Source organism: Athene noctua, chromosome 6 (assembly GCF_965140245.1).
Source record: "Athene noctua chromosome 6, bAthNoc1.hap1.1, whole genome shotgun sequence".
Lineage (NCBI taxonomy): Eukaryota > Metazoa > Chordata > Aves > Strigiformes > Strigidae > Athene > Athene noctua.
The window spans coordinates 41,541,847-41,686,025 of record NC_134042.1 but is presented as its reverse complement, the minus strand read 5'-3'; the positions used below and the strand labels follow the sequence as shown (position 1 = coordinate 41,686,025).

Here is a 144,179-nt window from a genome sequence, read left to right as displayed (position 1 = left end):
TTAGTATTCTAAACATGCACCACTTAAATAATTCAAATTGGACTGCGCAATGCAGCGCCTTCTGAGCTGGGAAGTCAGCTGAGTGTTGTGCTCACTAGATTAGATAATTTGAGCATGGGAAGGGCATCGTACAGAGCAGTGAAAATTATTTTTTTCCCAGGACACACTAGAAAGCAGCTACAAACTGAGCTGTAACCCTTGCAGGTACAGAGCGATAACAAGTCTTTCTATTTATTCACTTTTTAAAGAAAGTGTGTGGTTACATCAGTATCATAAGCTTTCTAGAAAATTTTCAGCAGTAGCTGAGGTAGCCTAACAGCTGGGTCATTCCTGACTCAGCAAGGTAAAGATCACCATTTGGTGACCTTTAAAAAAAAAGCTTAAATCCTGTGATTTCAAGAAGACCTAGCAATTCAGTTAAAGTCAGGCCTGTGATTATGTATTTTAACAAAAGTACTTGGCCTTGGCACATAATCAAGTTTTACTAAACTTACGTCCCAGCATGGACACTGCTCAGCACTCCATGCTTTCTTGATTAGAAAAGTCAGTTTTGTAGGTGAAAGTGATCTGGCACAAGTTAGTTCAGATCCACACTAGTATTGTGGTATAGTATATATATTGTTAGTGTAACATTAATTAGGGAAAAACTTATTCCAGGATAAAAGAATGATTTATTCACTGAAGCTCATTTTTCTATAGGGAAAAGATTTATAATAAACTGACAAAATCCATCCAGCAGTTCTCACTTGCTGTCACAATCCCGGAATAACTGGCATAAGCTAGAACAGCCTTTATGTTCCATTCCCACCGCAACCAACGGCAAACTTCTCATTAGCTCCAGCAGCAGACATTTAAGGCAGAAACTGGCAAGCGTATTTAAGTATAACCACATTTTCTTTAACATTACTCATGGGGTGCTCTGTTAAATAGGTCCAAATCTGCAATGATTGATGTGAAGTGCATCTGAACACCTTTTATACAAACACCTTTTCACTGAATTGCCAAAGAAATTTGCTTTCAGCATTGATTGTTACTGCTGCTTCCCACACACCTCAGATCTAGCAAAATGCACTTGACAAGGGTTTAAAGGGGTTTTTATAAACTGCCCATGCTAATGGTAGCAGCTACCACAGGCTTGTAGGAAAAAGTAGTTCTTGCCCTTTCAAATCTTCCACTGTAAATTGAAGACCTCTTCTGAAGGTTTTTCAGCCTTAGAAATGCCTAGAGACTTTGACATTTGAGAACAGGGATCAGACAATGGAAGTGAGCAGATCTATAGCATATGGCTCAAAGGCAGAGATGTGTGCATGCACAGTACTTCCTGAACAGAAAGAGGTAAGTTCAGTTACCTTCAGCTTTTAACGCTGACTTTGCATGTCCTATGGCTTCCCATGGAGACGGAATATCTAGGAACACCGCATCTGCAATGTCTGAGACACCAAACCCATTTTTGCAGACATCCTGGTTGGTCACGGTGACCAGATGTTCCACCCTGTGCTCTCGAAACTCCTCCCTGGCCTTCTCGGCTCTCTGTTGATGGAACTCCACCGTGTACAGGTGCCCTGTGGGAGCCACTGTCCTGATGAGAGCGTGGGAGAGGGATCCGCTGCCTGTACCTAGAAAAGACAAACAACTCATGAAGTGCCTTTGGACAGTGGTAAACTTTAGAACAAAGGTCTTCTCCATTAGTCCTCCTGCTTGAACACTTACTCAAAACCCAGAAACCATCCGTTAAACTACTGAAAGAGAATAGTCCTTCCTTCACAAGGTGAGGGGGACTAAATGACCTAGGAAACAGTCTTCTGGGTCCTCAAAGCACTAGTCAAAAGTCTGGCAAACTCAGGACCTGTCCTCTCTCCCTGGAGTAGGAAAATAATGGCAAGGGTCAGCTATAGCTCTAGCAAGTGCCACAAGAAAACATGAGGAAGTAAATGTGACAGAAAAATACCAGGGAAATTAACCAGAGAGTTTTCTTCAAAGTGCTGGACTCTTCTAGGGTAAAATGAGATGGAGGCAAATTTTAATGAATTTTCAAAACCTTGTATTTCATTAAAACAAAGAAGAGATGTTGGCAAGGGTCCGTGCTTGAAAATCCTATTGATATCCATCCATACAAATGGCCTTCAGAATATGGAGGCCGTTTTGCCCACGCCTCTTAAGAGACACTGGCCATCCTCAGCTCCCACTGACATTATCCAAAACTAAGGCCTCTGGGCTCCCTGCAGTCACAGTGACCAAAGGACCTGCCTCCACAGGTGACTTACATACGTACACACCTACACAATCCTAACAAAGTCTAATGAGATCCATCCCATACCTGAAATTGTATGTAGGTACAATTACCATGTACAGCCAGGAACTAACTGTTTTTTTCCTTGTTTTAGCTGGATAATTTAGGAAACTTATTTTAAATGATCCATTGGCATATTAAATAGATGAATGACTAATAACCAACGTTTTCACTGAAAAAAACACCCATATACCAATTCCCATTGCAAATTACTCACTCAAGTGGCATTTAACAGAATAACCCCCCCAAACTCAAAACCCCACAGCAACCTCAAATTATCTGTGTTTATTGATTTATAATTCTGTACTTGGAACACATTTCTCCTATAGAAAGAAAATCTATTTCTAGCTATCTTCAATGACTGTTCAGGCTAAATTTCAGCCTGAAGCAAGTTCTTTCAACTAACATAAATCTTTAAAAACTCATAAAGGACAGAACCTGAAGTACAGCAGTGGTGGAAAAGCTCAGAAACAAGTAGAAAGGAAATTAATTAGGAGACACAGGGGCTGGTACAGCTGCTTAATTGGAGCAATACTTTTCATAATCGTACAGGAAGTCAGAGTTTACTGACGGATCCAAGGTTCTTGCCCTTTAGTCACGGAAGGAGAGAAACATTGTCGTGGCACTGTATTTAATCTGACAGCTCTGAAAGGGGAGACCTTCAGACTGTAAACAGAGCTCAGGGCCCATGTTTGCCACCGGACCAGCACTGCTCCTCTGCTTCCCTTTGAGGGTTGCACCCTCCCCCCAGCTTTAATGGGGCAGATTAGATGGGGAGGGAGAACCTACAGATTTTAGCACTGGTCTCAGAGTGGTCCAAGGGAAGAGAGAAACTGTGATATACACATTTATTTGAAGTGAAAATCCATGCATTCATGCCAAGTATTAAAATAAAGCAAGCAAAAGGCAAAAGACACTTCCATGTCCACACATGAAAAACTATCTGGTCATGGCGCCTGCAGGCTCTAAATGTCAACATAAACTTCTCCCTGGTCAAAAGGAGTAATGGTAGCACAGTAGCTATGTGGTTGTAAAAACTCAGTGATGTATGTACATAGCAAAGAAATAGCATTTCACTGATGGTTTGGGTTTTTTTAATGACAAGAGCAGGGAACTATTGTTCAGAGGATGCTAAAATGAAGCTAGAATGACTCAAATTCTCTGCCTTTATATTTCATGCCAGAAGGCAAGATTGCACAACTGAGAACTTTTGCAAACTGACGGAATTTAATTATTTTACCTCTCAAATGGGTAATGCTGCACAATTTCTGCATCTTTTTCTGTTAATCTAAAGCAGTGAACAGAAGGCCTGTCAGCACAGCTGGGCTGTAAGCAGAAGAGAGAGGCAGCTTGTGCATGTATCCAGTTTCCTTGTTCATATTCTTTTGCATTTTTAATCACTTTCCTTTTAAATCTGCTCTTAAAAACACTACAGAAGATACTGTTTGCCTCCTTCCTAGGAAAACCCATTAAGATTTTTTGGCTTCTTTTCCAGTACTCTTTTTTTATTCACAAACACTCCAAGCCAAACCCTGAACTAAAACCAGGATGCTGGAAGTCACCACTTGCAGGCATATAGCAGACTGAGCTTTTGTTAAACAAGGTTACCAGGAATTATTTATTGTTGTCTGGCCACCGCAAACATGAGAATAATACATATGTATTGCATTTTAACATATCAAATTCTATCACACTAACATCATTAATGAGAGTATTTCTGAAGATGCTGCCTGCTTTCTCTGTGACAACACTCAAAACTGCAGGAAACAAGAAGATGGTTATGAATCACACACCATTGCAAAACCTCTCCTTGAAGAGATGACAGATTCTGAACCCAGTCCCATGAAATGATGATGACCGTCAACTCTCATGTGCCTGATAGTTCAGCACGCTTGATGTGGTTCATTAGGAATTAGGGGGTTCTGGCAGTTCAGCGTGAGTCCATACACGACACAGCCCGTGAAGCCCAATCAGCACCGTCTACAGAAGGCAGGGGTTCAACACAATGTTTCTCTGATGTTGTAGAAGGGGAAATGAATGTTTATATTCACCTTCTCCCCTGCATATCTGCAACATTCAACATTTGAGTCCTCCTGTCACTTTCTCAATTCCTGTTCAATTTCTCTCTGCCCTTCAAAATAACTACTGAAAAAAGTGGTACTCAGCAAAATATGACCCAAAGAGTCTTAGGCACCAGTTTGGAATAAGTTCTAGTCAGGTTCAGATTTCCTTGGGAAATGAAAGGTATCCTTAGCATGATACAGAATCAGTCGGGAAAGCAGAAAAACACAAGTAGTACTACTGAAGACATGAACTAGAATGCTACTGAACCTGAAATATCATAGCTGAATTACCTGTATACAAATGAACCAATAATCTGAACGCTCAAAAATTAGTATTTTCCATAGAAGAGGCAAGTTAAGAATTGGATGGGCTTCAACATATTTTCAGTCTCATATAGGTGAGGTGAAATTCCTGATTTGACCTAGAAAGCGGAGGGTAAGACAACTTCTGGAACAAATACAGCTTATCATTTTTACACCAGGATGCTTGCCTTTCTGACAGCTTGCACTATAAATAGCCTTAGAAACCATTTGCTCTCTACCACAGGACAATGCCCATTTAACTACAGCGTATTAATCATGAATGGAGTCTATAGAAGAGAGGTAAAACGATAATTCAAACTGCCCTGAAGACAGTCTTAACACCACAGCTGCTGTTTTAGAACTCACTTAGGTGAGCACTTAGGTCATTGCTAATGCCTTTGGAAAATATGATGCTCTTTTACGTTGACTATTCTGTGATCTTAAACATCTTAGTCAAAAAGCAGATATCTGCACTGCAGGCATTTAATGACACCACAGGGTCCCTAATACGCCAAACTCAAAGCTTAAAATCTGAGGAGGCACCGTGTAGGGGATCAGAATGTAGACTAGGAAAGTGGTCCATCTCAGTCCAAAGGCATGAATTAGGATCCTGTGTTAAAACCACATGAGTTAGGTGGCTAATGGCCCTGCAGACCAATGTAGTACACTCCATTCTTCTCTGATACATCTAAGCTTAGGGGAGTGTTGTTGCCCAAGGAATGTTTCTGACAAGGAGAACACTTCAGTTTTAGAAGGATTGTAATCCTAACAAGTGGACACCTAGATGAAACACTAGTTCAGCACCCACTGATACTTCCTTCTGATTTGTAGACAAGAAAGTACTGATCAGATGAACTGCCTGATCATTCCCCTGACCTCAAACAGAGCTGTTCTGCTCACTCTGCTTATTCAAGTGACAGGTTTTCCACAGAGAAGCGTCCACACACCTCAGCCATCTTGAGACAATGTCCATGTTAAGATCGCTGCTCACCTTTTCAAAGCTGCAGTGGACGACATCTGAGCTGTTCAAAAATAACAGCTGTTATTTCAACACAGTATAGATACACATCACAGCACTGTCAACAGGAACATGAGTGTTACCACAGGATCTAGCAGAGCACTTGACTGATAACTGAGTAAGAGAGTACATTTTGACACTGTTTTCTGTTTAGTCTGTTTTTCTTATTGCAAAGGATATTTGTCTAACCTCTGGGAATCCCATCCATCCTATAAACATAAGTGACCTGTTTCACTACATTTCCTCATTGCAGGCTATTGCTTCGCTTGTCTTCCCTAAAAATTTCTCATCGGGGGTTTCTTTTTAAAAAAGGAACTACAAATTGTGAGTTAGGACTTCTAGATGTTTACAGCAGTGCACAAGCAAACACATTTTGGAATAAAGCTTGAAGAAGCTCTTAAGTGTGTACATAGGTTCATATTGCTTGAAAATAGGAAAAGTATGCAGAGTATTACTTAATACTGGGTCAATACAATATCTAATAACATTTTAATAGAACTGAAGTTTCTGCTGCAAAATTTGCCTAGCTAAGATATTCTAAAATGAGTAAATACAACAAAACAATGACAGTGTTGCTGTATTTGTCTCCTAGCTACACCACTTAGACCTAGAAAATAGTAAGACAGGTCATGAGTCAACCATGAGAACGGAAGGAGCCTCAAAACCAAAGGAAAAATAATCTTTAGACAGAGCTAACAACTCCACAGTCAGTATCTGTCAAGAAACTCTGAACAGAGAAAGATTGCTCAATGTACATGACAAGTTTATGTAACGGGAGAATCAATAATTTTTAGCAAATATATGAAGAGATATTAAGCATCTGATGGAAACTAACCCAAAGATCTTACTGTGAAGATAGTCAAGGGCACAAATCACAGTGGCAGAGGTGAGACACAGGAAAAGCAGGGACAGAGAGAGGGAGGAGCAGGAGGGAGTTTCAAGGAGATGAGCTGGCAGCTGAAAGAGGAAATAGCAAATAAGGAAGTTCCCTTCACAGAAGATTTGCTCTTTCTCCGGCCTATGTGCTGAGGACACCATGCTTAACAGGCATTTCAGGCAGCAGACTGGAGGTCAAAGAGGGCCACTGCCCACTGACCAGACTGAGGAGTTAGGGGAAGGATAGCAGGGAAGTTTTCAAGGCTGGCCCTGACAGTGAAAGGAATGGGAATGTGAAGACTGAGAAGAATTTTTCCTTAGAGATTTGAGAGTTGGAGTTCTTTAGGGAGGGATCTTCTGCATACGGACACAACAGAGCTGCATGAGAAATGCGCATGATGGTCAAGTGAAATGGTAAGATGAAAGTGAGTCCAGAAAAGTCTGGAAACAAACACTTTAGGGTATGAAGAGCATTCCTCATCAGCTGCAGGTCAGCCCCAAGTCTGAATACATTAGAGTGACGCCTCATGTGGCCACAGTTTTGGTTCAGCTCTTTGGTATCTCAAGAGAATATTATGCTCTCTGATATTTGTACCAATTAGGCCTTTCCTATAATTCAAAAGGTGCTATACAAGAATCGGGTTTTCAAATTCTCCTCTCACTCTAACCTGAACAGCTGCTAAGAGGTAGATAAGAGACACATTATAAAACATATTTAATTAGTATGAGCATGTTCAAAAATCAAATTAATGGTCTGTACTTTACACTAAAGCTAAAGCTGCAAACACTTTACATATATTTCTGACACAAAAATTGCAGACAGGAGCAGTATTTGTCAAAAAGTCTATAAACACTTCATAACAGTCATGAGCATACAGGTGACTTGCTGGGACTCCACAATAAACTATTAATCATTTATTGAGTATCCATTAATCATTAAGTCCTCATTAATTTTTTATGAGTGTACTCTTAACCAAATCTATACCCAGGCTGTGAGTTTGAAAATTTCATAATTGTTTTTGAGAAGCTCTAATGTAAGGTTGACCAGCAGCTCTCATTACTCCTCCACAGAGGCACCATGAGAACCCGGAATACTGTTCTCAGTCTTCAGAAATCCTGCCTGTGGGCTCAGAAACCCATTGCTGTTGGCAATGAACATGGTTTAGCAATTTTTAATTTGGGATTTAGCTGAAGGGAAATGAAAAATCCAATTAACATTTTTGCTCATGTGAGTCTGATTTTGTTGAATGCTGAAGGATCACTGGGATGGTGGTTAGAATACTTTTGACTAAATTACATTTTGTCTAAATACAATGCACCATCAAAGCCAAAATATTTCTGAGATTTATCAGATTAAATGAGGTTTCACAGTGCTGTACTGCATTCCCTGAGTAATTTAGAGGGTTAGGACAGACACTTGAGTTCAGGTCTCACCCAGAAGAGAGGACAGTAAAAAAGCCTCGATATGTGGGGACTGGAAAATTTTAAAAAAATTTCCATACACTTTTGTTTTGAAAAAGTATCTGAAAGGTTTCATACTGGTTCTAATGTGGTGTAAAAATAAATGCAAAAACCTCAAAATCTGTTGTCAAATGCAGTTGTTACACTACAGGCAGCTGTAATCACTGTACTGAAAAAAGCCTTGCCTGGGAAGATGACATCAAGATCAGTTTTGGAGAGTGGTGACATAAAAAAAAAAAAGATCCAGAGATACCTGACAAGAACTAAACGTTGCACACTACCAGGCCACCCACAGCAGGTATTTTAGCAGTTTTTTAAAGTACCCTTTAATTCTGGAAAGATTGGGCTGTTAAAGACTGGATCAGAGTGGGGAATTCCTCAGACCAGGGACCAACGACTTCAAGGGATCTTAGCTCCAGCAATGGTACTAACAGTTTTTAAACCTCAACATACTCTTATAAATTAGAAATGAGCAGAAGACAAGAAAAGGATTATATTCCTACACCTCTATCATGAAACATCAGGCAGATGCCGAGTTCCCTCATAGCCTCAATAGAGTATGCTTGGATTATTTTAATTATGTATGCACTGCTGACAAGCTTGCTCTTTATGTATTTATTAAGGGTGATTAAAAATGGCAAAAACTGTATTCATATGTTTGTATCATTTATGAAAAATCATGACTAATCAATTTAAACTGCATAATTCAAGTGATATAAAATTAAGCCTTCTGGTTATTCTACTGTATTTTTCTAATCCCACACAAAAGGTCATTTATGCTCATATTCACAGCGTTACATCATGACACAGAGGGTATTTCATCTTATTTTATCGATTCTTTCTTCACAGAGTTGTGGAGACTAATCCACAATTCTGCTTGCTTCCACTGGGTAAATGCAGGGCACTTAGTTCATATGTCTCATTAGTAAAACAAGAGGAAATGAGCCTGGCTTGTTTGCAATACCTGCTTTGCTAGTCCATAAGCAACTATATATATCAGTTCAATTTTAAATAATAAAAAAGACAGACCTCCATGATAATTAATGCTCAAAATATACTTAAACCAAGCACCAGCAAGAAGCAGACTCAAATATCATTACTAGACCAGATTTCCTGTCTTGTTTCTGTAATTGCCATTGAGCTGGTTCTGTCTAGGCCACAAGGTTAATCTAGAACTTATGATTTTGGATCACTGAATACTGTCTCATTTAGGATGGCACCAAAGTGGGTTACATCATCACACTGGAGGCTCCAGTGGTCGATACCTGTAAAACTTTTAATTCACATCACCACTTCTGGCCAGTTGCAAACAAATTTGCAGTAAGATCTCTTGCTTCGGGGTTAACCAGATGAATTTGATGCAATACTCTTTCCTTCTTTCTTCATGAACAGTCAATCTTTCAAGCAATACAAGCACAACTACAGCAGCAAAACTGTTCACTTTTCCTGGAAAGCTGAAGTTATAGTACTTTGACAGCATAGGCATTAAAATAAACCTGGGCACATTTTCCCATTAGCAAAAAGGATTGTTTGTGGTTATGACTTTTGACTTTTCCCAACAGTTTTTGGGAATCTGGAAAGGTTACCTCATCAAGTGTTTCTATTTCTTAGCTGTTTAGATAAATGAGATTTTAAACATTTTCATCCTCTCTAGGTACCTCTGACATTACTGAAAACGTTTTATGTGCAGCTCTGTACTTCAACATTTGCCTATTCCAAGTGAGGCAAGATGTGAAGCAATTCCAATCTCCCCCTCCCTGAATAATTGGTTGTGTTTATTTTTCCCATCCTGTCTAAAGAAAGCAGGGCTGGGAAGAGGTGAAGAGCTGCCCAATGAACAATGCCACTTCCCATGACAACCCTAAAAATGCCCAGTCGTCCTACAAACCAAACTGTAAACTCACAGGATCCAACCATTTTAAAAGAACCAGAGGTTTCTGCATATGGCTTTGCCTATTTTAAGGGCTGCTATACAGCAACCATCTCCATATACCACCTGTTTCTTAATGGGTACAACTGGATGCAGACATGAGTGGTACTTCAGTTGTGTTGTAAAGTGGTCATTATGCCTGAAAAGCTGCCCAAAATTATGCTTGGGTGGGAACAGGAAATGTTAAATGCAAGAAAATGCAGTGCAGCACAATCCCATCATCCTGATCCTTTGCCATATCTATGCTTGAGAGAGAAGTGTATGAAACTGCCTCATAAAAACATTCAAAGGAAACAGCCAGAAAAAACAAGCACAAACTACCTCAGTTCATATTTTTCCAAACTGCAGAGATGCACTCAAATCAAGCAAGCCTTATACTGCCTGCAGTAATAAAGCCATGAAAGCATTATTATTAGCTGTATTTAACCAGGGAAGTATCTATTAACAGAAAATTTCACTTCTTATTTGCAAATTAAACAAAATCATGGAAGCTGTAATAAATTAAACCAAGTTTAAAAACAAAATACAGCCCTGTGATGAACACATCATCCATTGTATCATACAGCTACAGTGACTTTGCATGCAGTTGCAGTGGTACAAGTAGATCACTGTTTGAGAAGAGAAAGACAAAATATATGTACTTACATGGTATCACATCATAAAAATAGTGCCAATTTATTTCCATTATTAGTTCAACACCCTATCATCAGGGTCTCTTTCACCGGGTTATCTCAACTATGTTTTCTGAAACTGCAAATGCAAAGCCTGAATTTTGATTCAAATCATGCATTAAAAAATATTTTTGAAGTACTTAACAACAGTTTTAGAAAAGGCAAAGAAAATTGTTTATGTATTTACTCTAAGAAGATGAATTAATCAAACACATACTCAAAGGCATACCCATACATGAGGCCAGCATACTAAGGTAACACCACTTGCTGAAGAAACAGCAGCTGATAACACGTGCATGTGAAACAGAGTTACTCAATGTGTAGGCTGGGAAAATTATATCACAATGGAAAAAAAAAGACTTTTTGCAAAATGTAAAGATAAGCCTGTTTCTTCATGGAAGTGTGGTGTTAGTTCTTAATAAAAGATTTCAGTGTATTAATTATTACCTGATTCACATACTATGGAGCCTGGCTTGAGTTCTAACATCATGGTGATTATAGAGATGTCAGTGGAATACAGAATCTGTGTTCTGTGCGGAAGATTCATGGTCCACAGTTCTGGAGTTGGATGAAGAATAAACACCCATCCTCCTTTACTGCAGGTCACTTTGGAGCCATACTGCTTGCCTATGAGGTCTGTGGAATGCCTGATGACCCCATACTTAGTCTGAGTTACAGTGCCATGCTGCACTTTCACAGGAAACATGGATTCATGCCCCAAGAACACAATAGCTGTGTCCCCATCCTTTATCGTATCTCCATATTCAACAAAACTCATTGTGACAGTCTTGTGGTTGGCCGATGGTTGCCACCTAGAAAAGAATAAGCATGTCAAGAGAGTTTTGCAGGATCACAATGGAGCTGAAACTACAGACATAAACCCAAGTAATTTTATTTTCCCCAACACAGAACAAAACCATACTGTGCAAATAAGATGTTAGCAAGAGAACTCCATGAAGTTCAGGGTCCTCCCCCACGCTGCACTCTTGATCCAATTAAAATCAATGGAAGATTTGAATGTAACCAGTATTTTTCCCATTTTATGGTGCATTTTAAAGAAAATTTAGGAAATACATTATAATTTACTCAGCCTGCTCCACAATACTACTGCGAAACTTACATGTTAGTATCAATTTCAGCACTCTGTTCTATTCCAGTTCACCAGCTCTCAGAGTATGTTGTTAAGCAGTAACTTTTATTTCCATCTGCTGGGTTACTCCTTGGTGATTTACAACATACTTGCCTGTATTTCAATCCCTAGTTATTAGAATAGGCCACTAACAAAAGTTTACGTGAAAGTTTTCCAAATGAAGGTTTAGAGGTAGGATAAAGGTAGTATCTGCATTAATTTACGCATGAATTTGACTAGCTACGAGGAAAAAAGAATACTGTGGCCTTTAATTTGCCATTGGAGGTGCAAAGTAATTGTCTGGGAAGTGATCTGTGCTGCAACTAAATGTAAACAACCATTTGCAAGCTAATGCAAACAGTTTTATCACTTTAGGCCCATGATCTCAGAGCTGTTTAGAGAATTACAAGTAAATTTTGTTGTCTTTGAGAAGACAATCTAGAAATTATAAAGCAGCTTACAATGAAACCTGGCATTGCCTTTCAGACAAGGCAGCTAACTACTTAAGATGCAGGTTGATCAGTTCATTGAAGGAACTGTTTAATGAAGTAATGGTGATCCAAAAGTTAGCAATTAAACCTACGACAGAAGGCTTTGAAAGTCAGATTTCTGGTACTTCTTCTACAAGAGAATTAAAAGCAGTGCTACTTAATAGTTTCAGAATAATGATTTTATACCAGCACTTCTGTAATAGCTTGGTCCTACTTTGTTTCCATGAAAAACTTTTAGTTCTCAAATTTTAGTCTGTTTTTGTTGACCAAAACTCATTGTAGTTCAATTTGCTGTTAAGCAGCTAGATTTATAATTTTTCCACTGTAGTCATTAAAACTGATAAACAGATGTGCTCGTGGCTAACCAAAGCTTATGACATGCTTATTGCATAAGGTATTCAGATGCCAAAGTAGAATAGGCCTGTCTGGACATATGGTGAAATAGTAAGAAGGGCATCCCATGAATTCAGAAATGCATAGACTGAACTTTGTGCGATAGTACAAATGCTTAACCCCATTTTATATCTTGCACTTTCTTATTAAATTCATGTCTTAATCTTTCATGACATTTGCAGTTCTCATTCTAGATGCTACTAATGCAAGGTAGTTTTCAGCTCTTAAAACAGTACCATTTGAAAGAAGCTCGACTGTAATCCATTTCTTTCACAGTATTTAGACTGTAGTTACACCCATGTGCAAAAGCAACATTTCTGCAGCATGTCTGCAGGGACACAGGGAGAATTACTCTCCCTTTGATTACACAGAGTTCCAGTTTCTTTGCCTTCCTTTGAGCTGCTACACTTATCACAACTAATTGTCACAACAGTGTATGCTGACATCCCAAGTGACAGATCTCTCAGGCTCAGATCTCACCTGGCACGTTATATTCACACACTTGGGGCGAATATGGGGTCTGTGAGGAGTTTTGGTAGTTTCTTTGTCTCCCCTTATGACAAGGAGCACAGTGATCTACAAGAGCTCATTTTCATTCATTTTCATTCATTTCCCACTCCCCGCCACGGCAGGCCCTCATGCACTGTTGTCACCTGTCTCCTTTGCTCTCTGGGTAGCACACAGATGTTTTGGTACACTATTACTTTTGCCACACTGTGCCGTGGAGTGGGAGCGGAAGGGAAGATGAGACAGTGGCTTGTGGCAAGGGGTTGGGACTCTACGGGGACTCTACGGGCTTGCCTCAACTCTGTATTTCCCATGACTGCAGCGACCTAAACTCAATGACCCAGGCGACCCCTCACAGCCTCACAAATTAAACCACTAAAATGACTCTGTGTTCCCTTCGACCAACACCCAGATACACCTCTGCCTCTCCTGATCAGCTCCACCACAGACCTGGCAGGCTGCCTCTTCCCCCTCGGAGAAGCCTGGCTGCTTGGCACGGCAGAGGGGGAACCTCCCGAGGAGGAGGCGGCGGAGGAGGAGGTGGCATAACCCTCTCGCCTCCCGGGCAGCGCAGGCCCCCGGTAATGCGGGGGCTGGTGAATCCGCTCCCCGGCCACCCGTCAGCCCGCGGCCCTCCCCGAGGGCCCCTCAGCGGCCGCCCGGCCCCGCGGCCCGGGGGGCGGTAACGCCGCTCCCGCCCCCGGGAGCGCATGAGCCCGTGGCAGCGGACCCCGTAACGTAATGGCCGCTCCGGAGCCGCGTGCAGGTTTGACTGGTTTAATTCCGCATCTGCTGAGGAGGGGTTAAAAGCACAGCCCAGGCTGGGAAGGGGAGAGAGCGGGGTCAGAGGGGGGATTAGCCTGCAAGAGAGCAGCATTAACCCGTGACGGGCCCGGGCGGCGGCTCCGCAGGGAGCGGGAGCGCCCTCGCCCCAGGCCCCGCGCCGCTCCTCAGGGCCTCGCGTCCCCCCAGCAGTTACCCGCTCTCCCCGTCCCCGCAGCCGTTACCTTCCGGGGCTGAGCCCCGCCAGCAGGCCCGGCCCGGCTCTCCTCACACGCGGTGCCCGCCCAGCGCCTCCTTCCACCCCGGTCGCAGGCTGCTGACGCTCCCGCCTCCCCGCCGCCTCCGCCCTCGTCAGCCCTGCCCGGAGCGGGGACTCGCCGGTGCCGGTGCCGGTGCCCGGCGCGGTCAGCGCCGACTCCCGCCGCCCGGCCCCTCGGCCCCCACCGCCCGCGGCCCGATCGAGGCGCCCGTCCCTTCAGCGCTCCTTGCGGGGTCCCCGAGGAGAGGGGACGGGCACCGACCGCCCTCAGCAGCCCTCCGGGCACCCCGAGCCGAGCCGGCCCGGCTTGGTTGGAGGGGCGGCGGTCCCGGCCGGCTGTGGGGCCGTGAGGGCGCTAAGGGGCAGCAGCCGTTCGCTGCGCCTCTTGGTGAAAGTTGAGGGGACCCCATGGGCCGCAAGTTGCCGTGAAGGGCCGTGAACCAGTGGGAACTCATGTTTGTCACCCATCAGGTGTGTGTTTGGGGAGCCTTGAGGGCTGCTGCCAGCAGGGGGGAAGCCCCTTCCCCAGGGAATGGCTCTGCCTTTGCCGGTGGCGGACCCGGGCCTTACCTCGGCTTCCCCGGGCAGGCGGCTTCCTGAAAGCTCTGCCTGCCCTCCCCCGGGGCTGCCAGCTTGGGGGAAAGGCAGCTCCAGGCCAACCAGGCTCTTCACACGGGTTTCATAAGGCTGTAGGAGAAACCACAATGTGGGCTCAGGAGCAAGCAGCAGAATCACTATCTAAACCCCAAATAGCACAGTACTAACTCCTACTTCTGTCTCGTGTTTAGGATTGAAGTGATGTGGAGAGCCCTGCGTGCCCCAGCAGTATGGGGGATGTAGTCAGGAGGCAAGGAGGAGCAAAGGAGGAGAGTATCGCCTCATCTTCTGCTTGCAACAAGCCCAGGCCACCTGGCATGGGAGGGGTATGGGCATAGCAGAGAACATGTGAATCACACTGGACGTGCAGGTAACGTTCCCAGCTAAATCAGATAACACCCTGAATGGTGCTGCCTTCACCAGGAACCTCTAATGCATGGTAGTGGAGAAAAAGTCATCCTTCCACAATCGAGAACACAGTAACGGAGAGTTGTTCAGATGACAATTTGTGATTTTTTTAATGAATGTGATTCCATCAAGTATAAGGGAATTTTTGCCCATTACCTTCAGTGAGAACATATTTTTTGTTATGCTGTTGACCTGCCCATATCATAATTGCAGTAGTCTTTGTTATTTAGTTATGAAACTCTCCTCCATCTAATCTAAACATAATGTATGCAGTTTCAGAGGTTTCTTAAACTGCGAACTCCTACTCAGCTGTTTTTCTGACTGGCAATCATGGCTCACTGTGCCTTTATATTTGCACCTACCCTGGGTTTTTTTCTGTCATTTTTTGTGTCATTGGTCATATTTGTCATTGTTTATGTTCTTATGCCCTTTCTTTCCCATGATGAACTGCTGTTCAGATCGCTGTGGTCCTGACTGTATGCCAGATCAAGACACTCAGCAACTCCTAGTTTCCACAGGCACTCAGCTCACTGGAAATGATCAGTAATTTTCAACAGACTGCCTGAGCAGCGTGAAAAAATACACCAAGGATAATAACTAGGCAAATATATTTTAGGTGATAAATGTAAATGGAAAGAGAAGTTTCATTTGAGAAAGCAGATGCATCTATAACCAATTTTTTTAATCTACTGATAGATGAGTGTTATGTTTAATTTTCAAGTGCTGTTCAGTTGTCAATTAAGAATTGGAAACAATTCAGTTGTTTGTAGCAAACCACTTTCTCTTGTTCTTTCCTAATTTGGAATATTCTAGATTTTCCAGAAGATGTTTATCCTTTGATTCTTCAGGTTCACCTTACCTTCACACGAGTAATTTCAGAAGACACATTCTCTAGCTAACACCCATCTCTTCTTGCAGTTGTACACTGCACAACATTTATAATTAAGCCTCTTAGGAAGTTAGCTGCATGGTCCATGATTAACTTCCCTTAATTCTTCATTGTTAAAGCTCAGTGCAGAGATCTCTGGAGTAATCACCCCACCTTTCCATCCTGAGCTGCAGAACAGCAATGTAATGTGTAAGTCAGTGTGCACTGAGAGATCATCCCAGCACGGAAGGTAAGTACTGGTGTCTTTATCACAGTCTAACAGGCCATACAGGCTTATCCAAAGAAAGTATTCTCTCAGCAGATGAGCTAGATAAAATGGTTGATCAGAGTCTGTTGACATATGGCCCAGCATCTATAATTAAGTCACTAGGGAAGCTGGTGTGGGGTGCTGTAACAAAGGTAGGATCCAGTTTAGACAGAGCTTTCAGCAAATCTTAAAATGCTTTCTGAATAAAACCCAGTGAGGTAATAGCCACTTCTGACTTACTGCATGCTAGAAATTTGTCAAATAGTGGTGAGGAAGAGGGGGTAGAGGGTGCACTGATTATTGAACACATAAATTGGATATATTTTGGTGGTTTTGCACCTGTGACTCTCTTTCAACATCCTCTTTTCAGTCAAAAGTGAAGAAGAGGTGTGTGTTTGTGTCAGAAGTGCTATAATGAACAGCACATTGAGACTACTACCAGTTTATAATAATGACTGGTATTCCCTGATCTGCAAGACTGGAAAGGAAAAGGCATGTCCAATGAATAGAAATGTATCCTTGGATTTTGGTTCTTGAGGTGACCTCGACTCCATGAATCTGCAGAACAATTATAGTACAGAACAGTTGATTGCATCTCTGTTTGTGTGGCAATAGATTATGGAATAAGACAAAAGGAACCTTCAGTACCTAACCCTGATAGGCTTTTTTTTGTGAAGAAAAACACCACCAAAATACGGTGTAATGCAAGAAAATGGCCTTAGTTTTATTTCTATTGTTCTAAATTAAACAAAAAACAACCCACCAAGTGTTTTACATTTAAAAAATCCACAATCAGAACTGTGTTTGCAACTGAAGTCATCCATCAACACTGCATTTCTTTTGAGGACTCTGGGTACGGTTTTACACTTACATTCATTTAATGCTTGGTTGGCGATGGCATTATTTGCGATTTACACAATTCTGAGGCATGAGCGTTGTGCGAAACTAGTAAAACATAGGGGAAGATTTTGTGAGGTTAAAAAGGTTTGATCCGGGAGGTAGGAGACCAGACTAGCACAGATGCTGAGCCCTTGGCTTCTGCTGGAGATCTGTATACGCAGCATCTCGGTCTGTCAGAACTGGAATAACTGGGAAACCTGGATGGCAGCCAAACACAACACATTTTTATTTGAAGCAGTCTATTTTTCTTATTTTTTTAATGATTTCCTCTGTATAATATGTATATTACTTTTTAGAAACCCTAAGCGGTTCTGTAAAGTGCATATGCTTCTTGTGGTCGGGGTGAGGGTACTGGTTGTGGTGCTGAAAGAATTGTGGTGGGGAAAGAGTTTCTGCTGATGTCTGCTGACACTGACAACTCGCATCAGAGAAAGGAACTCCGCAACTTGGATCCGTGTTCACATGGGTAAGTGCACTCTCGGGACAGGAGAATAAACACGGGTTCTGCTGTGAGACACACGCGTCAGAGAAAGAGGAAGAAACTGTTATGTAAAGCTGAAGGTCAGATCAAGACGGTCATTCATGTTACTAATATATTTAATTCTGCAAACAATGGGATTCTCAGCTCCACCTTAGCTTTGGGACAAACCCTGCTCATGCCTGTAAAGAGACCAGTGGAAGCCACTATTTTCATGAATTTTAGGTGAGTTTTAGATGGGTCAAATCTCAACCTTCTCGCTTCAGTCTTCAGCGGGAAATCAGCCACTCTCCAATAATCCTTTAGACAGTTGGGGGATGTTTTTGGCACACGACAAAAGCAGAAGACTCGCTGTGCTTTATACAACCACCCTACTTCCTTTCAAATTAAACTGTAAAATGAGCCCACGGCTTCGCAGGTGCTGGAGGCGAGGCGCGGGGCGAGCGGCAGCTCCTTCCCCCGCAGAGGGAGGCCTCTGGGCTGGGGCGCTGGGGGTCGAGCGCCAGAGCCACGGCCCGGCTGGTGCCTCGGGCCAGGCCCCCGCGGGGCCGCTGGTCCCTCCCGCGACTCGGGGCGCGGTCCTGACACCACAGGCCTTTGCGTTGAGGGTTTTTACACCCGTGACCGGATCCCCAACCGAGGCGCGAAGCCTGAACGCGGCCGGCCGCGTGCCCGCCTGCGGTGCGCCACGGCCCCGCCCCCTGTGGGCAGCCCTTGGCCAATGGGACGCGGGGATTCGCCTCCGCGCGCACGCACGTGTTCGGTGAAGTCACCGCGGCCGCCATTGCCCCTCCGCCGCGGGGAGCCGCCCCGGCCCCGCCGCCGCCGCCCCGCCCGCGTCCCACCGGCCCCGCCGCCCCGCGCCCCCCGCCCCAAAATGGCGGCAAGCGCGAGCCCGACCAGCGGCGGGGCACTCGCCCCGCCCCCTCGCGCCTGGCCCAATGGAATGAATGGGCTATAAATAGCGGCCAATGGGGCAGCGGGGCACACTCTATATAAAAGAGGCGCGGCGGCGGCAGCGGGGCTCCACACCGGCTAGGGCAGCAGCGGGGAGCGGAGCGGGCGCGGAGGTCCTTGCCTTGGCTGCGGAGCCCTCGGTAAGTCCTGGGGCAGCCGAGCCGTCCTGCTTTAAAATAAGATTTTTAAGATTTTTTTTTTTTTTTTTTTTTTTTTTCTCCCCCGCCCACCTCCGCTGTGTGGGGTGGAGCCGGTCCGGCTGAGGAGGGGGAGCGGGGCTTGGGGGTGCGGCGGGGGGCAGCGCAGGGCAGGGGCGCCAGGCGTGCAGCCGGGGCGGGGGACGCGGCGCAGGTGCTTACTGGGCTTGTCCCCAGCTGGAGCGAGCCCCGCTCTAAAACCAGATTAACCCGGTATTTAGCAGGGTAGTTACATATGCTCGCCCCAGCCAGGTCCCCCGAGGGAGCCGTCTGTTGTATAATGGCTTGTTAGATGCTTCCCACTCCTCCGCTCCCAAGTCGGGGAGCAGCCGGGGTTCCGCGGGCGCGGAGGGCGCCGGGCGCTGTCGCTTCGCGGGCCGGGGTGCGGCGGGTGCCCCCCCTCTCCTCCCCACCCCTGCCCGGCAGCGGCGGGAGAAGGCGCGATCGCAGGGTGAGGGCATCGTGGTGCCGCCCCGCTCACCTGCCGCCCGGCCCGGGGTCCCGGCGAGGCCGAGCCCCCCCTCTCTCCCAGCCCCGCGGTGGCCCGCACGCTCTCCCCGCGCCAGAGCCGCCCGCGGGTTCTGTCCGGCGCTGCCACGGCCGCTCCGTGCGACCTTGGGCGCATCCCGGCACCCGGGCGGAGCCCCGGCGGAGCGGGGAGAGCCCCTGCCCTTGCGGCAGGGATATTTAAGGACGGGGCAAGGTTGGTGGAGGTGAAGAACTTTTTTCTTTCCTCCTTCCTGTCTCTTGTGGAAGGTGGTGTAGTGGCAAAGGTGTAAAAGGCACGGGTTGAACAACAGCCAAGGTGACCTTGCCTGGGTGCCTGGCTCTCCCCCGGGTGGTTCGGAGGCCTGCCGAGCCCCCAGTGATAGGCTTCCCCTCTTTCTCCCCTAGTGACTGCGGTAGGGTCAGACATGCCCTTCTCAAACAGCCACAACCTCCTGAAGATGAAGTACTCTGACGGTGACGAGTTCCCTGATCTGAGCGTTCACAACAATCACATGGCCAAGGTGCTGACCCTGGACCTGTACAAGAAGTTGAGGGATAAGCAGACTCCCAGTGGATTTACGCTGGATGATGTCATCCAGACTGGGGTTGACAACCCAGGTAACGGCTGGGGACCGTTAGATCTGCATAACGATCTGTTCTCCCTCCTTACTGGAAGTGCTTCTTGACAATGGCACCCAAAGCTCTTGAGCTGCTGAGAAACAAATCTCATAAAGCATTGAGAGGCGGCTCTAAACACATGGCTGTGCGAAGAGGCCTTGTTCTGTCAAGCCATATTCCTTGCTGCGATCTGACATATCAATTCCCAGACACTTCAATTATGTAACTGCTCTGCTAAATACTCTCAATCTGGAAAAAAAAAAAAACCACCCAAAGAACCAAAATGTATTCTAATTATAACACAACCGGGATGGGGGGGAAAATGTCGGCTAACCTGGCTGTTCTGGTCTAGTCCTATTCCGGACTGGTTATGTGATGTTCTCTAGCACTTCTATGAAAAAAGGGGGAGCAGACGTGTTTACATGTTAACATTACAGTATTTATTTTTACTCTAGCAATATCAAAATGGCCCAACTAAATAATCAGAGACTGCCTCCTGATGAGGAGTATCCGGACCTGAGCACCCACAACAACCACATGGCCAAAGTTCTAACCCTGGATTTATACAAGAAACTGAGAGACAGAGTCACGCCCAGTGGCTTCACCCTGGATGATGTCATTCAGACTGGGGTTGATAATCCTGGTAAAATGCGTTGAGAATATTCTGTGTGAACCAGCTGAAGTAACTGGTGCTTGTTGAATATGGTGACTTAAAACTAATTTTGTGGAGGTGATATTTATGAGCAGACTACAGAAATGCAGCTCTGCCTGTAGCAGAAGGAACAAAAAGGGAAGCATGCTTGCTAACAGCAAAGCATGATTGTTTAGACAAAAGTTCTATCTGGTAGTCTAAATTAGCTAGTGAAATTGGATGTGCTGTGCAAATTTGTCCTAAACCAAACTTGACAAATGAGCATGGTTTAATGGCAGCAGCTATGGGTTTCCATAGCACTGCATTTGCTGACTGGATGAAGTGTAAAATGTAGGGTCTCTCCAGATGTTTTTATGTAAGAATGCATTTCTAAGTGACTAGACCTACCACTAAAGAACTTGCCTGGTTAGTGCTGCACTGGAGTACAGCCAAACATCACCCAAACTTAGCTCTTCTGACTTTATTACCACTCCAGGCCATCCCTTCATAATGACAGTAGGATGCGTAGCTGGTGATGAAGAATCCTATGATGTGTTTAAGGAACTCTTTGATCCAGTTATTGAAGACAGGCATGGTGGCTACAAACCAACTGATGAGCACAAGACCGACCTGAATGCTGATAACCTGCAGGTATAAACTTTTGATCAATTACTGATGCCTACTGGTCTGAGGACTGGGTAAAGTTGTCGCCAGCTGCCTAAACTGATTGTTCAAGCTCCCTTCCCTCACTTTTACCCAGAGAAACCCACAGGCTGGGTGTCCAGTGCAATCAGACTTAAGTGCTTGCTGCTGTAGCATATCAGTGGCTCAGTAGAACCAGGCAGCTGGTGCAGCAGGAGCTTGCTTCATGTGCTACTGCAGCACAGGTTGTGCCAAACATGTTCCAGATGTAGTTCCATGAACTGTAGGCTGTAGCAGTCAAGCTAAACAACAGTGTCCTAGGAGTCAAGGACGGTCATAAAACTTAACACTTTTTTACCTGATCTCAGATCATAAATATCACCTGGTCTTGTATTATAGAATAGACATTGCTACAGCTAGGAGTAAGGATTTCTGCCCATTTTATGGATTTCAGATGTTACTGTAGACTCTAGGAATTCCTAATGCCATGTTGATTGGCTAGCTATAGGTCATCCTGAAAATAAGAGACTTCGGGTGACTGGAGGGAATATTTCTCATTTGCAAGAGTATATACCTACCTAAACAACAAGAGTGTGCCTTGTGTTCATACCTCCAGATTGCAGTTCTGAAGGGCTAACAAGCCCAGACTGTAGTGTGAAATGGACATAAAACTGATGGTCTGGTGGTGTTCTTGTCTTCTAGCACTACTTAGTAGCTGTAGTCTTGTAGCTGTCAAAACTAGAGTTGTGTTACACAGATAGTTGAGGTAATGCTGAAGAAAATAGTCCTGAAGTAAGACACTGGCTTACAGGCCAAGTGTTCAATATCTCAGGTACAAGGTGCACACTTAAGTGCATGGGAGCTACATGTATTGAGGGTATCTTGGCAACAGGGTTGTACTCACTGGTTTCCTAACCTTGTAGGGAGGTGATGACCTGGATCCCAATTACGTGCTAAGTTCCCGTGTCAGAACTGGTAGAAGCATCCGTGGATTCTGTCTTCCCCCGCACTGTAGTCGAGGAGAGAGGCGGGCTATTGAAAAGCTCTCTGTTGAAGGTAAAGTGAGAACTGGGTACATTGGGAAAGCTACTGATGTCCTTTGCACAAGAGGTGTTCTTTGCAGTTTGAAAATGAAGGCAGTTGGCAAAAACCACCTCCCTCAAGACTTAATCTGAACATGGAACCTTCCCTGAAAATGGCTCATTACCTTACAGCTGCCTCAGCATTGCAGTTTGTAGCTGAGAGCAAGAGCACATGTCAGAGGGAAGTTGGACGGCTTTAAGTTGACCTTTGCTGATCTTGAAAGCTTCTTTCTATGTGTGTGAGGAAAGAGGTTGGTTCATCATGGCTCAAACCTGAAATGTAACAGGTATTTAGCAACTTCAGGGCTTGAGTCATGGTTGCAGTGTTTTGTGGCTGCTTTTAATTGACTTTCATTAATGTTCAGCTTGCTTAGAGGTGTAGTCTTGCTCTACATGTGCAGGTGACTAGAGTAAGCCCTAGTTTTCAGTGACCTCCTCAGCTGCAGGTTTTTTCTGTTGCCTCCCAACTCCACTGGATAGTGGAGGATACACTCAAGGTGCAGATCTGGAGACTGAGAGTTCAGTTGTTCCAAAACCCGTCAAGGGCAGAGTGACAGTCCTTGACTAGAATAATGCTGTTTGTTATATGCACGACCTTGATTATCCTTGGAAGAAGGCACTCTACTTCTACAGTTAAGCAGCAGTAATGAATCTATACTGCATGCAAGGGAACAAAGGCTACTTGTATAAGCCTGGAAGGTGCAGACAGATCATCTGATACTGTCTTAAGTTCTGTAATGCCACAAAGGCATTGCCATTGCAGATGAAAGCAAGGGAGGAACCAAACCCAGCAGATCAGACATTGCCATACTTCATGTGTGGTCTCTCAAGTGCTGGGAATGTCTAGCATCTTTGGTCCCATCCTTAAAGTGACTCTCTCTTTCAGCTCTGGGTAGTCTGAAAGGTGATCTCAAGGGGAAGTACTATGCTCTGAGGAACATGACTGATGCAGAGCAGCAGCAGCTGATTGATGATCACTTCTTGTTTGACAAGCCAGTTTCTCCTCTTCTGTTGGCATCTGGGATGGCACGAGACTGGCCTGATGCCAGGGGTATCTGGTGAGTATTGCCTGGAAGGGAGGAGTCGTACACAATGACTGCTGAAAAACCTTGCGGTTTTGGTTGTGGCTTGTACTGTTGGGCAAAATGGCAGCTTCTGAACTTGTATTGTGGAATCTAATGAGAAACTTTTGTGTTATCCATTGGGGAAGGTGCATCTAAACCAGCAGAATTTGGACAAGTGTTACCATGCACCGCATTGGGCTGGTAGGAACAAGCCAGCTTGGCTGGCCTGTAACCAGAGCCTGCCCATCCAGCACAGGTTAGTGAAGCAGCTTACAGAAGTAGCATGCCACTACGTTCAGCTCGTGTCCCAGGAGCTTAGCTTAACTTGTGGTAACAAACCGTAGTGTCAGCTTAGCTCAGACCTGATACTGGATTCATAGCTGCTCCCTTGTAGTCTCCTCACTTCTGCTTGCAGAAACCCGCTGCTGCTGGGCTAGGATGGCTTTACCTGTCCTAGTGATAAGATTTCCCCCCCTGCCCCCAGAGACTTGGTGACATAAGTTGACTGATGCGGTGGTGTGGAATTCAAGGATTCTGCTTGTTAGATGTAGGTCACCTACGTAAAACTCTGCATCTCAGGAGCTTCTGCAGCATAATTAACTTGCTCCCTTGCAAGCCAAGGGCTAGGTTTTTATCAACTGGAATACTCCAGTCTTATTACTGTAGCCGCTTCAGTACAACCTAGAGGAAGCATGCTTTGTTTCTGTAGGTCACCTTTAAGATTGCATCATCTACCTGCAGATTGCCAGCACTAGATAGTGCTGTCATCTGAGCATGACTAATCTACAGGCTTGAAGTGTAAAGTCTCAGTGTTGTCTGCATAAATAACTTTCCTCAGGTACTAGTTAATTTTTGATCCTAATCAAGCTGAGAAATTATCAGCATGATAAATATTGAAGATAGTACTTGCTGCCAGCTGCAGGGGAGGACAGGAGGCGCCCATTGGTGTTCAGAAGTTTTTATAGCATCTCTGAAGAGCCCTGATATAAAATTTAATAGTGAAAACTCAACTTCTCTGATAAGGTACGAAGTGCAGTTTAACAAAATCTGACAAAATTATGATAAACGGCTTTCTTATGCGTTGTCAACATGGTGTTGTCATGAACATCACTGTACAAGGCTGCCTCAAGTCTAAACTGATCACCCTTCTGCAAATTTAGCTGAACAGATGAAATCTCTTAAATCTGTAAACTCGGACCACGAGTGAGCTAGGGGGATGACTGGATTTTAAGGTTTGACGCTGCAAGACTTGTTAATGTCACGTTATTACTCATTCTGACTTGTTTAGATATAGGCTGATTCAGACTACCTCTTGAAAAGAGCAGGGTAAAAACTACTAGCTTAACTCTGTTAGGTCCTGCATGGACAAAAGAAGTGAGATTAATTTCTTTGAAGAAGCAACTAAGTGAGCCTCTCGAAATAAAAGCTACGATGATGAGTAATTTGGTGCTATTACAATTAACTTGAGAATGTCAGGTGGGACAGACAAGTTGTTTGCCTTGTCTCCTAGGCACAATGATAACAAGACCTTCCTTGTTTGGATCAATGAGGAGGATCACCTTAGAGTTATTTCCATGCAGAAAGGTGGCAACATGAAGGAAGTATTTACCCGCTTCTGTACTGGGCTAACACAGGTAAATCAATATTGCCTGAGCTGTAGATTCAAATGGTACCTGTTTCTCTGGTTAGGGCCGAGAATGCAAACTCTTCAGGCCCCCTCCTGAGTCCTGCGTACTGGTGTTTCATAGCTTGGGTCTCTGGGATCACCCTGATGAGGTCCAGAGCTGTGAGGGCTCTGAAACACCCCTGTTGGCAAGGCATTGTGGCTATGAAATCTAGCATATGTCCTCTGATGTGGCACACTTATCCAAGTATCTAAACTGTACTTAAAGGATTTCTACATGGTTCTATAAATCAAGCTTCGAGAGACCTTGTGTGGCAGGAGAAATTGCTTGAATGTGGACAGACAAAGCTGGGCTGAAGTTTCTAGACTGAATGCTTTTCTTAGCTCCTAGGCTTGATACGAATTTGAGCCTTACCAGCCCCTTCCCTAATCCTAACAGGCGTGCCAGCTTGACATGTTACTAAATCAAGCTTCCCAACAGATAGTGACTTCAGATTATGTAGCGTATCTTAAATTTAGCCTGTTTCACTGCTAGGAGCAAGATTAAGGCCTTAAAAGCCCCTTGTTGGTGGCCGTTTTTTTCCAGATGGAGGGGGCTTATGTGGCTGACTTAAATAGCTGTTCAAACTGTTGTGCCTGTTGCTATGTAACTGAAGCAGTAAAGGAGCACTAATGGGTGACCTACATCCTTCAGCCAGAGAACAATTTCTAAACATCCATTCTCTCTATTTATAGATAGAAACTCTCTTCAAGTCCAAAAACTACGAGTTCATGTGGAATCCACACTTGGGCTACATCCTGACCTGCCCATCCAACCTTGGAACAGGGCTCCGTGCTGGTGTGCACATCAAGCTACCAAACCTTGGGAAACAAGAGAAGTTTGGAGAAGTCCTCAAGAGGCTTCGACTGCAGAAACGAGGCACAGGTGAGAAGGGATACAGTGATATCCTAGTCAGGCTGCCCTAAGACATCAGCAAAAGCCTCCCTACAGCCAGAGTCATGTCTTCACACTGGCAGGGCCTGTCAGACCATCCCAAAGGTACCTTTGTAAAGCACGTGGAGAGAACCAGGTCTTAAAATCGTTGTAGTTTGGAGTCAGGGATGCCAAGTGTTCTGCTTATACCTTACTGTATGTAGCTACATAGGTGTGTCCCTCTGTGGGATCCTGAGCAGCAGACAAAGTGGACCTGGTGGCAGCTGTTCCTGTTGTAAGCAGGGATGGGAATCCTGATTTAACCTCTGGCTAAGAAATAGCTACAGTGGGTACTCCTGACCACAGGCTAGATAGCTCATGGGTTAAAAGAATAAAGAGCTGGTCTAACGGCATGCTCTGTGGCTCCTGTTGGCAGTCACATGCAGCTTTATCTCCCTGCATGTAGGAGGAGGCACCAGTGGCAGCTTGTAGAGAATGGTGTTGCCATGTTCCCACCTGAAGCTATTGAGGGAAGAGGGGTAGGCTCTCCGGCTCTAGCTGTGGTCAGTGTACTAACTCCATCTCTTGCTCCAGGTGGTGTGGACACAGCTGCTGTTGGAGGAGTGTTTGATGTCTCCAATGCTGATCGTCTTGGCTTCTCTGAGGTGGAGTTGGTGCAGATGGTGGTGGATGGTGTGAAGCTGCTCATTGAAATGGAAAAATGCCTTGAAAAAGGCCAGTCCATTGATGCCCTCATACCAGCTCAGAAATAAAGCGCTTTATTCTTGTGCTTCCTAACTTATTGGATGAATAATAAAATGTTACTCCAGTTCAAACCCCTGGGGTCAGAGCCCACTTAGTTACACTGTAGAGAAGTCTTCCATCCATCTGTGTTAGAGTTTATTTTTTTGATGGTTGAGATGTTGCTGAAAACAAAATAAACTTGTTTTTGCCCCAGATGTCTTAGATGTGTTTAACTGTTATGTCTTTGAGATTTAAGTGACTTGGTTTTCTTAGTTGGGGTGATTTTGTTGCTAGCACATCTTCCTGTCTGCAGTCTACTTGAGTCGAAGTGTGGTTAAAGCAGTGTCAGAAGTGAACATTTGACTTGATTGTAGTTGCTGTAAACTTGAGAACTAGTGTTAAACATGAGTCACTGCAAACAAGCCCTACCTCGGAGGCTTTGACTTGTGCATCTGCTCATGGCAACTGTAAACTGTCATTATCCTGACTGCAGCAAGCCAGGCTGGCTCCTGCAAGGGAGGGGAGACAGATCTGGGTACAAAGGGCCACTGTTCTCAGACAGGTCCTCCTGGGGCTGCAGGGCAATGCTCTGAGCTCAGACCAGCCCATAATAATACCCACACTAAGCTAGTTTGTGGGTAGAAGATCACATCTTTAATCTAGAGATGTGCAGAGAGTTGGTATAAACAGCAAATCACTCTTTTGGGGTGAGGTGTGATGTGAAACAGATTAAACCTGTGCTTCTCTCTAAGTGATTTCAGCTCAGTCAGGGAGGAGATGGGGGCTATAAGCTGCCAGTTATGAGAGAACACGAGATAACCATAACTTTCTTCAGCTGATTGCTGTTTGCTCATGCACCAGTTGTTCCATGAACATAAAACCAAGCAGTATAGTAAATTAAAACATGCTAAATATTTGTTTGTTTTGTTTTTTGGTTTTTTTTTCCCCCCAAATGGTCTAACTTGCAAGCTTAGGCTCTTCTCTGGGTGTGAGCTTACAGTGCTGTATCAAGTAGGTCTGTTCTCCAGAATGGCTGTAGTTGGTGTACATGTGTACTTGGTGTGTGGAAGCATCATGTTAACCTGCAAGAGCAACATTTTCCAGAAGCATTGATCACTAGGAGCATTGGAGCCTTACTAACAACAGCTTGTGCAACCTGGGAAGCAGCTTATACCTGCTCAACAGCTCTACCCACTGCTAAAACCTGGCTTTTGTAGAAGGGGCGTGATGAAAGGTTGATGCGTAGCTGCACAGCGTGCAGCTTTATATAGGTTCGTGTAGATAACTGAAGCTCTCTTTTGTAGAGGCTGTGATATTTCTAAGGCTGTGATTGCAGGCTGTCACTTAGCTGAAGTGATGACTCCAGCTGAGGTGAGCTAATTAAATTTTGGTGAGGGAAAGGCTGAGGGAACATCTCAGATGAGTTTTGGTTTTTTTTAATGTAGCTTTCTATGTGATTCAAATTTAACTGAGTGGGGGAGAGGAGATCACATGTAAGAATTTTGTTCTGTGCTGGGTGATGTTCCTGTATTTGGGTTAATCAGCACAGGGGTTTTTCTGTATGAGGCTTGTGAGAGCAGGGAAGGGAAAATGGTGCAAGAGACAACCAGCTGGGTCTGTATATTCTTTAGATGTCCCTTGCTGTGCTTTGTGTCACTGTTCACAGGTGCTTGCCTCAACACGGTGTTGTTACTGTGCTCACAGCAATTATCTAATGCAAGGAGGTGCCTGAAAACATCTATTTTTTTCTAGCTATATCAGCTGGACTAATAAAAACATCTCTCTTCCTGTGCATCTTGTTTCTCCTATGTCCCTAGCCCATCAGAGCTGCTACATCTCTGTCTTGTTCTAGCCCCTGGGTCCCCGCTGTCTGAGGCCGGACCTGTAGCTGGCTAAAGAATTACAATCAAAGCAGCAAGCTAGTCTCTAATGCTTGCATCCAAGTAGAAAATATTTCCTTTTAATTGGTTTTCTTTTCCACCCACCACATTTTCAGTGTTCCCTCCTGTTGCTGCCACGAGGAATAACCTGACAATGCTTTTATTTAAGCTTGTACAGACCAGTTGAAAATATTCCAGAGAGCAAACATGTCATGGCAAAAGGCTGGACACAGTGACCTACCCCAGCTGGGACTTGCTGAAAACCTGTGATCAAGAGAGAAATTAAACCTCCCACCCCCTCACCTGACAGGCTTTGGTTTGATCCTCAGCATCACTCGCTGTCGCGCACTGAGCGCCCACCGTGGGCCGCTCAGATACTGCGGCCGTATGAAGAGGGGCACGCAGGGCGGCCGCTCGCTTGTGCCTCGGGTGCCTGAAACTGTGCTGGGCAGTGGCGAGCTGTGGGGGTCAGGGGTGCCTCAGCCTTCAAGGGAGGAGAGGAGAGGGAGGTCCTAAGTCGCTGATGTGCTTTAGATGGGGGAACTGCAACTGGCCTTGCTGGTGCGTAGCTCTTGGGAAGGATGCGGGAGCTGGCGTGGCCGGCAGAGCCCTCTGGACGGGTGAGCTCATGCTGGCATCACACCCAGCAGTGATGCCATCGTTCCTCGCCGGGCCGGGAGCGGTGCACAGGCTCCTGCGCTGGCTGGAGAAGTGCTGACGGTGTGTGGGTGCGAGCTGGGGAAAGACAGGGCCCCTTCGGGCCGTGCAGGTGTGTTGCATCTCTGCACTTTCCCCTGAAGTTTCAGCTGAACTTTTCTCACGCAGATTCGGGGGCAGCGGCGGTGGCTGCCATCCTGCTGCCAGGGAGAGCTGAGCTCTGCCGGCTGCCAGCCAGCCTGGCGGCGGCCGCCTCTTCCACTGCCTTCACACGCCCTGCTCCCGCAGGCTGGCACGCTGTCCCTCGGCTGCTGGCTTGCCGCTCGAAACACGCACTGTTTTTATAATGTTTTCGAGGGGAATTTCTTTTTTTCATTGTCTTCTAAACTTTTCTGCTTTGCTGAGGGAGCAGCTGCCCGGCCCTGGCTGTGTGCAATGCCCGCGCAGGGCAATGCCAGCGCCGGCAGCAGCCAGCCGGCTCGGTCCCCTTCCCTCTCGGCGCACGTGGCACAGGCAGCACGATTCCTGATGGGACCCCAGGGTCCTTAATCAAGAAATCAAGCTGCTTGTGAAACCATTTACCTCTCATATTACACTTACTGGCAGTCGACTGCCCATAAATGCTCCTTATTCCACTTTGTGCTATCTACTGGAAAATTATTCATGGTCTTTCACCCGCTTGTGGACTAAGCCACACGGGGGATGGTGGTAAGCTCAGCATTACAGCATCGACCCTGGGCTCTCTGCCATGCGTGGGAAGCTCCCAGGCCTGAGTGAAGTGCTCAAGCTCCCTGCACACCCTCTTGTGCCCCCAGCCAAGCAAGGGGACAGGACAGTGCGTCATGAGGCGCTCCAGATGCTCTAGGGAGGCTCCTGCTCGAGGAGACTCCTCTCTCACAAAAACAAAGTATGGAGAAAAGTGGTTTTATCTGCTGGACGCCTGGCCAGAGCCCTGCCCTGGGCGCAAGAGGCTGCTGCTTGAGTCCTGCTCTCCGCAGGGTGATCGTCACTCAGCTCAGTTAGGCTCAGCTCAGCTCGTCTCAACTCAGCTCGGCCCCGGCCACAGCCAAGGCCAAAGCAATGCTTTCCTCTGGTTTTCCCTTTTGCCCAGCATAATTAATCAATCGCTAGGCCAGGAAGAAAAAGGAAGGTGCTATTGCCTAATGTCTACAGCACCCATCTGGGAGGGAGGCGGTTTAGGCTCCAGCCTGTCCTCAGATGAGTGTTACCATGTTTTTACGCAACACGGAGTAGCTTGAGCAGGAGAGTTTGAGTGATTTTTATTTTTTATTTTTTTCTTTTTTGCTCCACCCACCCACCCACACACAGAAAATGTGGTAGCGTGGTGGGCAGGGCACTCTTCTGGGAATGGAGACGGCATCACAGCCTTTTCATCTCCTGTTTGCTTTTCTTTTTTCCCTAGGGAAGCAGCAGGCTCCTTTGGCTGCTCTGCGTTCCTCTGGCTAGTCTGCCTTCCCACTTCTCTTAAAAAAAAAATATATATAGTTACAAAGCTGGAAATCGCCCAAGTCACCATTTGCTCCAGCCCTCCACCAGTGGGACAGGGCACTTCACTGCCTTTGTAGGGCTTCGTTGGGTTTATTTGTCCCCACTGAAGAGGGAGCCAAGGCCAGCAATGGAGGAGGACACCCCACAGCCTAAGATGTTGAGCAGCTAATCTGAACCAGGTCTCTTGCATCGCTTGACCCTCTTCCCCTGTCTTTGACATGTTGGGGTTTATTTTCTGATAGAGAAATTGCACAAGCTCCCACCCAGCTCCATTTCGAGGCCCTGCTGCTCGCCCTGGATTCCCGGCCCCACAGCACCTCTGCCCCACAGCACCTCTGCCTCCCCAGCTGCAAGCCGCCGCACAGGCACACTCAAAGGCGAGGGCTGCCCTCGGGCTGCAGAGGTGTTTCGTCCAGGAGATACTGGGCTTCCCCTGCTTTTTGAAAGACCCTTTTTTTAAAATTCAAATGCTGCATAGAGCCAGGTCGAGCGCATCGGAGGAGAAGCTGTATCTACTACACCCACAGTGTGGGTCTAGTAATTAAATTGGCAGCGTGGGCTCAGACTGGGATCGACAATTAACGGAGAAAATCTGCATTACCAGACAGGGTAAAAATAAACAGATGCATTCAAACCTACCAAAGATATTTGTTTTCCTCCTTCAGCCAGTGAGTAAGACTATGAGAAACTATATAAATATATATATGTGTATTTTAATATATATGTGTGTATATATTTGTATGAATATAAACTTTCAAAGGGCAGAATGTCTCATACTTAACACCCAGGAAAACGGATAGAAAGGGGAACACTCAGAAAAAAGAGCACATTAAGGTTTTTATTGAATGTCAAAAGCTTCAGCTGAAAATATAGAATGGGCAACCCTGAGCTTTCTGTGATGCAATTTCAGAATAAAACCAGAACTGAAGATTAATTTGACAGATACAGATGCAAGCCCCAGATCTTTGTAAGGATCATGGCTTCTCACTGTGTTTAGTGTAGGTGGGTGCGAGGTTTGGCCAACAGCTGCAGTCTGATGGCTCTTTCCACATCCTTTATTGAGGACCTGAGAGTAAAACCGAGAACAACCTGTGCTGAGGAGTTTATATTTTTGCAGTGACTTGTTGTGGTGGTGTTTGATGGTAGTACTTGAGCACAGCAAAGCTTTCCTGGATTACTTGGGAATGAGTGAGATCGGAAAACAAGTGAATCAACTCAACTGAAACCCCATGTTCTCCAGCCTGGTCTGGCAGAGCGGTTAGCACATGCACTGAGAACAGACTTGATGGGATGTAAATAGGGGCTGTTTGCAGTTCAAATGCTGCCGCGTGCTCAAAGCATGATGAAACTGGAGGGAAAACCAATGGCAGGTTCATTGCTGGCACCAGCCTTACCCACAGGAGCTGGTGGGGGTTGAGCACCGGCTTCGGCACAGAGGGGATTTCTCCTGCTTCACTGGCCCAGGACAAAGCTGGAGGCGATCACAGCAGCGAGAGGCAAACAAGATGGTTTTAGGGCACTGGGTAGTGAAGTCATCTCGGGCAGGAAAACTGGTGTTTCCGTAAGCATGGGCCAGGCTGCATTGGCCCACAGAAACTGGCTGGTGTCCCTTCATGGCTGTGGTGAAATCCCCTGAATCATCACTAATCACTACTCAGGCTGATGACGTTCCTGGGCTGCTGGGCAGAGCACACCTGTGATTACTGGGAAGCTGGCAGAGCCACCCCGCACTGGCGGTGCCGATCCAGAGGGACACCACGGGAGTGAGTGACGGAACACATCCAGATGGGCATGAAAAGAGAGGTCTCCAGTGGGTCTGGACACCAGGAGAGCCGTGGGACCATGCTGCTCCATGAGTGGCCTGTCTTCAGCAAAGGGCATGGGGATACCATCGTACAGGATCGCTGCTGTAACAGCCTCCGAGTTGGGACTTGTCTGGGGAGAGACAGCTCTAGAGATACGCATGGGAATGTGCATGAGAAGAGGATTGGAATGGATGGGAGTGCTCATGGCCCCAGAGCGTCAGCTCCTCGCCATGGGAGAGTGATGGCTGGCTTTTTTTTTTTTTATAAGCCACTGTTTTATGGTAAAACATTGCTGAGCATCTTGAGAATGCTCTTTCCCCCAGAGCTGGAATAAGTGCCTACCTTCCTTCCTTCTGCCTTTGGGATGTTCACCCCCCCCCCGTCCCTCTGCCAAGCCAAGGGGACATGCTGCTGCCAGCACTGCTTCCTCTCCTCTGTCTGGTGGGGGGCATGGGGTGCTCTCTGCTCTCATCGAGGGGTGGATGCTGGGTCCCCAAACCTTGCACTTACATAGAGGATGGAAAGGGCCATAAGGATTCAATAACTCAGCTATTTCCTACTGCTGAAAGCCTCGGGAGAAGCCTGAGGATTTTTTAGAGCTGTCCTGGAGGCTGGATGAGAGCAGCGGAGGGAATGCAAGGCCAGGCATGCACGGATGTGTGTGCAGGTGCTGCAGGGTACCCAGCTGTGCCCGGCACGCAGCCTCAGTGTCCCTCAGAGTGCTCTGAGCATGTCCCCATTCTGCCCGTGGCTCCCCAGAGGAGAGCGTCCCAGAAGGTCCATCGTTCCCCTCCACCAAACTCTTGTGAAGCCCCATCTCAGCAGCAGGAGGTAAGTGCTGGGGAAGGGGGCACCTCCCCCTGCAGTAATGTCCCAAAGGGCTGTGTCCTAGCCAGTGTCCCTGACCACTGGTGACCACAGAGACCACTTTTTACTACAAATCCCTTCCTGATTGTATTAACATGGAAGAGTCAGGATCATAGTGTCTTGGAGGAGCGGCAGTAGGGGTTGCACCAGCCAGCTCTCTGCAGGGATGTGTGAGAAGCACACTAATGCAGCAGCGGCTGAGTATCTCACCTTGCATCTGAGCATCAGCTATCCTGGTGCAACATCTAAACTGCCCACCGGTTTGCTCACAGAAGTGCTTGCTTTGACTTATTCTGTGGGTGCTATGAAGTGAAGCAAGGCTGAGGGCTCATCTAGGCAAAAGGCTGAGCTAACCTCACAGCCAGCAAGTGGGGGACTGACCAACCCAGAGCCATAAGCTATGTGTTTTCTCTTACTTGGTGGTTTGGCCTTTTTTGGGGCTTTTTTTGGTGGTTTTTATTTGCAATGAACCCTGTGGTTTGTAAAGAGACTTGTCAGCAGGATGGAGATCTTCTTGCAGCTTAGCATGGGGGGAACTGCCCGCCTTGAATTGCAGGCAACAGCCTGTGTCACTGCTGAGCTGGAACAAGGTGATGAGGACAACCTCAGCAGGGGAGGAAGAAGGTCCAGCTCTGCTGGGTGGGGCAGCACCCCCAGCACGGGGGGCTGGTTTCTGAGTATGTCAGAGGGGAAGGGTCCCTGCAGCAACACAGGGCTCTACCTTGGTTCATCTGCCTCACTTCCTGGTAATAACCTGAATTTTGGATAAAACCAGGCCCCAGCCCCAGTGGAGAATCATCAGTCTGGCCCCAGCAGGCACTCCTAGAACATCCAGCCTCTTCCCCCAACGGCAGTCACAGATACTCAGTGGTGTTTCATGCCGGTGGTCACTTGTGTCCTCACACAGGAAACAGGATTGCATGTTTTGGCATGCAGCCCTGGGCTGCTACCCGCTGTCGGAAAGGTGCCCAGTCCCTCTCCTCTCCTGGGGGGACAAGGACGTCTCCAGGGGCTGAGCACCCCTCCCCACAGTCCCTTCCTGCTCCCCTTGAAATGCCTTCAAATAGATTCAGATGGTCCTGGTGCTTAGGCATGACACCCTGAATGCGTGGCTGGGAAGACCCTCGCATGTAGTATAAAACACAGTTTTAAAAGCAGACAAAAGTTATATTTTGTTTTTCTTCACAAGGAATAAAGGATCAGCCCTCAAGCAGTATTTATGAGAAATGACACCAAGCAGTGGATCAGCTGGAGCCCCCGAAGAGGCATAAGACAGCAGATGGCCAGTGTATCTTTTCCAAATACTTTTATATAATCAGTGTCAAAGCTAGCAATGACATGTCTTTGTAGTAGCCTATGTGCCCTTTCAGCCTTTACTTTCCTGGGGTATCTGTACACTGACCTTCTCTTTTGAGATCATTTCCATTTCACTTGCCATTGATGTAGCCACATAGAGATTTTTCATACAACTTAGTTCAAAATTGCAGCCTCCACCTAGAAAAACTCCTCCAGAGAGCCATCATCTCATAGTTGTTTAAATGCCCAGCTGATGTGCCTTTCAGCTCAGTTAATTCACTTTCAGTTAAAGTCAGCCCTGAGCAGGGACCACCGAAAACAAAGATTAAATTACCTAAAAGGGATTTGGCATTAACACATCAAGAATTTATAGAGAAACAGTGAAACATATTTATAAACCCAAGAGCTATTTGAAGCTGAATGGGCATGGGAACAGTTATTAAAAAGACTCATAAAACTAGGAAGTGGGGTAAAACAATTTTTAGTATACTAAGAAATATCTTCCAGCAGGTACTAGTGAAGGGGGAAACACTTTGTTGTTTGCCAGCACTCTTAGTCCCATGACACTTTCAAACACAATCATCCACCATTAAACCTTTATTAATCCTCCCTTCTGATTTTGGTGTGGGTCATTTAGCATTACTTAATACTGAGCTTAGGGGAAAACCTAATAAGCCAACCACTAATCTTTGAACTTGGCACATAATTCTTCATTTGCTATTTCTCAACATGTTTTTTCTTGCCCTTCCACCCCACTGAGAAAAACCCAGGAGTGCCAGCAGAGGTAATCGCAGACGGCAGCAGCAAGCTGGCTGCAGCACTGAGCCTGTGCTCACACCGGCGCCCGGGACACAGTGGCTGTGGCCAAGTGGCTGCGATTTCTAAATAAGCTATTGCAGGAGATATTTTGGGACCTGGAAATGAGCCTCTCAGAAAAGGTAACCTGTGGTGAGGGGCTATTATCAAGTCACACTGAGACTGTGGGATCTTTGGAAAAATAAGACAAAATTAAATACATATATATTTTAAGCGACAGCACTTACACTCTGAATGAAGCTAAAGCATATTTTAGAAGGGGCTGAAAGCCTGTCAGTATTTTCTTTCCTTTCCAAGGTAGAAAAGTCCCCTGTTACTCCCCCCAGGGGGTGATGCACTGCTAAGCCAGGAGAAGGACCTCCAGGTCTGGGCTTTGGGAGCACCACCAACAGCAAAACCCCAAACTCTGGCTTGGAAAAGAATACATGATCCTTTCTTCAGCTTATGCCAGGCTTAGTGATAACAGTACTTTGTGTTTGTATGATGTTGCATTTAGCAAAACACTATACAGGCTTTTAACTGTCCCTCAGAGAGTATTGTTAGCCTTGTTTCACAGCTTGGAGGAAGTTACTTTGCTAAGGCTGGGGACAAGGTGGCCAAAGAAGCTCTTGGACATGTTCCTCTGTCTTCCCACTCACCCTCTTCAGACATGAGTGTTAACCTGGTAACTCTTCTTCTCCAGATGGAATATAGGGTGAAAAAAAAAATCATCCTGGTTTGAGATGCAGAATCCTCCCTTAGCTGAGTGTGTGTCTCATGCACAAACTCACTCACAGCTCAGGGTGAGGATTTTGACTGAGTATTTTTGTCCCAACTAGCTGGATTTTATTTATGCCCCTTTTAGTCTGTTCCTTCCTTGAGATTAAAAAAACCCAACAACAACAAAAGTAAAAATAAAGTACAAAGGTCTCAAGAGAGCTCAACCTTTCCTCTCCCTGCTGCCTCTTCTACAGAAATAGAAAATTCCTGCAGAATTTCTCTTGGAAATGGAAAAGACTGTAAAAAGCATGTTATTGAAGGTGAAGATCCTCACGGTCCACTTGCAGCTGGAAACCCTGGTATCCCCCACAGGTCATTTTCCTCCAGCATGGGGAGAGAACCAAAGGGGACATCATCCTCCAACTCAGCTCGGGGCAGACCCTTGTGCCAACCCAAGCACCAGCAGCAATAAACCCCTGCAATAGATGTGGCCGACTCCTGGCCTGAAGCGCCTCAGATCCTTGTTTCAGATTCTGGGCTTTGTCCTTCAAATTTTAGCCATTTTGGAGTGTGGGACCCCTCATACCCCACACGCTGGGGTGCTGGTGATGGCAGGCTGGGGTTTTGCCACCCCAGGTGGGCTCAGAGGGCCTGGGGAGGCAGCAGGAGTAGTTGCAGAGAGCAGGGACCACAACGAGGGTACACCAGAAGGAGCTCCAATGAGGAAAGGGAGTAAAAGCAGGGAAGAGCCAGGGAAAAATCTCCTTGCAGGGTGAAAATGGGGTTGGAAAGCTGAGGCTGAAACTGTGCTGCCCTGGTAGGCTGTGTGTCCTCGTTCTCATGGAAACAGGAGTGATGCCCTCCAGCTTGGCTGTTTTCTCAGCTTATTTTTAAAGGTGGCTCCAGTTTATTCTGGCAAGCATTTCAGCAGCCCTGTTCCTGGGGGTTCCCCCCAGCAGAACCATAGGGTGGCCTTTGAGGAGCAAGGCAAGGCCCCGAGGGGAGAGCTGCCGCTGTACGGGGCGAGCACTATCTAATCAGGGCCACGGCTGAAGCCCCATAAATGGCAGCACTGGTGAGCCCCAGCCACGTGCGCTGAGGAGGCTCTGACAAGCTGGTGGTAGCTCCTGTATCTGCTGTAAGTCAAAGTCACATTCAGCAGAGGCCGGGAGTGCGAGCTGGCGTCTTTTGCCTTCCCCTCTACACTGAGCAGGCAAGGAATCTTTTAAAAAATCTCCCTTGGCCCAAGCACAGGAAACAGCCGCCTTTCGAGTAGTCAGGATGAGCAAGAGACTTCCAAATCGGGGCATCCCGGTGTCCCCACAGCGCTCACACTGCCTGCATGTGAGCTCTGAATGGGGAATGCTCTTTTTACCCTGTGCTAGAAATGGGTGCCCGTCTGTTCCTATTAAAGGATATTGTTTAATCTCCTGCTGGGCTGATGTTCACGCAGGCTGGAAGCTGCAGCCCAGCAGAAATCCTTGGGCAAGACACAATAGGAGCTTGGGTCTGTTTGGGGATGCTCATATTTTTGTGAAGGGTGCAGCTCTGAAACACAGTAGGGTGTTGCCGTTACAGCCAGGGGCGCTCGCAGCAGAGCTGATGGGTCCTGGGAACGCAGCCCACAGCCTGGGGGGGTGCTTCCATGGGGCAGCCCCCCACCAGTGGGGGCTCACAAGACCTGCAGGTCTGAGTGATGCTTTGTGAGCCTGAGCATTGCTCCACAGGTGACAAGAACACAGCCCAGGAGAGGGGGACGTGGCACCAGCCCCCTGAGGCCCTGCAGGACAACCTCCACCACGGCGGGTGGACAGGTGAGGGGAGCACCCCCAGACCGGAGGAGCTGGCAGCAGGGGACTGCGCTGCTTGCAGTGAGCGGGGTCGGGGCACATGAGCGCACCCACCACGAGGAACCCAAGCACCCAGCTGGATTTGGGCCAGGCTCAGGGACACTTAGCTTGACTTAGCTTTTGCTGCCTCCACCACCCCCCCACGGCTGGTCAGGATTTGGTTACCTCCAACTGCATCAAACCCAGGCTGACTCCACAGCAGCAGGCGGCAGACAGGCCTTCGCAGGCCTTTGGAGCTGTATTTCCAGACCATCCATCTGCAGGCCACAAACCCAGGGGCACCCTGAGTTGCTGCACTTTGGGGCTGACCTGTTTTAAAATGCAGATGGTCCCTACTGTCACCTCAGAGTCCACCAAGCCAAACGGGGCCAAATCTGACATGACGTTTCCTGCAAAGCATTAGGGTTTCTGCTGACATGTTCACCCCACTGAGGTTCAACTTGGCCCAGAGTTCACAAAAGCCATAGCTGACACTGTCTGGGAGCAGTGAGCAGGAAAAAGGAGCTCCATTGCTTTTTCCCACATACACACCGAGGCGTTGAATTCTGCCTTTAGTCCAGGCGCAGCCAGGTCTGGCTGCCAGCACACTGAGCCACCTCTGTCCCTCCTGTCTTCTCCTCCCAGCTCCCCAAACGCAAGGAGGGGCACAGGTTCATCACAGCAGTTGATGACTTCTTCCACGGAAACAGATGCCTGCTTCAGCTGACACGTTGTCTTTGTGTTGAGCTCAGCCCCACCTATTCTGATTGTCAGTGTTGTTATTATTTCCATAACTGTTTTTCCTCCAGACTTCTGGTGTGTTCCTGCTCTGGGAACACATTACTTCACCCCTGCCCACTCCTGGGGCTCAGAGGCTTCAAAAGGCGTCTGAGAGACCTGTCCTTCCTGGTAACAAGTGCTCCTTCCCTTGGAGCCTCTGGGGACGTTGTCTGCAGCACGTCACACGTGGGGAGGAGCAGCCCAAGCGAGCAGGACCATGGCTGTGGCCATGGCATGAGGCACAGCCCGCCGGCAGCTAGCCCAGGAACCGCTTGGGCTGGGGTGGCAGTGATGCTCTTGACCAAAGGGTGGCTTCACTCCTCCTCTGCCAAGGCAGAAAACTTTGCTCGAATCCAAGCATATGACAGGCTAAGAAAGAGCCACTGCTCGAGGGTTTTCTGTGTTGCTGCAGGCTAAGGGATTCACAAACCAGCTCGCTGCTTCCTTCAGGGGTGGTGGTTACCCACTGAGGGAGACTTCAGCACACCCCCCCCAGCTCCCTCCCGTGGATGTGCACAGGACATCTCTGGTCCAGCTGATGCAGGTGGCCACACTTTGGCCATAGCCAGGGCTGTCAGTGAGACAGACAGCCCTTTTCAGTGCCACTTCAGATACCACCTCCTCATAGTGAGGATTCAAGAGACTTTCTGGCTCTCCAGAGACATCACTAGCTGACCATCTGCCTCAGTTGACTCTGAATATTTATGACCTCCAGAAAGGACAGCAGCTGCTTGTGTACAGGACAAATAATAAGGGGTTGATGTATTGTGCCTCCTCCTAGTTCTTTGTTGAGCTGTATGACTATAATACAAGCTTGGAGGTCCTCCTGACAGTGTCCTTGGATGCTGTGAACCTCTCTCCCCTTCTCCAAGGGAGAAAATCTAGCAAAGTTCTCACAACACTAAAAAATTATCACTTTACTTTGCTGAGAAGAAAATTTGGGACCTTCTCAAACTACTCCACTTACGTCTACCAACAGAGAGCTTTTGTTGTCCTACACGTCAGCCTACCCACACTCATCGTGGCGGCCAGAAAGAGATCTAACTTAAGACTTGGGAAAGTCTGACTCCTACTCTTCCTGCCTTGTGACAGACACTTGCACAAGCTTCACCACTCCCCCTGTATGAGGCCAGGACCTTCCCTTCCTCTTTCACACAGGGGCGAGCCTGGTCCATGCAGAAGGTCCTTCTGCAGGGTGGCTGGCAGAGGAGCATCCAACCAGCCAAAGGAGAAGTTTGTCTAGCAACTAGACAAGAAACCAGGGGCTAGGAAGTGTCCTGGCCCCAACCCAGCCTGGATTCAGGCCAGAATACAGAAATGAAACCAGCTGAGATAGGAAGAGGCTTTTTGCTGTGATTAGGCAGAGGTTTGTCCTTCACCCTCCAGCTTGCCTTCGTCCTGGGGCAGCACCCAGCCCTGCCAGACACAGCGGCTGTGCTACAGGGTAAGATGGCAGCAGACCAAGGTGCTCTTTTGTAGAAAACCATAACTAGAGAAGGATTAGGTGTCAGTGGGTGATCTGATTTCTTGTGGGTACTTCTCCACACCTACCAGGCTGGGCCCTCACAGCGGGCAGGCAGTGGTGGTGGGCACTGGTGACCACACACAGGGGGGTGCGGGGTTGCCCCAGAAGGTGCAGCGTAAGAGGAGTCCTGTTAGAAGCACAAGACAGGAGGAGAAACAACAAGTTCCTGTCCTAAAAGGTGACCCAATACTCCAGCCATGCCTGGGAGGAGGGTGCTGAAGGTCAAAACTCCTGCTGCTCCATTTTCAAATACATTGATCTACCTACTTGAAAATAGAATAGAAGCAGAGATTAGATCATTCCAGTCTTTCCTCTTCCAGACTTGGCTTCACTTCTGCTCAGTCTCCTGATTCATGAGATGACCTAGTTAGGGACCCCATCACCTGCAAAGACAGATTTTAGTACCTCTTCCTGAATCTCAGCCCACTCTGGGATTTTCCACATGGCAGCTGGTGAGTGGGATTGCTGGCAGGCCTTTTTGTCTCCGATGGCATCAAGGCTGAGCAGGGCTGCATTTGAGCTCCTACTGGGTTTAACACCTCATTTCCTTTGCTGTCTGCCCCAGAAATATGGGGAAAGGAGGCTACTCACCCTTTAGGCTCAACAGCAAATTGTACAACACCACGCAAGTGCAGACAGCTTGCTGTGCTACAAACTGAAGAACTGGTTTGGGAGCTCAAGTTTGCTGGTGACCACATCCTTTTTGCACGTACACAGATTTCTAAAGGCACAAGCCATTCATCAGAGCACCAGAGAGCTGGCAGAGGTCCTCTCAAGCTGCACAAAGAGCATCTTTGCTGCAGAGGCTGCCCGTGCCTCAGCCCTTCACCCTTGCACCAGAAGTCAGGCTGGAGAGTGCTCTGCAGCCAGGGTGGGCACCAGGCACTGCTCAGAGAAGAGGCTGAGAGGCATCCAGAAAATCCTACTCTAGCACAGTCAGTTTGACATGGCCAAAACTGCAAAAGAGGTCCTTGGCAGCATGACCCACATTTGGGGATACCTGCAGCCATATACTTGTCCACATGGTAATTAAAGAAAGGGCGTTACAGCAGTGAACATTGACTTTGCATGTTCAGTTTGCTGTAATCTTCACAGCTGTCTCCTGTGCTAATTTCATTTGAAAAGACTGACTGACAGTCTTGTTTCCAAGACACTGCTGTGGACATGGGGAAGTGGAAGCTCCTGGCTCTGCCCTGCTGGCAGACTACAGGGTGCTCAGGCTGGGCAGAGGACATGGCTTCAGGTATCCCAGCCCCAGCAAAGGGTTCAATAAACATTTAGATGTCATATGTACACACAAATTTGAGCAGACATTGGTAAAAATGTTTGAGCTGTTGGAAAAACAACATTGAACTCTTAACAGAGATGAACCAGCATCCCCCACCCCTTTCTTACTTCTCTTCCTGTGTTCTGTGGGAAACCACTTTCAAACTGAACCAGGGTCTCCCACCTCTCAGGCCATGGGGCTTCTGCAGGCTAAAGCTGTGTACAAATGGATCTCTCCAGACCTCTGGCTGGAGCAGGCCAGTGTAGCTCAGACTTGCTAAGGGCAAGAAATTACCATTTTCTGGCTCCAGGCACACACTTGTTGCTGTAATAAGCTGCAAAGGTTGAGCACTGCTGGCAGGAGAAAGGAGAGCTCCAGCAGTGTCCCAACACAGCCCTTGGCACAGAGTGTGTACGTGGGGAAAATCAGACCCTTTCAGAGGTCAGAATTTGGTCTCCCACCTCTGCAATGCCCTACCCACAGGGTTACTCTATCACCAGTGAATTTAGCAGCACAAACCCTCATTTCTCCACAAACAGATAATACCACATAAGACATGACCGCCACCTCGCTCCACAGGTCCCCAGCCAGGACACTTGCATGTGCTGTAAGTAAAGATAAAAGGGTGTGTTACAGCAGCGAGTGGAACAGGTGCAGTCAGCATAACTACAGATTTCAATGCAATACCATGCTGATCCAGAACTTTACTTCCAGGTTTTTGCTTTTCCATTTAGCAACATGTCTATCTTTGGTTCAGTCCAAATTTAGGACTTGTTTTCATCCCCTGCCTTCCCTGAACTCAGCTGCTAAATCAATGAAACTCAGCTTTGCAGTGAAATGCTGAATGCTACTGCTTCCAAGACAGAAAACTGGGAACAGGCATCATCCAAGTGACAAAACAAGGCAAAGATGAAACATTCTTTATTCTCACATGTTGCCACAGGACAGAAGGGGAGGGTAAGGTAGAGGTAACAGTAAGTTAATGAGAGATGCTGGATGCTGGTTAAATAAGCAGCGTGTCTCCCCATAAACCTTGGCTCTCATCCCTCTGCTTTATTTTTATCCTCGACAAATGCTTTTGCCACTGCTTTTACTTTTACTGCTTTGCAAAGGTGGTTCCACACTTCCCCGCTTCTTCAGCAGAATTAGTCAGATGTAAAATAGTCAGGAAAAAAATAATAATCTGTCTTACATCATGCAACACTCACCCTGGCAGACCAAGCTAATAATGTCAGCAATAGAAAGAAAATTGGAGAACAATCTTTGGTATTTTAAGCTACCCAAGCTATTAGGTGCACAAACTAGAGCTTGGCTCCCCTTTGCACACAGCAGAATTCACCCCTATTCTATGAGGATTCACCCCGAGTGCAGCTCTGGCCTGAAAAGTGACCTTTTAAGGAGAGGTACCTCTTGACCAGCAGATCGGGTCCCTGCTGTGAACTGTCACAGATTTTAGGCTGCTTTCCCAGAGAAACAAGCCTTCTGTAGCCATGCTCTGTGTGAGTGCCTGTGCTCATGTACGCCAATCTGTCCTCCCTGTAGCTGTTCAAACTGCAAGCTAGCTTCAACCAGGGGTGGCCGACAGATTAAATGTCTCTGCAATTCCCCTGAAAACAGAGCTCAGAGGAGAAACAGGCCTTCCCATGCAGTTCCTGCAAGCTGCAGCTTCACCCCAAGAGGTGTTCGCACCAAAGAATACAGTGTGAGATTGGGGCTCAGCAGACCATTTCCCGTGACACAAATCCACATGAACCACGGGCCATCCGAGGTGGTGCTCACCGAGTTCCTTTTCTGCAATCGGTAAGCTCCCACCATCTTGCCCTTTACACCTTGCGATACTTTTAATGCCTCTCCCAAGCAGAACCAAAGGGCCATCAGGGAGAAAAATGGATGTGGTTCCCTACAGCAACACAACCAGGACAAGCTTTTCCTCCTGGTTATGGAAGCCTCACAGTGAGAGCAGGCTGCTCCCTCAAGAGCCACAGGAACAGGACTGGTCCTGTCCCTGTTCATCAGCACAGAGCCCACACTTCCTCACTGGGGCATTCTGCTGTGCAGGTTGCCCACCACCATGCAGTCCCTGCATGTGTTACAGAATACACTTGATCAAAGCACACATGCTGGGGAGGTGTTTGATTCCATAGCGAGCAGTCTGGAAAGCACCTAGGGACTGAAGTCATCCAGAAGAGATGACTCTCCTTCCTCCTCATCCTAGGGACTGTTCTAAATTCAACCATTCATTACAGCCTTACACTTACTTGAGCTAAACTGTCCCCTAGGTCTGAAGAATCACTTTGCAACTGGACACTGAGGAGAGAGGCCCTTGAATTTGCCATGCACTGCACCACAGACCCACGCTGAGACACTGTAGGGGGCCCTGGAGCACCTGTAGTCTTTCCCCAGCTAGAAGTGCACTTACAGACCCAGTCTGGAGAGATTCATGGAGCTCTGACACCACAGGAGACCTCAGAAACTGTCCCTTGAACTCAGACTTTAGCTTGAAGAAGCATTCAGACAAAGCTCATCTCTGGAGATAAGGAGAAAGCAAAGCAACATGTTCTAGATGACAGGGATAAAGAGGTTCATAGAGGGGTCAGTTAGATAAAACCACTAAAATATATATATTTGACCCAAAAAATTTCCTCTGGTGGCTGCTCCCAGATTGGTGATGAGGAACAGAACTTCCCAAGAGCAAAATTCTGCTTTTGCTGCATCCACTGCACAGCCACGCATGAAGTGATGAGCCCTGCAAATGCTGCTCCCCACAACTCCCACCACAACCAACACTTTAGGGCATCGCCTTGAGAGGTGCAGAAAACGGCAGCAGCTGATGGGCCTGTAGCCACAGGAAGGAGGGGATGAGTCTCAGGGCTCCATCGTGGAAAGAACATGGAGGATCCTGAGACTGCCTGAAATAAACAGCTTCTCCATCTCCATTTGCTGAATCCAAACCTCCCAGTGATAAATATTAGTACGAGTCACTATTAATTCCCCCCACCCCACCCCAGGCAAAATTTTGATTACAATAAAAATGAAAGCTGCAGCAAAATATGTGATTTGAAAAAAATCCTGAGCAAATAAGGAAGTTTCACTTCTTGCCTACTCAAAGCACAAGCAACAAGATTTGTTTGAGGATTAAAACAGACTGCAGGCATGGAAAATGCCAGGCATAAAGCTTTAGAGATACTTAATACAGTGAAATATAAATGGCAAGTGATCCCAGATTATTTTAGAAAGGGCTGGCTGCAATTTACAGCCTTGATTAGACTGATTACTAAAAGATGCACAGCAAAATAGCTTCAGTAATTAAAGTTTTGAACAAGAAAACAAAGATTCTTACTCTTTAAAAACCTGGAAGTGAATTTAAATACTCAATATTACTTTTACCCTTCTCAGCAGAAAAGCCTGCTGCATGACATGGTCATTTTCTAGGAAAGGAGACAGAACAAGAGTTTTGCAGCCCTTCAGGTTTTCCATGGCAAAGCTATGGCCACTTAACTACACCCTCAGCTCCGAAAGCAATAAAACATAATAAAAACTTAAATGTAGCATTGGGGTATTTTTCAGCTTGAAAAATAGGCAGTTTCTGTCAATATTTTGTGGTGCATTTTTCCCGATACTTCCAAGTCAAAGTAGTCCGAGCAGATGATAACACTGAAACTGATGCAAAACTGCCGCTCTGCATGGAGAAAGTGATTCTTGGAGCTCTTTTCTAAAAATCCCTCAGATGAACACCAACCAGAGGGTGTTTCTGCATTTGAGAGACATCCTGTGGCCACTACAGACACTGCAACGTCACTCTACAGCTCGCCTTTCCTTGCAGAAGGGATCCTCCATCCATCCATCCATCCATCCATCCATCCATCCATCCATCCATCCCCCCTCTGACCCTGCCAGGCAGGCACCCCATGCCACCAGCCCCACTCCTTCAGGCACCGCAGACACAGGACACTGACAACACATGCTTTCAAGTGTCTCCAAGCTCCTATCAGGCTGGTGTTTTTCTCATCTATGTGGACACATGTGTGAAAGAACTTAATTTCATGCCTTTTGGCTGGGTTAAGATGGGTGGGGGAAATAATTCTGCGCCTAGAAAGACTTTGCTGTTTTGTAGTTGATTACAGCATTCACACCAAGCTGAGGTCTTGGTAAGAGACACCTCCAACCAAACAGGACTCTACCTCAAGATAAGCAAATGACTGAAACCGCACAACTGTACCAGTAGCATTTTACTTTCTGATTTTGCATCCCCGTATGCTTTAATAAAATTATTTTTGTGGTGAGGTATTTCATTATCCGATTTTATTCACCTCATACATTCAGTGTGATCAGCAACTACAAGGAAACATGAACTGTACGAATATTCTGGTTTTATGCCCGGAATTTCATATGGATATTATTAAATGATAACGTAAGGGTATTAATGGGATAAGAACTACAACATTTCTATGCCTTGAAATTCAATGCCATGGTTCCCACAGCAACCATAACCATCGCCACTCTGCATGAATTTTGCATCGAGTCAGAACACACAGTTCCAAGTGCTCAACACACAAGCAAAAAACAAGCGAAAACATTTTTTTACCTGCAATACCTTACCTGCTAAATCACAACCACTACAAGGTGATAATGGCACCTGTAGGTGGTGATCTCCCAACAACTGGCAATTAATGCCCTGAACACGGCTGCTGAGCACAGACACAGGATTCAGTGTTGGTACTAACAGAACTTCTTTTTCCATTATTGCCGGAACAAGTGCCCACTGTTTGTACCAAAAGTTAAAACATTCTTAGAAGGTTAAAAAAGACCAGTTAAGGGTCTTTCACATTCTTTTGCTTCAAATACCATACTGTTTCAACTTCAGAAGCACTGGGTGAAGAGTTTCCTCCTCCGGGGTTTTGCTCTTTTTATCCAGCCCTTTGGCTTGGAGGCAGTACCTGGTAGTACACTGAGAAGAGACCAGTGAAAACAGAAAACCATCGAGTTACACAATTAAGTTTAAAGGTTAGCTTTTTTCTGCTCTTGACAGAAGAAAGAAGTATACACACAGAGAACAATTTCTCAGTCCTGTGTTTCTTGGATTTCTCTAAGCATGTACTGCCTCTGTAATGGAGGACACTGATGGGCCCTTGGTATGAAGGAGTATAACTTTTAAAAAAATTCTTATTAGTTGCACTAGGTTGAGCTTTTATCCAAAGCTTACCCCCCTTCCTGGTGAATGTTTCTTCTCTGAAGCAATGGAGTAATAGTCAGTGGTGAAATCAATGAAGCAACTCACTGCTACCAGAGGGAAAAAGTCCAGTCAAAGGTAGAATTTTCAGAACCACAATTCATCAGAATATCAGATCAGGGGTTTAACTGGCAGCACCAGTGATGTGTAGTAACACGAGCTTATCTTTACAGGAAAGCTCTAGGGCCTTTCTATGAAAACTTACAGAAATGAGATTGACAGTTGGAAGTATGGGAAACTGCAAATCTGTATGTTTAAAAAGAAATGTTAATCTACAGTGTTAAACTACAGCTTTCCAAAACTGTATTTAATATTTCCTAAACATCTGCAATGTGAATTAGAAACCAAAAAATTTACATTAGTATGACACCCCCCCACCCCCAATAGGAGAAATACCATCTAGTACTGAGATTCTCTAAATACTTAACTCTTTAGATTACTAAGAAAAGACATGGTCTTGGATGGCTGGTATCAGAGTGCAAAGCAAGAAACACCCAACCACTCCACCCTTGAAATACAGAGAACACCACTAGTTCATAGGTGGCCTCTGCCCATAGCCAGCAAGGTACCTGAGCCCTTCAGGAACCAAAATCAGCACAACCAAGCAGGTTTTAACTCAAAGCAGCTATGTACATACTGCTGCTCCAGACCAGGGCTTAACAGAGAAAATGGTTCTGTGTTGGCTGCAGTCCTAATTAAACTGCAATCCACGACAAGGTGTAGGACACAGCAGCTGTGGGAAAGACTGATTAAAAGTCTCTACACATCATCCCAACAGGCCCATGTATATCTGAGCTTTAAACTGAACTGGAGATCTCCATTTACATTCCAGATCTGCTACAATCTTTCCATATGACTAGAAGGACTCCTGAACCTCCGACATAATTTCTTTAACATAAACATGTGTATACTATTTTCAGATATATATTTTTTTAATAATCTAATTTATCTTGACAAACACTGCAATTAAGATAAAGTGAGATACAATATCTCACTATATTTAATCTTGAAATTTCACTGTAATACAAAAAAAAAAATTGAACCTTGCCCAAATCTGTACTAAAAATCTTTGAGCCTACAAAGATTGGACCAGATGTAGCTTGAATAAAAGTAGTACACAAAACGCTCAGACCAGCAGGACTAGCTGTTCCTCTAACCTACTCCCCTCTACTTCTCAATGTGGCTGAGGACGTTAGACCTTGCAGAGGTCACACAGACTGAAGTGTTTTAGAAAGCTTAAGTACAGGGGAGGTTTGCATGAGAAGTTCATCTGAACTTGTTTGCTACCACTCAGTGTTCAGATTTTTTTTAAAAAAATTATGTATCTTTAAACACTTTCATTTAAGGCAGTCAACTGCCCTGCAACCAAAACCCTAAGAATTTTTCTCTGACTGACCTGGTAACCAAAAGACATCTTTAGAGCTGGATGACATGGATTTTAGCGATGCAAACCTTTAGTCACAAGCCCATTACAAACACCCCCCAACACACCATTCAGACCAAACATTCCAGTACACCAGTCATGCCATTATGTAAAACCACTTCTTGGTTACTAGATGCACATCTCAAAACACCTAGGCCTGCTGCTACCTCCTCACCACACACTGACCTCCAATTATTTTAAAAACTTGTCGCTTAAGGAGAAAAAAAACAGCTGCAGTTGTGTAGTTATATCAGCAGCAGTGCTGATAAACCTACACAGATCCCCAAGGAATATGAACAAGTACAAGGCCTGTGTTTGGGAAGCAGTTCATCTTTGGTTTGGAGATCTGAAGAAAGCAGTTTTCCTTTCCAGGCAACTCCTAGAGGCTTGAACAGTGAGCATGCAGTATGCTAAAGAAACAAGGATGTATTCTTGCAACTTGATAATTTTACAAGGCATTTGGGAAGGAAGCTGTTAAAAATTTGTTTCCTATTACATTAAGTAAATTTTCTTTAATACCTCAAATACATATTTACTCTGAAAGAACCTGTTGAGAATGCTTTAAGAAAAATACTTAAATACAAACTTTAAATGTCCAAATTATGATACTGGTGCGCTTCTTAGAAACAATTACATACTTAACAGGTGAAGTAGGAAGAGGGTATTTCAGAAAACATTTAATATGAAACCTTTTGGAACTTCCATCAAATACAGATTTACATCATTTACCAGAACACTTTTTCAGTTCAGACAACAAAGTGCGCTGCCGGGTGAAAAAAAAACACATTTGGAGGAGTGCTTAAAACGTAGAAAGTGAAAGGATAGGTGACCATTCACCTGATAAAGTACAATGACTGCCCTGAATGTCTTATTGCTATTACAAAATGGAGTTTTCATGGAAAAAAACCATACTGAGCAGCACAGGCACAGGCAGAGCACTGAAAGCCAACTGAACTCTGGTAGCACCTGGAGTTCTCAAGCCATGGCATGATACAGAATATACAGAGAAAAAATGCAAATTCAGGAATATTTACTACATTTAACAACTATGATTACCCTTTAAACTAGCATAATCAATACCAAGGCTTAGGGGGAAAGAGAGAGGAAGTCTGCTGCCTTCACAGACCACAGATCACAAGAACTAACTTGCAAAATATTAAGGATTTTGCATTTTCACCTCAGGTCGAATCTGAACTGTGTACTATGAATAACTATTAGCTCACTGCAAATTTAAAATGCAAATTTAGGCTCCAGTTTAAAGCACATGTTAAGTACATGCTTAAGTACTTCTCTGAAACATAACCATAAAACATTAATACAAAACGTAGATAATGCAGGATATTATCTACAGAAGTCCTTGACGACATAAACCGAGTATCAGTAGGAAACAAAGCATGAAGGAATCTCTTCATTCTAGCTTGCAAAATCAAATCCGGCTCACCACAGTGATGGTTAAAAAGCGGGGATCATCCCAGAGTAGCTTCACGTCCTACAGAAAGCTAGCTGGCCATCAGAGAGTTCATCAAGGGCAAGTTTCCACACTGCACGTTAAAAGAGTGACAGTGGACTCCCTCTGCAGAAGCTAGAGACACAGCTGGCACAAAGCCATAAAAAGCAATACAACCAGAGCCAAGAGGAAGCACACTGGAAGAGAGCTGCAAGGAAAAGTTTTAACTGCTACTGCCTATGGCTGTAGTTTAGCAATCTGGATGTTATAACAGAGATCAGTAGCCAATCTGATTCCCACTTCGGGGTTTCAATACTGTGCGCACCCGGAACGCAGGGGACAGCACTGCCACCTGTGCAGCAATACCTCAACATGGCACCGTCTCAGACATGGCGACTTGCATCAAAATATGGTCGTTATTTGAGAGTCCTTTTGTGCTTTGTATCAGACTGACCTAGTCTAAGGTGGAGAACTTGCTCTGAAAGAAGAAGTCACTAGTCATCATTTAGCACATCCTTTTAAACTGCCTCATTCTGTAGAGGAACAGTGGAACAACAGAAAAATGTTCTTAGCTGCAATCAATACTCATAAGCCAAAAGGACAAAGATACACTTTTAGTAGCTTAGCAGAAGCAGAAGAATGGAAGCGTTTACCCAAATTTTAATGCACAAATCAACTACATTTTAAAATTTGATTCAGACTTAAATAATAAATAGGTGGGCAAAATATAATGCAAGACTTACTCAGTAAAAGTGAATTTTTAATAATCTCATGAGATCTACTTAGAAAACAGGACTAATAATGTTCACAACCATAAATCCAAACCCTTCACACACTTTTTTTTTTTCTTAACACAGCAGTGAACTGTAAACCTGCGTCTACTGGTTATCGCTTCAGTTACTTTAAATATTAACTCAAGTGTTTCCTCCTTGGCCATTTCAATTTTTAGCACCAAAATTAGCCCAAAAAGAGGTACTGGTACAGCTCGATGTTGTAAATGAATTGTTTACATATAATACTTTATATATTATACACACATACTGTACATTCACACGTCCACACAAACAGGAGGCATATTTAAATGAATATATTCTGTGTTTCAATTTGTTGTCAAAGACTTAGGAGCAATGGAAATAAAGCAGAAGGGGTAATATTTTACATAGTAGGCAACTTTAATGCTGTAGTGCACTTATAAAAAAGTCCAACTCTCCCTCCCAGCTCAGCAGCTTTTTTTTTTTTTTTTTAATATCACTATTCAGAAGGATGCAGAAGTTATTGCCTAAATGTTATTCTATACATTTCCATTGGAATTCTCAAAAACACTTGAAATTGCTAACTAATTTACAACTTAACTATTTTTCTTGTTACAGCTTTAACTCATTGGCAATTTTGGAAGCAATGTTTTTAAAAGCTATGGATGTTCCCGATATCCGCTTAAAGCGAACTCCATTCAGGGACAGTCTTGGCAGTTTACACACCTCCATCTCCCACTGTACAAGGTTTTCCGCATGCCCATCTCCATGGACACAGAAAAGCAAGAAACGCTCTCTTTGTTCATAGTCACAATTATTGGCATCCAGGACCTTTCGTATTTCCCTCATCATGTCATTGGGATCCATGGAGCTGGTGGTTTTCATGCTCCAGGTAAAACGCAGCGACCGAGGCTTGGCTTCCTTGTTCTCATCCTTCTGATCCACAGCTACATTGCGGCTGAAAAACAGGAATTTATTAGTTAGCAGGGCCAGCTACCTTCTCCATGTTTCACGTTAGTGAAGCAAACTAACACACAACGCACACTACCAGTATTAGAGCAGCATCTAGAGGCTCCGGCTGCGAGCAATACCCCGCTTCCCTAGCTGCTGTACAAACACACAGTCAAGGTGAAGCATCAGCGGTTGGGGCTGAAACGGAGGCATGGTACGACAGGTGACACAACTGGAAGTCACTGGAGTCAGGAGCATGAGGGAAATGACCTTGCAGAGGTACAACTACATGCATCACCTACGACTTGATTTTAAGGCAGGTTCTGCTCAAACCCTTATTCTCAGGCCACGTGGACAGCTGGAAACACCAGCTGCGTGCTAGAAGTTTCTGGAACATTCAAACAGTGGCGACTTGTGACAGAAGTGTGCTCAGGCCAGGTCGCGGGAGTGCCAGCCCATGGGAATTGCCTGCTCATATACAAGGGGGATAAGCCCATGCAGAAAGGTCCTGGGGGTTCCTCCGCACCTCCTCCTGCGCAGCAGGTTGGACACCAAGCACTGGGAGGGCCCATGGAGTCCCATGGTAGTTAGCTGCCAGCAGGAGGAAGGGCAGCAGGACTGGGAGACCTTGCCAGGGGTCACCCACCTACTGCCCCAGGGCCAACATGTGCCACCCAGTTCTGGACTGGTTTGGTTTCACTCTGGCCTTTCTGCATTGTGAGTGTTTGAGATGATCGCTAGAGATCCACCACATTGTAGGCTACTGGGGTTACCTTCAACAGGGAGGAAATACTTTGTTTCTAAGTTGGCCAGTAATTTTTTTTTTAATATCAATGACTGATAGAGGTAAAGTGACAAAATCTTTTGCTGGTACAAGTCATGCGGCTATGCCCTTGAGGCTGAAATGGAGGAAGGAGTTGTAAGTCACTATTAGACACCACCTCAACACTGTTAGTAAAGATGGTGAATAAAAGGGTTACTGTTACTGTCACAGTTTTAAGAGATAAAGCACAAAATACTGAGGCTGCATTTCCCAAGTCTGAAACTTTTTTTTTTTTAGCATTAAAAAAAGCTTTTCCTTTGGTAAGGATAAAGTTATACAGGACACAGAAAAATGTTCCAGAAATTTCTAGTTAGCAATGATTCTTCTACTTCAGTTAAAACCAGTGGTCATGCGGTTAAAGAATAAGGAAAGTCTTTATACAAGAATAAGAGAAAATGTAACAGATTTGTCTTATGAATATTTGCACACTGTCAGTCAGCTCTTTAAATTTACTTGTCCTCAGGACACAAGACTTAAATATATTGACCGTCATGCTTAAATGTTTTCTGAAAATACCTAACCTAACTGACCCCAAACCATGCAGTTTAGGTCTCATGTTGAGCTTCAAAGTTCAATTTACAATATTAAGTCAGGCTTTTCTTTAAAATAGTTGGCAATGAATTTCTAGTTACACAGTGCTTTACTTCTACCACAATTAAGCAGACAATTATGAAAAAGTTAAATAAAAAGTGATATCAAGCTCAAAACTAACTAAATAAAATCTCAACCTATTTCAGAGTTTTATCTTCTAATAGAAAGGCCTCCAGTAACTGAAAGTCACAGGATTATGCTGTCAAATCCAGCTACATTATTTGCCAGATGTTATAAAATTCAGCATATTAAGGAGTACTTTTTTTTAATTTTAAGGTTTTAATTAGTAAGGCTGTAAGGGGACAGGGGGAACACCAACTTTGATTCAAGGCTCATTTTGTTTTGGAAAGCTTTTTCTACTTCAGAACAGTTAGCAGAACCAGCACAAGTTTGATCATTTCCAGTATTTTTTGATACGTAGATTTTTGAAGAAGAGTATAACATGAAAAATACTGTTTATCTATCTGTGATTTTGGAGATAAAAAATATCTTGTCACCCTTCAGTGGTTATCCCACACGTTTTCAGCCTCAGTAGAGGCCACTTACCTACACATCTACAAGACAATAGCAAATTATAATGACTAAAATGCAAAAAAACACACAAGGGAAAAGGCAACAGGAAAGATGAAAGTTTAGAACCAAGTCAGTCAGTGCTTTAATAGCCATTTTGCAGACAGAAATGCTTCTATGTTTAGTTTCAAAGCCTTACACAAAACAAAAGCTGCTGCCTGAAGCCACTATGCCACATAATCAAGGGGAGAAAGGTTCAAACTCACCTAAGTAGTAACATTTTAAACAAAAATTTTACCCTCACCTTGAGCCCTCAAATCTCCCGTTCCTCTCATATTCAGTCGGGAGCCTCATTGAAAAGAATGCAGAAGCAAAAGGAAGTGGGAAAGAGAAGACAAATCTTACACTACAATATACAACATCTGAGTAGTTGCTAAAAGATACTGCAATCATACCAAAGGTGTGTTAAAATACAAAGCAACAAAGACGTAAAGAACTGCGTCGGTTAGACCAAATTCAGAATAACATATCGACAAGCCAAATGGAAGTCTATAAACTACAGTTTTTAAAAAGACCATAACTAATCTTTACAATGTATATTTATACATATTAATACTGTAGAACACTAACTCACTGAATAAAGTTGAGCTTCTAAAAGCAAAAAATCTGAAACTAAAGTTACAACTTACATATTGAAGTTACCATATTATTTAGTAAATACCTCCTAAAAGAGAAGTAACTCCCAATCACTTTTAGGCTAATGATATTTAAAAGTTTTACATGGGAATACAACATATATCCAAAAAAATACCCTATTTACAGGCAAGTCTGGTCACCCTGTGTGTTCGCATGCACATCAGATCTAAGGTATTAGGTGTTTAAACAACACCAGACACCTTAATGCAAAAGAACAAGTTGCATATACATTTTAACAAAAATTTAGAGGTAAATTCAAGATTTCTCAAGCTGTGGTAACTCCATACTATTAATTCCCACACTGACGCATCTTCCACATCTATGAGTAAGCTGAAGTTTTATGTCTTCTTGCATTGCTTAAAGCTACATCACTGATCATTACCATTTTTAAAAAGCCCAGTATCAAGCACAATTAAGGGGAAAATCATCTTCCTCTACCTTCCCATTATTGCAGTACCATGGTTCAACATCTCTGCATTAATTCTGCTCACAGGGAAGGTGCCTTTATAAGGCTCTGACCAAGACTACCCTGAGCTAGTACATGGCTTCACTGAATTACATAAATTATTAAAGCAGTTTGGTTGACAAGTGTCTAGGCGTAGGAATGTAAGACAGTAAGTTTTATTTTCTGATGCACAGCAGTATTTATATAAGGGTGTGGGGGGTGTTACAAGGCTTAATTCCCTCCTTCCCTTCTTTTTGAGGGTTGCAGTGAGGAAACAGGCTTGTAAGATGACTCTGTGCAGCCCCTGTCACGAGGGCACAGGACCTGTTCTAGCACCGTGAGGAGCATGGTGGCAAGCACTTGGGAGCTACAAGGAGCTACTGGGCCTGCTCCTTGTTCAAAATTCACTGTTCATTGCAACAGAAATCCAATTAATAAAGCGGTAAGTCACTCAGCTATGAGGTGCTTGTCACAACAGCATCCGATCAGAACCCTGCTCTCTGAGGTACTGTGCAGCACGGCATGATGGGGTCTCTGCTAGGAAATGTTTGCCATTGACTAATGAACAGCTGTCACAAGCAAAAAGGATAAGGAAGATAATGAAAACAACTGACAAGTCCTCAACTAATTCTAGCACTTCAAAGTGGGTTTTTAATGGTAGTTGTTTTCATGAGATCTTGTGCTACTTATCTATGGTGGATACAGTAGAAGGTGGAAAAATATTTTTAAGGTCTGAGTATACAGTCCATGAACTCATCCTCTGAGTCCTACAACTCTGTAGGACTGAGAAGGGGTAGGTGGGAAGAGAGAAACCATCATGTGCACCAACTGAACAAATCCATGATCTGGGAAAGGCTCATTTTACTGGGCAAAGCAAGCAACAAAGTTTGAAGACACTGCTCAACTGAAAAATTGAAAGTACTTGAATTTTAAAGACCTTACTGTGCTCCTACGAAGTGGATGATGGCAGCTTTAAGAACTGCAAGAATTTATGGATTATGGGGTTTTGGGGGGAGTTTTGGGGGTTCTTTCTGAAACTTGCCAAAGGCTGTAGAGAATGGGAGCATAACCAGTCTCCCCAACAACACATAATTTTACTGTTACTGGAATCTAGCCAGAAAAGTCTGGAAGGAAAAATCCCTTAAGGAGGTTCTTAGACCCCTTTTAGGTTGAAATTAATTCAACCTCTTCAGTTTCCAAATCACTATACTCGAAATGTAAGAAAGGTCATTATTTAGAAAATACCTGCAACTTTGAAATAATAAACACTCTTCCATGGAAGCCTCTCAGAAAATCCATATTTTGTTCAGTTTTTCCATGCATCAGTGTTCCATTCATTTAGCACGAGGAACTGCATTCGGTGACGCGCACCCTCAAATATGAGCCATCATGCCAAGCTTTGGAGAGCTCTGCCAGTCTCTCTAGATGCTCCCTCCTCACGAAGGACACGGTTATGGTCCAGTTCTACAGCCCAGCACTGCTGCTTTGGGAACAGTCACTTACTGTACTGCCAGTATTGTTTCAGTGGGTCTGCAAGTCAGATGCAGCCCTGAGGCCTCCTCATTGCTAACAAAATCTTCGCTTCTGCACGAACTGCAAATTGCTAGTTTATGCTCTAGATTTTCTGCTTTTGCTTGTATTTTTACATAAATTAATTTTATGGACCAAGACACTCCTTGGTCTTGAGAATGGAACAAATATATAGGAAAGTTATGTTCTCATTTGTCATGCAATGCCTATACACCATCTCCTTCATGGTTTGTGAAAGGCTTTCAAAAATAAGAATGTTTCCATACATCTGTCCTGAGTTATGCTGTGTATTCTGTTCTTTACATCTTTGTACACTCTGTTAAAAATCCAAATAAACACAAAGAAAACTGTCTAAAAAGATATAGAAAAACAGCAAAAAGTGAGAGATGGTAAAATAAGATCAATTTATGGAAATGAAGAAAAGATGCTGCAATAAAATCCAGAACATAGAAAGTAATTTTTGTTGTCAGAAAAAAGTTAGACTTCCACAATAGGCAGACCGGCAAGGACAGTGCATGGTACAAGAGATATTTTATCCCTCTGTGTACTGAGGTAGTTTAAAAAGCAGCGACTGATTATCTACTTTTGTTCAGCTCCCTAGAATGATGTTGCAGTACTATATATACGTACTATTGGGTTACAGTAGTTCTTTCAGTGTCAAAGACAGTGAGCTTAGGTAAGACTCACAGGATATAAAGCAAGAAGGAATTGCCAAAACTCCCAAGATTTCAATTTAATTTTGTACCTACATACAGATCAGGTATGGAGGGACACCACGCACACTTAAAACAGAATTTTAAAAGCACAGTCTGGTCCTGTGTAGGTGGTGTAAGACTTTGCAAATCTCTTATTCAAGACATATTCATGGAAGCAGTAGCAGCTATTTCCACAATAGCGTAAGATTCCTGGCCTCAAGTCAAAAGAAAATTTTAAAAAATTTAAGAATTACCTTCAAGTCTCAAATCTGAACAACAACCACCTAGTTTAAAACTGTACTCATATTAGCATTTTCTATCTTTCTTCAGAGCAGCAGGGTAACAAACTCATATGCATCCAGTTGTGGAGGTGGCACAAATCACTACCCTTTGTTTTAAATGCAGTGTGACTACAGAGAGACAAAAGCTCCCTCTTACGAAGCAGCATGTACGTCACAGTTTATGATGTACAATGGGTTAAAACTATTGCCACTGCTCAGTTTCATCTGTATGTTGTGTTGGATGGTTTCTATCCTTAACAGTTGGTGCATGTTCCTTTTCTCAAGTCAGCTGTGACAACGTCAGCCAACCCAACCAACACCAGTTCTAAACATAGTTGTGTTTGGAAGTGCTCTGATTATTATTACCGTGGCATGGAATTTGCTCATTTAATCAGGTAGGGTACCTTTAGGCTCAGACTGTACATAATAAACCCAAATTTAGGCATCAATTTACATATCTCAGGTCCCCCTAATCTAAGTATTTCCTTGAATTGGTCTGACAAACTCCATATGACAGTCGCATGCATAGCCTTGCATTTTGATAGTTTAAACAGATGTCTGGTTTTTGGCCCCATTTTCTTATTTTGATCACTAGTTGGGAATTGAAAGTATCACCCTTCAAGAAGCTCCAAGATATGATAAAACTAAACGAAGTTTTATAAAATTCTAATTGAAAATTTACCTCCAGATTAAAATTGTATAATCAACTTCCATTAGTCCTAATGGATTAATAAGATAAACAGCAGCTTGATTCATTCCCAAACTGTAAAATTAAATTCAATCCTTTAGGCTTGAAATGTGAACCAGATTTCTGAGCTGTTCCCTTTTGTTAATAAATCTGCATAGATGTTATACTTTTTGTTTATAACTGAAGTGCTCTATTTGTACTTCAGCTGCAACTCACTTCAGCAAAAGCATCCCATTTTAAAATAAATATACAGCCATTGCATCTTCATCCAATCTTTCATACAGAACAGTTAGATTCACAGCTGTGTTCAGTTTCTATTGTAACAACTACAGACAACACTTCAAACTGATTTTTTAATAAAATATAAAACAAGGATAAGAGAATGTAAATTTAGCACCACTTACCTTTATTTGCTTGTAAACTTATGTTTTGTTTATACTTTCATCATTGTTATCAAACACCTCATTCTTCAAACATAAGCATGCTAAGTGTATTAGTACAGAGAACAGAATTACTTTGGTACTACCAACTCTATCGAAGAAAGAAGAATTCACAAGGCATGCTCAGCATCTTGTTATACAGGTGCCACAGATTCTTAAGTATCATCATGAGTTAATGGATTTATTCTATGCTTTCCTCTCAAGAAAGAAAGTATTTAGTTCTCAGCAGAAAGTTTAGTTTTCAGAAAACCAAGGCTAGAAAGCCAAATCTGTTGTTAATTGCAGGAGCCACTTTTGTTTAAATATAAATAAATCCTACCTTTTGATAAACCTGAATGACATGTTTCTAAAAGAAATTAAGCCAAAATAATAATTAACAAAAAGTTTTGTACAAAATAAATTGAAAAAGCTATTCAGAGTGAAACATGCAAAAAAGATCTCATTTAAAACGCACAATGAAATTACACTTCAATACATTCTGAGATTAGGCAGATGACTCAGGGTCTGAAGAGTCAAACTCTTAGCACTGCTACTTGTAAACTTGATTTTCTGGGAAATACGCCACCAGTAGTTATTATGAATTAAAATATATGCTGGTGTCAAAACACTTTAAAACTCATAATCTGCAAGGTCATATAAAAATATGTTTGGATTTTCTTCATGTTATTTCAAATAGCAAAAATTATTAATTTTACTATAATTAGATCTTGAGTATGTTCAGTTAGGTTTCTTCCTTCATAAGATTAGGTGAGCCATGTTGTGTCAAAAACTGTCTTTAATGTTTAGTTAATTTAGTGGCAGAAGCTGTAACAATTGCCTACACCAGAACGTAAGTAGTTCATAACCAAAAGAATCTGATTCCCCATAGCAAACGCTAGAATAAATTAACAGGTTTTAAGGGTTTTTTTATTTAAAGACAAGAAACATAACCATCTCCTCTGATGGCACTATCCACCTCCTTAGTAGTTTGTACAGCACCTAATATAACAGAGACAAAACTATAAGAGCTTCCCCAAGTGCAAACTTAACCATCTGTAACAGTGCTATTGTGTTACAACTGCATGTTATTTAATCAAGTCCAGATGGAATTTAAACTATTGTCAAAAGTAGTGGGGAAAAACTTCAAGAAAACCACACTGCACTGCAAAAGTTGGAACTTGGAGGTAATGATAGAAGTTTGAATGCTGCCTAAACAACTGAGTAAAAAAGCTTACATGTTCACAGTTTGAGTGTCCACAATTGGAATGTCAGATGGAAAATTAAGTAAGGATATTACAAACAAAAGTACAGAAAGAAAGATGTGCCAAAAGGATATGTCTGACTAAGCCTTCACTTGACAAAAAGCGGATGACTTAACCCTTAAAAAACCTTAATATTTTATCACTCACTCTCAACATAAAAAAGAAGAAAAAAAAGAATTCCATACAGCATAGTATTTCTTAAGGAAGTGTTAGCTGCAGAGACCTGAGCAGGGTTAAACATTTACCAAAGGCTAGGCTGTCACATTTTTGTTTTTCACATAAACAGCTTCTACATTTTTAAAGAAATTTACTCTCTAAATTGAAATCAGCTAGTCATGAAAAACTGGACTTTGGCTTAGCATTATTTTGTAGGAATGGGAGACTGTGAAGAGGATGATGAGAGGGAGGCATGTATAGTCACAGAACAGACAGGAAAGAAACAGCTTGGTGCTCATGTGATGTAAGCCTAAAACAAAAAGCAAGCAGGCCAAGATCAGAATTTTATATTCCAAAAAATTTCACATGATGAGGAGGGTACAAAAGTATGGAGATTATCTTAAGGTGAAGATAAACAAGCCCTCACTTCTGCAAACACAAGTTGTGGATATCAGAGTGGTCTGAAGTATGCGGTATGTGAACTGACAGGTTTTAAATACACAAGGAAAATAGGTGGTTTTCAATTTTAGGGTTTGTAGGAACTAACTGAAATGATGTATGGATTGAAACTAGAAGTCCAGTTAGAATAAAGACTATTAGGGCAGGAACAACACCTGCTTAAGATAGGCTTTGACTAGACCAACACATGCCAAACCCAGAATCTGCAAATGAACTAAAAGGTCAAAACAAGAGTAAGTTTTTCACAGCTTGACCAGACTCCTGCCTAGACTGAAACCATAGTACTGCCATTATTTTAATATGACATGCTAGCACTACTGCCAAAAGATGCCTTTGTTTCCTGACTCTATCCTTTAATCTGTGATATTTCTATTCATGAGTTGTCAGCGAGATTATTCTGGAAACACTGACAGCCTAAGTGACTGGGAAACACAACCTGAGCTTCTAACGCTACATTAAATATCACGACTGGGATCCTAGTTTATGCCGCCTACAGACAGACCATACAGTCAGAGTGAGCAGCTTTTAAGCTGAGCTGAAATGTTTCAGCTCTGCAGCATTTGTACCTCAAGACATGAGGATGAAGAGCACAGAAGAAACAGCACAGACCAAACTGTCTCACTTTTTATCCCATTTGATTCAAGTGCTAAAAACAAATGGCTTCTGTAACCAAAAAGAACTATAAAAAAAATCATATGCCAGTGCATTTTAAGATGCAGAAATTATTGAGCCATTAATCAGAGAATGTGAACAAAACCACCTAAGCAATGAACTACTAAGTATTTTTACTACCTGATAAAGAGGAAATGTTGCATTACCATTTTAAGAGGCTTACCTTCTTGTGAGTTTTGAAGTTAGTTTAGTAAATAGATTAGTGGAACCCCTGGTTCGAGTCTGAGAGAGTGGCGTTGCTTCATGGGACAGACTGGGGGAGGCTGGCGGTCCATTGTAGGTAGCAGTACGTCGCTCTCTGAGCTGGCCGTGGAAAGTGCTCCGACTAGCCGTTCCTCTGGGGAAACGAATACGATCAGGTGTGGTTGCACTGCTAATGCTGTGAGTTGAAGCAACAGGAGTTCTTTGATCGGGAATAGTGCTAGAGCAGAAGACAAAAAACAACGCTAGAACTTCTTTACAGAAGCACTACCACAGGTTCTGCAGGAAACACAAAACACTACGTTCTACAGTAAAGCATAAGCACACACTTTTATATAGGTCGGGGTTGGAAATATCAACATTATTACAGCACCATATGGAATCAAAACTTGTAAGAAGTTAGGATTAAAAGGCTGCCGAAACAGAAACCTACATAGGCAGAAAAATGCAACAGGAGTATCCTGGAAAACACCAGATAAACTAGGCATACAATGTTTCACTGAGAAGACTGATAAAAGAATAGATGAGTAAGGTTTCCTCCCAGGAAAGAGAAGCAATAGGTAACTTTAGAGTCTCTCCCTCCACGTTCTAGATATATATCTTTGAAAATCTTGCTAATTTGAAAGTATCCAACACAAAATTCTCTACAAGCAAACCACTCCAAGTAGTGAAGTCCTTCAGGATACACGGTTAAAGTCTCCCAAACTTTGACAATAGGGAATGTCCAATACTCCTAACACTAAGAAAAAAAATTAAGGTTCATTACTGCAGGATTATGTCACAGACAGCCTGACACACCACAAGACAAATGTAAACAAGACTAAAAAAAAAAATGAGGAAACACACATCTTGTGGGCAATATATACTAGAACAATCTAGGACTAAAATTCCACAGCACAAAGTTAAGAAGCAGTGGGTATAAGTTAGTTTCACAATGATTTCAGGTTCTTACATAGGCCTGAAGTTATCTGCGCCATTGTCTATTGGAGGCAACATCATCTTCGTGTGCACTGAGGCTGACATGGACATCGACTTCTGATGTCGCAGCCGAACACTGGAGAAGGATGTAGTACAAACTGAAGCAGGGCTAGCTGCGTAAGCGAACATTTCTGTCAGGCTGTGAGGGGGTTTGGGTTCAGGCAGAGGCAGAAAGAAGAGCATGATGGACCAACAACAAACTACTGCATAGAAAAAAAGCAAACTTTTCCTTCTATTAGCTGATTTATGAAAGAACACGAACTCTTAACAGCCCTCTTCTACGTAAACAGCAGTAACTACACTGCACTCCCCTTAAAAAGTTTCCTCACTATAGCACTTGACATCTATGAAGTGATCATTCTCTTACCATTAGCATTAGTTTGCAGTGATACCCTCCTTCATGTACAGAACCTGAATGTGCTGAACCAGTGTTCTGTGCCAAAGCACTAGTATAAAGCACTGATGTAACTCATATTGGTCTTAACATTAAAAAATTCATGAAGAACCCACCAACTGCACTTTCCAAAAGACTGATGATAGCTCCGTTACTGCAGTGAAATACTATGTTTTCAGAGTGCATCAATGTTAAAGAGAAATCAGTGTAAGTCAGGCAAGCTGTCCAATCTCCATCTACATCTGATAACTGAGGGATTTCACAGGCACAATCAAAAACATCATCATGATCTTTAACAAGTCCAGAGAGGCCCAAACAAAAAGGCTACTACTAATCAACCTGTACATGTAGGAGGCAATGAATAACACTTGGTGTTCTCTGAAGAAAGAGGTATGGCTGTTAAAGAGCATATCATACTGCTTGGACACAAACCCTAAATTCTCCAAATTACCATTCAGGCTTTGAAGGAAGGTATACAGTGCTGTCCTAGCAGAATGGCCAGTAAGCTGTCAGCTGTATAATATGTTACAATAGGAGCATGAAATCTTTTTCCTTCTCTGGGCCAAAAGACTCTTTGCAGCCTTCACATTATCTAGTAATAAGGATGAGAAAAAAAATGAGAAGCCACAAGATCTATTGGGCCTTTCAGGCTACAACACCATATGTCATTCATCTTAAGTTTGCTTTAAAATTAAGGCAACTGTAATTCAGAAATATTGTTCGAGGTTAAGAAATCAGGACTTCCCAGTGTCAATTTTATGACTGCATGTTCACTTCCAAGTTACTTCATGGTTACACATACTGAAATTCAAGCCCTGTTATCTCATTCTGGTATGTCAGACTTTGGAGAGGAGACTGCTAGCACAGCTACAAGTATCAGCTGACCCACTCCTCAGGCTTAGCTCCCAAAGCACTAGTAGAAATCACCTCACACCTCAGATATAACTGCTGTCTGAAACAGTTAGCAAAATCTACCTCTTTGTTTTGTTTTTAACTTTTCAGAATCTAGAAACCCTCATCTGGAGACACACATGCATCTCTTTACAATGCAGAATCCAGCAGGATGCCAACTAGAAGCACTACTACAACAAAAGCCTGCAACACAGCCAGCTTTTACATTACCCCAGGGCATTAAGACATTATGAGGAAATGAACATTCATCTCAAAAGCAATACCTTCAAGTCAAACAACCCCCAAATAACTGGTCACTAACCTCTCAAGCACTTCTAGCTCCTTTCCTCTCAATGTGTTGCAAAAGATAAAGGAGAAAGAATCTATTTTTACAACACATTAGACCCAAGTTTTATTCAGTCACCTGCCTCCAAAGATGTGACAGCTAAAGGTATCAATAAGGTACCAGAGCACATATTACAGCATTTCTGTATCTTCCTCTGAAGCTTTGCTAGAAATCAGCTTCCTTGAATTACTAGCCTGGGAACACAGAAACAGCAAGCTAACATTCACCAATTAGTGCCAAGGCTTATTAAAAATCTGAGGCTGTTGTAAATCATTTGTAACACAAATGATTTAAAGCAATTGCCTATCATTATGAAGAGTGTTTCATGAGTCCCCAAGTGCATTAATTAATGTTCAGACTTTGGAGGAAAGCCAGAGCCATCTCCAGCAGAATGCCCGTCTCAGCCACACAATGTGTTAAAGTAGGAACATGGGACTTAAAAACTCTTTGCTTCTACCAGTCTTGCATGAGGTCTTCAAGACTACTTTCTCCAACATCAAGTCCACTAGCTGACTATCAATTCTTAGTTTCCATACCGTGAGAAAAAGTGCCTTCTCAGAATTCAATGTGCACGAGAAAAGCAGAACAATCAACATTTTAACACTTTCTCTACAGAGAGAATAGAGAATTTAAATGCACGCATCTTGCCTTTTAAAGCAAATCTCTCAAGTTTTCACTGGGTCACAGTCAGTATCTGATTGGCTATGGAAAATCTAAAACCAAATCTGTAATAAATGATTTATAATTCCTCCTGCCTTTAGCATTTGCCACCAAAAGGCACTTCAAAAGCAAAGAAAGCATTTTTAACAAAACCTTGGATTTATACAAAGCCCAGGTTGTACTTCAGATCTTGCTTCACAGAAGAAAATCCATTACAAGTTTCTAGAGTTACTTTCTGCCAAGTTCAGAGTATAATAATATTAGAGATACTACAGAAACATCTGAAGGCAGGCAGCATTCATTCTGAAGCGCCATTCTCCTCAATAGCCATGTTGATGTAGCCTGCATTAAAGGTCCCTGTATTTCATGTGATTAGTCAAGCCTTTGCTCAGTTACAGCAACAAAATATATTCAGACGTAAATTCTGAATTCTGTGCCAAATCACAGTAATTCTGAAACTGTGCCAAAATGAATGTGCAGTTTACAGTGTTGAAGCTTTTCAGACAATGAGAAGTCTCCAATTGCAGAACAACTGGCAATGCGTTCTCATTATCTTCTCTCATTTTAATCCTCTATAAAAAATAACAAAATTAGTAATCAAAAATATGTGATAAAAGCTATAAAGATTTTTTTTCCTGATAGTGAAAATATAAATGCTCAAACATTTCAAGTGACCCAAATCAGACTAAAGTTTGCAGGATAAGCAAATGATGTTTGGATACCATATTGACAATAAAAGGTAAACTATATAAGTTTACCAATGTTTATTTTATATCAATTATAGATATAAAATACAATTAATATAGTTACCAAGTACTACTCAACATTAACTTTGAGCTTAATGCCCACACGTGACAAACTAGAAAGTCATCGGTTTGTTGAGAAACTTGAAGCTGGGGAAAAAAATATCAACTTGAAAAGAGAGGTCTTTAGGCACATAAAGTTACTCCTAAATTAATGGGACATCTGAAGCTCAAGCATTCCTAGTAAACAATATCTAATAACTTTAAAAATACATAATAATCATAGATGAGATATTGCAAAGATATTAGTTTAAAGAAGAACAAAAATGTTATTAAACCAAGAAATCAAGTAATCAGATCTGATCAAAACTAGAGAAAGATTAATTTTTGCAAGAGATTTTAGAAAGAAAAAAAACTATCAACATATCAAATCAAAGAAAGGATGGTGAGCTTTAATCTAAACAAACTTGGTAACATTAACAAGGACTAACCAATGAAGGCTGAGACAGACACACTAAGAGACAGTACCAAATAGCTGTGCTGTACTTCACAAGACAGTTGACTGCAGGCCCAGCTGGCCAGCTAGACTTTTGGCACTCTTCAAATTTATACTTGACTTTTTTCTTAATCACTTTCAGTTTGTAGAAAGCTAGGAGGAAGAGACAGGGTCAAAATCATATTCTTTATCCCTAGGCTCCAGGAGTCAAACAAGGGACAGACAGACTTTCCATTCAACATCACAACTTTGCCACTCTTCCTTACGAACTGCCAAAAGGAAGAGGAAAAATTTTGTGCAAAAAATGGCAGATCTGTCACCACCTTCAACACGAGCTACAAGAAAACGATTTTCTTCCTATCTTTTACAATTTATCATAAAATTAAGAAGGGGCGGATAAAATTAGGAAGAGTAGGAGAGAGGTACACATTCCTCCAAGCTTAAGCATTTTTATTAAGTACTAGCTATCTGGGCGCTCTCCTGCCAACAGTCAACTACTTAATTATTTACCAGCTTTTGAGACCAGTAAAATTCTGTGAAGAACAGTTGGTTGGAACTTAGAAAACCTCAGCCAGCCAGAAAATTTGGTGGTATTCTTCACAGGTGTTACACTGTACTTAATGTCTACATTCTCTGTTACATTCATTTTCCACAGCTCTCCTCAGTCTTTGGTACACAGGGAAGGATGGCACTAGACATCAGTAGTCTACTAGCCTACAGTACTAACACATGAGCTGGTTAACTTCAATTTCATTGCATGCTCCAGTCAGGTTTTCATTCAGTAAAGCAAGAGGAAGCCTGTTATTTTTCTGACTGTTTTCACTCAGAATATGGAGGTATCAGTGCTTCCCTTCTCAAGATGAGTTCTGTAAATACTGGGAAGGGATGTTTCAGTCCAAGACAATGGCCTATCAGTGTTTCATCTTTGCTCAGACAAAAAATTGCTTTCTCCCTAAGACTCTGTAGAGAAAACAGTATTCCAATTAATACAAACAAAGTACAGTTCAGAGTAAAATGTAAAGAGAGAATGCCCAAAGAGAGATGGACTTTGTAGTCTGACACTAAATAAGCCTCTTCTGCAAGCATATGTTGTTTGACTACAGGAGTTAACAACTGATTTAAGATGAAAGCTGTACAGATACGAGATATATTTAACCAGAAATTGGGAACTTCCTTTCACAATCTAAGTATAAAGACTGCATTAATTTGGTATAAGAAAAAAAACCCAACATACTTACAGGTACGCCATAATCAAAGATCTGTACTCACCTTTCATTAAGAATTATACTAGAAAATTACTGAGTTTTATATTACAACTTTTTGGAAATGTGAAGACAAGGGACAAACACCATAGGAAGACATTTCATATACCTGTTCTCCTTGCCATTTTGTATCACTGAATGCCTATCAGCAGTGGTTCTTTCACTACAAACATATGTGTTGCGCCGCGTCATTGCTCCGGGGGCAGTATTATTCTACAATTAAAAAACACAGGCTTGTTATTACCTACAAGAGGCTTTTCTAGGGTTAAGTCTACATATAATTGAAGGCTGGTTTACTTCATGCTAGTTCTACACAGTTATAAAACAGAGTAAATCATTAAGTCAATATACAAACACCTTCCAGCATCTTTAAGGAATAACGCAATAAGAAAAAATAATTCTAACAAGTTGTTCTCATGTTTCAAGTTGATGACTCAAAATTTATATTGCTTAAAAGTTTTTAATTACCAATGTTCTGAATTACAAATTCTCAGCATGTATAGCATTCAGCTACATATGGACAGCCTATGTCTTTATAGCCTATTTTTGAAATACTTTACCACTTGCAGATTGTAGAATTTTCCTTTAAGTTAAAATCATACCCTTAAACAAGATAGGAAAGCAAAGACTTAAGAAACAAATATGGTAAAATTCAGTGGGAACATAAACACGGACTTCTAAATATTAAAATAATATAAAACACTAGATGAGTTTTAAAAACAGGGAAGAGTAAGTCAAAGAGACAAATTGCAGAGAATTTTAATAAGACATTTTTTAAAATATACACTTAAATACAAGCATAGTACATTGAGGACAAGAGAACCAGGGGAACTTAAACTACAGATCTTACTTTAGAGGGGAGAAAAGAAATAGAATTACTTTGCCTCTGTCTTTACAGAGAAAGAGGGTGGAGATATGCCCAAGTTGGCGGTCAATTTTCCAGGAACGACTGAGAAGCTAGGTAATTCACAGATAACAGAATTATAAAAAGTTAGATGCAATTATTGTAGGAAAAGCATGGTGGTCCAGATAAACATGCACCCCCAGGTTGTAGAAGAAGTAAAAGCTGGCAAGCTTTGTATTTTTTCTCCCCACCCCAAGAACATAACACAGGAAACTGCAAATGGTTGAAAAGTGGAAAAAAACCTTTAAAAGTTTTCTTTAAAGAAAAGGATCACGTGGCAAAGCAGGAAGCAAACTAGGGTATTAACTTTAAACGTCACTGCTGGGGAAAGTCTTGGAGGAGGCTGGCGTAAGGGAATGACTGGTCAGCACCTGGATAAGCACATGTTGAGTAAGGGTGGCCACTAAGAATCAGGCAGGGGACTTCATGCTCAACTAACCTTTTGGAGTTCTTTGAAGAATTACTGCTATGACAGTCAAAGGAAATTCAGCGGATTTTTAAAATAGCATTAAGAAAAGGTTTCACATAAATGGTCACAGCAGAGAACCATGGGAAGGAGGATTAAAAAAAGGAAAAACTAGTTCAAGCAAAAAGAAGAGTAGCCAAACCTTTTTTGTTTCCGAACCTGAAATAAAACTGTTAAAGTGGAGTGTTCTCAATAAGCAGCAAAAGCTCCTCTAGTGCTTTAAGGCAAAATACTTGCTATACAGGGAATCTCAAGCAACACAATCCCTGAGCTGCGAATTTAACAATGAAACCATCTTGTCTGTTTAGAAGACTGCTGACCTGTTATAAATCTTCATGTGAATACACAAATAGAAAGAAAAAATGAACTGTGCAACCTCCAGGTGTTAAAAAGTACAAAGAATGTCAAGAGTATTTTAGATTAGCAGAAATATTAATTAAATCATAAGATGTATGTAGTTGTCTCAAGGATTCTCAAGTATTCTTCCCTGAATATTTCTTAGGGATAGGCATGTGCCAAGCATCAGCAGAAGTCCTTCTGGCCCCTTGCTTGTACTTTATTCCTTACACATCACTTGTCTTCAAATCTGCTTTTTAAAATAAGCCCTCAATGATTGATCAACTTTCCTCTGACGTTTATCCGTGTGCAAACTCCCCTGTCTTTACTAAACTTGCTAGCAATAAAAACTGTGCACCTAAGGTGAAGTTTTGTTTACACGTTCTTGAGAGGTCATGGTGTGCAAGACAGCGATACACTGAAGTGTTGCATATTAATATTAGCATATCATTTTGTTCTGTGATCCCAAACATATTAAGAGTTCCTGGAATATCCAACTGTTTTCCTGGTGGGAAATATGCACAGCAATGGGTAGTTTCTTTCCTCCCACTTGTTCCCTTAGAACATTAAATATTTGTTTCCCTTGAGAAGACTGCACGTAACATTAAAGTGTACTGCGATGTTGCACATCTAGAAAGATAAGACAGCAATCTCTGTGCTAGATCAGACTTTAAAGACTATGCATTTTCAGGTTTGGGAGTAGACAGGTTTTGGTAATCATATGTGAAATCAGAGGACTCTGAAGATGTACTTTCACAGCTCTTTCTGGAATGCAAATACAGAAGGATCAGTATACATTTTTTTCTGACTCAGACTTGAGAGGTCATGAGAAGAGATTTAAGCATTTCAAGCTTTCAAATTTTAATTTCAGCAAGCATACAGTCTTGGTATCAGGGCCTTTACACTTTTTAGCATAAGACCTTTCACGATTCATCAAGGAAGTTCTTCAGCTATGACTTTTTTGTTCAGCCAATCTACAGACTATTAATCTGTGGACATGACTGAATTGCACAGATGCACAGCACAGGAAGCCTGAGACTTGTGTCAACGGCACCACACTCCCTAATGTAATAACAGGACTTAGGGTCTGGGTTAGCTGTGTAAGCCCATTCTCATGGCATCATGTGCCCTCTTTGCAGGAGGTGCTGACACTGCAAAAGCACGTTGAAACTTCTGAGCATACACACAAGGTTTAATCACAGCACAAAGGATGAATTTGTGGTGTAGAGTCCTCCTCTTTTCCTAGACAAGTCTCATGTCCATTGCTTAGGCAGGCTATTTTCACATTAAGAGACACTGAGGTGAGGACAGATCAAAAATGTTCAAAGAGTCAGCTTCTGAGTTACAGTAATGAACCAATCTATTTACTTAAGAGCACTGGTATATTTTTTGGTCCTAAAAGACTTTCCAAATACACCACCTATTCTCCTCTTCCAGTTTTCTTAAAGCTATACTAAGGGATCTGGGGCAACCTTATTACAAGCACTGAGGAAAAATACAAAGCTGTGAGTAATAAACAAGGAGTTACTAAAACAAGGAGTTATTAGTTGCTGATAACTATGTAATCCTTGTAGCAGGTTTTCGTTATTAACTTGGTATTTGCCCAATGAACTTGAAGATTTTTGACATGAACTTGTTCAGCTTGCAGAACTATTTTGTTTGCCAGAGTTTAAACACACTGTCAACTTTACAAATACAGCTTGGAGCCCCTTACTCCAACCCCAGACTTAGCTATCTGCTCTACAAGTACAACTCTTATCCTTAAGTGCTGCTTGTAAGATTTGTTATTTAATAAGAGCAGTACATGACGGGCTAAGGGTCTCCAGCAAGAACCGGTTCTACTACTTTCTCTGTATCTGTCAAAGTACTAATTGTTTTTAAACAGTGTTTTTCTCTTCAGTGATTTTCTCATCATATTATTGAGTGCTCGATGAGAACACAAACTCTCCATCTCAAACTTTTTTCAGCTTCAGGACAATATGCTAACTCCAACATCCTTTTTTTCCTTCTAGATGCATGCTGATCAGTTCCAGGAATTGTGTAAGAAGTCAGTGTTTCCCTCCATCCCCAACAGCCAGAAAGCAAAAGACAAATCTCTAAATGGGAGGCAGGGGAGAAGAGAGTTTGTTCTGACATGAAGAGCTAGAAACAATTTTAAACACTAATTCAGTGATATCACAAGTCTGATTCCATGTTCACCACCATGTACCACTGCTTGTCAAAGATCAGTTGGATCAGTTGCACACTGAATCAGAAGACACAAGTATCCTATGGTTACGAGCTCATATTTTATTTCAGCCACAGTAGTTCAAAATTTGAAATAAGACAGCTGGAATAAATCCCCAGGATTTGGGAGTGGTGTACAATAGTAGATCAAAATACTAAAGACAGTAAATGTAAAATATGTTGTAACTGTAATGCAAAGCTGAATTAGGAACTACACAAAACTGTCCAATGTAGGACAAAACTGATTTGATTATCCTACCATTTTGAGACTCAGTAGCTAAGATTTAGCTACTTGTCATGCAAGACAAAAAATCTGAGTAGGTTCTGGATTGATCATAAACCAATGGAAAGGGCAGGGGACCACAAAAATCGGAAAAGGGTCCCCCAAAATCATGAGCTCTTGCTCACATTTATGAGTAACAGCTGCTACAGTAGAAGATGTGTCTTTCCAAGGAATCTCTTTGGCTGAAATCCTCCAGACACATCACTATCACTCACCAAGACAATTGACAATACAGAGCCAGTAAGGTAAAACAAATCTTATTTATTTCTTTTGCTTCAGACTGTCAGACAGCTGTGAGCTCAGGAAATTCTGTTCTCCTTTATTGTAAGTAATGGCGCTGAGTATATGGCCAAATAAAACAGCTTTGTGGGGTAAGTTTAAAAAAAAAAACCAAAACACTCCACTGCAAGTTGAATAAAGAACTGGAAAGTTATTTCTTCTGAAAAGAAGGAAGTTTTTCAATACAAAATTCTGAAGTTTTAGAAATTAAATGTTACAAGGCTCAGGAGTTACTATGTGAAAACAGATTTCCAATTTTGCCTCAGAGGGAAGCACCACAGAGTATACAATTTAAAGCCAAACCAAACAAAGGATTTTCTTTTCTGTTGGCACAATGCCTACTGTTCAACCCTGTAAATTCACTAGTTATGCACCTTAGTGTGGGTTTTTTGTTGTTGAGGTTTAGGGGCAGGTAGGAGAAGCCCACAAGGACAAAAGCCAGGCATACTGCTTTTAAACACAGATTGAAAAACACCTTTGAACAATTTTTAGAGCTGTATTTCTTTGATAGTCTTAACATACATAACTATGACTTGGAATAGCCTGTTTAAGAACAAAGATTAGGTGGATCCTTAATATACATGAAACTACAGAACAGGACAATAAAAGTAGAGATTTCGCTCTTCTGTACAGAGGCCAAAGATGAGTAGTTGGCGATAATGGAAACAAGTCATATGAAATTTCAGGGGACAGCTTTCAAGTTCAGTGTTGTTTTTTTTTAAAAAAAAGATATTTTAATACCCAAATTACGTCTGTTTACAAACAGCTACTAGTGCTAATTATTAATACCTACTACTTCAGGAATATTAAAAGGTAACTTGAGTAGCTGACTGATGAAGGGGAAAAAAAGGAACTGTATGAGATACCTACATTTACTCTTGATGAATGAAATCAGCACCACTGATAAATCACAGATTTAACACTTTTTCAACCCTGAAAAACATTGCATGGTTTTGATAAATAAGAGTTTCTACTTACACTAGGAACAGCCGAACTTTTCTTACGTTCAGGAATATCAGCCTTATTGGGATTGCTGGCATTTCCAAGCATTGGACTAGCTGGTGCAATTCCTCTTCCTGCAACAGCACTACTACTGGATTTTCTTGACTGAATTCCTTCCTCTTTGAGGTCACTGTCTGTAGTACTAGTCTGGCTTCTTTTGGGATAAGCCACTACTGAGGGGATGGACGGTCCAGCTTAAGAAAAGAACAAGAGAAACAGGAACAGGATTTTTCTTCTCAGAAGTGCAGTAGCTATTTTTCACTACAATAGAAATGTATTCATGCATGAGAATCAAAATAATTGGGCTGGAAATTGAGTTGCAAAAAAGTAATTATTTAAATGATCAAAATACGTGTATTTCAGAAAACAGTAAAATATTGTGAAAAACAAAAACCTTTCTATGTTAAGATACTACTTGATTTCCATGAAAGGATTATGAATTTCATGGAAGTTTCTGGTGTTTTGAACACTGACATCAGTTTGGGCTTGCTAGGAAAAACCCTTTAGAGTCATCTTAAAGATACTTAACAAGTAACTGACTCAAACCAGACGAGCCTTCCTGAGCACAAAGCTGTCACATGCTGTTCAAGCCAATTTCTAACAAAACAGGCTCCTGAGACAGGAACCTGGTGACACAACCGTGGACTAATGGCCAGCAGACTGTGCTCCTGGAACAGCCCAGAAGCAGCGGCAGTTTGCCACCAGCCTCCCCGGGTGTGCCAGGAACAGAAAACTGCTTTGGCACACCTGAGAACGAAGAGCCCCTTCAACAGTCCCAAGCCCCCTCTTGTTTTAATATTTTCCTGCACATGGGGAAAAGCCTGTGGAGAAGTCAGGATTGTGTTTTCTGCTGTCTCAATTACACCTCCTCGGAAGGGGATACATCAAGATACATCAACACTGTAGCCAGTGTTTTAATAAAAATTAATCAAAAAGTGTATGTATACGCACACACATAAAATTACATATAAATATATGTATATTGTAAGATATATTTATTTAAAAAGCATCACAAAACACAGTAACCGTTATCCCAGGAGAGTTCCCCAAGAAAAGCAACCTCTGAATGCACTTCAGGTATTTAAAAGTAGACCTAAGCAGAGACTCTTTTTATGAGTCAGTGTCTGAGCAGGAAGATGTTTAAGCTATCTAGAAAACCTTCAGCTACTATCTTGCACATTCATTAAGCAGAAGAGTTCTAAGTCTGTATGAGACACTGTTCTTTAGAAATTTAATTCCTGCAGGACAATGAAGTGACACTACCCTCAGGAAACAGGAAACAAGAAATATTGGCAAACTGACATTTCTTCAAGTTTTAGACACAAGCTGACCTACTAGTGTCAAAAGAAAACAAAAGCTGAACAGACATACAAGAGCATGGGGGAGGAGTGCTGTGCTTTTCATGAAAAAGGGGGTTGCAACATTCTCTTCAATTTGTGTAACAAGACTTTCCCAGCATGGTCAGGAATGCAAGGGATAACACAAGGCAGAACAAGAGAATTAATTTGGTGTATTCAGCATTTCTCTAGATACTGTTTTTAAAGGCTTTATAACAAAACTAATTTTTAAAAAAAATAGTTACTCAGTAAATTATTTAACCCCCATGCTGTGAGCTACACTGCTTTTATCATCCTTACCTTTGGGGGATGGAGACAAATTCAGAAACAAAGAAATAACTGGAAGTCACCAGATTCTGCAACACTGAAAATGAGAATTGCTCACCGTGATCGCTGTACCGCCGCTGTTTCTGGCTAGAAGATATGCTTCTCTGAACTTTATGATGAGGAGATTGTCCAGTGCTATTATTAAGATCACTACTTGGCCTAACTTTGGCAAGTGAAAGATTGCTGCTGGAGCTTGAATCACTTGCATCCAACTACAACACAAATGAGAACATTAAAAAAGGAGTTCAGGCGAAACAAATTAAACATCCATCACGTTATGGGAGCAGTAACAGGGGATGCAGAAGGAAGATGACTCCGGTACACAGGAAACTTTCTGACAGCAAGGAAGTTAGAGGTCCCAACTTCTCTTAGATTGTTGTGCAACTGCCTCAGGTAAAAATCAGCAGAATTTGCACCTCCTCAAAGAGCAATCAGAAAATCCATCTCTACTTCCAGTACTCTCTCCTCAGAGTTATCTAGCATTTTAAAAGGAAGAGAGGATGCATTTCATAGAAGTCACCACACCAACTCCTCCAGCAGATGAACCAAGAGCAGTTTACTGATGGCAAGCCCTCTCAACATCATACGGAAAAGTAATCTACAATGCAAGAACTTTTCTAGGTTTATTGGTTCTGCTCCTTGGTTCTCTTAATATTTATAGCCGGCACAGTCACACTTGATCTCCTAGACTAGACAGGACAGTAAATGGCATACACAGTCCTTCAGATGAAGTAACTGCTGAGCAAGCAGGGTAGTTCTGGAGAGCTTAAAGGCAAGAGTTCACTGACTCTGAGCAGAGTGAGGAAAAAAAATCCCAGTACCATTTAGACAGTTGACACTGATGATTAGAATAGTGTGATTTTAGGTGTAATGAACTTCTGTGCAGGAATGCAATGCCTATAGTTACTGACAATTTTTGCTTCTAACTTTGCTAAGGACACTTTCTGATTCCTCTGTTTCTTTGCATGAGTAAGAATGGTACTTACCTCTGACGATTTCCTTCCTAGCAGTAGGTATGTAGCTGTGATTTCATCATACTTCATATTACTAAGGGATTCTTGAATTTCTTCTTGAGAATATCCCATTCCTACCATAATATCTAAAAACAAACACACAGCCTGTAAGTAACAGAAACACTCTGATGTTTAGGCTGGCTGAGTGCTTAAGTTCAAGAGAAAGAAATTCATGTTTAAAGAATTAAACAAAACAATTAAGTGTGAGAAGCCTGATGAAATATCAATATTAAAAGATTAGTTACTTTTTCCAAATGGCAATCAAATACAGAGTGGTGGAAGAAAAAAACAAAACCACCCACATCATGCAAACAGTATCATATTTTGAAAAATACACGATTACCTATTCTTTTCTGGTCCGAGATGTCTAGTTCTGGTTCAACAAAAGGTTTAAGTTCATCCTCCTCATGCCCTGCGTTAATCCACCTGTCCTTCATAATTTGCTATAAAAGAAAGTGGTTTGTTAGTGCAGTACGCTTATCTGCAAAGAAAATGAGCTGTTGAAAGAACTCCCCTATCTACCAAACACTAAGGCCTTTTCTAATTTTTCTTTTCCAGAACAGGCCCCAGCACCTACTCAACTATGCACATCAAGCCAAGCTGTTTTGCAATCAGCTGTATTCTGGCACACAGTGAAAGCTAAGAGCCTGTAACACAGGCCAGGAGCAGTGTGACACCTCTGACAAGTCTAGTAGGTTCAGGCTCAACTATGGAAGTTCATGAAAGCCAGTATTGTTTGGGTCTTTTTCCTCCATGATAGTACAAAATGCAGACAAAAGGCAACATCATAACCTAGCAGCCAACACTTCCAGTTATTATTTGAAAATGTGGAAAATGTGCTGGTGGATCATCTATTAATGCAGAAATCCACAAGGTAACCATCAGGATAAGTTGTGTGACATATGCAGTTGTAGTCTCACACTCACTTTGAAAGTAACCGTGGAGTAAGGTCTCTTGTAACCCCCATAAACAAAATTTAAAAGAAAAGCTGTATGCTTTACTCACACCCCACCCCCCGAGCCCACTTCAAATAAACTACTCAGGAACAGTATGACAATAGTAAGTTACAACTCAAAGATACAGTTTGCAAAGTATGATTTCTAGCTTTCTGATGCACCTTATTTGCGTCATTACCTCTAGAGTGCCTCTTTTTGTTGGGTTTAGCACCAGGAAACGTTTGAGGAGGTTTTCACAGTCTGTGGACATGTAGAAAGGAATCCTGTATTTTCCCCTTAGCACTCTTTCTCTAAGTTCCTTGGTAACAGAAGAGAAAGAGACAGTAAGTTGTAAGCAGAAAATCACTTAAAACTTTATCTAAACAGGCCCAGTATGTCTACAAAAACACACCTTTAAGTTCTGTCCATCAAAAGGAAGGGATCCACTCACAAGAGTATAAAGAATAACACCTAAACTCCAAACATCTACTTCAGGTCCATCATATTTCTTCCCTTGAAAGAGCTCTGGAGCAGCATATGGTGGGCTGCCACAAAAGGTGTCCAGTTTATTTCCGACTGTAAACTCATTGCTAAAACCAAAGTCAGCTATTTTAATGTTCATATCTGCATCTAGCAATAGATTTTCAGCCTGGAAGAGAAAGAACGGTTTGTAAGAAGAACTTACTCATTCTTAAAAGGAAAAAAGCTGAAACATCTGTTACCATTCCCTTTCTTGCAAGGTCTTGCTCTAGTCTATCATTCACACATCCCCTATTTTAAAAATCTCTGTACAATAGCTTCAAACTATGAGAGCTGTTATGCTAAGGGATATGCAATTTCATGCCAAGCTACAAAGAAGCCATACTTCAGCTTCATCATCATTACTGGGAATTCATCCTGTTCAGGCCTAAAACTTGTCATACCTCTAATCAAACCACCATTTATTTTTTTTTCCTAAAAGATCTCTCAGTTAACACTGACCTGCATCAGATTTGAATCTGACCACAGGGTGAGAGGCTTTCTTCCAGTAGCCATTAAATTTCTTTATTTAAAAGCCTTACAAATCCTCTTCCTTATATTTGACATGGTTCTACACTTTAAACATTTTCAAAACTTGCTATAACACATGCAAAACACCCCCCCCGAAATCTTAATATACACTACATTTTATCAGTCCAATAAAGATCACACCCACAGGTACAGAAGTTCACACACACACTTCATGCACTTTTTCCTACTCACCTTGAGATCTCTATGAACAATATGCTTTTGATGGCAATACTGCACTGCAGATACTATCTGGATAGAAAACAAATCCAATTATATAAATGACATCTCAAAGAAGCAGGACTTTTAATCAAAAAGTTCAACATTTATTACTAAAGTTGACATGTACTCATTCACTCAGAGCTACGTAACCAGCTACTACAGCAACCAGCATATTTGGGGAAAAGCTGCTAAATAACTTTGGTGTTTGTTATTTGATCTATATGGTTTCTACTAGACTCGAAAGGGGATTTTGTTTTTCCTGTGTGGCTAATTATAGACCAGTAAAAGCAATGACTTTCAGAAAGGTTAGTGAAGTATTTCCATTCCAATACTGTATACAGCTATCAAAGCTTTCCCTCTAGACTGACGTCTTCCAGTCCTTCTCCAAAGGTGATTTTTCATGCTGCAGCATGGAGAGAAAAGGTAAGAAATGAGCTTAGCTACTGGAGAAACTACTGGGAAAAAGCAGCTTGTTTGTCAAAACTTATGCAGTGAGAAGCAACTATGCATCTGACAGAGATCTGCTGCCTAAGTGCATATGGTTTATTGTATTTTGTATACTGTACAAGAATAGCAAGCTCAGTGGAAAAAACTCCATCTCTCAAGTGTAACGGAGTAACTTCTTCCATCACAATTTCCAAATACCAAGTTTTTCCTGCTTCATATAGAAAACTATAAGCTATTTGCACAATACAGTGTCTTAGTACATTGCTTTAGAGTCACAAGCATTGCTGCAGAACTCTACATGTATGGAAAAGCTGGATAAAGTCTTACTGTTACCTGATCACAAATGTGGTCAAATATATTTTATTGTCATGCATACGTGGTCAGAATTGAGGCAGATGTTATGACTTCATTAAGTGGAACTGCACGTAAAAATAACTCACTGTAATCACTATGCTTAAATAAACGTATTTCCATTCTTCATTCAAGATTAAGAAAATCTCCAACACAGAAAGATGAGATATCACTACTGCTACCAAAAAAACCCCACTTGTGATTGGACTGCCGAGCTTAGTACAAGAATCCTCCTGTACTGGTAAGAAGCAATGTTCTTTCTCCTAGTATTTAGTCGGTGAAAGTAAAGTAGGTCAGAGAACTGACTTACCAGTCAATTTTGCATTTGAAACATAAGCACCAATGTTATGACCTTTGCGCTCCTGTATTAGCCACACATGTGTAAAATGCTACCTTAGAAACCAAGCAGTCTATGGAAAGTTGAAATATTTCCATTTCCTACACTTTCATTCTGGTTTTGCTTGTTCCTTTATGTATTGGCTCCCTCTTTCAGACTCCAAGTTCAGCTTTTTACAGTTACCAAAACTGCCAAAGTGCTCCCACGCTACCACCTGTACCACCCTTTTGGTTCTCCTTCCTTTCCTCTCTGCTACCACTGCTTTAGTGCTAGTCACAAGCTCACTCTGCAGGGGCTTCTCCAAGGTTGATGGCATGACAAAAACCTCAGAGACACAGCACTATACCTCTCGCTTCTATACTGCTTTTACTCTAAGAGCGGAAGGTCTAGCAGATGATCAATCAGTTGTTTCCTTTGGAGATGCTTTTGAACTACCCTGCATTGCAACAGGATAGCACAGAGACTGCAGAAGCTAGTCCAATCTAAATGGAAGGCAAATAATACAATGTGTATGACATCAATAATTGAAGAACAGCAGTCGTAACTGAATGAAAAATAGCACAAAGCATGGCTGCACTGGATTGATTCCCTTGTCTTCTACCTTCATCACTGCTTCCTTTGACAGCCCCCTCATCCCCAGTCTACTTGAGTGTGAGAAATTTGCTGACGCTTGGCAGGTGGGGAGAGGGAAGAAACAGCAGACTTTTTTTGCTAGAGGTAACAACTGGAGCATTGGGAGGGATTTCAAAGATCTGTATAATCATAGGTTTTAAAAAACAAGTTGAAACAAGTTATCTCTAGGCAGAGAAACAATTCTTCATAAGGATTAAATGACAAAAGGATAGACAAATGACCTCTCAAGGTACCTTCCACACTGCCATGAGTACTTCGCTTCTTAACTGGAACATACACAAGTAAGATGTCTTTTATAGATTTTTTATTTTGCAAGATCTGTCCTAACATCTACCAGCATTAAAAAATCTAAACTGCTTCTGCAAGGAAAGAGTGGGAAGACTGAAGGAGGCCAGATCTAATTGGCTGCAGTAAAGAAAGAGAAGGAATTAATACACATGAATTTTGGGAGACCCTCTGCCTTCAGTCTTGGCTTCCCATTGTGCATTAATTCTTATCCAGATGGGCAGATTTTTCTATGGAAAAAGGATGGTAAGATCAAACCTGAACTGCTTGGAAGCCTGTAAGAGAGGAATAAAAACAAGGTGACATTAAGAATGCAGAATGTTCTGGATTTGAATTTCTCACACATGGCTGCACAAAAGGAGTTTGAAATGGAGAACTGCAAACCATGGCTGTATTTTTAGTGTTTGTACCCTCCCCTGTGCTCCTTGTCAAGCGTGACTGGAATAACACGATCACTGTCTTTGACATTCTTATTTCCTGCTAAAAACCTTAAGTATGCGTAACAAAATGGACCAAAAAAAATTTTTTTTTTTTTAACAGGCAAAGAGGGAAGAATTACCAAATTCTGCTCTTTGCCTGCTAGAGAGGAAGTGCCTCCTCAGATATAACACAAGTGTTTGATCCAGAAATCACATCTACTGAAAGCAGAAACATGATCTGAAAACAAGATATAATACAACCTATTGTAAGAACTAAGCTCAATACCAGGGCACAACTGTTTCTTCAGTTTAAAGAGAGCCACTGTCTGTTAAACCAGTTAGCAAATTAAAAAAAAACCCCAAACTATTATGTCATAAGTCTCTATCTAACATAAGAACAGCTGCACTGAATCAGATAAAAGGTCTACAGAGAGCATTCTCCCTCCAACAATGGCTAAAAGCTATATGAAGCTATTCTGGGACTACAGTAAGGTGAAATGAATAGTTTTATGACCTGTAAACCCAGTAAGATCTAGTTTCCTTTGACACTGTCCCACAGCCAGAGTCCTAGTGTCTAACAAATGCCAAACTCCGATCAAAGTTGCCTGTACTGAGCACAAAGCTCAGTACAGCATAGCAAAGCAAAAGCAAAGCAAAGCGCAATGAGCTCCTGCTATAGTTTCTCTCCTTGGGTCGTTACTAGGATTCTCTTTTTCCAGGCACTCATGTTTCTTAAACTCTCTAGAGCCTCCCATCTTTGCAATCAAGGTCCTCTAAAGTTGGTTGTGCTCAGTAGCTGGGAAGTCAGATGTTGAGGGAGGACAGACAGAGCACAGGTGCCTGCATCAGGAGACAAGGCTTAGAAGAAGAAACTGAAAACATACTCCTGTGTATTTCAGTGGATTCAAGTGAGGCCATCTATATATCCTTACAAACTGCATTTAGTCTACCAAAGTTCAGAAAACACTCAGCATCTGAAGTACCTAAATTCAATTCTTGATGGGTCAAATGCCCAGCTCAGCAGGTTAACTACCTTTTAAATTCTTTCCCTTCACATTTGTTTTTGAAAAATGAAGTTACATTTATCCTGTACTACCCACATTTTCCCATAAAATTAAGCACTAAAAGTGTACCTGTAAAACACGTTTGACCTGTTTCCACAAGTTTTCACTTAAAGGGGAGTCAAATTATCGGAAAAAAAAGTAGGTAATTGTTGAACAAACATGCAATTTCAATGGAATTACTGCAAGATCTTTTTCCACACAGCTCTTGACAAAAGAAACTGAGGACAAAGAGCAGAGAACCATACCAGTAAAAGTTTTCAACATTCACATCTGAGAAAGAACAGCAAATCCTCTCAAGTTACTCTGAAGCTCTTCAAGTGGCCTTACAAAGAGCAAGGCAACAGCCTGGGATTTAGAAGAGAGGGCTGAAGTGGGAATGACTGCTCCACAATCCATCACATCTACTCCAACATACCACAGAAACACATGCCAGAAACCCTCAATCACAAAGGAAAGTTCTCTACCTGCTGGAATATGAAAGGGAGGGAAGCAGCAGCAGAAGATATGTAAGATTATGTTAAAGAGGAAGAAAAAAATTTCCTTACTATCAAGTGGTATCACCCCAGTAATCACAAATCACTTCTGGGGATATAAAGTCTGCAGCTGCCTTTTTGGAGTAATTTTGTTTGTTGTTTTTTTGGTAAATTTGTTGGTTCAGGGGTTTTTTCCCCCCCAAAAAAAAGACTGAAGAGGCTAAATACAAGATTTAAAGAGATGAAAGAAAACAAAGGAACAAGGATTTCTCAGAAACACTTTTGTTGCCTCCTTATGTTGGGTTAAATACATTACTATTTTTCTTTACTTTCACTGCTACTTTTGAGCTTTTTGCTTATGTTGCTTTCACACAACTCTTACCATATGAGACAGAGGGAGCAAAACAGTTGTGGCACAGTTTCCTAGTTCCCTAGTTGTTCCTTTCAGTCACACTGCCCACACTAGAGAAGTGTAAAAGTTTTCTTTACAAGGCATTTTGTGAAAGTCATTAATCAATCTCCTGGAAGTCTCATATACTCTATAAAATTTCTTCTCCTTTTGTATAGCTACACTTAAGAAGTGAAGCTATCGAAGCCTCCCCTTGAAACAGTGAAACTCACTGCCACATCATTGCCACAATTCACAAGTTTAAAACCACTACACAACATCCAATAAAACATTCTTGTCCCTATTCATTATTTTAAAGTGTCATTAATTGCAAGCATAATTTTGATACTTTTCACATTATCTAGGTTATCAAAGTGACCAATTTTCTGCACAAGAGCAGGAAACGAAGTATATCAGACCAGTCGGGTCTGCAAATGAAACTCTAGATGCTACAAGAGCAGAGATTTAAATTAGTTATGCAAAAATATTTGGTTACATCCAATACTGCTCTACTGTAAAATGGAAATGCTTTTTACAGATCAATTAAATTTTTTTGCGGGGCTAGTTTATTCATCATTTAAAAAGCTAAAGTAACAAGCCTAGAAATGACTTTTCCATGACTTTTTAGAACAACAATTAAACTGCATATTTTCATGTAAGCAGATGGATGTGGATGAGTCCCTGTAACATGCATAGCCTGCATTTTGAAACTGGCCTGCTTGTAGCCTGTTACATTTGAATAACTTCCAAAATGTTACAGACCAGCTGAACTAAGGATATATGAAATCAACCCAGAGGAAATGCATTTTGGAACAAGACACACTTCCAAATCAAGCAGTAACTGTGTTCTGGCATTCCTGGACACCCTGGCACACAGCACACTAAGGAAACTAGCACCACTGAAGGGACTTCCAGCCCCTTCCAAGTACTACTGTAACCCAAGCTTCTTTCTCATTAAGGGCTACAAGTCTACAACATGCTGAACACTGCAAGAAGTCAAATGCAAAGGACAGCCATTTTAATCATCTCAGCATTAAAAAGGAGGGTGGGAAGAGTTGATGTTATACATACCTGTCTAAATTTAGCTCTAGCCTCCTTTTCCTTCATTCTTCCATGTGCAACCAGATAGTCAAACACTTCCCCTACAATTCAATAAAGAGATAGATTAATGCCAATTTCAGACTCTAGAGATTGCTCTCTAGCAGTTGCCCACAGCAGCTTCACTGGAATGACTGTACCTCAAGGTTATGATTACAGGTTGGCTCAAAAGAACAAGACACAACTGCTATGCAATTACTACACTGTCATCTCTTAAACAAGAAAATAATAAGACTTAATGAATGACTGGATATAGACAAAAAAATCCCATTTCCTTCCAATTATTTATCATGGAAACTTAGCAGCATACTTCTGTCTTGTAAATGAACATTCACAGACTTTCTCACAACAATTTATTTTGCACCACAAAAAATAGCTTCATATATGAGAACATCTGATGATATTTGTAAATACTGTCATAGTAGCACTAGAATTTTTCTTTGTGCATGTGTATAAAATTGTTCTAACCAAACCCCAAAAATCTTGTCTTTAACCTAGGCTTGGAAGAGGTACCCACAAGGAATGTTGCAACAGCGAGCACAGCAGGACACACTGAAATAATCAATCACACAACCATCAGATCTGCAAGATACACTGAGAAGGATTACTCCTGAACAAGCCCAGTGTTGTATAGCTATGAAGGACTAAAGGAGATTATCAAAGCAGTACTGAAGATCTGTTGTGTTTTGGGTTTTTTCTCTTTAATCGATCCAGTCATTTTACAACACATCAATAAGACTACAATGTTTGAGCTTTAAGTGCAGCCAACTGGCCCATGAAACACTGACATGTTTGTGAGAACAAAGGAGGTTTTCTTTACTAAAAACCAATAGTCACCTACATAAGAACTCCTAGAAACAGACTAGTACGCAGTTTTTAAAATTCTTCACTAATATGTAAAATTAATGAAAACTTTATAAGTGGATCAAATATCTAAATATTCTCTACTGAGCAAGAATACGTTGTTTTGTAGATAGCTACCTCACAAGGGCAGAGCTGAGTAACTCCATACTTATTTCTGAAAAGAAGCAACTCCCCCAGACTGGAATAAAACCCCCATATTCATACGGAAGGAAAAGCAACAATGAGCAATCCGAGGGAACATCAAGATTTTCTACAACATAGCCTTACTTCCCTCTGTAGTTATTATTAAATACTGAACTCAGATAACTCTCTCAGCTGTATTTCACAGCTGTTTCTTAAAAAAAGTTGAAGTAACAAACCTGAACACTTCTTGATAATTCAGGGAAAATGACACCAAAGACAGAATTAGCCCAAATTTATGCAAAGTGTTGCAGTTGTAGCAACAGTTTCTTTCATCCTGCAGCCACAGAGTTCATATGCATCACGCATGACCAGTATCTTGATAAAGAGAAAACATGGGGAATTGATGCCTGCAGCTGACATTAACTGCCATTCCTGTCTTGCACAACATGGCTCATGCAAAGCGTACTGCTCACAGCCTTTTAGACCAGTACAGTATGTGTATCTCGATTACTCTGAGAAAGATCCTCACTGCTTTAGAGAACCACTGGCCCTTCTACCTCCTAGAAGCTAATCACTAGATGGCAATAGGACTTCATTTCTAAGTCTAACACCATCAAACAGGACACAGATGCCTCCACAAACACCTGTACTAGCCATTTTTAACAGTATTTTAGCAATTTTGTTCCTGTTTAGACAAATCTTAGCTGAGCATTTAGGAAGCTGCTAGAAGAAAACACAGGCAGGCAGATAATCATTACTTGACTTACAGTAATTTGTTAAACTTCAGGTAGTCTAACTTCAGAGTCAGAATTCAGTGTTGATTTTCTCTGAAGAGAAGTCTCTATCTCCCTCTCAAACTAAAGAAAAGTCTCAAATATTCCCAGTTGCTGATGCTAAAGGGTCACACTGACAAACTGAGTGCTATTAGGTTTTAGTCAGCAAGGAGTAAGTTAAGCCTGAATACCTTAATTCTATCTCTGGTGAAAATATCTGACACTGCATGATGTGCACCTTCCCCTCCCCCTCTGCAATCAGGAATAAATGTTTAAGTTCCTCCTAAAACGGCCTAAGGCTAAGCCTAACAATTCTTGACAGTAGAAGGTCTGTGATTAAGATATGTCAAATGTCATCAACATCTAAAAACCAGAAGTTGCAGCACTCCTGCTTTTGAAAGCAACAGTTAAAGAAAAACAAAAATGTTTCATCTGAACATGTTTTTACCAAATCTTACACAAAATAGGACACCAGAGTAAGGAGCTGAATACAATAGGAGAAGATGACATTTATTACAAACAGGAACAACTGATGGCCAAATAAAGATTCCCATTAAATTTGAGTTGTGTATACAAAGCAAATGTTACTAAATTGCAGTAAGTTCAGAAGCTGGTTTTACAAGTTATAATTAATTATGTTGCCCAAAGAAGTCCCAGAGAACATTAAAGATTTTGCTTAATATTTTAGACTACCACGACATTATTAGTATTATATTTGCTGAAAAAGAAAGCAAAACTTCAAAGAAAACAAGTGCTTTCTCCCACCTGGCAATTTGTTTACATGTGTCATCACAGCAGGGAAGTACTTACCCCCACTTGCATATTCCATTATTAAATAGAGAGTTTTTTCGGTTTCAATGACTTCAAATAGCTTCACTAGAAAAGAAAGCCATTTATTAATCAATTAACTAGTTGCAGAAGTATTATGTTAACCCCACAGAGAATTGTGCCAGAGGAAAAAAAACACCTATTTGCTTGCTGCTTGATAATATCAGACTATCACCCTAAAGAAACTTTTTTTTTGTCTAATGGAAAATATTGTAACACATTCGGTCAACTCATACAGGACATAGTTTTCTCAAGAAACAGTACTTTTCTTCTGTTACGAGGGAAAAGCAACTAAATTAAGCAGAACTTCCACACATTTGAGCATAAGCAATAGCCATTTTTATGCAATGAACTGGGATATATGGTGACAAGTAAGTTATCAGTCAGATTGCTGACAGTCCCTTAACAATACTACATCATCTAAATTTACAATCCGGAACAATTTCTTGGCCACTTCTTGGTTTTGCTATATACTTACTTTGAATGAGAGCTGAATTCAGTCAAAATCAGTACTATACTCAAAAGGAGCAAAATTATCAGTTAGTTATGCAAATAGTAGTTTTGTGCAAAGGGACCAAACCAGGGGTTTTTTGGGTTGCTTTTTTTTTTTTTTTTAATTTAAAAAAAACCCACAGAGATCTGAAAAAGTATTTATTACTGCTACTTTACAGTAAATTGACACCCTAGTGCAGAATCATCTTTTAAACTCATACTACAACAATTTTAGCAGCAGAAAATCTAAAATTTCTCCAGAGGTGGAAATTATGTGAAAGAAACAAGGTACCTATATTTGGATGATTTAAGATCTTCATTATTCTTACTTCTCTAAAGAGCTGAAATAAATATAAAACATGAAATAAGTTAATGAAATAGGTAACACCCGTTCTTCCTAAAGCCTGATCATTTTGATATATTTTTTTTTTTTAAAAAAAGGGCAAACATTACTATTAGCATTTCAATGAAGTTTATGAAATAAGCACTTACTGGAGGAAAGAGTTGAGTGCCTGCTTCTTTTAACATCCCTCCCCAAACAAATCAACCCTCAAAAACCTGAAAACACCTATAAAGAGCTCCAGATAGTTTAGTAGAGAAGTGATCTCAGCTCAGTGGTTCACAGCCTTTTGGGGCCAGAAGATCATTATCAACCTACGCAGTTCCTGTCCACCAGTACATCTCACACCATCTTTCACCTCCTTCACAGAAAATACTGTTTCCAAAGTTTCATGAAGCCCCACCAGAGCTCCTTTTGAAGACCACTGCAGTATGTTACTGGTATGAATTCATCCCTCTTCAGTGCTTTGTTATAGTCATGGAATTACTGTGCTACAACAGAACTCACAGGTGAAAAAACAGCTGCTTATATTGCACAAAAAGTGTGTTATCCAACTACACCAGCAAAGAGAAAGATTCAAGGGGAGATGGGGAGGCAAGGCTCCCCCTCGGCCCTTCAGAAACGTTCCTACAAGGCAACTGAGACACAGCAGCATCTAGTCCTGGGTTTGTCCCTGCAGCTCCACTGACAACACTGGCAGACAACCAGCCTCCAACGCTGCTCAGTCAGTACAACACACTTGAACATACCTGCCAAAATTAAGAGCTGAATACAAACAGTGTTTTCCTGACCCCAGCAGACAGAAGAAAACACCTTTACTTCAGGGATACAGTCTCAAAGGTATCGCCTGCTCCCACCCTCTTCACCATCCACCTTCCCATGCAACAAAGACTGTACTGCTTCTCTTTATGCAAGCATTGGTGTTAGCCCAGACTGACACACAAGGTCCAGGAACAAATTTAACAGAAAAATCTCACAAAACACACAAGTCCCTCAAATAAAAACACTCCAAGTTTTCTGCTGCAGCTCCCTTGCCCATGCCAGCATATCTATTTTGACAGGATGGGTGGTGAGGGAGTATCATTGCCCGTTTCAAGCTGTAGCATGATATTACATCAACAGCACTGCATCCAGAGAACACATACCGATTGTAAGGATCTTGCTTCCCCCACCCCGCCCTGCCCTAACACAAATACCCATGTGAAGAGGGTTTTGCTTGAGTAGTTAACTTCAAGAGTTCCACAGCCTATCACATAAAGTTCACGTTCTTGCAACTGGACAACAACATTGGAATGACATTAACAAACCACAAATGAAAGCAAAGTCTGCGACTGATCAGCTGTTAATTATTTTCACCTCTGGTAACTGTCTTTTGCAGAAGAGTTTTAAGATGCACATAAATCCCTAAGCGTCATACTAAAAATGCCATGGGGGGTGTTACCAGATATAAAACATTGTTTTTAATGAAGCTGGTTAATAGCAGATGAACTAAAATAGTTCCACTTCCTCTCACAGAAAAGACACAAGATAAAAAATTCTTACCCAAAAAAAGGCAAATACTATCATATTCAGAAAACCCAAAGAATTATCCTTTTAGGCAGTAAAATATATATGGCAGTCAAATGCATAGCTGTTCTCTGCAGCTCCCCCTGCCAGCCCAAGACTCCAAAGGGTTGACCTTCTTAAGCCTCAATTATTTTCTAACAGCATGCTTCAAAAAGGGGGAGTAATCAAGAGGTTTTTATAAACCTAACACCAACTTTTACAGGAATACCAGAAATGTAACAGAGCATATTGAGCTTAATGTAAAGAGACTGAAGCAGAACGAAAGTCCACAGCTCCACAGGAACACAGACATGGGAGAAAAGAAGAGTTTGTAAATAAGAGATAACAGCACTGTTATTAACAGTAAAGAAGCAAAAAGTGCTGCTGCAAGATTTGCCTCAGGTCAGACTTCAGATAAAATGAAGACAATTAATATGTCTACATGTATTACTAACGACTCAAAAATCTGTAGGTGTACTTACTCAATAAAATTAAAAAAACATGAAACATAGGAAACAAACAGAAAACAACTAAAGAGTCAACAAAACAAAAATCCTCATTCCTTTTTGTCTTAAAATAAAATTGGGGATGTGGGGTGGGTGTGGTAGAATTTAAATAAATAGGAAAAAAAAAATTGCCAGTTGTTCTAACTATTCTCTGCTTCCTGATATTTCTGTAAAGGCTAAGATTTGAGGAGCAATCCTCGTTTCACTGCCCAACAGACCTCTCCCATGCCACTACCCCAGCTGTGAATGGCACACTACCTGAACACAGAGTAAAACTAAACAGTTTTCTAAATGCTTTTAATTATCTTATTATCCTTAAGCAGGTCTACACCCGACACTTCACTAGATGACAAGCTGCTTAAATGCAATCAGGATTGACTGATCAAGTAAATTTTTGGCCATGCAAAACAGCGTTTCAAAAATGCCACATACGTGTTTTCTTTTTCTCCCTGAGAGATAAGCAAAACCATGTTATTTCTGGAGCTTTTTCATATGTAATTAAACAAGGTAGACTACTTCACCATCTCTGATCATCAGAAATTTAAAAGCAGTTGGATCTATAGCTATTTTTTCTTCTTTTTCATTCAGTTCAGCTGAACTGGTGTATAATATATTCTAAATACTCTATTAATACTTTTAATCACAGCTCATATAACTGAAAGCCTCTGGTTAGCTTTTAAAGTTTTGAAGACAGTTTGCTTAATTCACTCCTAACTGATTGTTGCTATCTTCTACCCCCAATACTCAGATAAAACCTACTGGGTCAGACTCTCACTAAGGGCAACTCCACTGCTTCACAGATTAAGACCTTGGCTGTTATTCAGCTGTTAGCCTATTTATCATCACCTCACCCACCTAAAAAAACCCCACACATTCATAGGCTTAAATATGGGAATACAGGTAGTCATAACTGGTGCCACCAAACAAGAACAGTCAACCAAGGGCAATAGAATAAGACAGTAAAAATGAGGCTAAAATTCACAATATCATAATATAAATGAATATATTCATTACTTTTTTAAAGTATGTTTACTTGGCTGGAGCTAGCTACTTCCTCCATAGCACACGGTGCTTTTTGATGCTCTGATGCGATGAAGTCAGGCTCATACTACATTTTGGGCTGCTCTAAATATAACACTGGTCCACAGGACAACGACTCTGCATTACTAACCTGAAAGAAGCATGTCAAAAAGTAGCTTCTACATATAAGCCATTTGTTGAACTGGGTGACTAGAAACAAGCTTTTTAAAAAACAACTGGTTTTGTCTCAGAGGAAATAAAAAATAAAAATACTTGAGAATAGGATACAACCACCACCAAAATCTTTATTACAGTGTTAGTTATATAAATGCACTTCAGATTGTGCTCCCCCAGTCAGTTCAAATGTTAAACGTGGCATCTTGACACAGAGCAACTTCCACAGGGTTATCTTCAAATGCTTGACGTTGTATTATTATAGTCTATTTTTGACAGAGGAATACAATGCAAAACATCATACAACTTTCACACAGAATGCTGAAAAAAGGTTTCCCTGATTTAATTCCTCCCAAATATTATGTGCATTCTTCTAGCAAATGAAGTAGTAATTGTCATCACACAGTAAAATTCATTGCAGACAGCCAGCCACATATCTGAGGTTCTCTGCCCCAGGAACACAGAGGTGTAACATCAGAAGACATAACACAAAGGTTCTCAATACAGGAAATTATTTTCTTAGTTTTAGGAACTTACTTGCCATAATGAGACCATAAAGGCAGATGATCAACTGAAACCAGTGCTTATCAGTTCATGTTCTAATACTAAGATTAAAAACTACTCCCAACTTGTTGAATGGCTCCTTTTCCATCAACAGGAGCTCTACGTATGTTTCTAGTCAAAGATAAACATCCTTAGTCTGCCAAACAAATGAGTTTCAGCTTTGTTGTGGTCTGGTCCTTTGACTATAAGCCATGTTAGATATGGGGAAAGAATTACATTTGATTAATGCTGCTAGCTGACAAACTGAGTAAAAAAAACCCAACAAACCAGCAATAGAAGCACACACACATACTGAGTAATAATCTTGGATCAATTTGACTTGAACTTTATTATGCTGAGACATCTGAAACAGTAAGGGAGTGGGGGGAAAGAAGGACCCATCTTTTGAGCTAACGCTCTTTGAACACAGCAGAAGACAGATTAGAAGTGTCCCTGCATTAGCTATTTCAAGAGTTTCAGTAATAAATTCTTTCAAATATACTGAAAAAAGTTTGCTAAAAAGCAAGTCAGTACACTTGTCGAATGCAGAGAACCAGCATACCCTAGCCTCCTTCCCCACAAAGCAGGGACTTTTCCTGAGATGTTGTCCCAAGCCAGCTCAAGCTTGGCCTGTGTATTAGGCTTCTCCTGGTAACTGCTCACTGAAATATGCCCTACGTGTAATTTGGAGGCTCAAGCAGGAAGCCTTTATAGAATACAAGTTTGCCTCAAACAAACCACAAGTTGAAAACAGAGAAAATACTTGTTATAAACAGAAAAGCCTGGGTATTTTAAATTCTCATCCTTTTCTTGAAGCTTTTAAAATATGGACTGACCCATGGTCAGAAAGGACGTAGTCCATGTTAAAATTGATGCTTAAGAATTCTAAAAAGCTTTAAGAAAAAAATGGCCCAAACAAATGACAAAACATCTGCATATAATGAACAAATATTTGGCTGAGGAGTCAAGCTCTAAAAAAGGAAAATGGGAAGTGATTTAGAGATATTATATAGGCTTGATAAAAAATCCTTGCATATAATGGCATTGCTAATTCAAAAGAAAAAAAAACAATTTTTTTTTTTTTCTAGGAGGAAGTGAACTAGTGCAGCATCAGCACTTGTTTCCAGTGAGACCGATATTCACTGGAACTGGGTACACAAGTATATCTGGGGAGAACAGCAATTATGACTAACACCACCAGCATGGGAAAAAAGCTCTAAGAATTCCCTTTTCTTTCAAAGCAGGGAAGTACCAGTTACAGTTTCCTCTTCACTAAGCAAGAGCAGCAGAGTAGTAATTAGGTCCTAAAACAACAGTTAAGAGTAGCTGCATGTGGGCACCACAGACTTCCTCAGCAGCAGACAAGAAACCCGACTCTTCCAAAGAGCTGTGCTGCGGAATATTGAGCTGTCAGGACCGCAGCCGCCCAGAGCTTACCACGAAGGCATACCAAGAATTACTGCTCCAGAAAGCAAAGCAAGTCCTTAACAAGGTTAACCTCTTTCTGGCAGCTGAAGTATCAGTGTGGAAGATGTAATACAAAAAAATCAGAACCAGCAGCCTTAATCACCATGTGTTTCCCCACCTAAGGATGATTAGGGTATGCAGCTATACCGCAGCTGAGACACTATACACCACACCCTCTTCTCAGCACAGCCCTTCCCTCCCCACCATACCTCAAATATTTTATCGCTCTCTCCAGAAGTGCAAGATCAGAAGCACTTCCATCTTAGCTTCCCCTGCAGCTACAGGTCGCGTGCGCAGTTGGCTTCAAATGCACTGAGGATATGGCACTGCTGACAGTGCTGGTGGAAAAGGGGCAAGGCTTAACAATTCTGCTTAAGGCTTTTTTTGTAAAGTAATGCACTGTGCATTCACTCTGCTTAATATGGACAAGCAGGCATTTAATTTTAAGAAAATTACTTTCAATTTTTGAATTGAGAACACCGACATATCTTGCCAATTTTTTTCTGTGCTCCTATTACAAATGAGCTTAGAGAGGAGAACACAGGAGCAATCTCACTCTTCAAATCTGATCTGATTTATACCCTGCTATTTTGTACTATTCTTCCACACTCCCATTTAATGCAGTGGTAGACAAGACCAATTTACAAATCAGATTTTATAATCTAATTTTATAAATTGTACATAAAAATGAAATTACAAGGGAGACATGACTGGACACTGCTCAGGCTGAAACCCAGGAACCAAAGGGCCAACAATCACAGTTTCCAGCATGTGGCTTTACCAACTGAACACCTGTGACTTGTAAAAGGTTTGCTTTGTACCTTAGTAGGAGCTCAAGTCATCATTATGGCCCAGTCTCAAGATAACACCATGTGAAGAATTAAGCTTTTACATTTTTGTCTGAAAACATGGCCTCTCTACTTTTCTCTGACCATTCTTCCCATGCCCTGACCCCTTCCCTTCCTAACACACAGCTTTTGTTTCTCTTCCAAGTGCTTCAAGCATTTAACAATTTTTTCAGGTATTCCAGGTTGTGCAGATCTGCCACGCAAATCAACTTTATCTAATCCATCTTTTTACCTAATTTGCTTTTAATTTCCTCCCTGCTTACCCAGGAATTACCAATAACCTCAGGGATTAAGCTGAAAAAAATTCTAAGAAAACTGGAATCACATTATCTATTTTTATCCAGTCTACAGAGTCAATAGATAGTTGCTACCTGCCCAGAAAACAGAGCATTTCTCCTATAGGTTATTCTTTGCCTCTCAACCAAACTATACAATGTAAGAACTTGTGTATTTTTCCAATTTACTTTTGCACCATTAATTTTGATAAAAACATCTTGTCACATGATCTTTTTAGTAGTTGCATAAAATCCAAATGTGTATATTCTCCAGTTTACTCTGGTTATGCCATTTGCAGGTAAGTTCTGGGTATTCTCTCAAATAGAAATATTGCAAGGAGCTTTTTTATCAAAGTACTCAAAAGTAAATAAAAAGCCTTTGACTGCAGCACTTAAAAGGACAGAGTTAGAAAAGTCCTAGGTAAAAGTGACATTTTAATGTACTTCCTGCGGGCACTCCAAAGCAGACTGGCTTCCTTGATGAAAGAGTAGAATTTATCACTACTTACTAAAATAGATAAGGCGATACAACTGTACCAGCACATTAAACATCTGAGGCTAGAGGGGAGAAACCAGAATAGCCATGCCCCAATTTGTTCCATAAAACTGCATCACCTTTCCTGCTGCAGACTACATGAAAGGCATAGATACTGCTTGGCCTTCAGTCCAGAGGTAGTATTTTCAAGGCCAGTTTAAGAGGACAGAACATAAGCTTTATAATAGTAAGTTTAACGAAGTGACCAACATGAAGAAGGCATGGGGGCATGACCCCAAACCACGAACCTCCTCTCTACAGTTAGCGCTATGCTTAGGAGACAAAGGAAGTGGCTCATACCACTCTTTTCTCAGTTTACAGTTCTGTACAAGTTCATCTTGAACAACTGCAGGGTTGTCAAAAACATCTGTTACAAAACTAGTTATTAAATACAGTAGTCAGATGTGTGCAAGGTATGCAATGCTTCAGCTTCTCTAGCATAGGCATTCAGGGTTAAAGGAAGGAGGTGGTGAAATGAAACAAGTTACAATACAGTTGAAAGATTAAATGTAAAAACCTACCTTTTGTAGACTAGTTGGGTTCAGCTGTGTTTTGTCAATTATTTTTATGGCAACCTAAAGGAAGAGTTCATAATCAGTATTTTCCGTATGAATGCAGCATTATTACAAGATCGTCAAATCCAGTAACAGAAATGGAAAACATGAAAATGATTTAAAAAACCACTCAAGTTTAAATACAAATATATAATTTGCTGAAGAAAGTAAAACCGTTTGTAATTAACGGCTAAAGTGTAATTCAGTTCTACAGCAACAAACTAAACAGGATAGTGGAAAAACCCCTAGTATTTTAAGTGCATTAAAGCTCATAAGTCTTTTGTTTGACATAAAGACCACTACACTTATTACAGTGGAAGATCCAACACCAGACAGTGCCCCAATAGAGCAGTGTGCCTACAGATAATATTTACACAGTATAATTACACAACAGATTACACAGTGCTGACCAGGCATTGGCAGTTTGTGAAGATGTTTCTAAAAGCTGAGATTTCAGAGCAAACTCAAAGTAATTCTACACATGTTTTGCAAGAACTAAGTTCACCTTTGGAAATTTATTGATTATTTGTATCAATTTGTTCCCCAATGGATATGAAAAGGTATCACTTGTGCATCAACAAAAACCCACTGGTGACAGTACAACAATTTGGGCAAGTTCATTCCTTTACTGGTTCTTGTCTTTTCAGTAAATACTTCACAAAAATATTAAAGAACAAAATGAAAATTTCAGAAAACAATCAAGAGAGAAATTCAGTACCATGGTAACTAGTCAGAACCTCAAGATTTGAGGCAGTGAATAGGCAACAGAGACTAGTTTCAGTGCAGTGCAATTTGGATACAGGATGAGTTAGACCAGGAAAAGGGAATCTTTCTAGAATTACATGCCAATTGGTATTTTTCCTTTCTAAATTAGAGACTAAACATACCAGAAGAAACCGTGCAGAAGCCAAGGAGATGGTGCCTCTCAAAGAGGCAAGATGCTGAAACTCAGCTGATTATAATACCTCACTGGTGCAAAGCAAGGGCTTTCAATTCTCCTTGAATTTTTGGCTCAAACAGTAGATGCTGCTCCTTCCCATGCCACAGCTCCCATTTCCCAGCATCACTTTGTGCTATCTTTGCCATCTCATTAACTTGGGGTTGGCAACATATGGAATAAAGACTATCTTACATCAAAGCAAATTTATATCCCTACATTCAAGTGCAAAAACACATGGATGGATCATCATGATGGAGAGGGTAAGAGGGGAACAGAGCTCAACATCTGGGTGCATCACAGAATTATGTGATGGATATGGTGTTTTCTGAAACTAAGATTCAAGATTTATTTTGAGCCCTTCTAGATGCAAGATATGATGTCACCAAGAAGTCATCTAATAATACTTTTGCTCTGGGAAGTATTTTCTTCTAAGGTATGCTACTGAAATTAAAGATCTCTCTTTCCTGAGGCAAAATTCCATTGCAAAACCTTGAGAAATCAGTTCAAAAATACACATAAGAGATAAACACATTAAGCAATAAGTATTTTTATATTAGCAGCTGTGTATGAAACCATGAAAGATTCTTATCTCTACCTTTACGCCTGTTGAACTATCGTCACAAAGGTAACAAGTTATTAACTCCCTGCAATCTCTTGTAAATCCATGCTGGATATAGAGTGACCACTGCCTTTGTCAAGAGCAGATAATGTTATTTGAAAGTGACCTGGTATCCCAAGACTACCCATGCCACAGAAGACGTCTGTTTGCTTTGTAAGTGCATGCCACTCAGAAAAAGTTGCATTTGTGTTCCAAGCTGTACCATTCTGGTCAATCTTTGAAAGACAAACTTGTTTCAACCCACTAAGTCTTAAGGTATTGGGTTTCTGAAAAACACAGCTCACCTCTCACACTGTGCATTGGTGTCAGATGATCAGAGAGGTCTCCGACACTGGCAAACAAATTCAGCCCTGGAGACACAGGGAAGGTATACACCTCAGTCTTCTGAAAGGCAGCCTCAGAGGCCTGTTCAGTGCACTAATTATAGCCTTAAAGGCAGGATGAATTTAGTGGATTCCTATCCATGTGAACACTAAGAGTACAATGTGTTAACAATGGCTTTGAGAGCTTGAACCCGTCATCAGAACAGGGAGCAATTTCAGGTACCCTGATAAGGTCTCCAAATCATGGGCAAAGGGAGCCTGCCATCAAGAATAGTTCTGACAAGCCTGAGAAAGAAAATCCTCTGTTTTACTAAACATAGTTAGTAAAGCATTGAATTGCCTTCCAAAGCAGAAACTTTGCTCTCTTTACACAAAGTTAATCTGGAATGTTAAAACCATTTTGTGTGCTATGGCCAGTGTCAGAGAAATTCAAGTCCACCTACACTGACCGCTGCATCAGCCATCATATTCTGTGTGAGATCATTAGTAGAATTAAAATTAACTTCGCTTTCACCATTCACAATAACATGACTTAAAACATTCCTCCTACAAGACTTGAATGAGGGAGTTAAAGCAATTAGAAGTTGAGACACTAAGCAAATTGGCCAACCTGCTACCACTCAGAATGTGTTCTCCCTCTTAAATTTCACTTTTTCCAAGGGAAGAACAGAAAAAAGATGACAATAGATTCCTTGGAGTCAGACTTGGATCCTGAAAGAATCCTGTCTCACTAGGAAACTTCAACTTTCTGACTATTAATTGAACACATGCCTTTAGCGAGCAGAAGGATCCATATATTTTTGTTGTGATTCTAACCACCTCAGTAACAGCACAAGGTAGTTTTATCTTTTAGATTAATTTTGGCAAGTATAGAAAACTCAGAGGAAATATCCTTTGATAAATTACAACAGAAAAAACACAGCTTAAAGCCAATGAATTAACAAAAGTAGACTTACAATGAAGATTCCTTTTTTTTGAAAGGGCAGACAGACTACAAGTAATACTCTCCTAGACAGAGTATCTCAAAGGAGCATGTTTCCAAACATCAGCTCGATTGCAGTGAAGCTAATCCTCCCTCCATACCTCTGCAGTGAGCAGAAGGCCACACACTCCTTGGCAGGACAATTCAACCCCCTCAAGTTAAGCTGATGTTCTGATCACCCCCCAAAGGGCTAAACATTTCTCCCTTTCTGTAATTTGAGGCTGGGCTCTCATAATCCTGCAGACACACTAAAGATGGAAACGAAAGAGTCCTGGAACTTACTCCAGTTGGAAACATGAAAGCTGTATATCAAGCAACAGGAAAATTCATAGGGAAGGACTCCAGATGTAAGGAGATGAGCAATTACCCTAGAAGAATGCTTGAACAAACATACCATCCTCTCAAAAAGTGACAGAAAATTGCTGATCTGCAGCACCATTTAGAAGCTAATCATCACAGAAATATAAAGAAAGAATTGCCATAAAGTGAACTCGAACCAGACACTTAAAAGAACATTAAGAATAGCCACACAGATAACAAGTAAAAGATAAGTAGGGTTCAAATACAGCAAGGGTACAACAGAGATAAAATCTCATTTATGCATGACTCCCAAAACTGAGCATTTTATTTTAGGTTTTGGTACAAAAGATGGAAAAAAGAATAGGAACAAAGGCAGGACAGCCAGCAGGAATGAGTGTGTAAAACAGGAAATCACAAATTCAGGAAGATGAGTGTCATCTGGCTAAGGCCAGACTGAGAACATTATCCTGGAATTCTTAAGAGTTGCAGGTTTAAAGAAACAGAAGAAGCATTCTTGTAGCACAGATCTCTAACATCTATTAAGAACAAAATGGCAGCACAAGTTTAGAAACTATCAGACTATTTTTTTTTCATAGTAGAGCCATTTACCACAAAATTCTTGAGCTTGAAACTTGTGTGGAAAAAATAAGGAAACAGACAGAAGGGTTAAACACAACATATTTTCCTACAGTTAATTGTGCCCTATGGAAACACACAAGATATGACTATCTGGACTATTACAAAGCCTCACCTAGGAGGATGCAGGGAAATTACTGAACTAGATAAGCTGAAATGTCTGCAGAGCTTTTTTAATTTAAAAAAAATGGCTAAAGAGGTATCAGGTTGGGAATGAACGAGTAAGAGTTTTTCAAGGACAGGACCTGGGACCAATCTTGTTTAATATCTGTATGGGTGGCCTTGGCACGGGAAGTCAAACCATAATGATTAAGTCTGCTGAAGGAGTTAAGAGGCACAAATAAAATGGAAAACTGATATAATCAACCTTGGAGATGAGTTAGCAAAGAAAGCAAGATTCAACAAAGTACAAGGTGCTGTTGCTGATCATAACCAAAAAACATCATTGTGACAGCCATGAAAAAGGTTAGCACAATCTAAAGATTGATCAGTTAAATACTTCTGTAAGGGCAAGGGTAAATTAATGACACTGGGGAAACTGTTACCCAGAATACTGTGAACAATCCTAGTCATACAAATCTAAAGTATTTAATTATTAACCATGCTGTACAGTTCACCTATCGAGAAACTTTTACTCATCTCACAATTTAAGAAAAAGTTTAAAATACCTTCAAGATATTCCTATAAAACTAGCTTAATTGTTCCCTTCAAAGGAATGCCACTCATTCTAAGTAACCAGGACCAATGGCCACGGCCTGGAAAATATTTAAGCTCTTGATTGAATGATGTCTATTTCATGAGAGTTAAAGAAACTTAGTAATTAAATCTTTCCAAATTTGGCCGAAGATTTTACACTATCACTTTGTTGAAATTTGAAACAAAAGTAATGAACCAGAGGTCAACACACAGTTACAAGCAAGTAGAAGAAAACATAGTTCAATTCTGGCAAAACATTGCATGACACACAATACCTACCTCCAACTCCTATACCTCTAATAAAGGCAAAGAAATACTAACCAAGTACTTGCATTTCCTGTGTTAAGTATCAGTAAAAGGAGGAGGGAACTTAAGTGGAAAGCAATTAACCAAAAACTCTGTCTATAAACTGGCACTAACTTTAACAACAGAAGACAACTGTTGATCACCGGAACTGTTGGCTTAAAAAAAATCCCTTCCAACAACGTTTGCAAAATGATGTCCCCTCTGTTCCTCCCAGTGCTACTGAACTCTTTATTAGCTCAGAAAAAAGAAATTCCCTTAAAGCGCTGCAGTCAGCCACATCACTTTCTTTAAGTCCTTGCTGGTATCAGCAAACATTTACTTCATTGGACAGGTTTGGCAAGAAAGGTCAATGAGGTGCTTCTCCCCCTTTCAATACGTAAAGTTGCTATTAATAAAACAGCACAAAGAAATACCTTCTCGTAGCAAGCAAACAGTACTACAGGTCACCAAATCAAACCATCATTAAGTACAAGTTATTAATTACATTGCAATGGCATGCAGAAACTAATTATGGAGCCGAGTAAGACACTACGAAGATTAACAAGAGAAAGCTTGTCTATATCACACAACACAGAGCAAGACACACAAACCGGCTCCGAACAAACTGGAGTGTCTTCCCAAGGCTGCCCAGCACTGCAGACACTAGCAGAACTCCTATGAAATGCATTGCTTTGGCAAGAAAATACTGCGCTTGTGCTGCTCAGACCGTAATCAAGAAGATATTAATTCTCATTCCTGACTTCCTCTCCAAGACAGCCCTGCATTGTCCTGTATAGAGACACCAAGGGACAGTCTTTCCAGCAAACTTCTTTAACTGCTATCAGGAATGAAGGATTTAGCAGAGAATTCTAGTAACTTGAACACAATTCAGTTGGATGGGGACTTGTCACAAATACAAATCAAAGACACATTTTCAAGATAAATTGTTTTGTAATCATTACTAAAAAAATAGTTCTTTATTTTTTTCTACATCAGCGGCAATCTCTCTAGTAAAATGTGCTAAATGTTCACAGACTTAGATGATGCTCTTGTAAGAAAACCTTCACACCTACTGCAATTCACTGCTGTTTACACCCATACCACTTTACCTCTCTGCCAGTTAGGATGTGCCTTGCCAGTTTTACTTTTGCAAAATTCCCCTTTCCAATCGTTTTAAGGAGTCTGTAATTTCCAATATGTGGCTGCTCATCTGCGCAGGAAGCTATAGAGTTCCTGCAGCGAGCTCCAGAGCGCCCAGTTCGAGAGGAAACTTCCTGCCGTCCGTCTCCATGGGACGTGTGCTGCAATAAAACATATACAGATAAGGCTGAGAAATAAAAACACATCAATGACAAGAAGCATGTAACATTCAAAAACATCAGCAACACCTTTGAAAAAATCTTCAAAGGATCCAACTCAGACTTCAGGTTCATGCTGAACTTTGTTCTGATGGCAACAATAAAGAGGTTCCCATTTCATAACACAATATCCATTTCATCACCTGTTAAGGCCAAGTGGAACATCACCTGAACTGCAACAATACTTAAACATTTTTAAGTAACTTATGTGGACTGACAAATCAGTTATGGAACACGGAGGTGTTTGATATTATTTCCCATTTGCATTACTGTACCTAACTAGAGCAGGAAAGCCTTTGGAAAGGAGACATGAACAAAGCTTTTCCAAAAGTACACACCGTAAAATTTTCACCTTTACTGAACAGTTTAATACTACTGATGAAATATTAAAAGGTTTTCTTTTTTTCTCTTGTACTAGACTCCTGTTCCTACAAAACTTCATGCCTGAAAACACCCAAGACAGCCTGGAGAACAAGGGAAGAAATCTTACCAAATGTAGAGAACCCTCAGATATAATTAGGCTGAGCACCAGTTGTAGAGATCTGAGATACGTCTGCAATCTATTAAGTTCCTTCCACTTAGTTTCCTTAAGCAGCTATTAGTTGTAAAAATGAAGGGGTATATATAATGCCTATAACAGTCTTTATTCATTGGATCAGATGGTTAAGATAACAGTAAAGTATTTTTTTCATTTCCTGACAGCCTGTTTATGAAAGAGCAGGTCCCCTCATGTCCCTTAGTTCTCAACTCATGGTTGAGATCTACACATCAACTTCACTCATTAAAGTATTAGAAATGCTCAGTAGTCTGCAAATGTGGAGCAAATGTCTGGCTACACAGAAATCGCTAAATTCAGTCATCCCAGAAATCCCAGATCTCACTCTTCTACTGCTACTACTACTCTTGCTGAAACCCAGAGGGGACAACCAAAACTCTGGCATACAGCAACACTCAATATGAAAATCACTGTGGCATAAGGATGTGAGATCATAATCCAAGAGCTAATAACCATGGTACAGGCACAAATGAACAAATCCATGCTTGCACGACACTTGGCAAGTTTCACACTATTTAATAACCTGATGTAACCTTGTGACCATATACTCTGGCATCTTAAGTTCCTTGGTTTGTTAATTTGAGTGCAACAGCTGTGATCAAATTGTTTTAAAAAACATATTCATTTCATTTAAGAAATACTACTGATAGAAGGCTACAACTACTCTTGGAAAATTTTTCAATAGTTACTATTTAAAAAAAAAACAACAAACCACACACTGTGGTGTATATAATGTTTTAGTATAGAACTGGCTTTAGCTTCTCCTTACTGCCTGGCTACTGCATTGTCACCAGATTTGTGCTTCCCATATAGGTACTTAATTACTATGACCACATTACCCCTTCACTTTAGGTTTTTATCTATATACATATCTCCCTAAACAGGCTGTTTAAGAATGATTAAAGACAATGGAACATTTCCTGTAGTTCTTTTCAGAATCCTCTCCTATTTTTCCAACATCTTTTTGTGGGGCTCATGCTGGAACTGGACATGCCATACCAACAGTAGATGTAGTAGGACTAAACACAGTGACTGCATCTTCTGTTCAACACTCTACTGATTTTTACACAGACAGAACTAGCCGCCTTGGCAGAAGAGCATCTGTATCTGACCACCTAACACTGACCCTAACTTTTTTTAACAATTATTACTTCCCACCTCCTTAGCACACAAAATGACCTTCATTCCTCATTCCTTACGTGCATGATCTCACATTTGGCTGAAGTGAAATGCAGAGCTTCCTTACGTGCAGGTTATTACGTGTTCCCAGTGACTGGCCCACCCTGCCCTATTTAATATGCGAGCAATCTTTATCCCAGTTTTCAAGAGCAGTAGTACACATTTCTTCCAAACCACTAATAACTGGCACAGGAACAAGAAGCACACCCGTAACAAGATCCAGTAAAAATTCAATGCTTGATAACAATTCATTGTTCTCAATAGTATCTTGAGACCTATAACAACTGCGTAACTGTTTATCAATCAGTAATTCTCGAGGAAGGACAAGAGCAGTTGCCCAGCTGAAGGAACTAGTAAAGCCAACTAAATCCTCTACCAACAATTTCACTATTTTGCATGCCCTCAACGCCAGGACGGTGCTGGTTGTTTAGGCCATCTTAGTTACACCTCTATCTACTGGCACAGCAATGCCAATCCTCTATACTTCCCTAAACTTTGACTTCTAACAAACCTTGCAGCACACAATGCAGAGAACTTCTCTGTCAGCTCCTTTGCTACCTTCTAGTGTCAAATTATTCAGACCAGCTCGAAAAAAACAGCAACTGCTGATGCTAGATGCTAACATCCTCCCCCACAGTGCTACCCCCAGCAATCAGGGACCGGGATGTTCTGTACAGGCCCATGAAGGTATTTCTTAGATATATTAGAGGAAGGCTTTTAGTTCAAGTACAGCATCCCAGGAATACTGCTGTACTGCTTACACTGCACTACACCAAGATGATAACCTACCTCAGAAAAAGAAGTGTATCAGAACTATTTAGACTGTCGCCCTTTCACACATGGGCATGCGGCACAGGCACACAAACTAGCTTCAGCAAGAGCAAGCCTGCCTCCAAGCAGGGCTTATTAGCTTAGGCTCTCCAGCAGATAGATTTAACAAGTAGGTTGCTTCTGAACGACACAGCTGACTGAAAACAGAGTATCTGCATCTGTGCTGTCTCGTGCTTGAACCAACAAACTGTGTTAGACCTGAGCTAGCATATGCAGCAGTTGAAATGTGTACAGGTTATTCAGAACTCATCATACTCATATTATATAAACAATATTAGGTAAAAGAAAGATTCTGTTATACTAACAAAATCTATTTCACACAGTAAACCACCCTAGTTATTATATCTTGAGAGCTTCACTGTCCTCTGTTGAAGAATGACTTCTTGTGTTCTATCATTTTTTTCATGCTTTCTAGCTTTACACTTAAGGGGAGGAATTAACAGCTGTGAACTTATTTGGAATAGCGTTGATAAATTTAACACAATCTCCCTGTATGGAGGTTTGCATTTCCACCCTAACCCAGATTATTTCTTTTCAAGAATATGACCTTTTTCAGCTGTGGTTTCTGAATATCAAGCTGTGTGTTCCTAAGCAGTTCAGTTCTCTCCAACTGACTTGCTCACAGCCGTGTTTCACTCTGTAGAAATCTGTCCATTTACAACCGTATCTAATTTGGACTTCATTTCACTTTGCATAAGTAAATCTATTAACAAGTCTTTCCTCTGTCAAATACAAGATTATTATATTGAAAAGAACACAAGCTTTCTAAAAACTGCAGTAAACAGCTTCCCATTTTCAACATGGATTTTCTTTTGTTGATGGAAATGAAGAAAGAGGAGGGCTTGGTAGCATACAGTACTAAAAGGCATAAACTCAAAACTGAGCAAAAGTCTTTCTCCCACCCAAACCATTTTCAAGAAGCCATGATAGGTAGATGGGAAGCTAAATGGTGTAGGCAAAAAGCAAAAATATAGATGGTCCAGGAAAAGTTCAGGTCACACATTGGCTGGTATAGCATTTGGCTGTACTCAGCTACTTTCCAGGGTAGCTTCCTCAGCAAACAGATTAAGAGCTCCAACCTCAGCCTGGAGAAATAGTAACAGTATCCTCTGCTCTCTAAACTGAGATGCAGGTCATCTGTCTTTTTCCCAGGCAGGCCCTCACCTCCTTGGGTTTTGCCTCTGTCACCCCCTGACCCCCAAAGATACTGTTCAATTTCAGGCTTCTTTCCCAGGTCCACATTCATATGGCTTCAATAAGAAAGGGTGGTTGTTTTAAAAACATAAGATTGAAAACAAGCATGTGTTTATTTGTAGTAAGTCTCCATACATTGCGGTGGGTGAGCTCTATCTCCTGGACATGCATTCTGTGTAAGGGTAACACTCGTTCATGACACTCACCATGGCTGAGGGATTCCCAAAACACCTGTCTTCATGCAAAGACAGACCATTATACTGCAGATGGGGAATAGAAGCAAGGGGACTGGGTACTTTGTGTGGCTTCAGGCTAGCCAGAGTCACCATCTCTTTTAAAAAAGAAAAATCTCCTGAAATTCACTTATGACAAGAAAGCACTTTCTTCCGTATCTTGACATGCATCAGATTCCATTTCAAAATCTTTTAAATACTTTAAACAGAGGGTTTTTTTCCACATAGTAGGACGGTTCCCTACAAAACTATCAATTTTCAAGCCAACAAGACAACCTCTCCTATAAACCTTTCTCCTCCTCCCCCCCAGCCCCACCCTGGTATTAATCAACCCAGAAGGAAATGGAGTAAAACATCTCCATTTGTGAAAAACCTTACTGTGAGTGAGGGACTGAGCCTAAGACCAACTATATTTAGAATACAACACAAAACCCACCTTTTCGCAAAAGCCTTCCCCCAATGATGAGCCGACATCCTTTCATAGCCAGATAATGATTAGCATGAAGAGAAAGAAAAAGAAAAGAAAGTAAAAAGCAAATGAAGTATGAAGGTGCCAATAACTGAAATATTTTTGGTAGATGTTAGCTTTATCCAGTATCTGTATGACTAGAGATATCTTAACATTCAGAGCATTAGAAACACACACGGCAGAGGATAACTAGTATCAAAGTTGTTATACTGCTTAAGAAGGTGCCAACAGCTCAAAAGAACCTGCAAGAGACAGAATCTGATATCCATTGGAAAAGCTGAAAAACATTAAGAAATTAGAATGCCCAAGACCCGCAAAAATCCATGTTTATTTACAGTAAGTAGGAAGCTTTCTTTTCTAAAACAAGGAGGACAAACGTTATCAACATTTTTTTAAAGCATTTATTTTATACAATAGTGAAAGCTAACTTCTTATCAGCGGAATGAACTAATAAAATGTAATCTTACAAAAGTCTCTAGGAATGTTTATTACCTTAGCTGTTACCTCATCTTTGTATGAAATACTATGAAGTGATGTTATAGAGTTTCTTGGGAAGCTGTCAGACCAGTAACAATCATGATCGCCTCGCTCGATCCAGCATTTTTAATTATACTGAGAAAAAACTTAAAGCCTACACCTTACAATGTTAATAATCTAAGCATTCCAGGACACGATGAACATTTGACACAGTAAGTTGATTCATTACCCTAACTTGGGTACACAACATAAAAATACACTGTAATTTCTGGGTGTGCACTCCCCACCAGCACTCTTATAGAAAAGCTTATCAGGAAACATGTCATGTTTTTTTTAAAAACACAAAAATATTTTAAATGAAACATGCAAAGGCAAATTTTACTGCAGCTCTTCCTAACAGTGTGTTGTATTTTATTTCCCATTTATCATTAACATCTTTAAGAACATGCAGAGTGCTGAGTACTACTCAGTGTCAGAGAAAAAAGGTTAGCCTAGGGGCATTCACAGAGGTAGCATCTTACTGCACAGATACATCCGTGAAACAGCACAGCAGGGCATCCTGCAACTGCTGACGAAGGAATTCTACTGGAAAGTCAAAACACAGACTTACATTTCTGGCAACCACCAAGAGGTGTCACAGCAAACACTCAACCACAATTGTCTATATACTAGTTACCGCTCTGGGAATCCCTAAGTCATTGTATATTATAAAATATCACATTATTTTCCTATATTATAGAATAGGAAGACATCAGGTGAAGACATACTGTATTTGTCCTGATTTTACTTCCCTCCTACCACTGACCAGGGCACAAATCAGGACACTGAGCAAAGTCTATTTTGTCACACTCAGTATGCCTATGCTGATGTTTGCATAGCCAATTCTTTGGTTCCAGTACATATAATTAAAAGGCAGTTTTTAGACTAGCTCGCTACATAATCAATCTTAAGGGTGAACAGTCATGGCTTCTATCTCATGAAATGTTAAATGATGTCCTACAAAAGAAAATGCTATCCAATGTGGTGTTAAAGTTACCAATCCATGAAGGCAGATTTATTCACTGAAGTGCGTTACAGCCCTACCATTATGAATGCTGTGACCGAGTGGAACAACTGAGAGGGTCAGAATTCAGCAAGGGAGACAAACAGACCCTCTAGAAATACATTATAGCTGGTAAAGGAGAGAAAACAGTAATTTGGATGCTTCCGTTGTCAAAAGGTGAAGAATTCACTGTGCAATTCACAGCCTACTGTAGTACTCATTCATTTAACCAGTGTGACACTTCATGAAAATGAGTGGTTAGTTTAATCAGGTCATATTTGTCAAACAATCAGTTTAAAGGGAGAACCTGTAGAGTAAATAGAGTTTTTATCACACACAGGCTATACCTCTAAACACACATTCCTATTTCTCCCTAAACTCAGCAGGGAAGGAGAAATAAAGGAAAAAACCAGAAGTAACAGTCAGGACAAGGCAGCTACAGCTCAAGCACAGCAGCGCACCTCTCTAGAGTGGGCAGCCTAATGGAAGCAGACTATATGGACTGGCACACAAGAGACTCACTTGGCAGAGGGAGCATTACTACCCGAAGTAACACTTTGCACACTCACAATTCTGGCCACAGACTAGCAGTGGGAAGAGCTAGTGACAACCGCACCACTGCCCTGAAGACCAGGGCAGGAGAGCGCCGACAGCAAAGCACCAACAGCCTTCAGCAAGGAAGGATGCTCCTCTTCACAGACATACAGGGTCTGGCTCAGGAGTCCTTTCCATGTACAAACACTACAGCCTCTGCCGATGTATTTGACATCATTTGGTTCATACTCTATACAGCATATGAAAGAGAGTGAATCTGTAATTCCATGATTAGCACCGAACAACACAACAGTGAAGAAATCCTGCTTATATAATCAAAAAGATAAGTCTGGTGCCGGTTAGAAAAGCTTTTTAAAAGCTCTTTTGTTGCTTCACATTATCAAGATCTGACATTCATCATATCTTTCCAGCCAAAGTTTCTTTACTGCTGATTAAAATGGATATTTATTGACATCAGCCTGGGGTATAATAGCTGAAGAGCCAACCATATTCTATTCTTCATCAACAATACTGCCAACTAAGTTGTTTCCAGAATCATCACTGTCAGTAATTACATGCTAAACAAAAAAAACCCCTCACGGTTGATTTTCAAAGACCACATTGAGCTTGCAGATAGAAAACTTTGTTTAGACTTTAACCCTGCAGGAACAAATTTTATTTGAAAGTTAATTTTTGTTTATATGTATATATACACACACAGAGCTCAACAAGTTGCAGCTTTACAGGCCAAGAATTCTTCTTAACCTAAGGGTTTCATCTAGGAGACTGACTGGAGTGTTATCACAGGTGTACTCAGTACCTTTCAGGTTTATGCTTTATGAGTAATGAGCATCTATTCATCATGTGTTCTAAAGATTTTTAGTGTCAAATGATCTCCACACTAAGCAGAGCCAACCTTGATATGCCATGAGCCTGAATAAAAAAAGCGACCTCCATTTTTGATCTGGCTGACATCCATGAGGCAGCATTAACTTCACTTGAGAAGAGGAAGTTGCAGACACATGCTACTTATATGAAATGGAGATGTGGAGAGACAAATGCCTCCACTCTTAGAATTCTTTTGACTTGAGTCACCTGAGACATGTAGTCAACAGGAATCGTCTGCTCACATCAACACAAATATGTCTTTTGACTAGAATTAAAATGGATAATCAAGCAGGTTAGGATATTAGGTGAGTGGGTAAGAAAGACTAGGAAGACATCTACAAAGTTTAGTGTACTAAATTCCGTATTTCCTTGTTTATTTTCTTTCAGTAATTTCTCTACTTGTGCTCTGTTTTTCCGATTGCTACTTCTTAAGGCAACAATTTAAGTCATGTTCAGTAGTGCTAATAAAATATATTAAGTCTGACTTTTTAACAACTTCTGGAACAAGGTCCTGTAGCTTAGTTTTTCTGAGTTACTGAAATAATGTAACAAAGTCCAAAAAGAAGGTTGCTTCCTGGAGCAGAACACCACGATTTGTGAAAGGTGCACCACAGCAGTTACATATCTCTGTAGTTGTGGCATAACGCACGTTATCTTAGCCCTAGGGTGCTGTGCTATGACTAGCTTAAATCAAACCAAAAATAGTAAGAAACATTTCTAGCCTTCCCCACCTGAACCGGACATTCCCATCCTCTCCTCTGTGTCAGTATTTGCAGCCACACACAATGGGAAGAAACGCACTTTTCTTAAGGGCTTGTTCCAGTCAGCTCAGAAAGCTGACCAGACTCGTCGTACAGCCCCGCAGTAATTAGTGCTGGCATAAACCGCAGGTGGGAAGAGGCAGCCAAGGCTGACGCCCCCAGCAGCCTCCTATCAGTTCGAGCTGACAGTGAAACCAAATGATTAAACAACACTGCATAGGCTGTTTAGCAGAACTGAAGAATGAAACTTCTCACTTCAAAATGTGAAAATACTAGCAGTCAGGGACTCACAATGTCACACAACCTCATCAGGTATTTTTTGAGTACAAACACAGTACGGGACCTATCAGGCATCCCAGGCAGTATGAAATGCACAAAAAGCATTTTCCTGCTCTGTGAAAGTTTGGAATTAAAAAACACATCCCAGATTAATTCCTAAAACATATTTTATTTCTAGGTATTTTGTCACCTTCACCTAATTTAACTCAAACCAGAACATTTATGACAACTGGTGAAAAATATGGAAGAACATAGATGGTCCCTGTAGAAGAAAATCTACCAGAACTCTTGGCTACAGGCATGCTCCCCTACTCAGCCCCTTCTATAAAAAAAAAAACAAAACCCACAACACCAGGATTTCATGCTACGGAAGAAAGCATTCCGATTACAGATCTATCTGTAATAGGAGAAGACTGATAAATAATATATAGAATAATGTGAGCTTGCATATTTGTCTGCAAATGATCTAATGCATTTCATGGCTAATTGGTAATAAACCAAGACGTACTGCACTAACCTTCACAGTATCTTAAAAGTAGATTTTTGAACCTAACCCTGCCTTTACTAAGCCTTTTTAAATTAAAAAAAAAAAAAAAGATACTTTTACTGCACAGAATCCTTTTGTATAGGCTTGTACAAGCACAGTTGCCATCACACTGGCATTTTTCAATAGCAAATTTTTCACATTAGGCACAGTCATGGAGATAAGAGTATATTTTAGTCTCGCTTTTCCTCAAATTACTTAAATTTTTAATTTGGATTGGCTTGCAGTACCAACACATTCAAAATGGTTACCTTTTTTCCCAAAAAAAACACAGCTGTGCAATGAACACAGAGGTTCAAATGCAACCGTTTAGTCTAAGATTTTTCAATTTCACACTCCTTAAAAAAAAATTCTACTAACCTCCATACCACCCATATTTCCTTGTTTCTATCTACAGTTTGCTATCATCTTCCCACTCTTTGGGAATTTTTAAAAATGAGTATTTGTCCTACTCCACACAATCTTGTTCCTTCTCCTATTTCTTTGTCACTAGTTGTCCTCCATCCTGCCATATGTACCTTCTTCTGTGCCTCCTCTTCTGTTTTTCTACCATCTATCTTTCTTTTCCATTGTGCTTCCACAGTCTTCCTCCATCTTCTCTCCCTTCCTCCTCATCACTAGTAAAAGAGGCTCACTCATTCTTCTGTCACCTAAAGATCCTTCTTCAGTGTCTACCTTGTCTCCCAGTTTTGGATGAAAGAGGTCTCTGCTGCCTCTTGCTTTTTCTCCCACATACAGGACATAATTCTGAAGAAGACAGAAAAATCTGATCCTCTCATTCGCTTTTGTCCCCTAAACAGCTGGCAGCCATTGCTGCACAAGACATGGCCAGTGAGGAGCTGCTCTCACCTTCATGGTGAGAAGCCAGCTCATCACAGGCCAACAGCCAGCTTCCAACTGTCCAAGTGTGAAGTTCCTATGATCACAGATCATCTGGGATGCCTTTCCTCTCAAAACCAGGTGACTCGGAGCCAAATTCTTTAATCTCAAAGGCACTAAAGGCTTGATAGCTGTGAGTGGCTTTTAGGGAAAATCGCTGTGACAGTATTTCCACTTCAGCAGTATACGTCTCAATAAGAAGTGGTATACACTGCCTTAAAAAAAAAAAAAAAAATCAAGTACTGACAATTAGACCTTGTCTGTTCAACAGGAGTTGCCAACCGCTGAACGTGGTTAACTGCAAGCACAGACAATGATAATTTACGCTCACCGTCATTCTGGAGGCTAACTTCATTTTCAAAACTGCAAGTATAGGCATGGATAAGCTATGATCAGCACGCTTTAACCAGATTCAACACCAGCCAAGTCTTTGTCAGCAGTGGTAACCTTCCAAGCAGAGAGAGGGCATTAAGGGGGTCCATAACCATGGCCCAAAGGCTAGCTGAATACCTTGGCACCTATTAAGCCTCTTCCCACCTGAGCTTCAAAGAGTTCTACGAATATTAACTGACTGGATTTCTATTAGGTGAATGACAATTAAGGGCTCAATTTACCTGCCAACAGAATACACCCAGCTTTGGGGTGAATGAACAGGTAGCTTAAGTATCAAAACCATCCCATTTGGTATTGAAACAGGGACCTGGCATTTAGAGCTGTAGGGGTAATTCAGATAGACTAAATGTCAGATTTAAATTTAGTTTTAAGCAAGGCTGAACAGAATGCATTTCGGTGAATTTCTATATAGCTGGTGGCCAGAAGACCAAAGACAGCTTCTTGAGGAATAGGGTATTGTACTAGGAGGTTGGTTCAATAGATTTGGCAAGTATTCGGCTTAATCACTCCCTGTCAATATCACTACCTAAAGGTATTTCTGTGGTCACCAGCCCAGATTACAGCAGTTGAAAAATATGCCTTAATCTAAACCTAAGGCAATTCATCTGCAAGCAAGACAATCCACGTTGTTACATCATTAAGATTACTAAAGAGAAGTGTTAGACCAATATTTTGAAGCAAGAACAAGGTGCCCGAAGTGGAAGGCATGTAAAAATCTAACTTCAAGTGCTAGAACACACAGCTTGTGAATAATGTATTTCCTCAAGCACATACTAAGTCTTTCCACCGTTAAGCTATACATAATAGAGTTTGAATTAATTAGAGAACCTGATCTGAACACTTTCTAAAACAATTTACTGGGTGGCCTCCACACATATACATGGAGCTTGAAAACCTCAGTCAGGTTTGCTTATAGACTAAAACAATTACCCAGATAAACTCTGTATAGTATTCTGTAGAGTATGCTACAACTTCAACACTCCCCATGGCATAGGAAGGGCTGCATAATATTTTAATTATTTTCTTCCACAAGGCAGGAAGCTCATTGAAATTTTACAACCAAATATGCTTAGTTGGCTTTTTGCTCAATACAGCCCTTAGCCTGCAGGTTGCATCTAGTGCTAAAACAAATAAAGATCACAGAAGTTAGAAGTGCCTATTATGTCAATAAAATCTAAATCCCTAGTAATGCAGTAATTGTTCCATGCAGCATGTTTTCTAATGCTTTGTCTGGTCTTGTTTTAAACAATGGGGCTACCATCACTTTTCTTGGACTGCTTATGGTCTGGAACAATCCAACAGTTTTTCCCGATCTTTAACCAAAGTTTCCACTTTTTATGCCCGTCCAAACATAAGAAGCCCTCGCAAAAAAAAAGGATGCTAAGCTTGACAGAGGAGCTATCTTCTAAAGAATATCAGACAGCCTTTACAGAAAGCTGGATACAAAGTTCACTGATCGACTCATTTTATACTAGAGTGAGTGACAACTCCCTTCTGTTTATCGCTTGGGGACTATGCAGAAAAACGGTTAGACAGGATACACCAGGATCAAGTTTTAACTTAAAAAGAAATACAGTTCCTATCTGCAGAAAGGGAGTCTCCTACTGAGCTTCATTTATGGCTATCTGCTTATGTGGTAGGACTACTTCCCCCCCCCCCCCTTTCTTCCTTTAGCATACGACCTGTGCAATTGTTAATACAGTGTTTGACTCAATCTTGCAAATAAAGCATCAATTCTTAAACCCTGGCTTTATTAAAGAAAAAAAAAAAGGGGGGGGGGGGAGAAGGACAAACAGGGTGTTATCTGAAAGGTAATTCCAATAAAGAAACCCTTTTAATGTCATCTGAACAGGTGACTAGTCTAACAGCATCATTATCATCGAGAACCCTGCAAATTAAGCAGGGAAGAGGCCTATTATCTAGGTCACCTAGACCACCCCTACCAAAGCAGAATTACTCCCATCCGTTTACCGGAGGTTTATTCGGCTGCTTTTAGCAATAAGTTTGCACGTAAGAAGACAACAGCCCACCAGGACCCCCCCTCCCCACCGCGGATCTTCTCTCCCCCGTTACCAACATAACCAACCCGATCCTCGCCGCCGGAGATACCCCAATAAAGCGTCAGAGCGGGGACACCGGGTTTGGGGGAGGGATGTCCGCAAACGCTACAGGCGAACCATGCGGTGGGGGCCTTGAAAAACAATTTAAAATAAATGGGCAATTTGGGCACAGTACGAGCGGCAAGAGGTTGATGACAGCCCTCCGCAGGGCGATGCCCTTTCCCCCCCCCGCTTGGCCGGGGCCCGGTGCCCCCGGGCCGCGCCCCGGACCGGCACCCCCAGAGCCGGCGGCGCCGGGGGAGGGGGCGCGGGCCGGTCCCCCCGCGGCCGGCGGTACTCACGTTCTCGGTGTCGCGCTCGTTCACCGTGGGCAATGGAGTCCGAGTGGACATTTTACTTCACTCGGGCGGCCGCGCTGCCCGCGACGGCGGCGCGCACACACACACACACGGGCCCCCGGGCCGGGCTGCGCGTCTGCTCGGAGATGGTGGTCGCAGGGAGCCACCATGAAGGACGAGGTGGCTGGCGGGGGGCGGCGTCGCGTCGGTGCCCCCCACCCTCCGGCGGCGCCCCACGCCCGAGCTAGATTCCCCTCAGGGAGCGGAGCGGCCTCGCCCCCTCCGAGTCCTCCGGGCTCATCCTACAGCCAGGCCGGGGTCCGCGGGGGTCAGCAGCGGGGAGAGGGGCGCCTCATCAAGCGGGGAGGGATGGAGCCGGGGGAAGGGAGGCGGCGAGGGAGCGGCTCCGGGGTGTGCGGGGAGGGGGGAGGGAAACGCAGGGCGGGCGGGGAGGAGGAGGAGGCGGCAGCGGGGCGCCGCGCAGCCCGGCTGCTCTGCCGGCCCCTCTCCGCCGCACGGCGGTTAGCGCAGGCCCGCCGCCGAGGGGGCTCCCCCTCTCCTTCCCCCGCCGCGGCCCCGCTTCACCAGGCCGCCGCTGGCATCCCGGCCCGCCCCAGGCTCCGAGAAGGCCGGCACCCCGCGGGCCGCGGCCGGGCTGGGGAAGCTGGGTGGCCGCCCGACGCTCGCCTGCCTGCCCCCCGCCCCTCCGCCGCTCCCGGACGAGCCAAGATGGCCGCCCGGCTTCCTCCGCGCCGAGCCCAGCTCCGACATGAACCGGAAGCGCCCGCCCCCCGCCCGGCCGCGCCGGGGAGGCCGGCGCCGGCGGCTTGTTGCTAGGGCCCGCGGCGGGCTGGGCCGGGGGGCAGCCGCGGCAGGGCCCCTCCGCGGGTGGCGAGCCCCCTCCCCGTCCTCCGGGGATCGGGTGGCTGGAGCCTGCCCGTCCCCGGCGGGGCGCGGCCGCGTTTCGTCCCCCGGAGCAGCCCCGGGGCGGCGCGGCCGGGACTGGGGAGGGGGGGGGGGTCTCTCCTAAACAGGCCCTCGGGGAGCTGCGGGACCCCCGGGGCGGCCGGGCCGGGGGTGGGAGGAGAAACAGTGTGAGCCGGGCGGGGCGGGGAGCTCGGGTGTCGGGGAGCACGGTGGGGCAGAGGGGAGGAAGCCGCTGGAGAAATGGCAGCATCTCCTCCTTGGGCAGCCAGCCCTCGGCCGGAGAAGGGACGCGGGGCCAGGCCCTGCTGCCCGCGCACAGCCAGCGGCGGGAACACTAACGTGTAGTTCCAGGAACGTGTCTGCCGTGCAGCGGCGGCCAGGGTTTGGTCCTCAGGACTTCGCCAAAGCATGTCCTCCCTTTTCTTGGACTTGGCCAACCCAGAAGATAGTGTGTGGTAAAGAAAGGTTCTCACACCTGGGGGGCTGAGGCTGGTGTTAGCAGCTCTCACCTGCTGCAGTCCGGCGCCCAGAAGGTGTCCCAGCACTGCACTTTCATACCAACTGGGTGCTCTGTTCATTTGGTGGAGGAGGGTGGAAGCCTGGGCTATCAAAACATGCTTCATGTATCCAGTCGTTACTCTGCACTATCATTTCTAAGTGTACAAGGAAGATCTCAGTATAGTTACGAGTAGATCTAATTATGAATTAAAAGTGAGAAGGAGAAATAACTTGTATTTATTCAGCATATAGATGGCTTAGAAACAAATCTTTTTTTTACAGAGAAAATATGAGCCTCTAGAAAAAAAAAAAAGGTAAATCTGGTGAGATTTGTAGAAACTTGGCACCTCTCGAGATCTGTCAGCCTAGTGATAACATTTAGTCTTTCTAAAGCATAGTTTATCTGACAAAGTTTATGTCTCTTACAAATATTTACCAGCTTAGCCTTGAAATCCATCCTACAATGTAGGTAATATTTTCCTCACTTTTAGAGATGTGAGCAAGGAAAGATAGCCTTTGTACACTACCCAATAAATAAATTGCTTGTCTGTTACTTCATCATCAGGACTACAAAATGCTCCACAACACCTGACCTGCAGGAGGAGAAGCCCGGTAGACTTGCATGGCATCTTATCTTCCTTCCTTGCTCTCAAATTAAGCTAACGCCTTGCTCTGTGTTAACGACAGGAATTTTTGATTTGAATACTTGCCTCTTGTGCAAGTTATCTGTATTTCTGTATGTACATACACGTCCATGTATGTATACGCTCAGATGGTACATACTCGTAGTGGAGTCGCTCTCTCTGGGTAGCAGGCAGGACCCTTTGCACATACAGAAGGAAGTGGGATTTGCCTCTATCTGGCTTGCCAAGGTCAGTCACGAAGTCTGAAGTGAAGCCAGGAAAAGTATCCCGATCTCCTGACTCTCTGCTTTTGCCACAGGGGTGCTGCTTCATCTTTTTCTTTTCGGTTGCCAGTAGAATATGTTCTTTATAATGTGTTTGTAAAAAATTGTAACTGACTTATGGCAGTGTCAGAAAAAGGGTGAAAAATAGCCAGAAGTTTACTTGAGTTGTTAACCAGACTAATGCTCTCCCCCTGCACTCGTGGGCACTCCAGCCAGCGTGAGAAGGCTGAAGTGCAGGCATTGCAGCCCGGGAGCGATTCATGGAGTGTGAGCAGCACACCGAGCTCAGTAATGCTGTTTGCACCTACAGGTTTGCCAGTCCTGAGCCTTGACACAGCTGAGATCCGTGGAAGTTCTATGCACGGGCACAAAGGAGTATTAAAGTAAGCTAAGCATTGTGTTACGGGTACTTGCATTGCTGTTCTATGGAAGCAGTAGTCACTCCGATAAAATCTGAATTATACAATGGTGGATAGCTAGGTGAAAATCCTAGCCACTTGATACAATAGGAGTTCCACTATTGCCTTCGGTGAATCCCACATTTAATACTTGCTGTCCAGATTAAAAGGGGCTGAGGAAAGGGTGCAGGGGGAAGGGCAGTTGTGGGGAAGGACTGTTTGTGTATTTCAGAGTCCCGTTTTTGACTGGTAAAGTGATTCTGAAATAAGAACTTTTTAAGAAATGCTTGAGAGCACAAAAATAACAGCAACTGATTTTGCTATTTTATTGCCAATAAACACAGCATTGATTAGCACTGCTTTTTCCATGTAGCAAAACTTGCATGGGCGATGACAAACTGCATAGCAGCTACTCTCTTTTATCTGTTGCTATATTCTGTTTCTCCTGTTTAAACAGATTAGTTCATTTCAAAGTGTATTCATTGTCTTCTTAGAAATTGTGTCATAGTAAAAAAACTGATTGCATAGGTTTCCTATTTCTTTATAGTCTATAAATATTCTGCATGTTATCAGATACTACTTAGCTTCATTTGTAAATCAGAAGTTGATTTTTTTCCTATCTAAAGGTTCTGAAAACTCAAAACCAGTCCGATAATCAAATCATGCTTTCTGCTTCTTGTGCTATTGCTAGTGATAGTGACAGTGATTTCATAAGTGGGACTTAGATGACAATGTTTGTATGTTATCCAGGCTGCAACTTGCGCTTTGAACTGTACTGGCTACAGTGCTAGCAGTTGTAAAAACTTGTTTTTGCCAGTAGAGTTGGAGAATATGACTCAAAGACACACAGGAAACAGATCTGCTAGTTAAGGTGCCTTTTTTTATGTCACTCTTTTGGCTGTCACCACACACAGAAAACAAAAGAAAATAATATGATACAAAACAACATTGTTGTGAAGAATTTAGATTACTTTTCTTCTGGACCTTAAAAGTCACACTAAGAATCTCTTAACACTGCACTGCACAGAGAGAGTAGACCCTAACTTTAACAGCATTTGAATTAAAACAAAAAATGTTGGCATTGATTATAATTGGTGGATAAAACATAAAGATTGATTTTAATGTATTCAAATGCATGGATTTTGAGACTTAATTCTGGAAGAAGTATTGCAAACAAAGAACTGACTGAGGAATTTCTATTCTGCTCACCTCACTTCAAAAGGCTGAGGAGTGAACAGAGGCAAGCAGAGAATCAGCTAATGTAACTGATATAGCTGCCTCATTGTGCACTGCAGCTATGACAGTATACACCAGCTGGGAATCTGCCCAAATGTTAAGTAAGTTTATACAAAAATAACAGTTTAGACTGATAGTTGCAAATTTTTGGGGTTTCTTTAAGCCTTTACAAAACACATTTTTAAATGTGTTACATCCACAGGGATATAACCACTATTATTCATTCATTTTCTGACACATAATTGGGTTTTTTCCTTGTAGAAATTCTAAGATAATCCCATGCGGTGGAAGATTTCCAGGACTGTTTCATCATCAGTGTTGCCTTTAAAACTGAAGTCATTACTTGTGTTTGAAATCGTTATTTGTATTTGGTTTTAAAATTTTAACTTCCACAGAATACATAACCTTAACAGTGTATTATAGTAGGAAGAAGTGTGTGATTTTGAAAATGGTGATGACAAAGCTATTGGTAGAAAAAGACTGATTAGTATCTGCAACCTGAATCAATACTCTATGCTCAATTGTAATGAGGCCCAAGTGCAACCCACTGCAAGGCCAGGGCAAAATGTGGTTTTGATGGCAGAGAAAAAATGTAAAGAAAAAAGATCTTCTTTCTTGGCTTCATGTCCAGCAGAGAATGACATCTGGAAGGTGAGAGAAGATTTTGTGTACGTTGATTTCTTCCTTTGATCTGTACCCATTTAACTTCCAAACTCCGCTTCCAGGACAGTGGAGCAGCCATGGCAGTGCGCTTACTCTGCATTTCTCAGGTATCAGAGAGGTTCGGGCATTGGGCTGCGACTATGAGAAAACAGTGGCGCTTCCTGGACCGCACGCCTCATTTAATTCCTTACCTGTAAGGCCAAGCACGCTGTGCTGTGTCTGCAGAGCCATATGGCATGGTGCACGAGTTGTGAACCTTTGTGATGGGATCGCTGTCAAGTGCATGAACTGCACTAATCCCACCACCATTTGACGCAAAGGCCTGTACGGATCATAGGCTCTGAGACAGAATCACACTGCTCCAGAGAGCAGGGTGAGAGCATTGCTCTCATGGGTTGGCACAAGGTCAATGTTTAGGACAGTGAGAGAGTTGAAAATATCTCCTTAGCTTTCCATAAATCTGATGCCTTGTGGGTTACAAAAGAAATGCAAAGGACAATAGGCCAGTTGGCGGTGATGCTAGCTCTGAATTTGACTCCGTATGCTTGAAGCTAAAATAGGTGTTTTACAACAAGCCTCTTCCATTCCTACTAGTGTATGTCCTCAACAGAGCCACATCTTAAACATAAATTCTTTTGCGTGCTTTGCCGTCTGAGTCAGGCATCTTACTGTTCCTCCTGTGCTGTTTCCTGTGTGGTTGATACTGAGTCAAAGACTCCATTCACAATGAGGGGAAAAGAATCTGGCACACGTCATGTTTGCAAGTGCAAATTAATAATTGGTGTGCCTGAGTGTTAGTGGGAAGTAATTGTTTTATAGCGGCGAGATAAATTCCAGGGTTTTTGAGCACAGGTTATCTAAAAATGGTATAGCCCATGCTTGTTTGAAAAGGAACAATCTGAAATTGTCAACAGGCTAATGGAAAGTACACAGCTTGGCTGAAATTCACAGGGCCCATGATAAGCCCAAGGAGCTGGGTTTTCCTTGGAGAGGCTTCCCAAGGAATTGTTAGACAGAGCTTCCTTCTCTGTCTCCAACCCCGGAGCATCTAGCAGGGAAACCTGCATTCCCACTGGTAATAACCATTTGCACCTTCAGTGGTCAGCAAAGCCTCTCAGCTGCTGTCCCTGTTGGTTAGACCCTTTCCTGCTCTTCTCTGAGAAGAAGCCTTTATTCTCCAGAGACCTCAAAGTGTGTCTACACAGACAGCTCAGTATACACCCAAACCCACATGTAAATCCACCTTGTTTGTATGAGAGAGTGTGTTCAGTTCCAAGCTTGGACTGAGCCTCAGTAATCTCTGAAGGCACCTCAGGTGAAGGTCCAGTTTCTTGCTCTTGTGGTCTCCAAAAGCCTGGCAGAACCAAGCCCTGAAGTCCTCTGTGTGGATTTCCCTGGAGTAACTTGCATTTGATTTAGATTGTATCTTTCATTTAAATATTGCCAGAGCAATCCATGAGAACTGTCCATGTGATTGTTCCCCCTCACCATTAGAAACCTTTGTTTCTGCTCTGGATATGCCTACTAATCACAGCTTCCTCCTGCTTTTGTCTTGTGGATGATCAGACTTTTACTCCCAACCAGGACTCAGCTCAGCTCACAGCCATCTCTTTAAGAGACTGAAGAGGTTGAAATCTTGGGGTCTGTCACCAAAAGGCATCCTATTCCCACTTGTAAGCACTAGCGTGCATGTTTTCTCTGGCTCGTCTGCACCTTATCTATTGGCTTGTGCTGTGGATATCAGACGTGAACACAGTATCCCCGCTGTAATATCACAAAACCCAAATACAGATGTTATACAGCTTATTTTGCTGATGCCACAGCCAAAGAACCCATTTAGCCCTCTCAGATACTCTAACTCTGTAAACTCACGTTCAGCTGTGACTCACGTGCCCTTTCCAGAATCTCTGACCCTTCTTCTCCACACACATATCTCCTATCTTGAAACTATGCTTTATTATTCCTACAAGTGTGATTTTTAAGTTTGGTCATACGCAAATGTATATAGTTCACGTGAACACAATTTTGCAGACTGGTTTTTCCACACCACTGATACATCCTTTAACCTCTCTGTCTTGGTGTCAGCTATAGAGCTTAGTAGTAATCCTTTTGTTTATTTAAAGTCCTTGATAAAATAATAATTGGTGCAGGTGAAGAACTGATTGTGCAGGGTTACAGGACCATATTGCATTTTCCTGCCGTTAACAAATCATTGATAAGTAGTTGCCACCTTGAAAATTCACTCACAGCCCACCAGCCATCCCAAGGTGGGAAAGGGCTAGAGGGAAAATAAAAAACTCAGAGAAAACCCAGCTAATTACCAGGGTCTTCCAGTGAGCAGAGGGAAGGGGTACAAGGACTGAGGGCTCGATAGTTGGTTGGAGAGGGACACTGAGCCAGACATCCCAGGGATCAGTGCCTGCTGCCCGTGATGACCCAAGCACCCTTCCAGGAACACTAGGGTGGTGTTTAAGGGATGATTAGTTAGACAACCATTTTATATGTGTCACATTGGGATTGTATTGTTCCGGTTTCTTAATCAACATGTCCTGCTGCAACAAGTTAAAGGCCTTAAAGAAGCCCAGGGGTTTTACATCAGCTTCTTTACATTTATCACTCAATCTTGCAATCTACATGGTGAAAGATAACAAATCAGTTTGAAAGGGTCTCTTCCCATAAATTCCTGTTGATTGGCATTAATTATATTTCCCTCCCTTAATTCTTTGTTAATCTAGATCCATATGAGTCATTCCATTATACTGCTGAGACTCCTGTCAGGAGACGAGCCTATAAATACTTAGATCTTTCTCTCTACCTTTTCCAAACATTTTCCCAACATCTGCTTTCCTTTGGAGCTTCCTTACTGCCCAGAAAGTTACTGGAGCTCACATGCAGCTGTAGTGCTGTTTTATGCATTGAAGACATCCTTGATAATATACCTGACAAAGCCAGCTGTGTTGTATATTCTACTGAAACAAGGGGATCTTGAACAATGAATTAACTCTACAATCATAAACAACCTTTGCAAAAGCATGGGAAGAAATATTTCATTTGCATGTTTATCCCAAGTTTCTATATCGCAACCTAGTACTATGGCTACAAAGGGTCTTTTAAATCATGGATGATTTGTAGGAGACTGGTCAGAGGGATTCATGGCACAGATGGGTTTTGTGGATGGTCCCCTGAATGGTGCTTCACAGCACCTTTGTTCTTCTAGTGCTAAAACCACCTTATGCCTTCCATTCTCCTCAAACAATGACAGCAACCTAGGAGATTGAAAAACAGCCCCACACTTACTTCTGTTACTGTAGATGCGTAGTGACATCATCACTTTTTTGTTTGTTTCAGAACATCAAGGAGATGGGACATATGTAACATATTTGGGCTTGTTTCATAGGAAAAGATGAGCTTCTGGTTTAAAAATACCTGCTAGAAGGTCAACAGCTTCAATCTGAATTGGAAAAATATCATATTAATTCTGTTGCCCCAATCCTAATTAGAATTCATATCACACAAGAACATAAAAACGCTTTTGTAGAGAGAGGATGTTTTATCATCTAAGAACAGGACAGTTCTCAAGATGCATAGAATAACAAAATGAATTAGAATGTTTTAATATTATTAATATAAAAAGCAGGAATTGGGACTATAATAATTTCAAACACACACAAATAATAAACTCAAGTCCTGTATTTATCTGCATCTGTATTTATCTGAACAGGTATCTGAGGTTGCTGGTGAGGGCCAGGTTTCCCCCATCTGCCCCTGCCTGGTGCTCCTCGGCAGGGAAGGAAGACATGCTCCCGGCTCAGGCCTTGGGGGAATGGGACATCTCAGTCCCACAATAGGCTGGCCAAGAGTGCCAGTCACAGCTTAGCCTTTTTTTCACTGATGACAATAAATGTTTTGGGATTAGGTCTGTGGTCTGTATGAATCACATAGCTCTGCATGACTTGCTTGAAGTGCCTGACACTATATAAACCTAATAAATGAATGCTCCCTTTTGGCAGTGAAGTCCCTTGCATGCTGCAGATACTCTCCATGGAGAAAATCCAGCCTGCGGTGTACAGCTGAAGAGATTTTACTGTGTATTACGGAGTTTCCCTTTGAATAGCTTGCACTGATTTTCTTTTCACACGTTATACAGCATCACATGATCTACAGGCAAACATCTAACTACAACTCTATTACATTAATTACCATTCGTTGCTTTTCTTCCCTTCTGCCCTTCCCTTTTTCAGCCTGGTACTTCTCCTGGGACTTGTTGGACCAAAGTCTCCTTTCACTGTTCATAAAAATACCATCAGAGCAGCCACAGCTGCGAGCTGCTGGGAGCGGGGCAGGTGGAGAGCCCTAGGAACCCTTTGTCTGGGGAGTTCTGCTTTCGGAGGGCTCTGCACCCCTCCCCTGCCCTCACTGAATGCCCACTTCACCACCCACCTTCTCCCTGGCCTCTTTGCTACTCTGGCAACAGAGCAATAAGTCTTGCTGGCAGGATTTACTCTTGCAAATATAGATCCCACTGAGCTAATAAATACTTCCCGTCATTGCCTAAGGTTGCCAACAGTAACATTTGCTTCCCCGTTTATAGAAGATGCTGAATATGGCATTGGTACTATTAACACCTTTAACGTTTCTCCCATTAACATTTTCTGCCCATAAAAGGAATTTTGTATTTTCTGTTGGTTTTGGTTTTACTTTCTTTTGTGGCTACTGAAGCTTGAGCCACCCAAACTTTGAGGAGTCAGGCCTTTAAATTTGTTTTAAAACTTTCACAATAATTATAGATTTTTCAATCTGGTTTCAAAAAGCAAGGTAATATTGGAGAGAAATACAGGGGTATGACTTGGAATGCTTTAGGAACCTTTTATATTTACCCTTTTTTTCAGTAGCGAGATGAAAAAAAGGAAGAGAGAACCAAAGCACCCATGACCCATCAGTAATTTTTAATATAAAACTTTTCCAAGATTTGTTGAACAAGGGAAAGATCTGGAAGCCAGCAGAATGGAGAAGACTTTGCAGATTTTTAAAGATTCGGTAAATGCTTACTCCTATTTTTCAAACTGCTCTTGCTGAAAGCACTTTTGTGTGTCTACATTAGCAGATGAAATGGTTTCATCCGCAGTAAGCAGGGAGATGGGAGCAGTGCTCTTTCCTGCTGACCTTGCCCTGGGAGGGGAAGAGAAGGTCGGCATCAGAGGGGCCAGGGCTGGGTGGGCTGCGGGGGGAGAGGAGGAAGGGAACACACATGCGGGACATGAAGGAAGGTCTGACAGACTGGGAAAGCACATGGATCTGAGGGATGGGGAAAGAGCTAGTGGCTGGAAAAACATGCAGGCACTAACCCTAGGAGAATTTTCCTTTTGAGTCAATCCGCTCTGCTCATAAGGAGGAGCGAACTGAGAAACCACATTAGGTCTCATGCTGGGTATGGTCCTGGAGGGTTTGAGTTCTTGTTTCCCAATACTACCTGGCTTCAGAGAATATTGCAGTTGGTTATTACGGGGATGAGCCTCTAGGACACCCTTTGAGAGGAGGAAAATCATTCTGCCTTATATGAGGCAGACAACCTGCTAGGGCACTTGTCCCCAGGGGACACTGCTGAAGGTGTGAGGCATCACCTGCAGCCACCTGAGACCAAGCCTGGGCTCACCTGGGACCGAAGTCTGACAGCAGTGAGTTGAGTGGGCATGTTTGGAGGACATTAAAGGGCTCCTTTAACAAGGCTGCTGGTTAAAGAAAAGTGCGCTGTTGCCACAAGACTATGTTTGCTCCATGTTTGCCATCCGCTGCCATGTCCCGTAGCCCCCTCCATGGCATAGTGACCTTGGACTTCAGGATCTCTCTCAGATCTTCTCTGGGAAGACCCAGCACAGACTAGGAGAGGACTTGGGAAATGCACTCTGTCCTTGGCAGATAGCAGTGTGAGGCAGACACAGTCAATTCATCTTGGCAGCACTGACAAATGCTATGTAAGCATCCCTATACACACACACACACATTTATATCCCTCTGTGTGTGCGTACATATAACAGGAAACCACCTTCTGCTCCCTTCACAACAGACCCTCCCGGTATCTGTAAGCATGACACATGCTCCCCTTAGGAATTATTGGAGGCTGTAATGTGTAACAGAGCAGGATTTAGCACGTTTTCTAACACCTAGGGAAAAGACTAACACTATTTTCTCAAGTACTGCATTGTTTCAGGGTTCAACTGTGTTGCTTTTAATATTTTATGTATGTGAATATGATGTACTGCAATGAAAAAACCCTTCTATCTTTTTCTAGTAAATGCGTCTTTCAAAACAAGGAACGATGTCAAATGATGGAGAGGAGTTCTGGGTCTGGAAGGCACAAAAAATGCATAAAAGATGAAGTCCTATTTATGTTTCTTGCACACGCAAAAAAAAAACCCCACCCAACCATAAAACAACTCACCTACGTTAAAGAAACGCTATTCAAACTACAAAGTAAATCAGCCAGCATGTGGCCTCTCTGTACTCGTACATTAGGATCCAGGCTTCAATTACAGGATCGCACACTGCCTTTCCAGAGCCCCCGTGTACCAGACCCGCTCTGGGGGCACGGAGCTGCGCGTGGGAGAGGAATCCGCTTTGCTTTGCTGCCGGAGGTGGCGAGGCTGCAGAGCTGTGGGGGGAAGGTGTCTCCCCAGGGGACTGCAGCCTGCAAAGCTGAATTCAACAGGGACTACAAAACTTCCAGATGCTGATGTCCAAAGGAAGATTGTGCAATCAGCTGTAAAGGTGGCATGGAGATGACATGCTGGCCAGCATATGGAGAAAGGAAAATCTTGGAGCTGTTTGCCAGGATGCACTGATGGTGCACGGCTATGCTGTGTGGTTAGCTGGGTAGTGGGTACCTCTACCAGTGGCAATATAAATGCATTAGTGCCATGGAGCAGGCTAATTTCCCCTTAGCTCAGCAGTTAAAGGGCTTTAGGGCTCACAGAGCTGCTTCAGGTATCTCTCCAAGCAGGAATTTTGCTTAGCCATTGTTCTGCAGGTGTGAACCGTCCATTTTGTGCACGGACATGAGTCTGGGTGGGGAGCCTTGAGGAAACATTGAAATGAGAAACGTGCAGATCCAGCCTTTGTCTGGCGTCTCCTAACTCTGGAGTGGCCAGCTGTGTAACCTCAGCTTTCTGAAAGTCACTTGCACGTGTGCTCGCCTCTGCATGGGCACTCCTGGGTGGCAGCAAAGCAAACTGGAGGTCTCCGGTAGGCCCACCATGCCTTGGTGACGGAGCCAGCAGCAGAGCCAGAGTGCCAAGGCCACCAGATAGAAGTGTGATGGGAGCTAACAAAGCGTTTGTCACAGTGGAAGGCTGCCATCCACAAGGTGTCAACCGACATGAGACGTAGGACCAGAAGGTTTCAGCTGATGATGGAGGAGAGATGCAGATGGGAGGATTTTGTTCATCCCAGGAATTTCAGGGGAATTCTAATTGGAGAATTAGAATCCATCCTAATGTGGAGAATCCATCCTAATGTGGAGAAGGGTCTCCTCTTCCCTCTTTCTGTCCCATGTCTTCTGAGGTCCATGTCTTCCTCTCCCCCAGCTCCTTATCCCAACTTGCTCCTCCTCATCCATCCCACTCCCACCTCAGACTTTCCCCCTCTGTCCTCAAGATACCCACATCTCTTCTCTTTACCTCCTCATCCCAGAGCTTTCCCAAAAGGTCAAGGACAAAACATGTCATCACCCAGCCTCACCTTTGCCAAACTACCTTGACCGAGTTCTCCCAGCACGGCAGCCAGCTGTCACCTCCAAGTCCAGCCCAGGTGGTTAGAGCCTGGCAAAATGTGACTGAAATGGGTTTTACGGTAAGAAGGGCCAAGCCATGCTGACAACAGGCAGTGCTGCCAGTCGGCAGAGACATCCTGTGCCCAAGCAGCCCATGAAGCTGGCTGGCAAAGGCAGGGCATGTTCCTGCAGACTTAATTCATGGTGGCCATGTGGTTTGTAGCCATTAGAACACAACTTGTGGATCCTCCTGCCTTATTAATCTGGGAAAATAATTGGCTCGCTTCTCATGAGTATCCTTCAACATCAGTAGTGCTGGGCTTCATGGTGAGGCATTTCTGGGAACCGACTCTGCATCAGGGAACAGACATTTCTGAAGCCAGTGTCTTCTGCTTTCCACCAGGCAAGGTTCTGGCTCTGAAATTCATTTTAGTTGCCCTCTTTCCCAAGGAAGCGGAATGGTTGCATGGTTTTGTGGGCTTGTAAGCATTTCATAACTTAATAATAGGTCACATTAATTCATCTTTTTGCTCTGCCTTTACTCTTTAGAAAGATGGAAGTTATTTTTTAAAAATAAAGCATTGCATATGCCACATGTGGGAAGTGGTGATTTCTAGCTATGGACTGAGGGGGCAAAATTGTATAATTTATAACTGTATCATAAATAATGAGTCTGATGCCTGCATTACTGTGATTTTATACTAGTCTAAAAGTGGAGTCATGAAGCTGAGAGTCAGCCCCAATATGTTACCACTCCATTACAGAGCTACTAAACACTGGGAATCAGATCCTTGGCTGAACAAGAAGAGTTTCATTAACTTTATTTTTCAGTTCATCTAATGAGCCAGGCTGCAAATACTTCGCATGATTCAAACCCAGCACTTTTGCACCAGAAGGTAGGATAGGGTAGGTGTGGAGTCCTGGACAGAAATCAAGGACTGGCAAGATGTCAGGAAAATATCTGCTCATCTGGACTGCCTTCAGTGCAGCTACCCTGACTTGTCCCAACTGATGAGCTGGCCCTGAAGTCAGAAGGCAGCAGTTGAACCTGAAGTGTGCTGTTTAGTGCCTCTGATTTCTTTGAGAGACACAAGTGCAAGGCAGGATGAGGTCCAAAACTCCTCGACAGTGTGAGTTCAGAGGAGCAGGTGTTTGCTGCTGACTTGCCAGTGCTCAGTGTTCCTCCAACATACTCACATTTGCAGCAACTCCTCTGCCTTGGAGGACTGAGATGTTTGAGCTTAATTCATAGCACATGCATTGAAACACAGAATAGGCAGGGTGAAAAACCAAACCACATCACACCACAGCAACACAAAATGCTGAGGTGCAGCTGCCCAGGTGCAACTTGCGTCCTTTCAGCTGCTGCAGACTGTGAATAAGGAGGGAAGGTAAGGTCAGCACAAGGTCCCCCCTGCTCTGCCAGCCCTGCCGCTCTCTGTGCCGCTGGGGATGCTGTCCCAGGAGATGGTGAAATGTGGCAGACTGGACCTGGCTGCGAGGAGCCCAGGGCAGACTCCCTCTCCAGTACACAGGCACACACGCTCCCCTTCAAGGCCTCTCACACCGAGATGGAGACATGTGCCATTTGCCTGTATGGGCTTATCTGTCCTGACATCCTGGGGCTGCTCTGTCCCCAGGCCACTACTGGGAATATGGCCCTCGCTCCCAATGCTCCTGCCCATGGGTGCCTGCACCCCTCCCTGCTGCAAAGGGGGCTGCCTCTCACCCTGTCCGTGCATCTGCTGCAAGCTTCAGGAGTTCCTCAAAGGCCTGATCCTCTTTTTGTGCCAGAGAGACAGCCAATATCTCCATTGCCAGCAGCAAAGTCCCTCATGATGTTTCCCTACTTAAAAAGAGAGAAAACACAGGCTCCTTCGCTGAGGGAAAAGGCTTCCTGCATGAGAGAAGAAGATATCCCTTTTCCTGCTCTCCTACCAACAAGCCTTTTCAATACAAGCATTCGTTAGAGCTTTCACTGCAAGTACACAACAGGAAAAACCACAGGTTTGGGTGTCAACCACAATTTTCTAGTCCAATGAATCTCACATTTTTCATTTCCCCAGCAGTCCCTCCAGCTGCAGGACCAGCCCCACGGCAGGACTCCTTCCTCTCCCTATGCAGGAGGGATGTTCAGTGAGTTTGCCTTTCCCCAGGAGGGGACACCCCTGGGGCCATGGCTCCCCATCCCCACCGCAGCTCCCCATCCTCGTGGCAGCTCCCTATTCCCAGGGCTGGCCGCCGCGTGCTTTCCCAGTGAGGTTACACAACAACTCCGGGGAATGGCGTGTTAGGACAAGGTATGTGAGTCACCAAAGGTACCGGAGTCTTATATAACCCCAGCATACATTTTTGGAGTGCACTTCAGCTGAAAGGGCTGTCAGGAGCCCTGAGAAAAGTGGCAGTCTGGGAGGAACCAGGCAGAAGAAAGCAAATACTGCTGTTCCTGGTCCCCCCCTCCTTACATTTGATCATTCTGCCAAAACCTTCTCCAGATTCAGGAGGCCCTGAGCAGTTGGAGGACCAGGGCAGCCCTCATGTGTCCCATGGTGCCTGTCAACAGCTCCTCCAGGATGGACTTCACTGCAGTGTTTTACATCTGAATCTGAAATCTCCATAAACAGACCAAAATGATCTCCAAGCTTGCCGCCCTCTGCTTCTGACCCAGGGCTTTGCCTTCTTCTCCAGCAGTTGAGCCTGCATAATCCCACATTTCCCTCCATGCTCTTCTCTGTGCTGGTATCACAAGCCTTTCCTAAGATTACTGCCATCCTATCTGCACAAGCTGCCAAGGCTACTGGGGTACAGCAACAGCGGGGCTGCACACCCAGCCCATGTCTGACAACACGAGTCTGAAAGCCCTTGTACAGGACCCATGTCAGGATCTCAGCAGGGTTTACCTGGGGAGAAGGGCTTCGCTTGACTCGCAGTCAATCCTGCGCACTGGCAAAGAGGGATGTGACACAAAGCCAGCTGCCAGCCTGGGACTGTGGCATGCTTGGAGGTATAATCTAAGAGACTGTAGGCAAGGATCAGAAAAGTTTCCAAGTGATGGGATAAATTTCCAATTGCTTTATCTTTGAACTAAGTGAATCTTCCAGTTCCTGCATCAGGTCCCAGGTCTCATGATGCAGTCGATGGGTGAGCTTTCACCAGCAGATGCTTATTTATGAAACACAAGATGTTTTTGTGTTTCAGTTTGGCTAAACTTTCATCAGACAGCTGTTCTGGCTCCAGGACGGACTCTTCAGGAAAATCCAGGGCCGGGGGAGTATGAAGCATTATGACACTCACCTGGACCACTGGGACCCCAAGCCAAACTCCATCCCATGCTCACCAGCTCCCACCAGCAGCCTGATCTGGAGCCAGTGTGCTAATGAGATGGAAGATGTCTGAACAGCTCTTGCTGGGCTGGTCACACCATCTTTCACGGGTGAGAAGTCCCTCTTCTAGCCAAAGGAACCCAAACGTCTCCCCCATGCTTGAATGCCATGAACACGAGCTGCATACACATGTATCTATGTATTTTACAAACACAGGCCAACCCTGCAGGCATTACTCATTCCAGTGAGCTTAGAGGGGTCCTGCAAAAGAGCCAGCTGCTTCCACAGCTGGAGGGAAATGATGCACTTGGCAGCGCACCCCATGGCTGCAAAACAAAACACGCATGCACACACTAGCCCCAAGCACCCCTGCTTCCTGGGCCAGCCTGAGCTTAGGAAGGAAGCTGGACCGAGAACTGACAACCCCCTCACAGTGGTGGTGCTGCCTGGCCAGGAGGATGGAGCTGCCCTTGCCCTGGGGCTCAGATGGCAGGGTGCCACCACATCACCTGGGGATGGTTCCTGGATCTCTTCCCCTTGCAGCGCTGCTGGGCCAAACAAACCTGGTGATGGAGCTGGCTCTTTGGGGTTGTGCAGATTTTGACAGCCCAAGCGGCCTCTCAAAATGGGCCGGCCGGGTGCTGCTGAGACAGGGCAGGAAGGGATGGCTCCGGGCTCGGGGCTTCCCTTCCCCACAAAGCAGCTAATCTTAACTGGGTACATGAGTGTCAACAGGTGCCATGGAGGGAAGAGGGACGAGGGGATATTGGTGCAGCTGGAGGAAGTATTTATAGCTGCTTTTTAAAAAAACCCCATATAGATCACATCTCTGTTAACGTATGTAACACAATCGGGAACCTGAGCTTTTCATGATCCCATGGCTGCAGGATTTCCTGTGGAATCCTCTACAGGCCACAAAAACAAGCTAAAAATAAACACATTAAAAATGAGACACATACTGAAACATGTACATGCCCGTGACTCCTCTCTGACTAGTGAATTGGGTAGTGGCAAGAAGGGTAGGGAAGGGGACAGGCCCTGGAAAACTCTCTGTAGTAACTGCTCTGGTAGGGCCTGGTCCCCAGAGATCTCCAGGCACTCAAAGGTGAGAACACTTGCTGTTGACAGGGGTTTCACAAGTTCCAAGCATAAAAAGCAGGAGGAGTTATGAAAAGGTTATCCAGGAGGAAGAGAGCAGAAGCAGATCAGGATTCCCCCAGCCTGAAAGCAAACCTGGGGAGCCTGTCTCTCCCCTGTGCCGGCTGGTCCCCAGCTGTTTTCAGCAGCCACGCACTGGAGCAAACACTGTCACACAGCCCAGGGCTCTGGAGAAGCAGACCTGCTTATTTAGCACTCCCATGTATTTTAGAAAAAGATGCAGAGTAATGTTTTCCCATGCACTGGGAGATGGACAGGGCCACCAGTTCATCCTTCACAGCTACTGGGCTGCCTGTCAGGCTGGCCAGCAAAAGGCAAGGAACCCCCACGGGTAGCCCCACGACAGAGCATTCATTCATCACTGCTCTGCAGGGCCTCCCAAACCCCTCTGGGCACAATCTCCTGCCACTGCCACATCCCCCTAGCCAGGCCCTGGACATCAGCTCCATTTGAAATCACGGCTGTGATGAGATGCAAGTTAGCTCCTGGAGGGAGCAGTGGGGAGCAGACAGGACCTGGAGAGGATGACAGTATGGCCTGGCAGCTCAGCATCTCACCCTCCCTTGGGCTCCTCTCCTCCTCTGGAAGAGGACCAGGATGCCAGGACACCTTCTCCCCTCTGAGTGGCAAACCCATCACCTTGCTGCTGCTGTGTGAATCACAACTGCATTCCCTGTGTAGGATCAGCCAGTAATGGATACATCATTAATTAGGACAGCATCAGAGCTCCTTGGAGTTACAGTGTCCCTTGGAAGGAGGGGAACAAGATTCTCTGTTGCTGAACTGAGCCTGAGCTTCATACCCTCTAATTACCCCAGGCTGTCATGATTCAGTTGTTACTTGCAGCAAACACCCTGCAGGCAGCAGAGGGAAGGAAGGTGGCTCTTTCTGCAGATTAACTCAGCCGCTGCCTTTGTTCCAGTGCCGTTGCACTGCATAGCAGCTGCTTACCCCTTATACTCCTGTAACTGGACTTTCGGCAGAAGTACGTGCTCCTGGTTGCCACCCTCCTGTGATTTTTGTGCTATCACTCCAAAGAGAGTTGGCTCTGTCCCCTGTCCTGTTGCAGGGCTGCCTCCTGCCACCAGCACAGAGGCAGAAGTATCACCTAGAGCGTGGAGAGAGGGGAAATAATCTGGTCACTGATGTAACCACATATCAAAACCTTTCTCTTGTTAGGAGGGCACGTAATGTTATTAGTAAGAAGGTGCCTTACACTAGCTGCTTTGGCATATGGTCCCTTCCCCCAGCGCTCTGCTATTAGCTGCCAGAGATGAAAAGCCATGATGTGCAGAGAGAGAGCTGGAGGCGTCAAAGATGTCACCTGCAAGCTGCTCTTTGCAGGGATGGGGATAGCATGAGGATGCGGATGGGATGGGTGAGAGCAGCCAGCTGGAGGGAGCAGAGCAGTCTTACACCACAGGGAACAGCAGTCGGGGTTGGGGCTGCTCAGGCCTCTCCCACTCCATGCCCACTCTGCATCCACACCTCCTGCCCCACTTCTGCCTGCATCCCCTGCGCTGCAGGGAGGATGAGCCTCCAGCATTTTGGGGATGCCTCCATTCATGGGAGGGAGTGGGCCTGCCTCAGCAAAAGCTCTGGGGAGCACAAAATGGGTTTCATGCAGTTCACCAGAAAAACTCCCTTCCCAACAGGGCGTCTTGTGCAGAACAAGCTACAGATGTAAGGGCCGATCCCTGGTTTTAATTTTTTTGGAGTGATTTTTAAGCAGCACCAAGGGAAGGGAGGCAACACATTGAGAGAGAAATAATTTTACCCTTTCTGTGCTGGTGGGGAAGATGGTTGTTGTCTACCTCTGTTCAGTGTTTGAAAGCCAGACCATATCTGCTTGGATATTTCTGAATATCCAAGCTAGAGAGGAGTAGGATAAAGTCCTTCACATCTAGGGCAGCATCATCTCTCATCTTATGTTCTTTAACCTCTCTGGCTCTGGCACATCCCCTGTCACAGCACATGCATCCATTTAAGGCACTTCCGCAAAGCTTCTTTTCTTGGCTTGTTGCTTTGACAAGGTTTCTTTGCATGGCTTCCCTAGCTCTTTCCTCACTGCATCCAGGAAAAAATGGCATGTCTGTTCCTGGAAGGTCCTTTACAACTTTTTCATATCAAACCTGCAGTGCCAATCAGAGACTGGTTGCTCCTTTGCTGAGTATTTGCCATTTCTCAGTGAATTATCTTCCTCCTTCCTCTTGCAGAGGTATTTCTACCGTGCAGAAAGGTTTTGCTAACACCTCCTCAGCTTCCTTTCAAGCCTTCTTTAAAAACCTTCCATTAAACTTTAAACTGGAAACAAAGAAAATCATGATACCCTCAAAAGTCGCACCCACTGCTTCAGCTATGACCCTTCAGTGGGTCTGAACCATCATCCAACCCCATGACTGCAGGATACCCCATGGATACATGGCTGCTCTGCAGAGGCTCAGCCCATTTAGTTTTTTTCCCTCCTGAAGCAGCTCTGCCAGTCTCAAGGAGCTCCTTGAACCTTCTCTGAAACCAAACCGGATCAGCCCCTGCCATTGCAGGTGGCTGGTGCCGGAGGCTGACAGATCCTGCCCCATCCTCAGCCTCTCCATTAAGATGCTGAGCCCTCCTTATCTGCATCCACCACCCAAACATTCCTGGGGTTGCTTCCTTGCACAGGTGGGTGCCTGCAAAACAGCCCGGGGCTCTGCTGGGGGCAATGGCTCTGAGCTGGCCGGGCTGGGAGGAGCTCTGCTGGGACCGTGCTGGGTGGTCAGGCTCCCTGGGTTCTGATTCCTGAGGGAGTAATGCATCCATGAGTGAAGCAAGAGGAGCCTGAGCCACCCTGCAGCTGTCTTCAGGTTGATGCCAAGACATCAAGCCTCCAAAAAAATGGCAGTTTTCAGAACCCACCTCCATATGTTTTTCTCCCTGCTGTGGACCAGAGGGAGCATGGCCCCAGTGAGGGCTGGCAGGTCCCATCTGCTGCGGTGGTGACTAACCAGGCAGGGTGGATTTGGCATCCCACTTGTCCTAGGCTTGGAGTTCAGGGCTGCCCAAGCAGCTTATCCCCTGCTGAAGGCAATCCCTGCTTTCCCAGTACAAAAAATTAGATGAATCAACCCCAAAATACCCTCCTGCCCTGGGCTGATATACTCAGAATAGTGTCAGGACCACTCAAAAAAGCATGATGCTATTAATGTAGATAGGAAGGGGGGAAAGACTGTTTTTCAGAGCTGGATTTTGTGTTGTTTGAATAAGAAAGACATACTTGGAGTCACTGTATGGCATCACAGCTGCTGTGGAGGCAGCTACATCAGCTAGTCCTCTCCCCATCCCAGCTGGATGGACAATCCAGTCCTCACAGGACTGAAAGGCTGGGGTTATTTTCCTGTAGAATTACCATGAAGGTCCACAGCCTCTCTCCATCCTCCATGAAATCCATTTTCCTATGAAACTGGAAACCTTGATTAACAGCCTGCTAGGGCAGACAAATCCCTGGGGTCTTTCTTATGTGCCCAAGAGACTGTCCCTGATCCAGGGTAAACGTACGCTTCAGTTTTGCTCTGCAAAAGAGAAGATGGACTGAGCTGTTTTCAAGGAAGCCTACAGATTCACAGGGAAAACTAAAAAGAAAAAAGCAGTTTCTTTGGAAATAATTTTCTCTTAAGAAGTTCTGTCTGCATTTTTTATTAATAATACAACAGCCTGGATGTGTCAAAAAAAAAAGAGAATACATTTCCTGGTGGGGAGCTCCAGCCTGTAGAGCCAGGCAATGCAGTGAGGTTGTCATTTGCTTCTTGGAATTTCATTTCCTAATCAACACGTCCATGAAATCACTACATTTTCAAAGCTTAGTTTCCAGAGCTGCTGGGATCAAAGACTGGAGAAGTGGGGGGAGAGTGGGGAGGGGAAAACCTGCTGTCTCCATCAGCAGCCCAGCACAGAGAAAATACCTGCACAAGAAAGCCTAAGCAAGGGGTGGTTTAATGCCCTGACCTGGGTTTAATATTTCAGATCCAAACAAGAAAATAGGGACTCAGAGATCCAGCTGTTATCACACTCCCCCTTTGGGGAAAAAAATCCAATTATTAAAAATGTGGGGACCCCCTTGAGATTTGCAGGATCTGGCTGGCCCCTCCTGGGGTGGCAGTGCTACGGAGAGCCATGGGGCGCAGAGCAGGGAAGGGGGCCTGCAGGGACCCTTCCAGAGCCACCCTGTCCTGTGGCAGGTGACATGAGTGGCACTGCCTTCACGCTGGTCCCTGAAAAAGGCACCTGTCACCCAGGCCCAGGATGACGACTTGCCTGGCTTTTTGACTTCACTGTCCAACTGGTCCCACCTCCCAGAAAGACTTGGGCCAAGCAGCCTTTCCCCAGACATCTGAACTCACAGGCATCAGGTGAAAGGAACTCAAATACATTAAAATTGCCCAAATCTGAGTCAAACAGTTGGAGTGTTGCTTCTCTGACACTTGCAAGGCCATAAGTTCACTTGTCTGGAAGCCAGCTAAAAGCCCTTCCAGAAGATGCAGGTCATTCTTGTGTTTGAGAAAGTTAAGGAGACTGGGGGAAAAAAAAATATTAAACCCCCCCCCACCTCTGGTGTCCTCTTTTATCATGAATTTTTTTTTTTTCCACTTTCAAGAAAAGACATCACTCCCAATTTTTCTCTTTTTTTCATTATGATCTTTTTCCTGCTCACTACATGTAGAGATGCCATCCGGAGCTTGGCTGATGCTCAGCAGGTACTCGCACTGTGAAACCACCACACTGAGGAGCATCCGAGGCAAGAGGGAGGTGCCCACCCATGTCTCCTGGAGATATCCATAGCCCTTGGGCAAGCGGAGTAACCTGACTCGGAGATGCCGGCAGAAAAGTTTGGGTGAATCAACCAGAGGTGCTAAGGTGATGCATGGAGCTGTCAGCCACGTGGATCTGCACCCAGTGCTGATTTGCAGCTGCTTTTTGGGTGACAGCTTGGTCAGCCTCTCCCTGCAGGATGCTGCCCATGCCTGTGCCTGGTAGAGCTTCATGGATGAAGCCAAATGCCAGCGGCAAGTTTTTGGACCAGTCTCTGCCAGAGCCAAGGGGATGACAGAGCAGCTGGTCTCCCAGTGCTCTGCACCAGCAGACAGCTCAGCCTCCATCAACCCATCCCTCCACCCCTCTGTCACCTCTCTCACTGCCCAAGCAAAGCCAAGATCAGCCCTGCTGTCCTGCAGCAGCTTCAGGCAGGATCGTGTAGGGAGCTCTCTCCTCCCGCATGGCTGATGCTGTTGCCATTGTGCTTTGCATTTAAGTTTTGCTGTGCGCAACATGACTGCAGAAAAATAACATCATAGCAGAGGGGGGAAAAAAAATAGGTGCTCAGATTCGTCCTATTGGAGTGCTGGAAAGGAGATAGATGGCATTGCCAGGCCTTTAGTTTTATTTTCTCTGCAGCTGCCTGCAGCTGTGGGTACCCCTCATGCTAACAGAGCTGTTCCAAGGTGTTTAATTATAGCACCACAGGTACCAGGAATACAGCCGGAGAGGGGACCACGGGAGAGCAGGGTGCTGTGTAGGGACTCAGTGGGGCAGGAGAGGGGACTGTCTTCCTCCTGGGATCTCCACCACAGCCTGTGCTGGAGGAGGAAGGTTGAAACCCCGAGATTAACATCAGGACAGGGCAGGCAGGATCCCCTCGCACATGGCATTTGGGCAAACGCAGCTGGTGAAACGGCTCGTTCAGAAGATGCGTTACCTGGAAACAGAGCCAGAAGCCATGTGGAGGATGCAGCTCCTGCCTCTGTGCAGCGTTTTCTCTGCCGGGTGTGGAGATATGGTTGTTGTTTCTGTAGATAATTTTGTTCTCGGAGCATGTGAAATGAAATCACATGGTCCCGGGGTGCAAGACCATCCTGCACAATCCATGCTGGAGGGCATCAGCAAGCAAGTTCTCCCTGGGTGTAACACTGACATACTATATACCTTCAGGAAGAAAATACCTCCTGATTTATAGACTGTGTGTGATGGAGAGGCAGCTGTAGTTTGCTCTCTCTCGCTCTCTCTCTCTCTCAAACACTTTCTTGACAATAGTTTTGGGAGAGGATTATTTCCACCACTCTCACCTCCATACACTGCCTGCCCCATCACACAGCTCCCCCCAGCTTCCTTCCAGAGGCATCCCCTAGCTGCAGTGCCCCAGCCAGCCTGGGCTGGAGGGTGACAAGGTGGCCCCTGTGCCACCTCCCCATCCCAAGGCTCCCCACGTCTCTTGGGGCCCTGTGTCAGGCACGACCCCGCTTCCCACAGGGGCTGCCGAGGGGGGTGGTGTGAGGCTGGGGGTGGGAATTCCCTTTCTATCCAACACAGAGAATTTTGCACTTATTCTCCAAAAATGTGAGGAAGAAAACACGACCTCAGTGGGTGCTGGGAGAGAGGAGACCAATCCTGGCAGATCCGTAGCCGTAAAATGCTCAGGAGTGTGAAAACTGGAGGGGGAGGAGGATTTTTTAGTGGTTTTTCTTTTTTTTTTTTTTTAATTTTAAATTTTATTTCTCTTTCAATTTTTATTTTTTTTCTCTGTTTTTTCCCCCTTGTTTTTCCTTTATTTTTTCCCTTGTTTTTATTTCTTTTTTCCTTTGTTTTTATTTTTTCCTTGTTTTTATTTAATTTCTTTTTTTGCTATTTTTTGGGGGTTTTTTGTTTTATTCCCTTGATTTTACGTTTATTTCTTCCTGGTCTTTTTCTTTTTCTTTTTCTTTTTCTTTTTCTTTTCTTTTTCTTTGTTTTCCCTTGGTTTTCTTTTTTTTTTTTTCTGCTTTTTCTTTTTTTCCCTTGTTTTTTTTTTTCTCTTTCCTTTTTTCAGTTTTTACTCTTTCTCTCTCTCTCTTTTTTTTTTTTTTTTTAAAAATATCGTCTTTTATTTTTTTTCCCTGTCTTTTTTTCCTGGTTTGCCTGTCACTGCCGCAGGGCCGCTCCGGGCCGTGCCGTGCCGGGGCGGGGCCGAGGCCGAGGCCGGGGCGGGCCGTGCCGCCGGCGCACGGGCGCCCCCTGGCGGCGGCAGGGGAGCAGCGCGGCGGGCGGGGCCGGGGCCTGTGCCGGTGGCGGCGGCGCGGGGCTCCGTGCCGGGAAACCCGCATACCCCGCTCCGTTCCCCGCAGGCGCTGGGTGAAAGGGTCTCTGCCGCCGCCCCCGGCCTGCTCCGGCATGCCCCGGGGGGCGAAGCGCCTCGCCACGGCTCGGTGAGCCGTGCCCGCCTCCCGCGCCGACCGTCGTCGCGGCTTGCGCCCTCCCGCCCGTGCTAGGAAACACGACCCGCGGCAGGGCTGGTGGCGGGATGCTGCGGGCCACCGGTGGTGGCACCCAGGCTGGGCGCGGGTCAAAATCTGTCCCTGTTCCCTTCCCGTGGCCCGCCTGCCTGCCCGGGCTGCGCCCGCCACGCGCGGGAGAGGCTTCGCACGTGTGTTGGCGTGTTGGAGCGGGCAGGGTCAGTCCCAGCTGAGATCCCCGGCCAGGTTCTCCAGGGCTACAGCCTGGGGACATTCGTGGGAAATGGGTCTCCGCTACTGTGAAGAAACAGAATTTAGGGAGGGAGGGGAAGTGGGTCATGGAAAATTTCCCAGCACCAGTGGCTTGTCTGATACCCAGGTACCTCCACGGTGCACGGACCTCTCCATGATGTCAACCCTCTGACAGCTACAGGTGTCTCCATCACAGATGCCAAGAGGCCAAAATCCCCCACCACTGACCAGCTCTGGACTGAGGCAGAGACAGTTTGCCACCGAAGCAGGGCAAGTCCCATGGAGTAGGAAAGGTAGAGTAGTCCGGGAGACATGCCCTCCAGTAGATCCTCACAGGTCACCAAGTCAGGCCCTGAACAGCATTTGGCCTCTTCGACCCAGGGCTGCAAATGGGTTCATGGGAACAGGGAGGACGGAGGAAGGCGCCTGTCATCCCCCATCACCCTTGGGCCTGCAATGTGCAGGGCAGGTCGAGTCATGAGTGCAGCCACTCCTTCCCCAGCCCGCAGGCACCTGCAGGTTTTCCTGCAGAACAGGTTTTCTGGTATTAGCGATATCGCTGCTTCTTTCTGTCTTCCAGTCCCACCCCCTACTGCTGAGGGAAAAAAAGGAACAAAGGCAGCGACAATCATAAAAGACTGTAAGAAAAAGAAACTGCAGCAGTTAGTGCCTTGTGCTCATGAGGCACTGCAGCTCCCCAGTGCACATCACCAAACGCCCCCAGAAAAGGATCTCACGACAGACAGGTACCTCCTCTCCCACTTCTCCTCCCACCAGGAACACTCAGTTCCCCCTTGATGATTCAGATAAAACCACCCCCTTGCCTGGGACGAGCCTGTCGGTGTTACAAAACAGGAAGGCCTCACCGCTTGCCTCTCACTCCTCCACTACCCACGTACCACCCGTCACCTTCACCTCTTGGCTTCCCGCCCGCCGGCCTGGACCGGGATGCAGCCGGCCGTGCCCACGGTGCTGAGCTCAGCTTCCCTCGTGCCTCCCTGCCAGCACGCACACTCCTGCCCTCCCCAAGGGACAGTCCCGAGCAGATGTTTCACCCAGGCGCCCAAACCTAGCCATGCAAAACTGAGAGCATCTCCAGGTGTGTGCAGGTGAGGAGATTCACCAAGACTGGGTATTGGGGAGAGGCTGGCTGCGCAGCTCCAGGGGCTTCATGAGCACCTCTTGCTTCCTGTGGCAGTTGTTCTGCCAAAGTCAAATGTGTTGCTCTGGTCTTCTGGCATCAGGATTGACCAGGAGCTGGCTAGGAGAGCTCATCACTGCTCATCCTCTCTATTTTTAATCAGCATGAGGAGCACACAGTTAATTAGTTCTCCCTACATGTTACTACTTTTTTTTTTTTAATCCCTGTACTCTTGACTTCAGCAAGTCATGCTACTTGCTAAAATCTTTGGCTCCTCCATTTGGCTGCAAGGTGAAGGTGGTGTTCTTCAGTGACCTCCATTGGGTAGGATCCAGCCTGCTTCCCTTACAGACAGGTTTCCCTTCCCTTTTTCTGTACTGCTCCACCTAAGCAGAGACTGCTCTTCTGAGGTGGTGTGTTCCTGACAGCAGCCTGAGTGGATGTGGTTACCACATTGTTCTGACCTCATGGGACCTGGCTGACATAATTTGTCTCGTTTAAACTGGTTCTGCAGATTTTGTTAAAAGTCCACTGACAGTCAATGACTTTTTCCTTAAAATTGCCCCTTCTGCATCCTGGATCTTACACAGGAGTCTTTCAGCAGAATAAATGGAAACTAAAATCTAGCCATACAGTTCACAGAGAAGGCACGGAGAATGCAAACACCCGGATTAAACATCAGATGATAAATAAGAATCTGAAAGACATTATTTAAAATCCCATGACTTGCCCCACACAGAGCAATATTTTCCTGTCATCGCAGCTGTGCTCCTGCTTCCCATCCCCCCCCGAGTGTGCTTGCCCACTGTCCATAGCCATCCCGAGCCCCACAGCATGTCCAGCTGGGAGCACTGGCGCCTCTGGCTCGCAATACAGAATATGAGGACTAGCTGAAGGAACAAAGAAGGCAGGAGATGGAAGTCTTTAAATCCAGGTTTCCCAGCCTCAGAGACCACATGAAAAACCCTTAGTCTCTTTATTTAGTCTTTTCCCTCTTTATTCAGTCTTTTCCTATGTGAACTACTCCATTCACAATTTGTATACCTGTATCTTTGTCCATAAGTGATTATTAATTAAATAATTGTTTATTAACAATTCCCTGACAAGACAGGGATGGGATTCTCCTGGGGAAATCCTTGTATTTCTTTTAAAGCTGCCACATGTCTACCTTAATTGCGCAGATATAAAGCCACTGACGTCAGTGCTGTTAGCTGCATTTTACTAATACCAGACAGATATAAAAATCAGTATCAAGATAAAATTCAGAGAGAATAATACAGTAGCCACACAAGCCTCCTGTTGAGGAGTTCCGGGTGCTGATACTTCTTTTATTTGCAATGCATGGCTGAAGTGCCTATGACCCTAGGCTCAGACCAGAGCTTTCCTTTGCATCATCTCTTCCCTCCTTGAGAAAGAAAATGCTGTGCAGAAAACGCATCCAGCACCATGGCAATGAGATAAGATTAGCAGTGGAAAAACTAGCACTCTCCATCTCCAGCCTAATAAAATGTCAGGGTCCTTGGAGAAGGAACAGGCTCTGCAACCTCTTCCCCTCCTCACAGGTGTGTGGCTGCCCGTGTTCAGGGTCAGCTCTGATATGGTGCAGACACGTAACCTTGGAGCTGAGCGACCTGGAAGGAGCAGTGTGAGAAAGAGCGGGGAGGAGCCCAGTCTGGGGCCTCCCCACCTTGGCACTTACGCTGGGGCCCTTGTAAAGCTTGTGTACCTGCACCCAGCCATGGGCCTTGCTGATCCTGGCCTTGCCTTACTGACCTGGCTTCCAGGCTTCTCCCTGGACCTGCCCCGTCACAACGGATTTGCGTGGCCATCACCGAAAGCTAATGGCATCCCATTCATGGAAACCCAGGACGCAGCTTTTTGCTGAGGATAAATTACTAGAGCCAAAGCTATGTAGTAAACACAAACTTTGAAGCATGTGCAAGTAGGAAAACTGATGTCTGGAAAAGATGAACATTTATTGAATTTCCCTGACATCACAACAGGAGGAACTGTTCCCTCTGTTTTACTGACAAGGATCAGGTGAACTCCTGTTTCTTAGCTTCCTAACCCAATATATTGAAGATTTTTCTTTCCTCTGAAAAATAATAAGGAGTTGCAGAATTTTACTGAATTAAAGGTAGCATCACCTGAGCACTGAGGCTGTGTCCCTGATGAATGTAAGGAAGCTGGGGAGATACCCTGGTGCTGGTCCACACTAGGTAAGGAAGCGATATCCTGGGAAAGCTGGTCAGCGGTCCCGGAACAGCTCCTCACTGATTCCAGGTCTGGAGACAGACTCTGACACCGCCGTGGCAGCAAGATGATTGTCTTCAAAATGAAAAACACCGACAACGCCAGCAGCCTGTCAAGCATGTAAGCAGTCCTAATGGCTCCAACAGCTTTATAAGACTTAAGCTGAAATTTAAACGTGCAAACAGTATTTCACAGATAAGGCTTTAAAGAGCATTGCTTTCAAGCTGCTTTTTATTGTCTTTATTTCTGGGTTTTCTGTTCCGCATCTTCACGGTTCAGTGGTGTTACTGAATGCCAAGGAGTCAATCCTCAGCAACAGCCCTCCGAGGCTCTTTCAGAGTAATTAGTTTGAGAAGAAAATAGCTGCCACAGTTTGGAAGACTAATTGGTGGGTCAGCTACATTTGTTCCATCTCTCCTTGCCATTTCCGTTCACTGGCTTCACTGGGAGCCCAGAATTGCTGTGATCTTTATCACTACGATGTAGCAGCCCTCAAATGAGAAGACTGCTTCGTTACAGTGCGCTACATTAACAGCTTCTTAGTGATACCTCTTCTTTTTAAACACCAAAGTTAAGAACTTGCACAACTGGAATATGCCCACATACAAAGCATTATTTATTAAGAGTTATAAATCAACTCTTTTAACTCTGTAGTACATCTAGCCAGCAACAAATCAATCAAGCTGTTTGACTTGGGCTGAGATTGGGATCTTTCAGTGAACATCCCAACCCAAAGGAAAAAAAAAAAAAATCTCAGCAGGGAGGAATGATGGCCTCGTTGCAACGCCTCACACAAGTGACCCTGCAGAGCGAACTGCACCCTGTTTAAAAAAGCTGACCTCTTTGGGAGCATTGCGTCGCAGTTACACAGGCTGGGGCAGCTGCTACCACAGCATAGGGAAATAAAAAGTGTTCAGCACATTACCATGCCTACTGCAGTCCCTTCAGATCACTTCATCTTTAGTCACCGCCTTGCTACAAGCCCGAGCTGTATGTTCTCAGGAGCAGAGAGCATCCTTTTATGCAATACATGCCTATGTATCCAGCTGAGTGGGGCCCTGGCCTCTAACAACAATTTTTAGGCTCTCATTGATAAAAGTCAAAGCCAGCAATTTTACTTTTTATACGCACAGCAACAATCAGGATTTCAAATGCTGGTTGAAGCCACCGAGCTCCTTTCATCTGCTGGTGATGCTGCCTCAAACAAAGTTGTCAGAGCACAGAAGCTCCCCGTTGTGCTGGACAAAGAGAAGCCCCTGATGACGGCTGCTGAGCTGCAGTAAAGCTCCCGACCGCAGGCTCCTGGAGGGAGATGAAGGTTTGTAAAGCCAAGGCTGAGGAACCTGCCGCTAGACCTTCCACCTGCCAAATTGCAGCATTCCCACTGAGGTTTTGAAACAGAGAGGCTGTAAGGTACAAAGTGAGGGAAATCACCCAATACTTTCCTTTCCAGGTGCCAGGAGTGTCTTGAAGCTTCAAGCAGATTGTATCTAAGCACCAAGTTGCCTTTTGAAGATGTACTTGTTGCTTTTAATCAGATAGCAGCAGCAATAAATTCAAAGACTCAGGAAACTCCTAAGTCAGACTTCTTCCTTCCCTAAAGAAATGTTTGCAAAATGAACATTCATTTGTATTAGCTGGTGGAACCCCCAGTTAACGATCTGGGATGGAAACAGCACTGTGTATGCAAAAATAGGGCGAAAAGCGTAACTCAGTGCCAGGAATTCCCTAGTCAGTGGTAGTCTCAGTGCTTCTAGAAGTCGCCCCCGTGTCCAAATATTAGGGTACCACTTTGTAATACACTGAATCTGATGTGGGCTGTTACAGACAAGAACACTTTCACTCCCTGCATACCTCTACTATGTTTACCCCAAATCTGCCATATGATATCATCAGTTCACTGATCCTAAAGAAAACTGGTTTTTCAGTGGATTTATTTCCTAGTTCCTGGAAGTCACTAGGTCTTGGGGTGGAAAAAGAGATTACCCCCTTTGGTGGGAGCCTACAATTAGACTCAAACCTGCTCTAAAATGAATCTAACTACACCCTAAATGAAACTTCACCATGTCACAGCCTGCAGCAGCCACTACCACGCAGCACATGCTTCAGACAGAAACCTCCTAGTCACATCCTAGAGACGGCATCAACCCGGACCTGCAAAGCCACAGCTGCAGACCATCAGCGTGGAACCGAGTATCTTGGTGAATGGCGCTGACCCACAGTAGCCAAGATCAGGCTTGGAGGATCAGGAGAGGTACTGCCGGCGCAGCAGGGGACTCTTGCACCGTTAGCAAAGAGGTCACAGCACTTCTCAGCGTCACAGCTCTGATGCGCTCCTGGGACAGAACAAGGTTTCCCTTCATTCCCTCTGCAAGCAGGCATGCTGCTCAGAACAGCAAAGCCAACTCTACCCAAAGAGCTCCTCGGGTCTACAAGCACCCATCTCCCACTGCAACAGGCAGCTAGCAGGGAGGCACCGCTGAGAAGCCTCATACCCCTGGAGTACTCATTTCAGTTTTGGGGTCCTAGTAAAGCCCAATCTGTTGGGCAGGATGCCCAGGGCTGAAACCTCCCCTCCAACTAGACAAGGTTTTTAACCCTTCCGTCTCAAGCTTCTGTCAGCACTCTGAAGTTCTAGCCTTTTGCTTCAAAAAAGTTACACAGGCTCTAGTCTCTTAATTATTAACAAATGAAAACCCACCTCTAGTTTCCACAGCAGCACCAGGCAAAAATCAACAGCTCTGCAACAGCTACACCGTTTTCAGCTGGGATTTTTTCTGAGGATTTAAAGCTTTGGGCCTGGCAGGCTGTAACTGAGTGCTCACAACTGTCACACCAGGGAGGCGTGTGCCTGCCCCAGGAGGAACTGCCTTCCTGAGCAGTCAAATGGGGATTAGTAATTAATCTTCCAGGTTCTCAACAAGCATACAAATTGATAATTAGCTTCAAAATACAAACCTATTTTTAAACAGAAAGGGGAACAAACTTTCTTTTAGAGAAAATGAAGCCAGGATTCAACATGTATTGAAGTTAAAAGTCATTGTTTTGTACTACTGGAATAAGCACACATCTAAAATAAACACTTTCAAATGCTCCATGGATTCACTCCTTTTTGACACTGTTTGCCACACCTGCCAGTAGCAAGTGGCAATTTGATGCCAGGGCCACCAGCAATGCAACAGTAAGTTCACAGACCTACACCCCACTACCGTAACCAGCAAACAAAATCTTCCTTCATCCAGTTTTATGTTCTGCAAAAACAACTTGACTAGAAAAAGCAGCTTATTGTGCATTGGAGCCTCTTTCTCAAAACTTGTGATACTGAATCTCACAATAAAAAAAAAAATCCAACACATTGTCATGCTCTTCTCACTCACTGTTTTCCAGAGCAAAAGGGTGAGAAGGGAAGAAAAAACACCCCACACTGACAGGCTCCTAGGCCAAAAACCTGTCACACCACTTTCCTTAATTTGATGGGTCCATTTCTAAAGGAACTTGGTATCTCAGCGTTGGCATTTAGGTTCTACAGAACACAGCTGCAGAGCTCTGCAGGCCAGCTTCAGAGCAGAGCGTGCTCTTCCCTCCCTCCCCTCCCTGCAGCAGGCTGTCCAGCAGCAGTACCTCCCTCAGCTCCAGGCAAAGCTCAGAAACCTGTATATCATGGAGCTCTTTAAAAGCAAAACAAGAAAAAAAAGCACCAACTTATGCAATGAACACCTGTGAAAGTTGTTAAAAAAAAGCCTGCAAGGATCCTAACCCAGACACTTGCCTTCTGCATTTGGCAGCTGGCACCCATACACTGTAGATTACCCAACACCTGCTTCTTGCTCAGGCCTCCAAATCTCCAATATGTCAACAGCCTCTAAGCTAAGGATTTTTCTTTTCCCCGTCTCACTGAAGACATTCTTGTAATTCTGTTTCAAACTTTGCACATTTCGTGAAGTTGTGTGAATACTTACTTGGAAAAGAAATAAGGGGGTTCAGAGTCACAAGTGAAGATTGACCAAAATCAAATCCTTTATTTCCACAACTGTATAAATGTGCTCCAAGTATGTGTCCAACACAAGTTAGAAAAACAAAACAGAACATGCCAGTTGCAAACTAGATCAGTTCACTGACGTGCTGACTCCTTGGTATTAGGCTTAGTTACACAAGACCAGTCACAGTAAAAAGAAACATTTTAGAGTACAAAGAGTAGCAGGATGTTAAGCCATTTCAGCTTGTGCACATACAAGTCACACTTCTGGCAGAAAATGCAGAGAAGTTTGCATTTTTATGCA

At 43.4% G+C, this 144,179-nt stretch overlaps 4 protein-coding genes and 1 long non-coding RNA gene across 36 annotated transcripts in view; 2 read left to right on the top strand and 3 right to left on the bottom strand.

Annotated features, from left to right (window-relative positions):
* The window catches only part of TRMT61A (tRNA methyltransferase 61A), a 29,356-nt gene extending 15,121 nt beyond the window's left edge, over positions 1–14,235 (bottom strand). For all 4 annotated transcript variants that reach the window (XR_012633807.1, XR_012633806.1, XM_074908743.1 and 1 more), the window contains exons 1-3: positions 14,140–14,235; positions 11,060–11,424; positions 1,350–1,616 (exon numbers count right to left, since the gene is read on the bottom strand). Coding sequence is in view for 2 of the 4 variants with exons in the window: in XM_074908743.1 (XP_074764844.1) it covers positions 1,350–1,616; positions 11,060–11,390 (598 nt within the window). In the remaining 2 variants the exon portion in view is untranslated. The remainder of the gene's footprint in view (positions 1–1,349; positions 1,617–11,059; positions 11,425–14,139) is intronic.
* On the top strand, positions 13,854–18,364 carry LOC141961648 (uncharacterized). 2 transcript variants are annotated; one of them, XR_012633808.1, is made up of 4 exons: positions 13,854–13,898; positions 14,963–15,141; positions 16,188–16,297; positions 16,686–18,364. It is a non-coding gene; the product is annotated as an uncharacterized LOC141961648 (long non-coding RNA). The 2 variants fall into 2 exon arrangements; XR_012633809.1 differs by lacking the exon at positions 13,854–13,898 and adding an exon at positions 14,381–14,645.
* Positions 18,365–18,654: 290 nt separating this feature from the next.
* On the top strand, positions 18,655–26,869 carry CKB (creatine kinase B). 2 transcript variants are annotated; one of them, XM_074908741.1, is made up of 8 exons: positions 18,655–18,790; positions 19,742–19,954; positions 21,082–21,236; positions 22,151–22,283; positions 23,196–23,367; positions 24,884–25,007; positions 25,733–25,922; positions 26,505–26,869. In XM_074908741.1, exons 2-8 carry the CDS (start codon positions 19,762–19,764, stop codon positions 26,681–26,683), a joined length of 1,146 nt encoding a protein of 381 aa, XP_074764842.1. In that variant the 5' UTR covers positions 18,655–18,790; positions 19,742–19,761; the 3' UTR covers positions 26,684–26,869. The 2 variants fall into 2 exon arrangements, with proteins under 2 accessions (XP_074764842.1, XP_074764843.1); XM_074908742.1 differs by lacking the exon at positions 19,742–19,954 and adding an exon at positions 20,410–20,597 and having other exon boundaries at positions 18,658–18,790.
* A 22,019-nt stretch (positions 26,870–48,888) lies between these two features.
* Positions 48,889–112,880, bottom strand: MARK3 (microtubule affinity regulating kinase 3). 25 transcript variants are annotated; one of them, XM_074908712.1, is made up of 21 exons: positions 112,144–112,880; positions 103,913–103,951; positions 99,235–99,426; positions 93,312–93,365; positions 85,830–85,878; positions 85,028–85,093; positions 82,431–82,501; positions 76,936–76,992; positions 76,106–76,342; positions 75,893–76,012; positions 75,102–75,201; positions 74,732–74,844; positions 73,804–73,957; positions 72,058–72,275; positions 67,465–67,542; positions 66,695–66,798; positions 61,768–61,932; positions 60,778–61,035; positions 58,406–58,432; positions 53,616–53,660; positions 48,889–51,394 (listed from the first exon to the last, which is right to left on the bottom strand). In XM_074908712.1, exons 1-21 carry the CDS (start codon positions 112,192–112,194, stop codon positions 51,049–51,051), a joined length of 2,544 nt encoding a protein of 847 aa, XP_074764813.1. In that variant the 5' UTR covers positions 112,195–112,880; the 3' UTR covers positions 48,889–51,048. The 25 variants fall into 25 exon arrangements, with proteins under 25 accessions (XP_074764813.1, XP_074764821.1, XP_074764817.1 ...); XM_074908720.1 differs by having other exon boundaries at positions 60,778–60,951; XM_074908716.1 differs by having other exon boundaries at positions 61,768–61,869.
* A 31,012-nt stretch (positions 112,881–143,892) lies between these two features.
* EIF5 (eukaryotic translation initiation factor 5) overlaps positions 143,893–144,179 on the bottom strand; it is a 7,740-nt gene continuing 7,453 nt past the window's right edge. For all 3 annotated transcript variants that reach the window (XM_074908709.1, XM_074908710.1, XM_074908711.1), the window contains one exon: positions 143,893–144,179. This exon is cut by the window's right edge and continues 113 nt beyond it. The gene's annotated coding sequence lies outside the window, so the exon portion shown is untranslated.

Excerpts from the sequence above, each read along its gene's own strand:
- CKB (XM_074908741.1), top strand. The coding sequence starts at position 19,762 with ATGCCCTTCTCAAACAGCCACAACCTCCTGAAGATGAAGTACTCTGAC. Across the intron at positions 25,008-25,732 it reads TCTGTACTGGGCTAACACAG|ATAGAAACTCTCTTCAAGTC; the intron begins GTAAATCAATAT and ends CTCTATTTATAG. Across the intron at positions 25,923-26,504 it reads ACTGCAGAAACGAGGCACAG|GTGGTGTGGACACAGCTGCT; the intron begins GTGAGAAGGGAT and ends CTCTTGCTCCAG.
- MARK3 (XM_074908712.1), bottom strand. The coding sequence starts at position 112,194 with ATGTCCACTCGGACTCCATTGCCCACGGTGAACGAGCGCGACACCGAG. Across the intron at positions 76,013-76,105 it reads TTGATGGACAGAACTTAAAG|GAACTTAGAGAAAGAGTGCT; the intron begins GTGTGTTTTTGT and ends TCTGTTACCAAG. Across the intron at positions 58,433-60,777 it reads ACTTCAAAACTCACAAGAAG|AAACATGTCATTCAGGTTTA; the intron begins GTAAGCCTCTTA and ends AATTTCTTTTAG.